The following is a 144,179-nucleotide window of genomic DNA, read 5'->3' on the forward strand; positions in this document are numbered from 1 at the left end:
GATTAGGAACTAGTTCTTGAGCTGTTAACGAATATCTCGGAACTCTTCAGTGATAACGAGGTTTTATGAGTTGTTGTAGCTTAGAACATTTTTCAGATTTTGTCTCTAGCCTGCCCTACAGTAGATGTTAAATATATTTGCTTATTTCGTTTTCAGATGATGACATTCACTTTTTATGTGCTGCAGTCCTTTTCTAAAATTACAAACATTATTGCTCCCGAAAATTAAAGCTTTCCTTATGATGAAAATTTGTTCCAAGGTACAACGTCGTCAGGAGCCTAGGAAAAAATATTTAACTGAACTTCAAAAGCGTTGACTGAGAACCTCTTGTCGATACTGCATTTAATAGTCTGTCACTTATGTTCTGACTTACTATACACGAAGAATCGGTAAGCGAAACGAAATTAAGCAGAAGTTTTATCAAACACGAGTTACAAGTCAAACAAATTTTGAAATAGAAGTAATTGGGAAAAATTTCGATATGTTACGCCGCTTCCAATTTAATTAGCGTGTTCAGGTATTCCTCAAAATATACAGTAGTTTACTCAACATAGAATTTTGTTCCTGATGAATTAACAGTGTACTGCAAATAAGGCGAAATATTTACAAATTCTGTGCAAAACACAACATCATATTTCAAAAACAGTAGGTAATGGTTGGAATTCCTTATGGCGGTCCCTAGCGCGCATTCCTTCATGTGGTGATAAAATCAGTCACAAGACCGAGGAGGAGAAGATCGGTGGTTAATGTAGCATCGATAACGAGTGCCTCTGGATCACAGGGTCCCGGGATCGATTCCCGACCGGGGTTGGTGATTTTTATTTTCCCGGGGTCTGGACGTTTGTGATGTACTCATCATTTCATCATCATCATCATCACCATTCATGACAGTGGGTAGATCGGACTGTGTAAAATTTGGACTGTGTAAAAATTGGGAATTTGTACGGGCGCTGATGACCGCGCAGTTGAGTGCCCCACAAACCAGACATCGTCATCAACATAATCGATAACGAGGCCATTAGAGACGGAGCACAAGCTCGTATTAGGAAAGGATGGAGAAGGAAGTGAAGAAATGAAGAAACGATCGCGGTATTTTGTTAAGAAATTTAGGTCAATCACTTTAAAGCTAAATCAGGAACCTTTGTACTCCAGAATGTGAGTCTAACGTGCTAGTCACTGCGCTACTTCACCCGTGTTTCACACTGAAGAAACGAGGAAAAACTGTCGTCTGCTCCCAGATACAATATCCGCTTGGTAAAAGTCTCTCCTCTACTATTCCCAGTTGCCCCAATAATTGTTGTTATAAACAAACTACGCCAGCGACGGAGCTCGTCGTACCAAAACCCACATATAGATACGGCTCTAAGCTGCTAATCACCAGAGATTTTTGGAAAATTTCTATGTTTATACGTTAGAGGGATTTTCGTCTCATTTAATACACTGACAAACGTCTCAGATTTTCTAAAATTTTCTGGCATAGTGAACACAAGTTATCTACTATTTTCTTCTTTGCTGTTAATGCCCTGCGCAGGGGATAGTAGTATGTGTCGTGTTCCTACAACCTACAGTATTTCGCTAGCTGCTTGTTGTTGAAGTCTGGCAATAACACAACATTTGGAAGACGAAATTCAATGCAATGACCACTCACTGCTATTGAGATGTAGATCCTTGACACATCTAAACCTGTTGTACTCGTAAAATTATTTACACACACTAGCCAAGATGACAGCTACATTTTTTTAAACTTGTGTTGCATGTGTCAGAGGCTAAGAATCAGTGAGTTATATAATCACAGGATTGGTTCTAATCGCAAAAGCAGAATGAAAAACATTTTCAAGTTATTTGAAACCTATTTATTTTCCGGTTTATTGTGGATGACAGGCATTTATTTATTCGTATCAGAAGCATTTACGATGTATAAAATAATGTACAATATTTATATGTCGTGCGTATATACATTTGTAAATGTGATTTTTGCCTCCCAGAAGTTAGCGACATCTATTGCATTTGGCCTGTCATGTAGCAGTTCTTCTGTTGTTCATGTTGCATATAACAGGCACAAGATTACATAATTGATGTTCAAGCTCTGATTATGAAACGACCCGCAGTTTCAATGGGTTCGTCACATCATAATCCACTGACAATTCTGATGTACAAAACTTAGTCCCAGTTCTTACATACTCACTAGAAGGACACCCGAGGAGATGCGTACTCCTGCTACATACTTGTATTGACGCAGCCATCTCCTAAGATGTAATTCAAGCTATCGAAATTGACGTAAATGCCAAAATCTGTTTAGCCAATAAGCAATATATGCGTGTACTGACTGATAATAAAAAATGGCTCTAAGGACTATGGTACTTAACATCTGAGCTCATCAGATCCCTAGACTTACAACTGTTGTTGTTGTGGTGGTATTCAGTTCAGAGACTGGTTTGATGCAGCTCCTCATGCCACTTTATCCTGTGCAAGCTTCTTCATCTCCCAGAACTTACTGCAACCTGCATCCTTCTCAATCTGCTTAGTGTATTCATCTCTTGGTCTCCCTCTACGATTTTTACCCTCCACGCGGCCCTCCAGTACTAAACTGGTGATCCCTTGATTCCTCAGAACATGTCCTATCAACCGATCCCCTCTTCTAGTCAAAAAGTGCCGCAAATTTCTCTTCACCCCGTATGATGCCCGCAATGGGAACACAGCAGTTTCCTGACTTGTCACGTCTTCCGACAACCCTGTTGACGGAGTCTCCAATTTCAACGACTGCAGTCGTCTGCTGCACTACTCTGAAAGCACGTAAGATAGCTGTTCCGATTTAAACCCGGTTCGAAGAACTACACCTTCGACAGCCAATCCATTAGGGAAAGCAAAATTCATTTTGACATGTACTAAAGCATGAAATTTTCCTATAGTTCCCTCTAAAACTGCTGAGAGACGACATTGCAACGAAGGCATCGTTGGCATGTTTTAAAAGTTTCATTCCACTGTAAGCCCCACCTAAGAAGACAAAAGAAATTGCTCGTCACAGGACAAAAAAAATTGCTCAAATGGCTCTGAGCACTATGGGACTTAACATCTATGGTCATCAGTCCCCTAGAACTTAGAACTACTGAAACCTAACTAACCTAAGGACATCACACAACACCCAGTCATCACGAGGCAGAGAAAATCCCTGACCCCGCCGGGAATCGAACCCGGGAACCCGAGCGCGGGAAGCGAGAACGCTACCGCACGACCACGAGCTGCGGACTCGTTACAGGACAGTTCAGGGCACAAATTTAGGGTGAGTCAAAAATGACAGAAATTTATTGAGATAGAGAATCGGTAGATGTGTCATTTTGTAGCAAAGGACCTCAAGTTTGAATCACCCCGTGCATCAGTGCCAGGAGCACCAGCTGTTTGCGCGGTTAAAATGCCTACTTTCACTGGTACGGGGCATTCCACCGATCGATGTAGATTACCGAGATAGGATGGTTTACCACCAGCAAGAAGGTGCAATGCCTCGTTTCCACACAGAAGGTCGAGGTTTCCTCGATAATCGCTTCCAAGGACGGTGGATTGACCGTGAAAGTCTAATCACGTTGCTACTTCGCTTCCCAGACTATACACCACTGGCTGTCTCTCTCTGCAGTTTCATTAAAGACCGTGTGTTTGTTTTTACCCAAAAAACAATTCAGCAGACATGAAAAATCGAATCTATGATCCAGTTGCAGAAGTGATGCCAGATTTGCTACAACGAATGTAAAATGAAATCGATTATCTGTGAGATGTTTGCCGCATCACATAAAATAGTCACATCAAACCAATATGAGACTTGATACTTTTGCGCGATAGTGGAGGTTTTTTGCTACGAAATGATACAGCTACCGATTCTGTAAGTTATCTCAAAACTTCTATGTCATTGAAAACTTGTAAAGTCATTTATGTCTAACCCTGTATTTTTTACACGAAGACCCTTAATTGAAACTAATGAACATATCGTAGCTCAGCCGTTGCAAGAACATTTTGGATTCACGTAAAGTGTGTAAACAAGAGAAAAGGCAAAAATACATAGTTTCACTATTGGTACATGCGTTAACAAAAAACGGCAAATGAAAATGATATTTTTTCGCTCTTTCTGTAAGTCATCTCATTCAGTATCATCCTCATGTGTCCGGTATTCGTTGGCTTACTTCACAGCGAAAAAAAAAGTATGACATAATGCCAACATGGACCATTATGTGAAACTGTTTAACATAAGTTCAGATAAACGATCTCATAAATTCACCAAGTGTCACAAACATCGGTGCCGGCCTGAGTAGCCGAGCGGTTCTAGGCGCTACAGTCTGGAACCGCGCGACCGCTACGGTCGCAGGTTGGAATCCTGCCTCGGGCATGGACGTGTCTGATGTCATTAGGTTAGTTAGGTTTAAATAGTTATAAGTTCTAGGGGACTGATGACCTCAGAAGTTATGCCCCATAGTGCTCAGAGCCATTTGAACCATTTTTGAACAAACATAGGTAAGGTTATGAACAACACAAAGCCAACTCTAACCCTTCCTAGGACATGTGGAATGTCCGCTATTGTAGGTCACATGATTCATATAAATTTAAAAATTCTTATATGTCAGTGTGAGAATATCATTTTTGCAGTATTTATAAGAGTTAATTGCAACTGCAAGGCTGAAAATCGTACGTATTTACTGATTGAAGTTGGAATAAGAACGTGATAACACTGAAAGCTGACGTATGGTGCCAGGGAGAGGATACCTTTTATCACTGCTAGTCATTTCCGTTCGCATTTCATTCGCAAATAGGGCTAGGGAAAAACGAATTTCGGTGAGGGTCAATAGCCTTTTCAGTAGCTGCAGGGACAACTGTCTGGATGATTGAATGATTTGGCCTTATAACAGCAACTAAAATGGCCTCACCGTTCTGGTACCAGAACGGCCGAAAGCAAGGGGATAGTATAGCCGTAACTCTTCCCGAGGGAATGCTCCTCTGCTGTATGGTTGAACGAGGCAGGGTAGAATATTCAGGAGGTAAAATAATACTCCACTCGCATCTCCGGGTGGGACTACTCTGGAGAATGTCGTCATAAGAAGAAACAAAACTGGCGTTCTACTGGTCAGAACGTGGAATGTTACAGCCTTTAATCGGGCCCTTAGGTCAGAAAATTTAAGGTGGGGAATGGATTGGTTGAAGTTATAATGATAATTAGTGAAGGTAGGTGGCAGGAGAAATAGGATTTTTTGTCAGATGAATACAGGGTAATAAATAAAAAATGAAATAGGTCTAATGCAGGACTATCTTTAGTAATGAAAACGAGAATACGAATGCCGGTAGGCCACCATGAGCAGGATAGTGAACGCATCGTTTTAACCGAGATAGACAGTATGCCCACACCCACCGAAATAGTAACAGTTTCTATTCTACCTAGCTCCGAATGTTATTAAGAGACTGAAGACATGTGTATGAGATAAAATTAAGGGAAAAATTTAATTCTGATGGTGGACTGGAATTTTGTAATAGGAAAAGAAAGAGAAGGAAAAAATACTAAGTGAAAATGGACTGAGGGAAAGCAATGGGAGCTGAACATAATTTAATAATCACTATCCCTTGGTTTGAGGATGACGAAAGAAAGCTGTATAGGTGGAAGAGGTCTGGACAAACCGGAGGGCTTCCGATTGATTAGACAATGGTAAGACAGATTTCGGAACCACATTTTAAGTTGTAAGACATTTCCAGGGGCAGAAGTGCACTCTGACAACAATTTATTGGTTGAGAACTGTAAATTAAAGATGAAGAAACGGTGTAAAGGTAGTAAATTAAGGCGATGGGACCTGGATAAGCTGAAGGAACCATCGGTTTTGTGAGTTTAATGGCGCGCATTAACGTTGGGTTGGGTTGGTTGGGGAAAGAGACCAAACAGCGAGGTCATCGGTCTCATCGGATTAGGTAAGGGCGGGGAAGGATGTCGACCGTGTCCTTTCAAAGGAACCATCCCGATATTTGCCTGGAACGATTTAGAGAAATCACGAAAAACCTAAATCAGGATGGCTGGACGCGGGATTCAACCACCGACTTCCCGAATGCGAGTCCAGTGTGCTAACCACTGTGTTACCTCGCTCGGTGGGAGCATTAGGCAAACATTGATTAGAACGTGGGAAATGAATACAGTAGATGACGAATGGGTAGTTTTGATAGATGAAATAGTGACGGCAGCAGAGGATCAAATAGTTAAAAAGAGAAGGTCTAGTAGAAATCCTTGTACAAAACAAGATATATTGAATTAACTGATGAAAAGTGAAAATAGAAAAATTCAGCATGTGAAGAAGACGAAAGGGCATACGAAAGTCTAAAAATGAGGTGATAAGAAGGGCAAAATGTCTAAGCAGAACAGCTAAAGGACAAAAGCAAGGTTTTAGAAGCATATTTCATAGGGGAAAGAGGTATTCCATCTACAGCAAAATTAAAGGGCCTTTAGAGAAATGAGAAGCAGCTGTATCAATATCAAGAGCTCAGATGGAGAACAACTACTAAGCAAGGACAACAAATCTGAAAGGAGGAACGGATGTGTAGAGGGTCTGTACAAGGAAGATGATCTCTAAGGCAATATTATAGAATTTGAAGAGAACTAAGCTGGACATGAGATGGGAGATACGATACTCTGAGAAGAATTTGATAGAGCAGTGAAAGACCTAAGTCGAAACAAGGCCATTCTGGTTGATGACATTCCGTCACAATTACTGACAGCCTTGGGAGAGTGAGCCATGACAAAACCTCCATTTTGTGTTCAAGGGGTATGAGGCAGGGGAATATGCTCAGACTTCAAGAAGAACATAACAGTTTCAATTAAAAAATGAAACAAGAGCTGACAGATGTGATTATTACCGAACCATCAGATTAATAAGTCTTTCTAATTGTTTCTTGTGCCTTGTCCCGCGTTACGCAGGGTCGGCATGAGTAACCAGATTTGACAAGGTTAGTTTAAGGGCTGGCCGAATGCCCTTCCTGCCGCCTCATCAGATTAATAAGTCATGGATGCAGAATATTAACACGACTTTCTTGTAGAAGAGTGGAAAGAACTGGTAGAGTCAGCCTCGGGAAGATGAGTTAGGATTCCGGAGAAATGCAGAACACGCTAGGCTGTACTCACACCCGAGTTATCTTAAAAGAGAGGTTAAGTAAAGGCAACTTTACGTTTATAGCATATGTCAACTTAGGGAAAAATTTTTAGAGTGATATCTGGAATACTCTCTTTGAAATTCTGAAGGCAGCAGCGGTAAAATACAGAGAACGAAAGGCTATTTACAACTTGTACAAAAAACACACGGCAGTTATAAGTGCGGAAGTACATGAAAGGCATGCTATGCTTAATGAAGTACTGAGACAGGCATCTACCCTACCCTGATGTTATTCAATCTGTACCTTGAGCAAGCAGTAAAGGAAACAAAAAAAAAGAAAAATTGAGGTAGGAATTAAAGCCAAGACTGAAGGAAGAACAACTCTGAGATACATCGATGAAATTGTAATTCTGTCAGAGACAGCAAAGGACTTCGAAGAGCAGCTGAACGAGTTGCACAGTGCCTTGAAAAGCGAATACAAGATGAACATCAACAAGAGCAAAACAATTATAATGGAACTAGATTGGGAAACGAGACACTTAAAGCAGTTGATGAATTTTATTATTTGGACAGTTAAATAACTGATAATGGCTGAAGTAGACAGGATATAAAAGACCTGGCAATGGCAAGAAAAGCATTTCTGAATAAGAGAAATTTGTTGATGTCGAATGTTGCTTTAAATGTTAAGAAGTATTTTCTGAAAGTATTCGTATGGAAGTGAAACATGGACAATGAAGAGTCTAGACAAATTTACAATAGAAACTTTTTAACTGTGGTATCACAGAAGAATACTGAAGATTAGATGACTGGATCTCGTTACTAGTGAGAAGGTGCTGAACAGAGTTGGGGACTAAAAGAAATCTTTGGTTCAACGTGACAAGAAGAAGGGACCGGTTGGTAGAACACATTCTGAGAGATTAACTGCTAATTTAGTTTTGGAGGGAAGTGTTGGGCGTAAAAATCATAGAGGTAGTTCAAAAGATGAATACAGTGAGCAGAGTGGAGTAGCATGGAGAGCTGCATCGAAGCACTGTTCGGAGTGACGAACTCGAGCATAACAACAACAACAACAACAACAACATATACCCCTACACGAGCACTAGCTTCTTTAATCTGATCTTCGTAGTCCTTCTACGCTGGGCCAATAGAATCCTTTTTCATCTGGTTCAAATGCTAGTTCTCTAAATTTTTTCCATTACTGTTTCGTTAGAAGATCATCGTCTCCGTCCAGGCATTCCCACGAGACATCTCTGTAATTGTCAAGTCCTGATCGAGTTTCCCGGTAACAAATGTAGCGGCTTCCCTCTGAATTGATGCGATGTCTTCCCTCAATCGGACTTGGTGGCTATGCAAAATTCTCGAGCAGTACTCCAGAGTGAGCCACACTATTGTTCGATATGCGATCAGTTTTATAGACGAGCTAAACTTTCCTAAATTTTCCCAATGCACCCAAGTCGAACATTCACCTTCCCTACATCCACGTTTACGTGCTCGATCCATTTCAGATGGCTTTGCAACGTTACCTCTAGATAATCAGTCGACGTGACTGTGTCAAACAGGTAACTACCAGTGCTGCATTCGAACACTGAGGGACTATTTTTCTCTACAATCTCCATTAAATTACGTTTTTTACATACAGAGAACGCCAGAAATTTCATCCAAGCCATCTTCTGTCTTCCATCACTCAACTTCGACATCTTCCCGTACACCACAGCGTCCTCACCAAACAGCTACAGATTGCCACTGACCCCGTCCATTAGATCATTTATGTATAAGGATAATAAGAGCGATCCCTCACAATTCCCTGGGGCACTCCTGACGTTACTCTGATATCTGACGAACACTCGCTGTCGAGGACAACGTACTTCTGTTACACAACAAGTCTTCAAGCCTCTCACGTATCTGTTAACTTATTTTTACGGCGGTACCTTCGTTAGCAGTCTGCAGTGGGACACTGTGTCAAACGCTTTTTTGAAACCTAGGAATATGGAATCTATCCTTAATCCATGGTTCATAGGATATCATGTGAGAGTAGAGCAGGCTGAATTTCGCACCGATTCTTGCTGGTTTATGGACAGAAGCTTTTCCGTCCCAAGGAAATTTATTATATTCGAACTCGGAATATGTTCAAGAATTATTCCAACAAACCGACGTTGAGGACACCGGTCAGTGTTCCTTCGGATCCGTTCTTTTACCCTTCTTATAGACAGGAGTTCTTTGCGCTTTCTCCGAATCGCTTGGGACTTTATGGTGGGCGAGAGATTCGCTATAAATTCAAGCTAAGTAAAGGGCCAATTCCGTAAAGTACTCTCTAAAATACCGAAGTGGTATTTCGTCTCAACATAGCGACTTATTTGTTTTTAAGCCTCTCAGTTACTTCTCTGCGCCAGGGATGCTCTCCATAACGGAGTCTGTGCGACGGACAAACGAAACTATGTTTGCACGATCCTACTGCGTGAATGATTTCTTAAAAGTGAACTTTAAAACTACAGTTGTCCTTTAGGTGTCCTCTGTCGCCACACCAGCATGGTCAATGAGTGACTACATAAAAGTTTCCGACCCGCTTAACGAATTTACTTACGACCGGAATGCTCTCGGGTTGTAGGCAAGGTATGTCCATCAGATACGACAGTGGTGGAGTTTGATGTACGCCCCTCGCATCAGTGTTTAATACAGACTCCCGAATTTTCCGACGGCATGGATGTGTGTGATGTCCTTTTGTTAGTTAGGTTCACGTAGCTCTAAGTTCTAGTGGACTGATGACCTTAAACGTTAAGTCCCATAGTGCTCAGAGCAATTTTTTGTTGCCTGCCGTCATTTGCGCATTTTTTTTAACCTTCAGTTTAGTAAAGATTTGCCTAATTACCTTAACTGTTTTATATTTGAATGCACCAAATACTGATAGCAAGTAATCCCACACGTACCGATAAAAAACTTCTATGTAAATGGTTTTTCTCATTGTATTTGTTTTTGTTATCTTTATGTTTATCTACCATATAACAACTAAAATCAGCTATTGTGGGTTAGCTTTCTCTTTTGCCATCCCTTCAGATTACCTCCGTGAAAGACTTGAACACCTACTTCTCTTACTGAATCAAATTGTTTAGCGAACATTTCTTTAGCGAGAATCGTGGTATTCCCTGGTACTTTCGTCCAGTTGAAGGCCATTCAGTATTTCAAATATAAATCACCACTCTCTTAACCTTCCTGAGAAGCTATACGCATTCGTTTTGTTGCTATTGGTTCATATGAGTGAACATAAGTAATACTTTCTTTTAATGTACAAATAAACCGCCACAGGTCGCTAAAAATTTGTTTCGTTTGCTAACATTAAGCTACCACTGGCGGTTTATCTGTACATTTATATTTAATAGTCATCTTTGTGCCTTGCTCACAACGCATTTACCTTCAGAAACTGTTCCTCTATCCGAGGATGGCATGCGTGAAGACTATGTACTTTGTGAATCATATATTTTGGCATAGAAATTGATACATTGAAATTTTATGATCAGCATATGTTTCAACGCCATCCGCTTCAGTTTAATTCTTTTGTGGTATCATTGTAGAATATGTAAGGCCTGATTTTTTGCTAAATGAATAAGTATCGATATCGAATTACAGATGACTTTATTTGGTATCAGAAATGATTCTTTAACGTCGGAGCAGCTCAATAGAGAGAGTATGATATCCCTGCGAGAAGATGGCTGTAGGACTTCTGAAATCATGTGTGAACACAGCACTGAAACGAAGCAGTGTAAGTTGACAACCTGTTAAGGACCTTTTCAAGTGTTCACATAGTTAATGCAACTGAAAACAGCGAGCCTGTTCACACTACCAGAAAGAAGTATGCGAAGAAACGTTTCTTGGAGTTAATTTTAGGAACTCAGTGACGTAATGAAAAGTAAATCCTCAGTGAGCTTCAAACCGAAAGACAACATGTCAGTGTTTGAAGTAAGGCATGTGGTGAAATGTTTGAGAGCTGGTTATAACAATAAATTAAACTATGGAAAGTGGACTAAATTGATTCATTAGTGGAACCCTTCTGGCTTTGGGATGAGTTTACCAGACAGAAAATGTGGAAGATAGTCTTTACGAGGACACGTTTTGAAGTGGATTTCAATCAACACAGTAGTAAATGGTTAACGATGATTTTGATATTGATAAAGTATTTCTTTTTTTGTGCGTGAATGTCTTGCGTAACAACATGGGTAACTCCTTACCACGACCTACAAACAAAGTAGTCTACATTAGTCTTAGTCTCCACGTGATACCAGACATTAACGAAAGTAAAAATAAAACCAGATATGATATTAATTTTCAATTAGTTGCCCTCGAGACGCTAATATAGTAATAAATGATCAATACTTTTTTCGTTTGCTGAAATCAACATAGACTCAGAAGGTAAACATAAGCACATTTATATCTCAACATAAATCTTATGTCGGGGAAAAGATACACGGAATGTGATCATGTAATATGGCCCATTTAAAATAAATTATTATTATTGTAAATAATAACTATCGTAAGACGATAATTTTTCCTACTCATATAATCAAACACACATAGACAATATGTGCTTCTGTCTTCCTACGCATTTTATACAGTGCTACGCTCTAGAAGATGGTATCAAGTTACATTAAAAAACAAAAGCTGTAAAGTAAATAGTAAATATCGTGACTATGTCACGGACGCTTGAAAATCATAAGATTTAAATAGCAAATGGTAGACTTTATTAATTTGAGATATGAATTCCATTTAATACAATGCGGAAACTTTCTTATCAAGTAACTGGTGTTGGCATCTAAGCAGAATTAATTTCCGTCACAAATACATTATTGAACCCAATTTTGTGGAATTAACAGCTTGATGTAAACTATTCCGATAATTACAACACAAATTCAAATGCCGTCACGTATATTTTTGAAAGAAACACGATAAACACCACTGCGTTTGAACAAGCCTTACTTCAAAACAATAACGGCTTTCGCACTGAAATATTTATGTCAGCATATGTACAGAGAGGAATTAAACATCTGTCGCAAAACATTATGCTTAATCTCTTAATCTGGCCGTATTGTTTGAAGTTCAAAATAACTTTGTTATTTTAATTGCTCATAATAAATACGTAATTGTAAATGTGCCGCTGTGGAAAATACAAATTACACTTGTTAATGGAGCAACGGAAGCAATATGAAATTAATGAATGTCAGTGTTCGATTTTATATTTTGGGATACCACCAGAATTTTCTAGCATGCGGCGACAGGAATTTCTGCAGAAACTGCGTGATGCGATCACAGATGTACCACGCGCACAGTTGTGAATTATGAAACTTTACATTCCACAATGCTGTGATTTTAGTCGTAGCTGGTTCATTATATTTGTATCCACCCACAAACAATTTCCTTTAATAATGTCGATATGGTAGTTATGCACTGAAATGCTGTTGTAATAAAACCAAGTACATGAGGAAGGTATTTTCGATTTCCACCTCACTCAATTTTTAGTTTATTAATATTTCTGTCCAAGCGCACTTAATTACATATTGTGGGATTTAATTGCAGCGAAAAAACGTCAGTAAATAATTGTCGATAAAAGTAAATAGCTGCCGATACAGCGGGTACGTAACAGTTATAACAGCAATTTCAGAACTTTTCAGAAGAGACAAATGTGCAGCAGCATTCCAAATTCTGTTATTCCTTTTTATTCCTATGTTATTAACGCTGCATTTAAAAAAGGGAGTCTGTTAAATGTTGGTGGCCAGTTGTAGCCCCTTTTATTTCGTTTTTCTTTTCTTTTTTTTTCAGACGAGCAAGTGAAGGATGCAGTAGTTCACAGAATAACATCACGTTCCATGAAAAAACCTGGATGCTTCGAAGCAAGCGTCTGTCAATTGGTGCTTCCATTTATATGTGTTATAGTAATTTGTGGAAAGTCAAATACGGCACGGAATTTTCGAACCGATTAAAATTAAGTGCATCAACGATACTGAGGCTGTTAGACAGCACATACAAACGCAGTGACGTATTAGAAAGACCTATGGTAACATTCATCGGCAGTGTGTTTCTTCTACCTGTTCTACATCATGTTTGACATATTGTTGAAGTGCGTTTTCCTTTGGATTCCAAAGAATTTAATTAGTTAGGGAAGGAGTAATAATATTTTCCTTCACTGTAATACAACCAGATTTAAAACGGAAATACAGGAGACCTGTTTCTACCACCAGTATCAGCTGATGCATGTCGTTACAATGAGCCACTACTTGCCAGAAATGATTTATTTTACTTCCATGCACTGTCTATGTGCTGACTATATTATCTTTGTCATAACAGCAAGAAAAACAACATAGTAAACAATGACACAAGAGTGATATACCCTTTCTGGTACTCTCCTACTTGACACCATTTTTACCGTGGAACGTATCAAAGTGGTTTTGGAGTCACATTATTTAGTTCACTTATTCTTGGTGCTTTTACTGATTATGTTACCAGTTGCTGCTGCTCAGGGTACCTTCTATTTCTCCGGTTTCCTTGCGCTACTTCCAATTGCTTCCTATGTTATTAGTATTTGGCCTCCATTGGAAAAAAACTTGGTATATGAAAAAACAAGAAACGAAAATTGGCACGGAAATAGTACTTACGATTTTATATCGAAAACTACTGATTAGAATTAACTGATTAAGAAATAACTTTATCATTCTACAGTTAATTATTAATATTACTGTATTATCGTTAATAACACAATCCATACAATCCATCAAGCTACCACTTACTACGTTTGTAAGACAAATGTGACAAGAAAATTACATTTCCTTTTATATACGCTTATTATTCAGTAAAATTTCTTTTTATGCTTTTACTATACCAGAACACCATCTGAAGCACAAACTGCTACCTTTGCTAGTTGTATGTAAATAAGTTACTGTAGTCCTCCATGAGCTTGACGACTCTCTCAGCTGGATCTTTTATTTTCAAATTTATTACCAGCGTTGATATAATCCTCACTTTCGTGCCTCTCCAAAGGATATGTCTTAAGGAAGTTGTCACTCAAATCACATCTGACAAAAATATTTTTATGTTATTAGAAATAAAGAGTCACATTATTTTTAATTTCTGGAATTTGATCGGTTCCTGCTCGAATCCTCTTTATATTTTAGTGTGGTGATTCTGCCTAGCGATTCAATGCATCCAGAAAACGAATTATGATCAGAGATGCCAACGGAGACAGAACAGGTGACTTGTACCACAAACGACGTCCAAACACGTTGATATCATATCAGGAGGAGCACATCATCTCGTTTCAACATACTGTGATACTAAAATATTGTCTGTTTGTTTTCGTTGATGAGCCTTTATTACATTAGTTTGAATTTGCCCCCACTGCGGATACAAAGCGTCTTATTTTAGTGTGTAGTTTCTCGGATTCTGTATCGGTATAGTGTTCTTCCCCCAATAAATTATAAGGGACCATTAAAAAGTTTCAATTTGAGGACGTTGCTGGCGTATATGCAAAGTAGCGCTACTCCGATATAACCACCGCCAGTACACAAGGAACTAGTGTGGTGTTCGTGTCTTTTCGACTTGCGTGCGGTAAATGTGGTAACGTGAACTACAGCGACGTTACTTCCGTATACCTCCAAACAGGACCAACGTGCTCTTATTATTTTCTTGGCGGCTTGGGAACAAACACCGGTAGTCATCCACTGGAGACTGAAGAACACCTATAGGGCAGCGGTGCCATCCATCGTCTCCACGTACCAAGACGTTAAAAGGAAAGATGACGCTCATCTCTTACTGGTGTGCACTGCGTATTGTCCGCAGCTCGTGGTCGTGCGGTAGCGTTCTCGCTTCCCGCACCCGGGTTCCCGGGTTCGATTCCCGGCGGGGTCAGGGATTTTCTCTGCCTCGAGATGACTGGGTGTTGTGTGACGTCCTTAGGTTAGTTAGGTTTAAGTAGTTCTAAGTTCTAGGGGACTGATGACCATAGATGTTAAGTCCCATAGTGCTCAGAGCCATTTGAACCATTTTGCACTGCGTATTGATTCCAAGGAACCTGGGGAAAGGTACCCATGCGAGTATCACGCATTTGATCCTTAAAAAAGGCCTTGAAGGCTCGACGACTCTTGTCAGATCAGGTAGTGCAGCAGGCTGTTCTTCACACAACAGGACAAAATGTTGCACCAAGCGATTATCTTCAACCAGGTGCGTCGGTGGGATATTAGCCTCAATGCAAAAGGTGATTCTTAATGATTGCAATACCAATTATGGACTACGGACTTCGAACGTAAGCTTTTCCGTAGCGCCTTAGATCACTTCACGAACAACTTATATGGCACTATGTTGAACAGTTAATTTAACCTCCCAAACCATCATAAGGAAACGTGTTACAGAAATATAAGTTTATTTGGATTTATTTCGTGCGACTACTGCCCGAATAAATCACCCTCCATCCTCTAAATCTCCTCCCACAAACAATTACGTCCAAAGCGTGTATTAGCAAGCAAGCACTCTCATCTCAACGAATATCCCATCCAGTGTATGTTCCTTCCTCTTACAGCCCCAAATGATGTTTATTGTGGTTCAGTCCCACTTCAATCTTGCTGAAAATATTTTCCTGGCCAATTTTACTTTCCCATCCTGCATAATCCACTGGTTTCAGTGATCGTTAGAAGCAGCCATCGCGATCATTGTCGGCTGACATCAGGTGCTAAATGTGAAAGCTGTGTTTCTGAAGCTGACTTCAAGGTATGACTGCGGTGTTGTTGGCGCTAGGCACGTCTGTACAGCCCGTCTACAGACGCTGAATGGAGCTTGGCCGGTCGCAGGGGGGCGGCCCAAGAGCAGCGGGATCCTGTCTGAGGCGCACTGCACAATACGATACCGACACTGTCATGCAAGGAATCCAAGGTCCGCAGTTAATGTTCAAGTACAACATCAAAGGGTTACATGTAAGTAGTAAAAACCAGAATTATTTTATTTTCTCACTTCTGTAGGGACGTGCTGTAACGAACTTTCACGTCACAGTGAGGGAAACCTGCCGCCTACTGATTAACTTCTGAATCGATGGCATGCAATTTCAAAACCCTGCTGGCCTTGAAGCCCGCTGGGAGTGTTCCATAAATTTCCTCCCTGGCCCTGGACTATCTCTTGTTGGCGAGTCGGTATTCTAGTGGCCGTTTCCTTACATTTTCTACGGAATGAGTTCGTCTTAGCAAAAGTATTCTTCCACAAGCGACTGAACTATCATATTTCAGGAGAAAGGACACTTACATGAAATAATACAAGCTTGGGCGTAAAAGGAAAGAAAAATTTTGATAAACCGTCTGCTGCACGCTTTACTCGAAGACGTCAGCTTTAACTAACTATACAAATGTTTTTCCATGGCGCTGATGCAAATTTCAGACAAGGTTCCTATTCTAAAATTTTGATAATGGGTACAGCAATAGCCACATTAATAAAAACTCGACTGTATCGTACATTTCCAAAAGTTATCGACAGAGCATCGAAACGAAACCACTTAGAGAGTGCTCCTCAAAAGTGGCACTAGAGGTTTCCCGATCGCGAGCGGCTGCCTACGGCGAATTCAACGGGTGTCAGCTCGTTGTGCGGCGAGTGTTCACGCCGAACGTTCACCATCGAACCGACACGACCAATAAGATGTCAATGAGAGCTGAACGTTCCGCAAATCGTTGAAAGTACCACAACGACGTTGATGTGAAGAACTACAAGGTTATTTCATTTCAAGCGTGCACATGAAGTATTTCTCTCCCCCCTCTCTCTCTCTCTCTCTCTCATTCTCTTTCTCTCTTTCTCTCCCTCTCCCCAGCTATTAGCTAAATTAAAACCATCACGCTTGTACATGCACTGTCATCGGAATGGTCAAAATGATTTCAAATATTTTTAGCGTGGTGGCTATTAGATTCTTATGTCATACACGAACACCACGATCACAGGGGCAAGCAAGATGAAGTACAAATTAATAACTTTACTGATCTACAGGACGTCCATGATTAAAGTTATGGTTTAAAAACGCTGTAGAAACAAAACAACTGTAAAAAAAGACGTCACATTTGAACAGCATATTCTTGAGACAGTGTGGAAACACATAAAAAAAAATAAACGAAAATTTTACGAATAGAGGGATGTGTAAGCATTTTAACGTAAATTTGGTCAGCTAGAATTGACAGGTGAGTCCCACGACGGCGGCTATGATTTGAGTTGCACGTTATACCATTCGTACTGTTCAATGTGCGTGGCTGCACAAGTATGACAGTCAACAGTTGTGCCACTGTTATTTAGGTCAGCCTATTCATCACAGTAATGTTATATCACTGAGGCTAAAAACCGCATAAAAAGCCAAATTACATAGGTTTGTAATTGCCCTAAGGCCGAGAGCTACATGAAAAATCAAATGACACTTGTTTTTATGTGTCCTGTGACCAAAACCGCACGAAAAGCAAAATGAAATCTATCTCTAATTGTCGTGAGACTGACGCGACCTGTTCAATATGCCGTCCCTAGTTTCCGTCACGAGTTGAAATCGAGAAACAGCACGTTCCACAACTGATCGGAGTGTGTCGGCGATCACGCTCGGAATACGTTGCACAATGAATGCATTCAGTTCAGCTACGTTCGTAATCGGAGCACTGACCACGTCTATCACATAATCCTACCGCCAGAAGTCAAATGGACTCACAGCAGGCTGCCAGGCTCTAGGGAAATGATGGCCAACAATTTCGGCACTTCCAAAATGTCTCAAGAGCAAACTTTTCACTGGCTGTGCAATGGCCGGATGAGCGCCATCATACATAAAGATTATACTACCCACTTATCCACGCTTTTCAAGGGATGGAGTGACATTTTCGCTCAAAAGATTCATTTCTAGACGCCGTCAAACCGCACCACACATTCACTTTTGCTGAACAAAGTCGTGCCGGTTGATGTGCGCATGGACTTTCCGTTGTCCATATTCTGCAGTCTCCATACTGACATGTCCATTGAGATGTAAATTGTCTTCGTCTGTCGACAGAATTTTCCCTGGCCATTTATTAGGGACTTCCATGGGAGCAAGAAATTCCAGGGCGAACGTTTCTCTTGCTGGCAGCTCAGTAGGAGGAAACTCCTGAACATGGGTCATTTTGTATGGTGAGCAATGCCGAACGTTTCGTAGGATTTTAGGCACCGTGCTTGCAGGCATACCCAACGTTCGGGCCATTCTCCGTACACTGCACGTTTGCTCTCTACCGATCGACTTCTCCCGCAGTGCTGTGGCCACATTTTCAACAGACGTCGAAACAACTGCTTTTCTTCTTCTCTCGCACTGTATTTTAGAAGAACCTGTCTTTCGAATTGTGTAATCATTTTCTTCACGCCCTTAGTAGACATCTGACGAATGTATTTTTTCATACCCTCGGAACTTCTGCAGGGCTACTGGCGCACTGGCATCGTTCTTGTAAAAGAGCTTTGCCAGCAGCGCGAGGTATGGACACGTGTTGCACGTCTTGGACGCTAAATGAGGAGCAGGAGAGTGCAGCGAATTTGTTGGTGTGTATATTGTGACACTACATCGACTTCTGTTAGTCAACTTTGAGGTTTTTTTCGTTCTATGACGTTTGCCTCTGCGTCAATAATATGCTGTTCGAATTTGGCGTCATTCTGAGCAGTGGTTCTCTTTCTACACCGTTTTGAAACTGCAACTTTAATTTTGGACGCCCTGTATAACCAGTGAATCATCAGAATTTTATTCCCAAATCTTTCAGTCGTCCTTCTTGATTCTTGTTGCGATATTCCGCTTGACAACCTTGAAAACAGATGTACAAGATGTCAGTTGGAATATCGATTCAAGAAGTAGTAATATTCCGAAGGCACGCCCGAAAGGCGCTGGAATATTAGATCCGATGTGAGGAATTTAAGAAGCAAATCGAAAATTGGTTTTTGAGTCATTAGTCCTTCGGCAGATTTGATATTACCGTCCAAGAATCATTCTCTTGCGGTCATCTCTTCATCAAAGAGCAGCACATTCATCCTACGTTCACAATACTTTTCTCTTTTGATGTATTCCAATCTTTGCGTTCTACTGCAGTTTTTAACCTCTACAGTTTCTTCATCCTGTTTGTACTAACTGCCGATATCATTTACGAATTTTCCGTGTATTGGGAGAATCAGTTTGGTCCGTTAACCTGAAACGTTTTTGCACTGTAATCACGAAATAACACCTCACAAACTCGAGAGCACAAAACGAATTTTACTGCGGAATACTCATTTTGCAACATGTGAGGGTAACCAACCAAACAGAAAGCAACAGACATTTAGTCGTAATGAATATAAACTAGACAATATGTTCGTTCCTCCAGTAACTGAGCCATGGCGCAGCGATCGACAATTTTGGCAATATAGCACTTTGTAATGAGTATATTCTTTTTGGCATAGCTATATATTACCCGTATTTCGCTACAACTTACTCCTGTGTTGCTCACTCTTTCGAACATACTGATCCATTTTACATTGCCGAAAGCTTTCTCTAGGCTGACAAATCCTGTAAAGGGGTCTTCAGTCTTCATCCGTTATCAATCGCAACGTCTCAACTAACTCTGTACTTTCTTTACCTTTCCGAAAGCAAAACTGATGGACACCAAACAGATTCTCAGTTTTCTTTTTCATTCCTCAGTATATTATTTTTGCCAGCAACTGGGATGCATTAGCATTCAACCTGATTGTGCGACAGTTCTCGCATTTATCCATCCTAGCTATCTTCGAAATCGTTTCGATGAGTTTTCTCCAAAAGTCTGATAAAATGTGGCCAGACTCATAGGTTTCACACACCAAGGTAAATAGTCTTTTGGTTCCCACTTCCACTAACGATTTTATAAATTTCGAAAGAATGGTGTCTCTGCATTCCTCCATTGAAATTAACGTATAATAAAATGTGTCCATGATCAGGTCAATGATACGTTCTGTAAGATCAATATGAAAGCCGTTTTTAGGCGTAATAAGGAACGGTCTGCTCTGGAAAAGTGGTCTTGATGTATACACTTTACAATAGATTATGTGATTATGGCCATAAACAGCACATAAAACTATTATTACATACACTTTCATCCACAAAATTTAACGTGATCAATACCGTTTGAAAATTGATGACTTTTGAGAAAACTGAGTTTGCAAAATATGATCTGTGATATTTAAGCCTCTGACAACTGTGGAACTGATAATAAAAATGTTTTTATGCTACCATATAAAGCCACAAGAAGATGTGGAATGCGTTATTAGCAAGTTAGTTCTTGTTTCCTCGCGAACTGTGTATCAGTTGAAACTGTCCAATTGCTGAACTGCGCAAACATCACCGAGAGCATCCCATTACACTAGTTAAGCTAAGAATAGCTTTTATTTTAGTTTATAGAGCATAGATAAGTGTTGTGGTAGAGCTAAGAACAATAAAGCACGGTAGAAGAAAGTCTGCAACGCATAGTGCTAGACCGTTATAAAAAACATAAACTTATGAATATATAATAATATGCGACCTAGCCTATTGCAGCCATAACTCCGTCCGAACAGGCATTGAAGGCCTAACGGTACCTACCGACCATGGTGTCATCCTCAGCCCGTAGGGGTCACCAGATGCGGAGGGCAAGCGGTCAGCACATGGTTTCCCCGGCTGGTATCAGTTTTCGTGAACAGACCTCATAATCAAGTAGCTCTTAATTTAGCCTCAAAATGGATGATGCACCCCGCGTGACAACGGCGCTCGGCGCACCCGGACGGTCACTTATCCAAGTGGTAACTAATCCCAACGGCTGTTTGCTTCGGTGAACCGACGGCAATTGGTGTTACCTCAGCAAGAAGGCCGCTGGAATTGCAGCCGCAAACATACAGACAGCCTAGCTACCGACAAATAAGGGTCAATATGGCTCACAGTGTTTATGACAACAATTCATGGCCAATTGTTTCCACTGATGTACACGTTCTGTCATGATGTAGGTCGCACTAGCTCACATAACGAGACTGATCTGCACTGTATGGCTGCAACACAGACTGCACAACCTCGAAGCAGAGAATAACGACTTTTTAAATGTATTTTCTGTTCCCTGACAGTAATCTACACCGAAGGCCCAAAACATTACGGCCTCCTGCTTAAGAGCTTGTTTTTCCGTCTTTGGAACGAAATGCATCACTGATTCTGTGTATTACTGATCCGGCAGTTTGTTGGTAGGTTGATGGAGGTATGTGGCATTAGATGTCTAAGCACAGGCCATATAATTCTCGTAAATAACGGGCCCCTAATTTGCGTACATGTTGATCGCACGGGTTACATACGATTTACATCAGGCAAATTTTGTCTCCAAGACACCAGCGTGAGCTCATTATAATTCTCCTCAAACCACTGTAGCGCGGTTCTGGCTCCGAGACACAGACAATTATCCTGCTGAAAGATGACATTGCCGTCGGGGAAGACATCAGGCATGAAGGCTAAATGTTTCAAATGGCTCTGAGCACTATGGGACTCAACTGCTGAGGTCATTAGTCCCCTAGAACTTAGAACTAGTTAAACCTAACTAACCTAAGGACATCACAAACATCCATGCCCGAGGCAGGATTCGAACCTGCGACCGTAGCGGTCCTGCGGTTCCAGACTGCAGCGCCTTTAACCGCACGGCCACTTCGGCCGGCTAGGCATGAAGGAATTCGTAAGGTTGGCAGCTGTCAGCGTGTCTTAGATTACTATCACTGGTCCCATGCAAGTGCAGAAATATGTCACCCATAACATACTTCTGCTCCCACCATGATACGTCCTTGTCGCGTTGCACGTTTCGAGCCGTCGTTCGCCTCGATTGTGGCGTTTGTGAAGGCGACCATCGATCTAGTGTAGCAGGAATGTGAATCCCCCAAAGAGTCGATACGTTTCCATTGATCGACGGTCGAATCGCAGTGGTCCCGTGCCCACTGCAATCGTAATTGACGGCGTCGCTGGGTCAACATGTGGACAGGTAGGGGTGTTATGCTGCGCAGCTGCATGTTCAACAATGTACGATGAACAGAGCTCTCCGAAAGACCTGTGCGTGCACCAGCAATGTACTCTTTGGGCAGAGATGCCACAGATCACTGTTTGTTCTACTTTACAGAGCACACAAGCCTCCGAGCCCTACGTTCTGTGCAAAGTCGTGGACGTCCAGCTATTTAGCGCCTGCTGGTAATTCCGCTGTACTTTCACCTCTTCCCGTAGATGGTCACTATAGTAGCACGTGAAAACTGGACCAGCTTCTCCGATTTCGAGATATTCGTTCAAAAGCTTTGAGAAATAACAATCTGTCTCTTGCAACTTCGATTATGTCAATGGATTTCCACATTTGCAGCCCATATATTCGCTAGGGTGATGCCCGCCCGTCTCTGAAGCGCTTGCATACTTTTTATAGAGCGTCTCTTGCTCACAAGGTCACCAGCCGGCATCCAACCTCGGGTAGGCTACGATCTTAATGTATTTGCTTATCAGTGTATTTATACGTATACGGGTTGTGAAATAACTAGCATGACTATGGGCCTACTAGAGCATTTATATGTATATACACTAACCATATTTCTACATCAAATCAATGAAACTTGAAACATACCTATAATTATAGGCCTGTAATCAGGAGAAAGTGGACCTAGATGGCCACTAGAGGGGACAATCTCGCCGTAGCATGACGTTTGCAGCGTGAGCACGCCATTCCCCTCGACACGTGAATACTCCGGCCAATATAATGTTCCTCGCAGTGATCATCAATGCATCTTCCAGCGAACGGTCAGTCAACCATCTCAACCTCCCAGATCATGAACTCCGCCTCGACGTTTGCCAATCTTAGCAGCTTTAGGTCCATCCTACCCATTCCACCTTATCAGGAATTTTCTCTCCCTTCCCTCCCCACATATCCTTAGCAGCAAATTTCCCCATCTGCCTTTCTTTCCCAATCCCCTTTCTCCCAACAACTATTAGTGACACCAATTCCCTCCTCTAAGCCATCGTCTCATCTGTCCCAACCGCCACTTCTACCCCATCGCTGCTCTGCACCAGTCCTCAATTCAAATACCACTACATTCCTCACCGGGCAACCTTTTCAACAACAGGCCCCTCCAGTTTCTAGTGACGAGGTAATGGTTCTTGTTAATATCATTGTTTCGGCAACCTGTTTCAAATGTTTTAAATATGTTTCATTTTACCATTAATTATTATTCCTTTTTACCATCAGTGCAAGCAGTCATCTATCGTATATCTGGAATATTCCATTTTATTTTTCACATTTAAAAAGTTTTAAATCCAATTTAAATATATCTACTATTTGTTTCTTGTTTTCGTTCGATTTAATTTCTTATTGTCAACTGGTTGAAGTGGGGTAACGTGTACTACTGATACCCACCCCCTGCCCTTACAGGCTCCGAGAGATGAAATAATAGTAAAAGAAGAAAGAGAACAACCAGTCTGTTCTGTACTCGCGCCTGATATGTTCGGTTACTGTTGTTGCTATAGTACGGGCTATTGGATAACAACCTCACTCGGCAGTTGGTCCTTCCCTGTGGTCGCGATTCGGATTGTGTCTCTCTTTGCTCTTGGCGTGTTGACATCGCTGTAGCGTTGGCTTCCGTTTTGTCTTTGTTTTGTCTGCATGCCGTCTTCCGTCGGTCATCTGTGCATAGCTCGGCTACTGCTCGGTGTCGCGTTCCGCGCTTTGCGGATTCAGACGTCTCACTCCTGGGTTTTGACGCGTGCGTTGCTATACGACTACTCGCGGATGTAGGGCTTATTACTGCTAAATATTGCTGTTAGTGAGGGTACCGATGACAAGTCTCCGCTCAGTTTATTTCTCTGGCAACCTCAGTCTTGCACTCCCTGTACACCACACCTCTGTTTATGTACCGGCATAGCAGTGGTCACGACGTATAGCTGCAAGTCTTGCCATAGTCATTAGCAAACCAAGTTGGGAGTAAAGAACAATTAATACTACAGCACCTCGTCGAAGTAGATATAATTAGATATGGTGTGGTAGCTCAAAATGAGAAAGGTTGGAGGAAGAGAACGGAGATGGTTCGGACAAACTACGGCAATTTCCGTCCGTGCAGTCAGCTGATCCATGGAAATATGTAACGTAGCTGTAGTCGGTTTCCAGAGAGCCTTTCATAAAATATAAGCCACTAACTATAAGACGCACTGCTATACTGATCGGTCAGGTAGAACGAGATAGAAGTCATACTAGTAGCTACTTCCAGTATAAAAACCTTCGCCCGTGTCCATTATGTCAGTCTACAACCCGTAGAAGTGACACTTTTGCCTACGATCGTACATGGCGAAACTTCTCGCCCTATGGAAAGCTGAGCTAACGTATGTTATCCTTAAGAGATTTGCGGTGGCTCGTCATTGACGATATGGGACCGGAAGAAGCGTGTAATCTTAAAATCTTAATGGAATCTAAATGACAAATAATAGCCCACTGCCTTTAAGCGTTACCATAGAGCGTGAACATCTTGATTGATAAAAATAACGTATTCCTTATTTCTGCATTGCAAATATTGCTGATGAAATGATGTTATTAATTACACACAGCTGTAGGCTTTCAACCCATAATTTGATTGGCTTAAAGATTAAGCATCCCAAGAAAATAGAGTTAAGTTTAGGGCCTCTATCTCCGAATGTGATTAAGTCTAAATCACCCCTTCAGAGTACAGATTCCCCAAAAACATTAGTGTCTATTCACCACATAGAATCCATCCCCACGAGAACATTACCGAATCCAGTAATGACGCACGATGCTCTAAGGCGACTGCGATACTCGATGAGCTATACAACAACCCATCTCCCACTCACCCACTCACTGGAATTTTACCAAGTCCTGAGCCCTAACCCCTGCTTCCACCGACAACGTATATACTGCTTCTATCGGGAAAACACACGCTCCAAACACACCGCCTTAAATACTTCCGCTTCCTCACCATTCGACCATTGTAATATTTAAAAAATTCCTTTTTTTCAAAATTAACTCAATAATTAAGTGGTGCAATAAATCATATTTCACAACATTTCTGAACTACAGTCATTCTTATTAACAGCCGTTTTCATTAACCATTTCAGACCTGAATTTTTTCTGCAAGAATGAAAGCTTTTACTTATGAGGTAGTGCTCTTAATTGATTTATTTAATGATTTTAGATTCATGACTTTTTGCAACTAATACAGAGTAAAAGTTAAATGTACACACTTGTAGCCAGAAGGTCCGAAAGGATTAAATGCTAATTTTACCAAGAAACCGCATTAGCAAACTACAATAAATATAATTAATTGTACATCGATAATGCTTATATTTAGCTCGTTCTGTTGGTTTTCTAGATGCACGTGTCTGAATTACGGCGTTCTGGCTATCTTTAAGTAGTGCCTAATTGTAATTCGTGTCTGAACCGCTTAATTGGTCGCCGAGATATTTTTCTGATACGACACTGTTGACTGTAGCTATCGGTTATGTAGTGTACGTCTCTGTAGCTATATGGAAATAACACTAATTAAGTTATATTGTTTTGTGTTGTAGTTTATTTAGTCTATACGGTGTTACTTTGTCATTTTCCATCGTACGGACGGTTGTGAATTCTCGATGAGATCGACTGATGTCGATAAGATCGATTGATACAATAAAAATATATTCTTAGACCTTTCAGAGCACTAATTGGTGATAAAATATTGGACTTTCACTGGATGGAACAGCCAGCATTTTCACAAGATGCCGCCACCAACGGTTGATGTTACCAGTAGTTTTTTCCACAAAACCTGGATACAGAACGCTGCCTCGTCTGCATAGAGCAGTTTATCACTAAGACGTCATAACTCTGTCTCACATAAACACCTCCAGCCCACTAAACACCGCGTTTAGTCGTACTGTGGAGTCCATTTGCACGTTCCACCTTCCAGCATCACGTCCTCCTCGACCAGAGTTATGACAGTTTATGTTATTAGCATACCTGTCGCAGTAAGAGGTCAGGTTCAGATCTACCTATGTCTATTTGAAATTCCATTAATAAAATTTTTGATGTTGTTGAGCAACAGTCATGCTGTATTTTTTAAAGGAACATACAGCCATTTGACTTTTTCATTCTTTAATTAAGTGCAACCCAGGTTTCGGCCTTCCAGGCCACTTTCGAGTATCTGATTTTGTGTTTTTAATATGTATTGCAGGACACTTAACATGTCAAGCACAAAGTTATCCATAAGTTAAGAAAAAAACTGGCTCTCTGCCAAATGTCAGATGTAAAACCACCATCTTGTAACAGATCAGTAAATATTCGTGGGAGCACACCGTATTTGGTAAAAACAGATCTACATTGGTAAAAGAAAATGTAAGCCTGTTTCTACTAAATATGACGTTCTTCCACGATTATTTCCTGGTCTGTTACAAGATGGCGATTATACATCTGGCATTTCGTGGAGAACCAGTATTTTCCTTAATTTATGGCCAACTTTGCATCTGATAACATATTAACGTCCTGCAGTTAATGTTCAAGACATAAAATCAAATACTTGAAAACAGAATAAAAGGCCGAAACCTGAGTTGTACTTAAATAAACAATAAAACAGTCAAATGGCGATGTGTTCCTTTAAAATAATGGTAAGAGCTCACTCCCCCTCCCTCTCCCCTCCCCCCCTCCCCCAACCAATAACGTAGAATCCCAAATCCACAGCTGCTGTGGTTACACCGGGATTGTGAGCGTTGGTTGTGCAGGACTTCGGGCGCACGTACTCATTTCATGAGTGATGTGATCATATCATGGTAAACAACAAACAAAAACTATGAATAACGTTCGTTTATTATTTTTCAATGTGAAAACAACAAGTAAAGTTCACTGAAATCTCTCACCGAATTATTGTTACACATTCTCACTTTACAAAAATAATGGAGTGCCATCGTGATAAATATGAACCTCTGTAACTATCAAAGCGTCTACCGTACGGCTTGCTACGCCCGTCGATATCTCAAGATTCTCTATATCCACCCACCATCACCTGGCCTGCTTCTTTTATTTTGGTGTCTTGTGATGCACATGGAGTCAAACAAGCCCTACATCAAATCGCTTCGTTTGTTATGACTCAAATAATGTGTCATATAATATCAAGTCACACTGATAACCTATTAGACCGATAATTCAGTGCATTTATATGATATTCAGACTCCGTCATAGCTCGCCAGAACTGTTCACACGCAAATCGCATTGTTAGTATTGCGCTCATGAGACAGACATGAGATTTTTGGAACCGTAAAAAAGTTTCGGCAGTATCAAATAGTCCAAGGTGTTCCGAATTCTAAGGAAAACTGGTTTAAGCTTCAGGAAAGGACGGGTAATATACAATGTGCACTAAGAACTCAGAAGAAACAATACGAATTGAGGCCAGGAAAGAAGTCCTCTCGTAAGTGGAAGTAAGAAAGAATTGCAAAACACACTGAATGGATGAACAGCCTTCTGAGCACAGAATACGATTGATAATAAGCCGAAGAAAGTGGAAAATAATGAGGTTTTGCAGCAACATCAAAACTGGGGACTTTGAAGCCCATGGAGTGAAAGTTTTCTGGCTCTGGGTGAGAAAGTGTATGACGAACCGAAGAAATGAAGACATAAAAAGCAGGAGAGCAGAGAAGGTATTCCAGATCAGGGGAAGTATACTAGTATTAAACATTGGCCTTCATTTGTGGAAAAAGTACTGAGAATGTACGGAAATAATGCACAGAGTGTGAAGAAACCGGAAAAGAAGTTGTAAGGTGGCTTTTCATTATTATTTATTACTATTGAGTTTTGAAATTAGTGTTTATGTTATTGTGGCTTTTAAAATGTTTGAACTCGAATGCAAGTCTGAATCAAATTAAAATTATCTTTGGCTAAATGACTCTTCAGTTAAAGCAAGAAAATTAAGTACCTGAAAAATTATGTAAATATATTTTTAACTATTGACATTTGAATGCAACTTGCCAGATATTACCACCATAGTTATTTATGGTTGATATTTTTTAATTAGGTTCCTCTACCGGGTTTGTCTATTAGCGAGTATAATTTTGCGACTTGATTTACGCCTAAAGGTTATCGGACGTCGTTTTGTGAAAAGTGAAATTTCAGATGCAGGTTCTGTTCTTAAGGCAAACCTACCGTATTACACTGACTGATGCCGTTAATACGTGATCATTCACTAACTGACATCCCCACACAAAGAAAGTGACATTTAATTATCACATTCATGAAAAAAAGATGAGGAAGAAAAGGTATGATTAGTCGTAATAAAAGACACAATGAAATTAAACAGTTGTTATGCAAAATGAGCACAAGCAACAAAATCTCTACATAACGCAGACCAAGCAATATATTTGATGACCGTACCAGACAATGGCTGAAAAGGAAGAGCGAGAACAAAAAAGTAGAGAGTCCTTGTTGGCTTAAATTACATAAATGGTCCAGTTACAGAGATATTAATTTCACTGGAATCGCAATGTCTACTGTCAGCGATAAAATCGTCTCAGTGCTTGTGCGCGGAAATACACAGTCACGAAATCCGCTAACACTTGGGGAAAGATTTGACAATCCCTTAAATTTTTTAAAGTTTTTCGTGCCTTCGTAAAAAGTCTTAAAAGTATACATCGCTTCATTATCATTTAGTCCTTAGATTGTCCTTTTTTGCACCAATTTACTGCAAATCGTATTTTGTTTTCGTAGCATTTCATCAGTTTATGGTACATCAAATACATAATAATATTACATAATTCTCTGTTCGTAAATGTGACAATCAGTGACGTCATTTTATTTGTTTGAGCTTTGCCAGGAATAAATTTGCCTTCCCATTTTGGTACGATTCTGCCGGAACCTGGCGAAACGACAGGAAAGGCATAGGCGTCCAGTTCCTGTTTTCGCTTGCAAGGTATCCGAACAATCATTAATATCCTCAGAATACTATACATTACAAATGTTTGCGAAGTGTTTATAAACGCTCTCGTTTCTCGAGCGTTTAGCTTCGCGTCGGCGTGTAATAATCACGCGTGATGTCACATTCACAAAGTTGCAATGCTACAGTCTGTTTCACAGTTTATGCGCGTTACGCATTATCGAAGTTGCATTTTGCAGTAACAGCACTTTACTGTGTTTCACTTCAGCGGATCATCACATCACTTCAATGCTGTCGTCTAGGTGAGTATACAAATGAGGTTCACTTGCTATTAAGAGTGCCGTCCATATTCGACATTAGAGCAAAGTGTTTGTATTTATGTCACCAGGCGAAATTGTATTATCTCGCTTATAACGTCTGTTGATAATACATATTTCTCTTTGCGCTTGTATAATGAGTCCTCCCGTGAAATGCAAATTTACGTGCACTACTTAACCACTGACAGTTATGTTTGCCATTGACAACTTATTACTCAGACTCTGTCAGTACGCGCATGTTACTTACAAATAAGCTCAAAGAAAAATCCCACAACTTATGAATTCTGTTGTAGGTACTAACTGTATGATTTACACAGTGTTTACGTTCTATAACTTCCAAACTTTTTCCTGTAACAATTCTTCGCGACATTTATTTCGTTGTGTGGCTGTTTACGGTAGTGAAGCCTAGATTTACAGTGTTTTCTTTCCAATATGAATTCGATTTTAATCGTTACTACTGGAGCTAAGGACATGACTGACTATTTTTACCTCACACAAGCTGGTGTGTGCTATTGAAATTAGTCGCGAGAACTAATGCAGAATACAAATCTGCTTATGGCACAATGTTGTCATTTCCGTGCAATAGGACTAAAACGTCAGTAGTCTTATCACTACACTTTAAAAACACGTCCCACAGTAGCTTGCTGTTTATGTTTACAAACTACATGTTGGCATAAACGGAAAAATTGTTTCACACTACAAATCATTTCATTTGTACAAGACTTAAAATCTACTGACAGAACATTTATATCATCTGTATGGATTCCGTCACAGATTCTTTGCTTAGTATTGCACAGCAAAAGAAATGGAATAATTGCATCCATGAAAACATTACTACGAGTACATCAAAACAAGTTTCATGTTTACTTTTCTCTTCATAATATTTACGTAAGTACATCCACCAAGACGTGCACTTCCTCCTGGGTTTGTTACTGCAAGTAGTGGACAACTATATGGGGACATCGATGGTTCTATAATATCCCATTCTAACATGCGACTGATTTCTTGGTACAGCTTCTCTGTTGCCCCACAGGACAGAATAGATAGAGTGGCAAAATTTTTCGTGACGCTCTACTTGCATTTTCATCTAAAACACATATATATTCGTTTGAAAGGTCAATCAGTTCGTTTTGTTGTACAGTGTTTAAATAAACTGATTCATAGACTTTGCTGTGTATTTCTTGTATGCAAGACTACATCAAATTGCTCTTGACTGGGCTGTGTTTGAGCTGGCAATATAGGAGATTAAGTGTCACACAAAATTACTTCTGGTTATGTATTTCATTCGAACCCCTTGACGTAACTTACTATGTACCGGCTTGCTTTTAATGAGTGGTAGGGCTATCCACTTCCAATTCATTTTTAATACGCATGTGCCACAAGAAAGGTCAATTACAGCATCTCTTTCTTGTAAGAAATCGACTCCCCATATGCAGCTCACTGATAAACCTTCTCAAACCAGGAATGTGCTCTCTATAGCTCCATTACCTGCCTCAACTAATACATGAGTCTGCATACGTACTCCCTCTGACATATTTCCAAACGCACCAATGATGCTACAATAGTGTACCGGCAACGTATGTGGTGTCTGATGTTCACAGATCTTATTATAGAATTCTAAAGCCATACAATTTGTAGCCGCGCCCGTGTCAACAGTAACTGTGGTTGGTATTCCACCTACTACAGCGTGAAATGAAACTTGGATTGTTTCCTTTTCTGTTAGTTTACAGAAATGGTTTTCTTCACAAAGTTCATTACTCAGATTTTTGCCCTGATTATATCTTATACACGCTCTCACGACGTTTGCCCCTGCTTCTTCTGCGACCGCCATATGAGGGCTGTTGGAGGTCGTATTTTGTTTAACGCCTCTGAAGTGCTAGGCGTAGTGCTGCCCACCACTTCTATAATTCTTACTGCTGGCTGTTGCCTCCAGTTTCGTCCAGAACTATTGTGTTCAGCGGCATTCTTCGGTGGTGTAGGAGCGCCAGCTGATTGTGTATTGGTTCCTGTATTAGGATGCCAGTTACTGTTTGACTGCTGTGGTGGTGATTGCAAGCGATTTGGCTGATTATTTTTATCAATATTGTAATTACTGTACCCTGGATTATATCTGTTGTCTTGCCTACGCCACTCATTAAAAAGACGAGAGTTTCTTCCATCCCTTTGTCTTAGGTTATTATCATCATTGTAAGATTGTGGCAAACTATTCACATTTTTGCTGTCGTTAGCATTTTTATTGGGATATTGGTAATAGTTATTACTGTTCTTGTTTGATACTTGTGCATTACTGCCCACATTCAATTTCACTTCTTCATGCAACAGGTCAATACAATCAAGCGTTGAATCTGGTACATGATGCATTTTTTCTTTTATTGAGACTGATAATTTTGATTTCAATGCCCTATGACTTCAAGTTTGGGCATTGGTTCACCCTAATATTTCATCTTATTTATATTCTTCTCAAAATATTTATGCAGTGTACCTGCTTTACTATTGTACATCCCGAGATTGTACACCTCACGCCTTAAAGGTTCATGTTGTTTTTGTTGACCAGTATTTATTTAGAAAAACTTTCTATAATTCCTCATAAGCATGGCAATAATCTATTAATTCACTTTGCCGTAAGACTCCATCACCTTTAATATGGGTACTGACAAACTCTATTTTCTGTTCATCATTCCATGATTTTGGTAGTATACCAATGGAGCTTTTGATAAAAGTTCCAGGGTGTGGTATTTTGCAATCCGGTGTACAACTTTGGAATTGTCTGTATTTTAATAAACAAAGTATGTTAGAAAGAGAACTGACGGCGCCCTGTTCACAAGCTACGTGAACGGGTTGCAGGCTGGGCATTGTTGCCGAACATCTGATTGATGTCGCTGCTCGAAGTGTCATAGTCTTCGTCTCTGGCAATTTATTGACACGTGAATCAGACTCGCCTCCTACGTGTTTGGTCGCTGCAAGCTCGTTTTTTAACGTGTCTACTTCTTGTGTGAGTGTCTCTTTCCTTTCAGAAATCTGTTCCGTGTTTGCTGCAGACAAAGCTTCGTTTGTCGCTTTCTTTACAGTTACAGGCAGTTCGTTCCGTAAACATTCTTGAAATTGGTGGTCCTTTATATTCAACCAGTTTACAAAGTGAAGAATAAACTGATTGCCTTTCTCTACAAACTTCGCTTCTACAGATTTCTCTTGTTCGATAGCGAGTGTCTGTACCTGTGTAGCAATTTGATGCATAGGATTTTGTAATGTATTTTGTGCTATATTAACTCGCGCAATTTGCTTGGTTACATCATTGACAGCTTCAGGCAAGTGCTTGAATGTTTTTCGCATTTCGTCAAATTCGACACTAATATTTTTGGAGTAAGTTTCAATTTTACCGAATTTTCTATCAGAGTCGTCACGAATTTGTGTGGCAACATGGTGTTGTATCTGATGGGGTATAGCTTTAAAATTTTCGTTTATTAATGTAGTTTCATTATTCTTAATTTCAGTGGCCGCAGTTTGAAGTGTCACGTCAAACTGTAGGTCAAATTTTGAAGTTTTGCGTCTAAACTACAGGTCATATTAGTTTGGATTTCAATGGCTACTTTTTGCAGTTTTGTATGTAAATTGTCAGTCACATTTTGTAGTTTTGCATCTAAACTGCCTGTTACATTTTGTAGTTTTGCATCTAAACTGTCTGTTACATTTATCTCAACTTCTTTACAGTGTGGATTTTGTTCATGAACAGCACGATGTAAACCTTGCATCTGTTCCCTAAAAACTTTGAACTGTTCCACGAAATTGGTAGGTACTGTTTCACTCTGTGTGGGTTTTCAGTATGTTCGACCGTAGGTTCATTTTCACAAGCCACTAATTCATTATTTTGAGTTCCGTGACTCGCCATATCTTCCTCGTCACTGTCTGTGTCTCACTCACCTCCGGACAATGTAGCCTTTTTATTGTTTCTACCAACTTTCCCCGTGAATTAAATAAAAATACGCTTCACTGAATTTAATACAATTGACCGTTAATTCTACTGAAGTTCCACACGACAATTTTTTTTAATACGAATTGCTGTTAATGGATAGCAATTGACAATAAAACAATCTAGCAAAGATTCTCAGTCTTCTAGAAAGTGGCCATCTTGCCGACATTTCATTTTGTAAGTTCACAAAAAATTTTCAAACTATTTGGAATTTAACACTCCCTAACTGACTTTAGCACACCAAGGCAAAGGAAAACAGTATTGCCCTTACATCCATAGTTATTGCACTTCAGCAACGTCTCGAGTCGTGGCTTTGTTTTAAGGACCGTACTCCACGTCTCATATTACCCAGCTTCTTGAAATTGTCTCGTATCTCGCTACAGTGGTTTTTCATGAAACAGAAATATACAAACTTTTTAGATACACAAATTAGAATTATATATATATATATATATATATATATATATATATATATATATATATATATATATATATATTCCTGGAAATGGAAAAAAGAACACATTGACACCGGTGTGTCAGACCCACCATACTTGCTCCGGACACTGCGAGAGGGCTGTACAAGCAATGATCACACGCACGGCACAGCGGACACACCAGGAACCGCGGTGTTGGCCGTCGAATGGCGCTAGCTGCGCAGCATTTGTGCACCGCCGCCGTCAGTGTCAGCCAGTTTGCCGTGGCATACGGAGCTCCATCGCAGTCTTTAACACTGGTAGCATGCCGCGACAGTGCGGACGTGAACCGTATGTGCAGTTGACGGACTTTGAGCGAGGGCGTATAGTGGGCATGCGGGAGGCCTGGTGGACGTACCGCCGAATTGCTCAACACGTGGGGCGTGAGGTCTCCATAGTGCATCGATGTTGTCGCCAGTGGTCGGCGGAAGGTGCACGTGCCCGTCGACCTGGGACCGGACCGCAGCGACGCACGGATGCACGCCAAGACCGTAGGATCCTACGCAGTGCCGTAGGGGACCGCACCGCCACTTCCCAGCCAATTAGGGACACTGTTGCTCCTGGGGTATCGGCGAGGACCATTCGCAACCGTCTCCATGAAGCTGGGCTACGGTCCCACACACCGTTAGGCCGTCTTCCGCTCACGCCCCAACATCGTGCAGCCCGCCTCCAGTGGTGTCGCGACAGGCGTGAATGGAGGGACGAATGGAGACGTGTCGTCTTCAGCGATGAGAGTCGCTTCTGCCTTGGTGCCAATGATGGTCGTATGCGTGTTTGGCGCCGTGCAGGTGAGCGCCACAATCAGGACTGCATACGACTGAGGCACACAGGGCCAACACCCGGCATCATGGTGTGGGGAGCGATCTCCTACACTGGCCGTACACCACTGGTGATCGTCGAGGGGACACTGAATAGTGCACGGTACATCCAAACCGTCATCGAACCCGTCGTTCTACCATTCCTAGACCGGCAAGGGAACCTGCTGTTCCAACAGGACAATGCACGTTCGCATGTATCCCGTGCCACCCAACGTGCTCTAGAAGGTGTAAGTCAACTACCCTGGCCAGCAAGATCTCCGGATCTGTCCCCCATTGAGCATGTTTGGGACTGGATGAAGCGTCGTCTCACGCGGTCTGCACGTCCAGCACGAACGCTGGTCCAACTGAGGCGCCAGGTGGAAATGGCATGGCAAGCCGTTCCACAGGACTACATCCAGCATCTCTACGATCGTCTCGATGGGAGAATAGCAGCCTGCATTGCTGCGAAAGGTGGATATACACTGTACTAGTGCCAACATTGTGCATGCTCTGTTGCCTGTGTCTATGTGCCTGTGGTTCTGTCAGTGTGATCATGTGATGTATCTGACCCCAGGAATGTGTCAATAAAGTTTCCCCTTCCTGGGACAATGAATTCACGGTGTTCTTATTTCAATTTCCAGGAGTGTATATATATATATAGGGTGTGTCACCTAATATTATCGCTGGATATATTTCGTAAACTACATCAAATACTGACGAATCGATTCCACAGACCGAACGTGAGGAGAGGGGCTAGTGTAATTGGTTAATACAAACCATACAAAAATGCACGGAAGTATGTTTTTTAACACAAACCTACGCTTTTTTAAATGGAACCCCGTTAGTTTTGTTAGCACATCTGAACATATAAACAAATACGTAATCAGTGCCGTTTGTTGCATTGTAAAATGTTAATTACATCCGGAGATATTGTAACCTAAAGTTAACGCTTGAGTGCCACTCCTCCGCTGTTCGATCGTGTGTATCAGGAGAGCACCGAATTACGTAGGGATCCAAAGGGAACGGTGATGGACCTTACGTAAGATGTTCAAAGTGGTGGCCATCATTTGTTGCACACAATTGCAATCTCTGGCGTAATGAATGTCGTACACGCCGCAGTACATCTGGTGTAATGTCGCCGCAGGCTGCCACAATACGTTGTTTCATATCCTCTGGGGTTGTAGGCACATCACGGTACATATTCTCCTTTAACGTACCCCACAGAAATAACTCCAGAGGTGTAAGATCAGGAGAATGGTCTGGCCAATTTATGCGTCTTCCACGTCCTATGAAACGTCCGTCGAACATCCTGTCAAGGGTCAGCCTAGTGTTAATTGCGGAATGTGCAGGTGCACCATCATGCTGATACCACATACGTCGACGCGTTTCCAGTGGGACATTTTCGAGCAACGTTGGCAGATCATTCTGTAGAAACGCGATGTATGTTGCAGCTGTTTGGGCCCCTGCAATGAAGTGAGCACCAATGAGGTGGTCGCCAATGATTCCGCACCATACATTTACAGTCCACGGTCACTGTCGCTCTACCTGTCTGAGCCAGCGAGGATTGTCCACGGACCAGTAATGCATGTTCCGTAGATTCACTGCCCCGTGGTTTGTGAAACCCGCTTCATCGGTAAACAGGTAGAGCTGCAACGCGTTCTCTGTTAATGCCCATTGACAGAATTGCACTCGATGATTAAAGTCATCACCATGTAATTGCTGATGTAGCGATACATGAAACGGGTGAAACAGGTGACGATGCAGTATGCGCATGACACTACTTTGACTCAGTCCACCGGCTCTCGCAATGTCCCGTGTACTCAGTGTGGGTTCATGGCAACAGCAGCTGTGACGGGCCTGTTACGGACCCGTTTGCGTGCTACGACCATACCTGTTGCATACAGTTGGCGGTAGATGTTTTGCAATGTGCGGCACGTTGGATGCTCTCTGTCCGGGTACCGTTCTGCATACACCCTGCAGGCTTCAGCTGCATTTCGTCGACACTCGCCATAGAAAGAAAGAAAGAACACAACATGTCATTCTTAACGGTTCAAAATCTGCAGATGTAGAGGTAATTTCGGGAGTACCGCAAGGAAGCGTGATAGGACCTTTATTGTTTACAATATACATAAATGACTTAGTTGACAACATCGGTAGCTCCGTGAGGCTATTTGCAGATGACACGGTTGTCTACAAGAAAGTAGCAACATCAGAAGACTCGTACGTACTCCAGGAAGACCTGCAGAGGATTAATGAATGGTGCGACAGCTGGCAGCTTTCCCTAAACGTAGATAAATGTAATATAATGCGCATACATAGGGGCAGAAATCCATTCCAGTACGATTATGCCATAGGTGGTAAATCATTGGAAGCGGTAACGACCGTAAAATACTTAGGAGTTACTATCCGGAGCGATCTGAAGTGGAATGATCACATAAAACAAATAGTGGGAAAAGCAGGCGCCAGGTTGAGATTCATAGGAAGAATTCTAAGAAAATGTGACTCATCGACGAAAGAAGTAGCTTACAAAACGCTTGTTCGTCCGATTCTTGAGTATTGCTCATCAGTATGGGACCCTTACCAGGTTGGATTAATAGAAGAGATAGACATGATCCAGCGAAAAGCAGCGCGATTCGTCATGGGGACATTTAGTCAGCGCGAGAGCGTTACGGAGATGCTGAACAAGCTCCAGTGGCGGACACTTCAAGAAAGGCGTTACGCAATACGGAGAGGTTTATTATCGAAATTACGAGAGAGCACATTCCGGGAAGAGATGGGCAACATATTACTACCGCCCACATATATCTCGCGTAATGATCACAACGAAAAGATCCGAGAAATTAGAGCAAATACGGAGACTTACAAGCAGTCGTTCTTCCCACGCACAATTCGTGAATGGAACAGGGAAGGGGGGATCAGATAGTGGTACAATAAGTACCCTCCGCCACACACCGTAAGGTGGCTCGCGGAGTATAGATGTAGAAGATGTAGATGTAGATGATGTAGATGAGTATCATCTCCGCCTTTTCAGAGTTCGAATACACCATGGTCACAGTTCCTACAACACTACACTATCACAGACGTCTGGTAACACGGTGTACTAGAGTTGGTCTGCGTGCGGAGACGAATGCAGAATAACAATAGCAGGATGCGCTACATGCGGACACTGCGACAGCTAGACCAAACCACAACACTGCGCTACAGCCACACTCGTAAACACGGTCGTCATGGTAAACATGTCCCTGCACATGCTGCTCGCCGACCGTGGCCCGTGTTTGTTACAACACGCAGCTGAACGTCGGAGGTTTCAAGCGTCAACTTTAGGTTACAATATCTCCGGATGTAATTAACATTTTACAATGCAACAAACGGCACTGATTACGTATTTGTTTATATGTTCAGATGTGCTAACAAAACCAGCGTGGTTCCATTTAAAAAAACGTAGGTTTGTGTTAAAAAACATACTTCCGTGCATTTTTGTATGGTTTGTATTAAACAGTTACACTAGCCCCTCTCCTCACGTTCGGTCTGTGGAATCGGTTCGTCAGTATTTGATGTGGTTTACGAAATATATCCAGCGGTAACGTTAGGTGACTCACCCTGTATAGAGGTCCTGTTCTAAGGTAGCCATTTTAATCGTGGTTTTTTATTATGTTTTGTTATTGCTTTTGAAATTAGTATTTAAAATTATGTTATTCTGAATTTTTAAATGTTTGAACTCAAATGAAAGTCTGAATCCAATTTAAATTATCTTTGGCTAAACAAGTCTTCAGTCACAGCAAAAAAATTACGTACTTAAAAAATTATGTAAAAATATTTTTAAAGATTGAAATATGAATGCAGTTTGGAAGACATTACCACCATATTAATTAATGATTAACACTTTTAGCTTGGCTCCTCTACCGGGATTGTCTGTTTGCGACTTGAGTTAAGCCTAATAGTTATCGGGATTCATTTTGTGAAAAGAGAAATTTTAGATGCAGTTTCTATTCTTCTAGAAAACCAAATGTAATACACTGATAGGGGCCATTTATACATGATCATTCACTAACTGACATCCCCACACAAAGTAAGCTGCATGTAACTCTCAAGTTCATGAAAAAAAAGATGAGGAAGAAATGGTATGATTAGTCGAATGACAAATACAATGAAATTAAATAGTTATTATTATGCAAAATGAACACAAACAACAAAATCTCTACATAACGTAGACCAAGCAATATATTTGTTGACCGTACCAGACTATGGCTGAAAAGGAAGAGTGAGAACAAAAACGTTGAGAGTCCTTGTTGGCTTAAATTACGAGGTGCATTCAAGTTCTAAGGCCTCCGATTTTTTTTCTAATTAACTACTAACCCGAAATCGATGAAACTTGCGTTACTTTTCGACGTAATCGCCCTGCAGACGTACACATTTTTCACAACGCTGACGCTATGATTCCATGGCAGCGACGAAGGCTTCTTTAGGAGTCTGTTTTGACCACTGGAAAATCGCTGAGGCAATAGCAGCACGGCTGGTGAATGAGAGTGTCTTTCATTGTTGGAAAAAGCCAAAAGTCACTAGGAGCCAGGTCAGGTGAGTAGGGAGCATGAGGAATCACTTCAAAGTTGTTATCACGAAGAAACTGTTGCGTAACGTTAGCTCGATATGCGGCTGCGTTGTCTTGGTGAAACAGCACACGCGCAGCCCTTCCCGGACATTTTTGTTGCAGTGCAGGAAGGAATTTGTTGTTCAAAACATTTTCGTAGGATGCACCTGTTACCGTAGTGCCCTTAGGAACGCAATGGGTAAGGATTACGCCCTCGCTGCCCCAGAACATGGACACCATCATTTTTTCAGCACTGGCGGTTACCCGAAATTTTTTTGGTGGCGGTGAATCTGTGTGCTTCCATTGAGCTGACTGGCGCTTTGTTTCTGGATTGAAAAATGGCATCCACGTCTCATCCATTGTCACAACCGACGAAAAGGAAGTCCCATTCATGCTGTCGTTGTGCGTCAACATTGCTTGGCAACATGCCACACGGGCAGCCATGTGGTCGTCTGTCAGCATTCGTGGCACCCACCTGGATGACACTTTTTGCATTTTCAGGTCGTCATGCAGGATTGTGTGCACAGAACCCACAGAAATGCCAACTCTGGAAGCGATCTGTTCAACAGTCTTTCGGCGATCCCTCAAAACAATTCTCTCCACTTTCTCGATCATGTCGTCAGACCGGCTTGTGCAAGCCCGAGGTTATTTCGGTTTGTTGTCACACGATGTTCTGCCTTCATTAAGCTGTCGCACCCACAAACTCACTTTTGACACATCCATAACTCCATCACCACATGTCTCCTTCAACTGTCGATGAATTTCAATTGGTTTCACACCACGCAAATTCAGAAAACGAATGATTGCACGCTGTTCAAGTAAGGAAAACGTCGCCATTTTAAGTAATTAAAACAGTTCTCATTCTCGCCGCTGGCGGTAAAATCCCATCAGCCGTATGGTGCTGCCATCTGTGGGACGTATTGACAATGAACGCGGCCTCATTTTAAAACAATGCGCATGTTTCTATCTCTTTCCAGTCCGGAGGAAAAAAATCGGAGGCCTTAGAACTTGAATGCACCTCGTACATAGATAATCCAATTACAGTGATATTAATTTCATTGTAATCGCAATGTGTACTATCAGCGACAAAATCGTCTCAGTGCTACTGCGCGAATACAAACAATCACGAAATCCGCCAACAGTTGGGGAAACATTCCACAAGACAATCGAAGTTTGTGAGTTTTGGTGCTATACAATGTTGTCGTAAATTATGTGGACTGATGTGACGAAAAATGAGAAGATTCTTTGCAGAATCGGCGAAGAAAGGAAAATACGGAAGACATTGACGCAATGAACTGACACTACGATAGGACATGGGTTAACACATCAAAGAATAACTTTTATGGTAGTAAAGGGACCTGTGAGTATCAGAAAGTGTAGTGGACAACTTAGATTGGAATATATCGAAATGGCTCTGAGCACTATGGGACTCAACTTCTGAGGTCATTAGTCCCCTAGAACTTAGAACTAGTTAAACATAACTAACCTAAGGACATCAGACACATCCATGCCCGAGGCAGGATTCGAACCTGCGACCGTAGCGGTCGCGCGGTTCCAGATTGCAGCGCCTAGAACTGCACGGCCACTTCGGCCGGCTGGAATATATCGAACAGATAATTTAGGACGTTGGCTGTAAGTTCACACACTGAAATGAAGGGACTAGCACATGTGTGGATGTCATCACACCGCATCAAACTACTCATAATACAGAAAAAAATTATGTACTTAGCGATCCATGAGTCTATGAACATTTTAAAATTCAATACTTCGTGGAATAGTGTAGGCGTAGAGATAAAATTTGATATACGTGGTTGAAGTGCAAATTATCTGTAGAGAATGATTAATTCATGGCCCTCCATGTGATACGAAATCAATAATTAGTATAACAATATATTCTTAGCATATTCGATGTTCTTTTAACAAATGCTCTGCATGTCGGCCTTCATTCATAAACAATACCTTTAGTCGAAAGACGATGTTGTGAACAGCACTATAGAGCATAAGGTAGGTATGGTGAGAAATCGTTAACTTTTAGCATCCTAATGAGGTCATGGTAGACGTACAGCTTCAGGTAACTCCACAATCAATAGTAAGATGGATTGAGGTCGGCGGACCTGGAAGACCAAACATGACGGTTGTGGTGGCTCAGCACATGATCCTTACCAAACTATGTGGGCAAGAGATCATTCAGAGGTGTAGCATTAAAAGTTGGGGAGCCGTCCTACATCAAAGTCAAACCTTCCATCAAGTGTTTATCAGTCAGCTTAGGGATCACCTGAGTCCCGCTCTAACTACTGCTCAATTGATTGCCACGCGTAGTTAATGACGCGCTGATGTCCATCGCCATCTGTTGGCCAATTTTGGATTCGTTTTTTGTTTCAATATACCCCCCACGTCATTTCAGGCATGTGTGTAAATTTTTACCTCTCTACCTGCACTAGTCAGTGAATTAGTGAATTTTCAAATGTTAACGGTCTTTTTGGTACCCTGGGTTTTCATTCAACCACTTTCAAGTGGAAATGGCAGATCTAGATCCGTAATGAAACAAAAATAACTAGGACAATACCAAAATAAACAGAAGAATGTTATTGTTACGTACCTCAGACTAGTGTGGACGTGGTTCGATAAACCCTCTGCCAGGAACTTAATTGTGATTTCCACAGAAGCCACGTAGAAGTAGATGTAGATGGTGCAGGGCGTCACGCTTTAGCATTTTATCACCATCACATAGGAATGTTGTAGGCAACTTTGAGGTAATTTTCAAATTTTTGCGTTACGAAAGTATTATCCTTTAATTATGTTGCGCAGTGTACAGGTAATGGATGGAGAATGAAACGGAATGATATTTTCAGGGAATTTTGTGTACTGGCCAAAAGTGTCTGTTAAGTTACGTCAGGCACAATTTTTTATTACGTGATATTTTAGTTTATACATCACAAATAAAATTTTATTTGAACCAATGTATTAAGAATAGATCGTGTGGTCGCAATTGATTGGATCCTCATGAAAAGAAAGGCGCGTTGAACAAGTCAGTATCACAACTTCACAGTCGGTCTGACGAGAACAGCGTTCTCTCACTCTTGTCTATACTCAAATATCGCTGCCGATATGTAGCACAGATACTTTACCGCCAGCACTGTGATTGCCAACGAACCGCACGTAGAATTCTGCTCTTCGCTTCTGGACACATTGTTCGCAACGCGGCCCGTTGGGGTGAGGTAACAAGGAGTGCGTCTTCGCGTGTAAAATGCGCGTGCTCGCATTAATGAAGGTCGCAACCAGGTCAGACGCTGCGCGCGGTGCCTGTCGACACCAGCTGCAGAATGTGCGACGGGGACGGAGTTACAATCCTTCGACAGTATTCGGTACACCACGATCTCTCTAAACCTGTGCCGAGTTTCAGTTCCATAATTTCCTTACTATTGAATGATTCATTCCGGGAAGATCCATTCTGCAAAAGACTCATCTTGGAAAATTAATATGTTTCAGGCTCTGTGGACGAAATGCCGTTTAGAACAAACAGGTTACGTCTCAATGCAATGATTCCATAGCGACTAATGCAAGGCTTGTCGATACCAAAAGAAAGCCTTTCAGCAACCGACGTAAATTATTGGCTGCTGAATCTATCCTAAGGCATCATGTGATCATCAATCATCTAGTGTAAAGCAAACGGATCAGATTGGAGAGTATCAGCCATTTGAATACCCTAATGTTCACAAAACTTATTGTTTTTCTTTGAATTATGTTGTTAGTTTTACAGTATTAGAATATGCTGATTTTGTTGCACCAGTTGAAGTTCCAAGTTGCTGTATTCAGCAACACTTTCAGTAGCCCAGTCATTAATTTCACAGAGTATAGAGAGCCTAAGCAAATTGTAATTACTACCGATGAATGTACGATTCAAAATTAAGTCAGATTGGCCTTGCCCTTTTCTCAAGAAGCCTCCGTAAAAAAAGTGGAGACCGTTGATTGCTACGGCAACCATTTTATGGAATACCACAATTCTTCGAAAACTGAATTTCGAACAGCTTATAGACAAGCAGCGTTAAAATTGCGCTGCTCCAACGCCTGGAGCCACTGAAGTACGTACGTGCAAGACATTTTGAATGTAGCATGGATCCCAAAGACTAAGCATCAAGATGTTAGTTTAATATTGAATCTAAAGTGCTGCCTACGAAAGAATGATAGAAATGAAGTAAAAGTATAGTAAGAGATATTAAACTGAAAACTGTATGGGTTTTAATGTAGAACATTTGCTGCTGGCAGTCACGACATTCTTTTTATATTTTCCGCAAGATGTGTTTCGATGAATAATTCTCATCTTAAGGGCGTTCTCCAAGTACTGTGGCATTCTTAAGCGAGGTTTTTGTGCTTTGGGAGTCATTCCATTATTCTGGTTATTTTGTTACAATGTAAATACGCATGATTTTTAATCACTAATAACCTTTCCCTGTATGTAAAGACAAATTTGGGAATAAATTTCACTCACGGATTTCGTGTTGTCATCTTATACAGAAACACATTCATCTTAAAAATCGCCGACACAGTTGATAACCCACAATAGATACTGAAAATAAAAATACACGCAATGGTTCGGTAACGACGTTGCAAACTTTCGGGGATGACCTAGGAGGGTACATGTATCGATTTGAGATCAGGAACCCCGTTCCGGAAATGATTTGAGTCGTTAGCTGTAGGTGAAAATCATTCCGATAACTCTGACAGTGGACCTCTTCAAATGCAAGTTCTTTCCATGGCTTTAGAAATGATATTATGGACGAAAACAGGAAAAAAGTGTCGAATAAACATGCGCTCCGAAGTACATACTTTATAATCTATGGACACTTGTTTATCTTCGCTACTATGAAATACAACACTGCTACTGAACAAGCGCTCGTAGCTCTCAATATACGCATTTTGGAGCCCATGTTTACTGGACAAATGTTTGTTGTTTTGGTCCACACTACCTCCGCTCAAAATATGGAAAGCAAAGAACTTGAAGTAGAAGAGGCCCGCCGTCAGAGATGTAGCAACGATATTCGCTTGTAACTATCGACTCGGTCGTTTCCATCCAGGGTCCCTTACCTCATATTTATACATTTACCCACCTCCATCATCGCTGAAGGTTTGCAACATGAGCATGGAATCACCGCGTAGATAAACGGTAACGAATATAGACTACGTACCCTCAATAGATTTGTGGTGCCGGCCGGAGTGGCCGAGCGGTTAAAGGCGCACTGTCTGGAACCGCACGACCGCTACGGTCGCAGGTTCGAATCCTGCCTCGGGCATGGATGTGTGTGATGTCCTTAGGTTAGTTAGGTTTAAGTAGTTCTAAGTTCTAGGGGACTTATGACCACAGCAGTTGAGTCCCATAGTGCTCAGAGCCATTTTTTGATTTGTGGTGTTACTGGCTCTGGGCAAAACATGTACGCTACTATACAATAGCCAACATGTGCCACATTATTTTACCTTACCACCCATTAACAAGACGCCTATAGGCCAATGTCACACAGGAAAAAGAACCAAGAAGACCTGCCAAAAGAAATGAGTATACTGACACAGGCGGCAGTAGTCAATGTTTACATTGCTTCAGTGGGTGAATCAAATAAAACAAGAACCTAATATAAGCCAGTAACCAGTAAACATGCACAGAGGTAACAGATAAAAATATATTCTCAACATACAATGTAAAATCAGGATTCTGTACGTCTAATAAAGCTCAATAAGAACCAATAATTAACATAAATTTAAATGTGACGCATTATTAGTCTTTGGAATATTTAAAATAACATCTCAGGAATGTTTCGCTTTCGACCTTGGATAAACGGACCGATAATTTTGTGCCAAGTATACAGACCACATCAATTGCCCACAAAAATAAGACACAGTAAATGTGGAATACTCAAACACAAGCATAACATGGGACACCCATTTGGAAACACAGACACTGAGTAAATAAAAGACATAAAATATGCCTGTTGGAAAAATTGGAGATATATTGACAAGAAATATGAAATTAAAGTAGTGAATGAAAAACTCAAACATGAGTTAGCTAATCGTTTCAGATGTTTAAATAAAACACACACGGAAGGAAGCATCATTATAATAGATGGGAAGTAAGTAATTATGTTTCATTTTTCACACATGAGATGTCCTCTACACTATATGCACTAGAGAAGACAACTCATACTCTACGGATAAGCTACAACATCACATCTCCGCCGACAATAAGTCTACATTTTTTGAATTGTTTGTTTACTTGAGTCACTGTTTGTAAAGAGTAATGCTCATTGTAATTTTTGTGATTAATGTGTAAAATGTATGAGCTCTTATACGCGAGCACAACAAGGAATCCAAAAATATAAGTTACCTACAAATCCACCATTAGCTTCGGGTGACATACGTCCGTAATTCAGAAAGAGTGGGTGTACATCATATAATAAAGTCAGCGGAATAATGCGACAACTCACACACCGTAAATATCACCCTTAAAAATGTCATAGTGCACGAAAAAAGCAAGCGACAATCACAATAATTTCCCGAAACGCGTCGTACAGAGAATACATGAAGAAGAATAGTGACTGGGAGAAAAAAGTATTGTTCTATAAGAAACAGAGCCATTGCTTTTACAGTCACAAATTTCCGACAGCCATTCCACAGTGGATGAAATAAAGTTTAAGGTGCCAACTTCTCTCCTCCGGGTGGTTTGTAAATTTAAACTGAAGGCATATAAAGATATTCTGTAGATAGAGTATACGTTTTCTCAATTCTAAATCGATGTTTCTACATGTAGATGGAATTTGAAGAATTCTCGACTGTTTTACGTCAATGAAATCTAGTTTTTGTATCAGTTGCGTATGTTTGAATATAACGTATATGAAATTCATGTTGCTCCACTGACTAGTTTCGTTAATATACCTTCCTCACACGTAAATACTGTTTTTGTTTTGCTCAACTGGATAAAATGGAACCACTTAGGCATATGTATGGCGCTGCACGCATTATGTATGCTACTCTGCAAATAACCAACATGTGCCACGTCATATCAGGTTAACGTTCATCAACCAGCAGTCTATAAGTCATTGTTTTGCAAGCTTCACCAACAAAGGAAATGCATCGAAAGAGGATAAAGATTTATAAGGAATATTCTCATACAACTGCCAAAATGTTGAAGACTGAATTAAAACTTATCAACAAGAAAAAGAAGGAACATTAGCGTTTCACGCCTGTTCAAAGGTAAATACGTAGTGGATGGACATAAATTCAGATAGAGGAAAGGAACTGACGAAAATCCGTTTGCTGCTTTCGAAGGAAAAATGTTGTCATTGACCTTAGTCGATTTACAATAATCATGATTAACCTAAGGTCTGGACGGTTGAACAGCCACTTGAACTCCTCGCTTTCTGAATGTGAGCCCGGCGAGCTCACCACTACGCCGTCTGGAACCGTACACATGATGTATTTTTTTTTTGTTAAGACTACAAAAACAGACAAGAATATCGGTGAAGTGTAATTACGGTAACAGACAATCGGTGCTTGAAACTACATGGAATGGTTAACTCTATAGATACAACAGAATTAAAAGTACACTGCATTTCACGTAATCAGGTAACATAATAAAGCTTTATGCGGGATTTGTGGCATATTTCTGGAATATAGGCCAAAATTAAATCGAAAAGGGAATTCACTATCGACGTTTGCAACGATGTAAAATGACTTGATCGGGTTGTACTGAAAGTGAGATGCGCGTCTACTACACCACGCCATAAAACGGAGCTGCCAGAATAGCCTTGGCTATGTGAGTGATCGTAACGCGAGTTACCATGGCTTTTACGAGAGGTGGACGAACCACGAAACACCCAAATATCAGCTTTCTGTTACAAAGGGAGCTCAGTGCCCCCTTTGTCATTACTATGGCCCTATTACGAACCTACAATTTCTTCTCACCTGGTTTTCCTTTTTTACTAGCTTAAAATTTTCCTCAGAAAGTTCATTTTCTTCAATCATATAAAGTGCGCCATAAATGTTAAAATATATTAAAAATTACGATTTAGTGCATGGGGTGTGGCGCATCCGAGCTCTCGAAAGCAACCGATGTAATACTAGAATAGTTATCAGCGGAACAACTGTTCTGTTAGTTTCGAGTGGTAGCAAAGAGCGTATCAATATCAACTAAAATACTGTTATTAATAAGATGTCTCTTCGTAACAGGATTCGTTTATGGTACGTGCCTGCCCCTCGTCTGCTAAACTCGCCATTTCGTTTGTTTCTCATACGGAGTAGACTGTTATTGCTTTGAAAATGACACAAATATATTCTTACGGATAGAAGAGGTTCCAAAAGTTATCTCAGTCGCGGAAAAATGGTTCTATTGGTAAGCAGAAGCCAGTTTATCGATACAACTTCATCAAAATGAGAGTTTTTCGATACTGGAGAGAAAACAGCCAACAGTGCAGTGCTGGCAACGTCGATTGAAGGTCTGTTCAATTTCAAAATTGAAAAGCACAAGTTAAATCTTTAAACGCATGCTCTTATAAAACCAACATTTTTCCAGTTGTCGTGATCTGTTACTCCTGTAATATACATGCAGTTTCATTACATATTTTTGTATCTTGTGTGTTGGCGCATTTTCTACTGCAGTAAGTAGGATTTTTGGGATATACTTTAATTTCGACTTCTGGTGCACGTTTGTATGACTGTTTTGTCGAAAAAATTGGCCTTCATTTGAGAGTTCTGCTATTTTGCTGAAAACCGTTTTTTTAAATAACCCTGCGTACTACGTTACACTGTATCACCAGCTTCAAATCAGTTTCTGAAATTTTGTTCTAGGTTAAAAATATTTGCGTTCAGAACTGCCACAAACCTTCCTCACAATCCGCGAAGGCCTTTCGTCGATGCCGTGTAGTGTCCACTGCGTGCAATTTTTTTTACTTAAAAATACATAATACAATCCAAAGGGTATATATTAAACGTCTGAAGTCAGTTTTATAATTTTTTTGTTAATTTAGTGAATGAAAATCGTGAATATCGGTTCCAAAATCGAGCGTCACTATGGTCTATCCCCTTAACTGCCACTAATATGCAGACTTTTCTCTAAGGGAAAACGCTTTCATATAAGGATTACCTATTCAGTAATATGTATTATACGTTTACGATTTATGAGAGTCAAATAATAGCAATCTACAGGATCGTTGTAATAATTGAACGACTAATTAGCGGCAGCTGGACTTCAAATTAGCACCTGAATTTTTTAACTTTGGCAAGACAACAATTGGACACTTCTGTTTAAACGTTCTACCAATTTTAGTTATTCTTATCATTCAATAAAGTTATTTACTCACCCAGTAATTGAATCATTGTATCATACAGCTCATACAGGGCTATCCGTAAGTACCTCCGTTGTTTTAGAAGGTGACTGAGTGAAGTGTACAAGACGTACAAACGTATGAGAAACATCATTTTTATAGATTAGCTAACGTAGTTTTCCATTCGTTAAAAGCGCATTAGCATAGTTTAAGAGCGCATTACAAGGGAGCACGTGTGTTAGAATATTTTCGTATAATCCTGCTACTCTGTTTGGCTCTGTATGATCCGAAATGGTTATAAATTTTGTTTATCATTATTTAAATATCAATATAATTTGATGAAATTTGGTGACTGTCTGAAAATGCAGTGCCAGTTCATGTTTAAAGCATTCTTAAAATATTGTAAGTCATTTGATCATAAACATTAATAGTTACGCATGTAACGTTCGGGTCGTAGTGACCCAACATTAATTCGATTACTTAAATTAAGATACTTCATGGCTGTCTGCTGTATTTCACTGTATTAAAGACTTCCGTTGTTCACACTAGCTCGCAACATTCAATAGATCTACAAAGACACTGCTTTTTGCTACAATGTACTTGTCACTAGCACTTGTCAATTGTTCAATTACCCATTGTTTCTACTCAATTTGAATTGTGACAAAGAATTCTCCATCGTTTTTGCTCGGTCTGAATTGCGACATGATTGTGATTATATCACTGGCTGATGCTGAGTTGGGAGAATTAGTAAATACCTCAACAGACGAAGGACCACGTTCCGAGTTCGAAGAACAGATCAGTAATGTATCTAAAAACGAGTGTTCTGATGACAGTGGCGACAGTCCACAGCCTGCTCCAAACAGTGTACAGACTTCTGTTTGTAGAAACGGGAGCACAGAACGGCAGTTGCAGCCACCAGTACAACACGGCTGCCTACCTGCTTTGAAAGTCATGAAGAGTACCCCGGGATGTACCATGTACGCAAGCAGGAGAATAAGTGATGCAAAAATTTAATCTGAAATAGTAGTATTTTGTACAGCGCTTCAAAATGAAATAATAGAGATGTCAAATATTGAGGGGCAACGAGTCTACGTTCAACAACGGACAAACGTCGATGATTCCGTTTTTCATGCATACTTAAGACTCTTTTCACATGGGGAACATATTAAAAGTTTGTAGGATAATGATACTGCACGGAATATACGAGTATTTCGAACAAAATGTCACTTGAAACATTCTTATAGTATCGCGCCTTTTGATAAGAAATCTACAAAATAGGAAACGCGACGCACTGATAAACTTGGCACAATTTGAAGTATTCGGAGGAAGTGGTAAGAAGTCTTTCCTAAACTGTGTAATCCAAGAGAAAATGTGACCATCGACGAGCGGCTGGTAGCATTCAGAATGCGCTGAGCATTCAAATAGAACATCCCAAGGAAACCGGCAAAAGATTGGATCCAAGTATGGGCTCTTTGTCACAGCAAGCCTTCATCTGTAGTGAGAGCCCAAATTTATACAGGAAAGTAGAGCGGAACAGCACCAGAAAATATCAGTGAATGGGAGAAGTTGCATTATCTCACTTCTGATTTGCGAGATCAGACCATACAACATGACAGCATTTTTACTAAAATTTGGGACAGTTTCTCCTGAAAAAGGAAACTGACGATGTTACGAACCATACGGAAAAATAAGCCAGACATTGCAAGAAATACGATCAACAATGAGGTTCAAAGTTCTTCATTTTACTTTGTAAATGACAATACGGTGGTTAATTAAATGCGTAACAGAAATAAGAATGTTGGACTTATGAACACTTTCGACCGTGATGGGAAAATCGGTGACAGAATTTGTAAGAAGCCAAAGATTATTTTAGATAATAATTCAACCAAAGGGGCCGAAAGTGCGCTCTCGATCAGCCTACAGGTACATAAACATGCAAACGGAAAACCAGTCTGTGGCCACGATAGTTCTGTACAATATTCTCCCTGTTGCTGTTTATAATGCATATGTATTATGAACTTGTATTTTCCACAAATGGACTTTAAGACAGATAGCCTGAACGAGAATATCTTTGGTGGAACTTGGAAAGACACCGGTAGCAGAGCGCGTTCCATCAAGGAAGCATTTTCCAAGAACAGAATTCTCTCCGAGAATGGTCAGGAACATCTGAGACCCTGAAGGAGTGGCTGTTGAGCCCATATCAGTAACAACAAGAAGCTCTACTAAACGTGGAACTGTAAGTTCCTTCTTTCACGCAATAACAATAACACAAACATGTTGTGTGGAAAGTGTGCAAAACACATGTCACTAACACTGAAGAGCCAGAGAAACTAGCATAGAGATGAGCATTCAAATACAGAGATATGTGAACAGGCAGAATACGGCGCTGCGGTCGACGACACCTGTATAAGACAACAGGTGTGTGACGCATTTCTTAGGTCGGTTACTGCTGCTACAATGACAGGTTATCACGTTTTAAAAGAATTAGAACGTGGTGTTATAGTCGGTGCACCAGCGATGGGACATAGCATCTCCGAGGTAACGATGAAGTGGGGAATTTCGCGTGCGACCATTTCATGAGCGTACCGTGAATATCAGGATTCCGGTAAAACATCATATCTCCGCATCGCTGCGGCCAGCAAAGGATCCTGCAAGAACGGGACCAACGACGATTGAAGAGAATAGTTCAACGTGACCGAAGTGCAATCCTTCCGCAAATTGCTGCAGAATTCAATGCAGGGTCATCAACAAGTGTCAGCGTGCGAACCATTCAACGAAACTTCATCGATATGGGCTTTCGGTGCCAAAGTCGCACTCATGTAGCCATGATGACTGCACGACACAAAGCTTTACGCCTCGCCTGGGCCGTCAACACCGACATTGGACTGTTGATGACTGGAAGCATGTTGCCTGGTCGGATGAGTCTTGTTTCAAATTGTATCGAGTGGATGGACGTGCAGCAGTATAGGAACGAAATGACGAATCCATGGAATCTGCATGTCAGCAGGAAACTGTTAAAGCTGGTGGAGACTCTGTAATTGTGTGGGGCGTGTGCAGTTGGAGTTGTAAGGGACTCCTGATACGTCTAGATACGACTATGAGAGGTGACACGTACGGAAGCATCCTGTCTGATCACCTGCATCCTTTCATTTCTTGATGCAATAATTTACCAAGAGCCGTATGTACTGTAGGAATTTATTTTATGAACTTCTGATGTGCATAAAATAAATTTCTACAATACATACGGCTGTTGGTAAATTATTGCATCAAGAAATACATGCCAGCCGTTGTTCCACAGTCCATAATGATCAACAAAGATGCATCCATTCATGTCCATTGTGTTTTCCGACGGACTTGGGAAATTCCAGCAGGACAACGCGACACCCCACACACCCATAATTTCTACATAGTGCCTCCAGGAACACTCTTCTGAGTTTAAACACTTCCGCTGCCGGAAATGAACATTACTGAACATATCTGGAATGCTTTGCCACTTGATGTTCACACTCTCATACACTCACGGATTTATGGACAGCCCTGCGGAATTCATGGTGTCAGTTCCCTCCAGCACTGCTTCGGATATTAGTCGACTCCATGCCACGTCGTGTTACGGCAGTTCTGCGTGCTCGCGGGGCCCCTACGCGATCTTAGGCAGGTGTACTAGTTTATTTCCAAACTGTATCGAACAAAGAAAGAAAGTGATATGGACGTACGAACGGACCGATGGATGTTGAGAATGGCGTTTTGATGGAACTGCCTGTTGTTTGTAATGTACCTTACATGAATGATAAAATAATAAATTCTGTGTATTATTATTTTCTTGTTATTGTCATTAATAAATTTTTAATAATCTTAAGATAATATTTGTGGATATATCTGGGTTATTATTCCTTCTGATTTACTGTTGTGTGTGAAATCTTATGGGACTTAACTGCTAAGGTCATCAGTCCCTAAGCTTACACACTACTTAACCTAAATTATCCTAAGGACAAACACAGACACACACACAGACCCATACACGAGGGAGGACTCGAACCTCCACCCGGACCAGCTGCACAGTCAATGACTGCAGCGCCTGAGACCGCTCGACTAATCCCGCGCGGCTGCTGGTTTACTGTTATGCAGACGTTCACTTGAGGATGTGGTTCTTACTGCCATGAAACCAGTAGTGATCTAAAAATATAGGACTAAATACAACTGAAGCGGTTTATTAATCCTTAAGACGACTTTCATAAGATGCTTACTTATGCGTGTCTCAGTCTAGCAGGATCGCCATTCCCATAACTTTCGAAACAGATAACTTATAAAATGAAAGAGGTAACTGTAGCCGACAACACCAGTTGACGCTGTTCGAGTTGATTTGTTGCCACGGAGTTGTGAATTCGTTTGGAAGAAGTATGTTTATGGCATCAACCCTACAAATTTATGTTTATTCTGTACCGGTTTCGATTCTTAAAACCACCTCAAGGAGAAAAACAGTGTAACAGTCGAAAACGGTAGACAATAAATACAAAATCGTGCGGCTGATGACATAAAGAGGCTTTTTCCAAATTACTGAAGTCCAGCTTGGTGGAATGACTGTAGGTCAGCACGTTCTGTTAATTAGAAGAACGGGTAACCAGCCAAAGTTGCAAATTCCACTTTCTTATTTACTTGATGGCTAACTTCAGTCCGTAACCTATTTTCAGATCATCCTGATATTCGAAATAGTGTTGCCAAAACTAGAAGCACCATGTCAACATAAATATGTACGTATTACGAAGTAGAAATGAACCGTTACAGCGCATACAAATAACTATCTGTATGCCCTTTAACTTCTGATTTTCACTTCATAACACGTATATATTTGTCTTGATATGGTTCTTGTATTTGTTGAAATATCATATTGACAATCGGCACAGTCTGAAAATGTGTTATGGCCCGCAACTAGTTACCAAGTGGATGAAAATGAGAAATTGGCAACTTTGGCTAGTTTTCCGTTGTGCTGGTTTTTGCAAATTATTTAGCAGCTGTAGACGATCACCAACGAAAGCTCTATACTTGTCCATATAACTGGTATTAATTGACAGCGCCGAAGGCTGCACGGCATTTGTTCTGTGACGTTTTTGCGACGGCGTCTGAGTGTGTGCTGCTTGTCACGTGGTGTAGTAAAAAGCGTGACTGGTAGCCGCAATCCGAGAGCAAAAGGAAGAGCAGCAGGAAGAGTAGGGATTTTCCAGAGTTCCTGGAGGATAACTTGAGCCGTCTCCGGTGTCTGGTCCAGCCAGCGACTTTATAGCCAGCCGCTGACCGCCGCTGCTGCTGCAGCAGGGTCTCTTCCTACCGTTTTTGTGTGGCTCTTAGTGCTGTGTTCCGTCGCCCCGCGTCCCTTACTGCTCTGACTTCTTTACATCGTCCTTTTGTTTCTGGTCTTCGTCCTCTTTTCCCATCCTGGGCTTGCCACTGGTGTTCCAGCACACGTTTCTTACAGTTGTACTTAACAGAAGTTGGCAGTCGTGTATTTGTTCGGGAGTGGTAAGTTCTTGCTCTCTCCGTGGCTGGATACAAGTTTGTACCTAGTCTCCGAAAAAACTTCTTTTCCACTTTGACCTAACGATGCTGAAGTTGAATCGTTGAAAATGCTAATCCAGTTATTTACACCACACGTGTTGGTTTTAATCTTAACATCAGTTGCATTATAGTATAATATCTGTGGTCGTATATTATTCTACCAATCGGACAATAGGAAAATATACCTCCAAACCACGTGATAAACACGTTGAGGACGTATTTTTTTGTTATGTGTATTCATGGTTATTGATTTGTGTTAGTGCCTTATTTATCTTTCTTTTTACTATTTCAGTTCTGCTATTTCCTTCATTGCAGACATTCTTCCTCGGTATGGTACTACCCATCGTTCTTATTTCAGTGTTACAATCTATCCGACTGATAAGTTTATCGATTCCCCCTCTTCAGTGTGTGTAAGAACGGAGTAACTTGCGTAGTTATGTTCGTATACCGTTATGGTTAGTCTCTAAACGCCGCTAGCGCGATAATTCTTAGGTGGTACTTCGAGAGTTGTCTTGATACCCACCTAACTTTTTCTTCTGGCAATAAACGAATTCACACGAATTTACGTTGGTACAAACCCAAATCCACATCTCCCACAGACAAACTTTTTTTTCCTTTTTTTCATCAAATTTCGTTATTACTGTTATCTTGCATCATAATCAACTTTCATTTCGTGAAAGTTGAGGCTACGAAGAACAACCAAGAACTTCCCGATTGAAGTAGTAGACTAGATGTCGATCAGATAAATTACCTCTCACAATACCGAAAGGGGTTACCACATGCCCATCTTTAGAAAATATTCCAGTCTATCAATTAACTATATATCTTAAAATTTTGAAAATATATTTATTGTTTCTAAGGAGGAACACCATAGTGACGGTCGAAAAAAATTGATTTTTTTTTAATTACGGAATACAAATGTATGTACATCGAAGAAATATTCCTCGAAATATTACGCGTGAACTCCTGAAGTAATGATTCTGTGAGCGTTTGAAGCCGAGCGTGCACGGCACACCTTGGTTTTAGAGAACCTATTTCACTCTCACGCTCCCTATTTACACCCATATGATTAAATATGATTTGCTGGTGCGTTGTTTGGGCGTTTTAATTCAAAATGTGAACAAAAGGTTCAATAGCTTCATTAGTAGATAGGCTTCAAAAATAACATCCACCCGAAGCGAAATTGTCGGCATTGCTTCAACATTGGCCGTATGTCTATTCACTGTAGTCTATAATGCACTAACACACATGAAAAATGCCTTTCAGATTAAAATGGGCCGTGAAATGCACCGATTCTGTGAAAATAGAGACGCCAGCGGTAATGCACTCAGTAAAGAAAAGGTCTTTGAAGACGAAAATGAGAGATTATTAGGTCAAAGTGGCAGAAAGCGGCCATCGACTACCCGGAGCGATAGTTAATATAGCCCAGGCATCGATGATATCCCGTAAGTTTCAAGCTTTGTACCATTTTTATGTGATAAATACTTGTCAATATTCAAAGGGTTTTTTTCAAAACCCTGTTTCTTGGCATCGTTGTCGTCGCCCACGCTACAATTTTCATCCGCTTTTAAAAATTTTTGGTCTTTCTTGAAGCAAATTGCTTTCTCTTCAGTTAATCGTAACCGGTTTCTTATGTTGGTATCTGGTATTTTTTCTACTAATAGAGAGGGGTCCAAAAATAGTAATTTCTTTCAAATATCTAAAATTTCGTTAATTTTTTTTCAAATTTCTACAATGAACTAAAATTTTATCTCTAAGGATCATGGTGATATGTTAATTTCATGTTTCAGATAACCAAAAACGAGTTACAGCGACAAGCGTCGATATACCTTCTTTCAGAACTGCCTTGAGAAACTTCCAATTAAACAGTGAAGATAATAATATTTTTCAATAAAAAATACCAATAAAAGCTTAAATTTATGCTTTATGAATTGAAGCAAACCCCATTTGTCTACCACATTCCATTACAGAAAAAAAATCCTGAATTTGAGAAATATTTTCGATCATCACCCTGTCGTTCCCCCTTAATGTTTTCTTCTATCAAATTTCATATATGTTTAAAATTTTTAGGAAAATTTTACACAAAATTTAAGTATTATGACTTTCCTCAATTGACACAGTATTCAATATTTTCAGGTTCTGAGTCTTACTTTTACATCAACATCTTAAATGGGATGTTCAGAGTAAAAGTCAACAGTAGTTAACGAAATATTTATTTTTATGGAGGTCGAAGTACACCCATCTTGATAGTATAGATTACCGAAAATGATTTGATATTCCTAACAGAGTACTAAGAGATATTTTCCTGAGCTGGACCCTACTTTCACATCAGCACCTCTTTAAAAAGTATGCAAGTATGGTGTTAACATAAGTCAACAACAATTAACGAGTTTTCTTGTACTGAGAACTCCTTCTATGATGTGCATCAAGTATCACGCTCCATCCCTCTTGGTAGTGAGCGTTGTGGGAAATGTGTTGGTATTGGCACGATACCGATATTTGACTGATAAAGAAAAGCGAAAAATTTAACGGAATTACATTACTAGCGTCAAGAATCACATTATAGTGTGATCTAGAGCGTCATTCGTTGGTGAGCTTAAGCGAGTATCTTCAGTTGACACGTTATATTTCATTATTTGATATTCCTCCAGACAACATGCTTATGGTTGCTTCTGCCTTTGCCTGTGCGGTATCTTTACGCGTCATTAATTCCATGACATTATTTCCGTGATATGATTTATTTTAGACACTTAATATGCCTCCGCTTTTCGGTTTGTTGATGTATAAGATGATCACAAAATGAAGAACATTGTAATACCATTACTATATTTATTTTTAAATGGTTTAAATGGCTGTAAGCACTATGGGACTTAACATCTGAGGTCATCAGTCGCCTAGACTTAGAACTACTTAAACCTAACTAACCTAAGGACATCACACACATCCATGCCCGAGGCAGGATTCGAACCTGCGACCGTAGCAGCAGCGCGGTTCAGGACTGAAGCGCCTAGAACCGCTCGGCCACAATGGCCGGCTATTTATTTTTAAATTGCTTTTTGCCAAAAGGAAAACAATTATTCTCTGACTCCTAGGGTTAGCACCTATGGTGCACTAATACACTCCTGGAAATTGAAATAAGAACACCGTGAATTCATTGTCCCAGGAAGGGGAAACTTTATTGACACATTCCTGGGGTCAGATACATCACATGATCACACTGACAGACCCACAGGCACATAGACACAGGCAACAGAACATGCACAATGTCGGCACTAGTACAGTGTATATCCACCTTTCGCTGCAATGCAGGCTGCTATTCTCCCATGGAGACGATCGTAGAGATGCTGGATGTAGTCCTGTGGAGCGGTTTGCCATGCCATTTCCACCTGGCGCCTCAGTTGGACCAGCGTTCGTGCTGGACGTGCAGACCGCGTGAGACGACGCTTCATTCAGTCCCAAACATGCTCAATGGGGGACAGATCCGGAGATCTTGCTGGCCAGGGTAGCTGACTTACACCTTCTAGAGCACGTTGGGCGGCACGGGATACATGCGGACGTGCATTGTCCTGTTGGAACAGCAAGTTCCCTTGCCGGTCTAGGAATGGTAGAACGATGGGTTCGATGACGGTTTGGATGTACCGTGCACTATTCAGTGTCCCCTCAACGATCACCAGTGGTGTACGGCCAGTGTAGGAGATCGCTCCCCACACCATGATGCCGGGTGTTGGCCCTGTGTGCCTCGGTCGTATGCAGTCCTGATTGTGGCGCTCACCTGCACGGCGCCAAACAAGCATACGACCATCATTGGCACCAAGGCAGAAGCGACTCTCATTGCTGAAGACGACACGTCTCCATTCGTCCCTCCATTCACGCCTGTCGCGACACCACTGGAGGCGGGCTGCACGATGTTGGGGCGTGAGCGGAAGACGGCCTAACGGTGTGCGGGACCGTAGCCCAGCTTCATGGAGACGGTTGCGAATGGTCCTCGCCGATACCCCAGGAGCAACAGTGTCCCTAATTTGCTGGGAAGTGGCGGTGCGGTCCCCTACGGCACTGCGTAGGATCCTACGGTCTTGGCGTGCATCCGTGCGTCGCTGCGGTCCGGTCCCAGGTCGATGTGCACGTGCACCTTCCGCCGACCACTGGCGACAACATCGATGTACTGTGGAGACCTCACGCCCCACGTGTTGAGCAATTCGGCGGTACGTCCACCCGGCCTCCCGCATGCCCACTATACGCCCTCGCTCAAAGTCCGTCAACTGCACGTACGGTTCACGTCCACGCTGTCGCGGCATGCTACCAGTGTTAAAGACTGCGATGGAGCTCCGTATGCCATGGCAAACTGGCTGACACTGACGGCGGCGGTGCACAAATGCTGCGCAGCTAGCGCCATTCGACGGCCAACACCGCGGTTCCTGGTGTGTCCGCTGTGTCGTGCGTGTGATCATTGCTTGTACAGCCCTCTCGCAGTGTTCGGAGCAAGTATGGTGGGTCTGACACCCCGGTGTCAATGTGTTCTTTTTTCCATTTCCAGCAGTGTAGTTCCCAATCTGGTAAAATAATAGGATTTTAAATACCTCGATGGCTTGCACGTCAAATTCTCTACTTGTTTAGTCAAGTAATTCTTCGCTCAAACTCGTGGAACAGTGTGGAGTCCGTTCATCTTTCCACTATAGAAATATTTTATGTGGTTATCAGATTGCGAATCGGAGACATCTCCACCAGCAACCAGCAATGCCAAATACGGAATCATGGGGTTGAGAAGTTTCTTCATATGAAACACTCACTATATTTAGTAAGGGAATTTCTTCAAGGTGAACTCAGGACTTGATAAACTTAAAGTGACACTAATCCCTAAGTACATTGGTAAGCGAATTATTTTCTCCAATAAACGTGCTGCATTTAGAAAAAATGTGTCAGTTCCAGTCATTGTTAATCACTTTTGCGAAGTACGTTGCACAGTTTTTTTCTAATTCGTAAAATCTTTTCGTACTCCGCGTAAAGTATGATACTTTAATAACGGGTTTACAAACGGTCTCGATAGCAATACAACATTTATTTCAAAGGTTACCGGTTCAGTTCAGTATGTAACCATCTTCCGATACTTATACCAAAATATGGACACAGAATGGATTTAGAGCGATGTCTGATGACAGTATTAACTGTAAGCGTTAAGCTTTTCGTAATAGTATGTGTGAGAAAACTGTATATATCGATTTCAAAAACATTTTCCTCATATAATGTGTTCTCTAGATATCGTATTCGATTGCTGAGCAAAACTGATTGTTTGTTGGTGCTGTGTTGTGCATGTGAACAGTGTCGCGAAATAAAAGTTTAAAAGTCAAGGAATGCCAAATTTGAAATTAAGAAAATGTATCTAATTAAATGACAAAAGAAACCAATTGTAAGCACAATGAAAACTATACAACTAAACAGCACTGATGTACATTGTGGACGTTGCGTGATATGAAGACCAGTGTTTCACTTGGAATAACCATAAATTTAAATTACTGCTATATTCGGAAAAAAATGAAAGTTGGAAATTACCAATACTGTTAGTTGAAAATCGAACCGTTTGGAAGCAGGACATCTGAAAATCCCATTTACACAGTTTTTGCTCAAGAATGCAAGGTGAGATCAGTCCTGAAATACGAGTGACTTATCTCTCGCTCAGTATGCTGTATTTTTGTGCCTGCAGTACTGGCGCTCTCGAAAGCAAATACCAACGAGCAGAAGCAGCGGCTAATGATAAAAAATCTACTCTAAATTTTCTTGCGTGCTAAAGACAATTCGTTGCAGCGTGTGGTAAAGATGTAAAACGCACACGACAGAAATTTCACAACTTCACTATTAATCATGGAGCTGGGTTTTACTCGAAAGAAAATTTTTCTTAAGAAAATAAACTCTGGTTATTGGGAAAAAAACTCCACAACGTTAGAAGTCTGTAACAATTACAAAAGTCTCTCACTACAAAGAAATTACAGATATACCTTTTCTTGGATTTACTCCAAAAAATTGTTGTTGAGAAATTAAACTCTGGTTCTTGAGAAAAAGACTGTATAACGTGGAAGTCTGTAACAATTAAAAAATTCTCTCATTGCAAGGAAATTAAAAACATACCTTTAAAATTCCTCCAAAACCTTCTCCATCAATATGAAGAACAGGAAAGCGTTATAAATAAGTTTTCATCTCCATAGTAAAGTATTCCAAATAGCTTTTACCACCAGAATGAGATTTTCACTCTGCAGCGGAATGTGGGCTGATGTGAAACTTCCTGGCAGATTAAAACTGTGTGCCGGACCGAGACTCGAACTCGGGACCTTTGCCTATCGAGAGTAAGTGCTCTACCAACAAAAAAAAAAAAAAAAAAAATCACAGTCCGACGCGAACACGTGACTGTACGTTTATAATTCCCGACGATTACCACACTTTTTTTTAAATGAGGGCGAAGAGGGTGGGGAGGGCAGAGTGATCAGGGGTCGTAACCCGAGGCCTGGGCACAGTGTCCCCCTCGCCCGGCAAGGAATCAAGGAATCAGGGAGGGTAAGGGGAAATCTTTTGTGGGAATTTTTATTTATTGATTTATTTTTATTTACTCTTTTTAATACATTCTTAATTTGGTTTTACTTTATACCACAACAAAAATAAATGTACATAGCACCGCATCGTGCTCTGAGTAAGGAAAACAATATCTCGGAACGTTCTACACCGAGGTAATGTATATGGGGATAACGGAAAGGAAAGGTGCTGCGTACAAGCCTGCCGTGGTGGCCGAGCGGTTCTTGGCGCTTCAGTCTGGAACCGTGCGACCGCTACGGCCGCAGGTTCGAATCCTGCCTCGGGCATGGATGTGTGTCAAGTCCTTCCGTTAGTTAGGTTTAAGTAGTAAGTTCTAGGGGACTGATGACCTCAGATGATAGGTCCCATAGTGCTCAGAGCCATTTGAACAATTTTTTGCTGCGTACATGATCCAGAATGTTGTGTCGCTACTCTCCTTACACTTCATCATCCAGGTACGTCTTCACGTATGTCGTATGCTATTGCACCGAGAATCGAACTTAGTCTTGTCAGCTCACTCAATGGGTGTCTTCTCCTAACTGTTGATGATCCAGCTGCGTGAAGGGTCACGTAGGGCACTCCCTAAGTAATTAGAAAAATACTGTCTGTATTTTAGGTTCCGTACGATCTTTCTGTGACGTTCTTTTAGGTAGTTCCAAAAGTCGAATACATCTTTAGGTCCATCGTGAAATAAGTAGTGTACCGCATGCGCACGGATCCAAATGACAGCGTTGGTCTTGGTGCGCGGGAAATACTGTTGATCCGGAAATAGTAAAAACCGAGGTGTAATGTGTTCCGGAGTCACTCGTAGAAAATACGACAAAGTTTGTCGCACCAAACGCCATATGTCTTCTGCCGCACCACATGTGAGACGGTGTTCGTCCATGTCTGGCATCCCGCAGTCTACACATAGAGGCGATTCTGTCATGTTTATCTTGTGGAGGCGTGATCGGGTGATCTGTCTACCATTGACTGTGATGTACCATGTGGATCGGACGTCTGTGTCCAGTGTAACCGCGTGAACCGTCTTCCACACCACCTTCCAATTAACCTGAGGGTTTTTTGTCTCCACGATGTTTGGTGGGCGCCTCTGCTGTAGGACATGATACGTATCCCTCGCCGACGCCTGTTTATTCGGTGGTACTGCGATACGGACATAGCTGTGTTCAATGTAAAAGTTCCCGAAGTAGTAGAAGGGTGGGGGTATGTCTTGCGTCGTCAGTGGGGGATAAGGGAGGGCGGAGCTAAGGACTACAACGGCAAACCTGTGAAACTTTCCGGGTGGTGGCACCACAGCTTGATGTGTGAGTTGACATACAGGGCCACAGCTCTGTCGTGGACATGGACGAGACAAAGACCACCCCTTTCTGAGGGAAGGGTCAGCGACTCATAACTGACTTTGAAGAGCATGCCTGTACTGGCGTAGGCTCCGAATTCCACTAATAGACGTCGAGCCATCAGTAACGCTATTGAAAGAACACGCGCTATGTGTGGAAGGCGCTATGCGAGGTAAACATTGACAATGTGTCCTTTGTAGAATGTCGAGGGTCCGCAGACGAAGATTGAAGATATGGACCCGACTTTGATGTAATAAGCGGCGGTAGTTAAGAGCTGCAGTGCGCCGTATGTCGTCGTGAAACTCTATGCCGAGACATTTGATAGTGCCACGAAGCTGTAGGGGTTCGACACACGCTGGGGTCAGCCCGCCTCCTATGGCCATGGCGACCCATTTGGCGACGCTGAGACAGCTGTCGGAAGCCACACCGTACGTGGTAATCCATTCTAGTGCTCTGATGACATCGTCGCGATTGCGGAACACGAGAACCAGGTCGCCTGCATATGCTGTACAGCGAAATGTGACGTCACGTAAGGTAAGACAGGTGAGGCGTTGACGGAGGCCTCAGAGGAGCGGTTCCAGTGCCAGAGCATATAGTAACGTCGACAAGGGGCAGACTTGACGCACGGAGCGGAAAATCGGGAGGGACTGCGAGAGACGCCCGTTAACGAGCACTTTCGAAGTCGCCCCTCGGAGGAGGCGCATCACGACGTCTGTGAATTGCTGTGGGTACTGCATGTGTTGGAGAACGGACGTTAGGTAGACGGGATCCACTCGATCAAAAGCTTGGCTAAAATCTAGAGGTGCCAGCGCTCCCGGGATGCGGCGTGCCCTGGCTAGGGCTATTAAGTCGCGGTATCGACACAGTGCCGTGTGAATGTTGTTGATGCCCCCTATGGAAGTCTGATCTGGTGAGATGACGTTAGGTAGGGTCGGTCGTAGACGGTTTGCTAATAGTCTGGTGAATATCTTCATGTCGCAGTTGACGTGTGTTAGGGGGCAGTAATCTTGTATTCGAGCCCCACCTTTAGGTTTGTGAACCGGTATAATTATTCCTTCTACGAAGGTCGCAGGGAGCGACACCGAGGGGGACATAAGCTCCCGACAGATGTCTATCAACTTGGGAGCCAGTAAATACTGGAAAGTTCTATAAAACTCCACAGGGAACCCGTCGGGGCCAGGAGACTTATTCGCCTCTCCTTTACCTATGGCGTCGATAGCTTCGTCTTCCGTAATGTCGTTCAATAATTCAGTCTGTAAATCCTGTGGGACAATGCCGTAAACCAGCTGTGAGATTGCTGTCACCGTCGTCCGGTCGGAACATTGACCAGAGTAAAGTCGTGCGTAATGGTCGAAGAAGGCTGCAGCAATATCGCGTTGTGTGTTGTGATGACGGCTGTCCTCAGTGGTGATGCAATGTATCAGCACCCATCTCCGCAGTGTACGTTCTCGGATGACGTGGTACATGGTGGGTCGTTCCGTTGCGAGTCAGTCTTGTGTTCGCGCTCGAACGATCGTCCCTTCGAGGTGTCGGCGCATATGGGCTACGATCTGTGCCTTCGCACGCTGAACTGTAGACTGTCGTTCCGGTGTGGGTGGCACGGAGGCGCATTCGCGAGGGACGGTGAAATAAAAATCGAGGGTCTGCCGCCTCCAAGCAGCAGTCTAACGACCATACGTAATAAAGGCTCTCCGTAGGGCCGGCTTGGCGCAGTTTAACCACCAACTCATCGACGTAGGATACGGCGGGAGGCGGCGGACGCACAAACTCCACGTGTCTTCGATGGCGCGTCGACAATCCGGAGAAGCGGGATGAGCAAGGTTTAATTTCCAGGGATGTCGGCTGCGCCACACCCGTTGGCGACGAAGGCTGACGGCAGATATATAGGCCTCGTGATCAGAAAAGGCTACTGGCCACACCTTGCGTCACTCACCGTAGACGCGAGAGAACGGGAGACGTAAATCCTATCGATGCGACTAGACGAGTGACTCGTAAAATGGGTGTATCCCGGTCTATTTCCTCGGACATGTTCCCATGTATCTACCAGCTGGAGATCGCCGATGAGTGTCTCAAGTTCGGGACACGGTGAATGGCGTGGCAGCTGATCTTTAGGTGCTTCGGTGCAATTGAAATCGCCGCCTAATATCAAGTCATCGTGCCTGCCCTGAAACAGCGGTGCTATTCCTTCTGCGAAGAAGAGCGATCGGTCACGACGACGATTCGTTCCGGAATTGGCGTACACACTGATAAACCGGACGCCTTGCACCGTTACGCCATTCCTCTGGCGTCGGGGAGATGTCGGACTTCGTCCGCCTCGAGGCCCATTATGAGGAGAACTGCGACTCCACTGTTAGTTGGCGAGGCGTGGGACACATGAGCCGTATAACCATACATACCCGGGAAATCGGCGACGAAGACTTCTTGGAGAAAGACAATGTCAACGTCGATCGTGTCACCCCTGCGTAATTGAGGGGGAGGGCCGTGAGCGTAGTAGGCGGTGCTGTGTCATGTAATGGAATTTGTGTAACCCGACGTTGAATACACGCCAGGCACACATGACCCTCCTGGCAGCAAATAGAACAAGTACGAGGTTGTCCGTCGTACATTACTATTGCTCGACAGCCACCTATGACTAAGTAGGATGGCACATGTTTCTTTAATTCAATTTTCACTTGTCTGACACCGTTGAGGACCTGGTACGTCGCGAAGGTGTTCCATTTTTCGGCCACGTGGCTAATTACCGTCTCATAAGGGCGGAAAGCTGAGGTAACTACGTACGGTGACACCTCGAAAGGGAGTTCGAAGACTCTTAGTATGCGTAATCCTAGTCCAGCATGGTCAACAGTAACCTCTCCGATGTGACCATCGGAGTGTTTGAACTTGAGAGTGTTCGCGCATCTGTTCACAACTGCGTAACATAAATCGTCATCGACCATCTTGACGTAAACGACGCTACTTGTGATGGATAGGTGGATACCGATGATGTGCTGTATTGCTATTTGAACTTAGTCACGGATGAATCGTTCGACTTCAAAGGCTCGTGGTCGTGCGTAGTCATGCTGGAAGCTGATCGTGATGGTAGCTTTTCTGTACGAATGAGCCATGGCGACTCAATGTCAACGGACGCGAGTATTAGCTGCGGCGAGGAAGTAAACAAACAACGCACGCTCGCGACTCTGCGGACGGGACGTAAACAAGACGTCCTCGCCGCTCACCGGCTGAAAGCAGACTGAGACGCTCTCCTTCTGTAAAGTTTGGAAGGTAGGAGACGAGGTACTGGCAGAAGTAAAGCTGTGAGGACGGGGCGTGAGTCGTGCTTGGGTAGCTCAGTTAATGCTGACACGGTAGCTCAGCGTGTTCGGTCAGAGGGTTAGCTACCCTCTGTAACAAAAAAAAAAAAAAAAAAAAAAAAAACTGAGTGAACTACTCAACGAACAACCTGCACGGGTGTCCTGGGACGTCCGCCCCGAACGTACACAACGAACAGTTTCGAACAAAATAGGATTTAAAAAAAAATTGTTGGAGCACTTGCCTGCGAAAGGCAAAGTTCCTGAGTTCGAGTCTTGGATCGGCACACAATTTTAATCCGCCAGGAAGTTTCATAGCTTTTACCACATTGGCATAAAACAGATCTCATTCTCTGAAAAGGTTAACGGTTCGTTACAGTAACTCCAATAACAATGCCTTGGCGCTACACGAATAGCTAACTAGCAGTTAGTCATGCAGTGCGCTCTTTCGTCATTACAGTAGAGGTAAATTATTTACAATGAGAGGATACATATGAGAAGCTTAAGTAACATATCAAATGCATCAAATATAATAAATATTAGAAGAAGGAAGTACACACGAGCCGGCAGGTGTTATAACTCCATGCACGTCAAATTCTAAGGAGCACAACGTAGTTGTTGCTTAAATACGCGATGGTTTGCCCACTGTATACCGTATTTCGTCAGCGGTAGCCAATCACGCATATAGGACGCAAAACTGTTGTGACAACAAGACACACTGATAAGTCAAAATATTATGAGCGCTGCCTACCACGACTTTGGATGCCGCCTGATGACGTTGCGGGCACGTAACGCGGTAACAAACGCGGAGGATCTCCTTGGTGAAGGTATGGGATGCAAATGGGGAAATCCATTGAGATAAGCAACTTTGACCAAAGGCAGATTATTAATAAGCAGAGCCTATGAACCAGTATCTCCAAAACGGCGAAGGAAGCCCAACGTTTACGTAATACTGTCGTGAGCATCTACATAAAGACGTAGGACAGTGAACGTACAACTAGGCGCTAAATTTTTGTACGTTCAAGAAACTTCACAGAACGTGGGGTTCTGAGGCTTATTTGCTCTGTAAAGTAGGATAGATGGTGATCTGTGGCATCTCTCCGAAATAGCGCTATGCTGGTGTACGCACAATTGTTTCGGAGGACACCGTTCATCGTACATTTGAACATGGAGCTCCGCAGCAAACTACCGCTTTGTGTTCGCAGGTTGACCCAATGGTATCGCCAGTTACCATCGGGATTCGACCGTCGATCAATGGAAACGTGTCGTGTCTTCGGGTGAATCACATTTTCAATACAATAGGTCGCTGTTCGCCTGCAGATCGCCATCATCGAGGTGAATGGAAACCCGAAACGTGTAGCCCACCACGGATGCAGACTGGTGTAAATAGCATTATGCTAAGGCAGACAGTCTCCTGCGTTTGCATGGAACCTACGACAGTAATCGAAGACACGCTCACAGTTGCGAACCACCTGCATCCCTCCATGCTTGATATCTTTCCTGACGCTGGAGTCATCTTTCAGCAGTATAATGGTCCACGTCTCGGAGCCAGAACTATGCTGCAGTGGTTTGAGGAGCACTATACTGAACTCACCTTATCTGTGTTGCTATTTGGCGCCATCACCGCCTACACAAATAAACTTACAAGGGGAGGCCGCCAATTGTGAAATTCAGATTCGATTCATACTGCGCATAATAAAAGCTCATGGCCAGAGGTGTAATGTGGCAAAGCACCAAGATGCACTTCTCAGCCGTTGTCGAGAAAATCGATTAATAATGTTCTACAGCGTCGTGGTGCAGCGGTAAGCGCTCGGGTTCGTAATCCGAAGGTCACCTGATCAAATCTCGCGCCATGCAATTTTTTTATTAGTTTTTTGTAATTGAAATATATATATATATATATATATATATATATATATATATATATATATTTGAATTACAAAAAACTAATAAAAAAATAAACTATTAATGAATTGCTTATGCATGTTGGTGAAGGCGGATCGCTCTCCAATTGTACCGCCTCCATTTTTCCGTTTGTTTAACAGGGTGTACCAAAGCCATCCGTCCGCACTGATTTTCGACGATGTTATAAGTTGCGCTAGGGACCGCATCTACCTTCTTTCGAAGTTAGCAGGCAACTACGCTGTTATGCGGCTGCTCGTTCCGGCCCATTCAACATCTGTCCTTCAAGTGTAACGAGCGAGTAACGGAGTTTATATTTCATACCTGCCACAGCAAATTTGTGTTCGTGGGGTCTCTGTTCTAATCCGAACGTTTGACTTACGCTATACGTATTCGTTTCGGAATATCGTTTCTACGTCTTCCGTTAACTATACGTGGTTAACATTATGAAAACAATTAATAACATTTGTGAAATACAACTTTGTTTGCGGAAAACGTAATGATCTTCGAAGTCGCCAGTTTTTCCACGAGAAACGACTTTCAACAACTTATTATATGCATAATTGTTGCAACTGATTGCCGGGAATTTTATATATATATATATATATATATATATATATATATATATATATATATATATATATATATTTGAATTACAAAAAAACAAATACAAAAAAAAACGTTGCAGGGCGCGAGATTCGATCCGGTGACCTTCGGATTACGAACCCAAGCGCTTACCGCTGCGCCACGACGGTGTGGAACAATATTAATCGTAGAGAGCATTTCACGGCAACGGTTTCTTTTAACCGTCGATTTTCTCGACAACGGCTGAGAAGTGCATCTTGGTGCTTTGCCACATTACACCTCTGGCCATGAGCTATTATTATGCGCAGTATGAATCGAATCTGAATTTCACAATTGGCGGCCTCCCCTTGTTAGACATATAATCACACATCCCTCCACAAACCTACCACAAACGGTCGGATCCCTGACACGCAGAATCAGTGATGTATTTAGTTCCAAAGACGGACAGACAAACTATTAAGCAGGTGGTCTTAATATTTTGGCTGATCATTGTATGTCTCGCGAAACCATTACAGTAACTAAGGCAAGAGGCCTCCGTCTGAAATTAAGGCATCCAGAATTTCAGCTTTGGTGTTCTGTGTTTAGTCTTATTGTGCCCCTCGTTGCAAAATTGTACAGCCAACTACATAAAGGAGTGGCACACCCACTGACTGCACAACAAGAGGTGGAAGATTTCAAAAATATCTCCGAGATAGCGTCACTGGCACGACTGTCACGTGCGAAGAGACACAGGAAAACGTATTCCAATAACTATTGCAGTATAAGAAGTGTGAGGCCTAATTATTGCTAAGGTTGCTGAAAACTTTGACTTTAGAGGGTATCTCGTAGCTGCTAATTTTTTAATTCAGAAAAGTTTCTTTTGTCTTCAAGTAAAATTTCGCAAACGTTGCTTCAGAGGTACTGTAAATTATATTTCTTCCGTGAATGCAATAAACTGAGAACAGAACTTAGGTACCATAACTTGGAATGAGTTTAGGGCTCTCACAGGTCCTGTTCCACTACTGCAGTTCCTTTTCGACAATAATTTGCGGAAGCATTTTAGTGACACAATGAAACTCCTGAAAGTGATTGTTACCAACCCGGCGACATCGTCTGAGGCGGAACGATCTTTCTCTACCTAGAAGAGAATAAAAGCTTTTCTGCGAAGTACTGCAAGAACGGCTAATAGCAGTGGCAGCGCTCTCCAAAAAGAAAGACTTAGTATGCAGCATCGTAGACTTCAATAAATGCTTCATTGTCAATGTCTCTGCTCATAAGGAGTGGAGAACGGATTATTCATACAAACATTCAGCGTAATGTGAGCATATTTCTGCGGAGCAGAAAATTTTTATTCATTGATAGCCTTTAGATGTTAGTTATTTGACACTCGGAAGGCCATTTCCAGCGAACCCCCTAAAAGCGCCGCGGACCGCTACTGAATAATATGAATCTAGTCAACGGGGATGAAATTAGTGTAGACGAAATGTGTGAAACGCAAACGAAAACCTTTCAGAAACGACCAGCTTACAGTATAATGAAACTGGTTTGACAAATGGAAGTTCGTACCAGACTGACATTCCAACCGATATTTCCTAATTTTTGTTAGCAGCCATCGTACCTTAAGCTATCTGAGCACTATTCCAGAGCTGTTCAAACTTTTATTGTCACTCAAGTTTCTTTCTATTGCCTCTGAAACCTGCGAACGAAGGATCTACCACAGAACCATTCCATTTCAGCGAATTTAATTAAATCCTTATGTCAGCTATGACAGGTTTCCTAAGCTGTTTTACTCCCACTGGGAGCTACATCCATGTATCTGGTAAGACAACAGCTGTTTGTAACGTTAGGAAACAGCAGGAGGAAACAAAATCAGGTGATCCGCCCGTAAGTAATAAACTAGCGCAAATATTTCTCATAATCGGTGCATCGTTCGTAAACACTTGGCTATGTTTTAAAACATATGTTTTAAAAACCGAGGTATTAAATTTGCATGTACGCCGCCTGTCCGTTGCAGTTTGCCTTGAAAATGGCGGGGTGTTCTCCCGCCGAAATATCGGCGGTCGCTGAAAGTGTTACCTGGCTGAATTCCCGGAAGTTATTTGAAAGTTGTATACGCCAGGAGAAACTCAGGTCTCACATTGTTTACCTCTACGGGGAGGAAATGTATCGGTGTTTACGTAAGTTGGATAAACTTCGTAGCTGTCGAGTTAGACTGCAATGTGCTTTGTCGTTTTTATTGAGGTGTCGTGATGAAAATCATGTCCCAACATTTGCTAAGGTTGTGCACCATATTAATTCTCCTGCCGCCAATCGTATCAAGCAACGTGCTGGCTTGGCTCTTGTTCGCGAAAGGATCCGTTTTACTCGTCGACGTTTGGATTCTGTTTCCAAAGAATTGTATCGTTTTCATTTAATGGTTGCATCTGAAGTGTCTGATTTCACTTGGGATTGGTTGGACGGTGCCTCATGGACCCAAGCTGACTGGGAGTACAACTCCGTTACTGCCCGGCATTTGGCAAAGTTTGAACGTTTTCATCGCGCGGAGTCGGATGTTATATCTCGACGTTCTGTGATAAATCTCACAGAGAAATCTTTTGACGACGCAACCTTATCCGTGCTAGGGAAGGGTTTAAATTTTGCACCCACTCCGAAGAATTTGCCGGTAGTTGATTTTATTAGTTCAATTGAACAGGCAGTTTGCAAACTACCTCCTGACGCTGCAGAGGAAGTTAGGAGGGAGGCATGCCATGTTTTGACTAGGGCTCGTCCACCCAAGAGTAATGTAACAGCAGCAGAGAGGGCTGCTTTACGCTCTCTCAAAGTTGATCCCAGTATTGTTATTTTACCTGCTGACAAGGGCAATGCCACCGTTGTTTTAAATAAACATGATTATGTACAAAAGATGCAACGTTTACTATCTGATTCAGCGTATCGCAGAATCGATGCTGACCCCACGAAAAGTGTTGAGAGAAAGACCAACAGCCTCCTGAAGAAAAGTGGTTTGTCGCAGGACACAATCAAGAGGCTTAACACCTATAGTGCCGTTCCCCCTAGGTTATATGGCCTTCCAAAGGTTCATAAGGAAGGGGTTCCTTTCCGTCCTATAGTGAGTAACATCGGCGCTCCGACATATCGTGTATCCAAGCATCTTGCTTCTCTGTTGAGTCCACAAGTAGGACGGTGTGAACATCATATCAGGAACTCAGCTGATTTTTTACGTCGTTTGGAGGGACTGAGGCTGAATGACTCTGATATTTTAGTGAGTTTCGATGTGGTCTCTCTCTTCACTCGTGTTCCTCTGTCTGATTCGTTGCGGTTAATTGAAGCCAGGTTTGCTGCTGATTTAACTAATCTCTTAAGGCATGTGTTGACATCCACTTACTTTTTATTTAATGACCAGTATTACGAGCAGACAGATGGAGTTGCGATGGGTAGTCCGTTGTCTCCTGTGATCGCAAATTTATTTATGGAAGACTTCGAAGAACGTGCATTGGAGTCGGCGCCTTTAAAACCCGCCTGTTTCTTTAGATACGTTGACGATACCTTCGTTGTTTCGCCTCACGGTAGGGAGAATTTGAATGTCTTTCTAGAACATCTGAACTCGATCCACCCGAACATCCGTTTTACGATGGAGGTGGAAGAGAATGGTTGCCTTCCCTTTCTCGACGTGTTGGTTAGGAGGAAGGATGATGGATCATTGGGACATGCAGTCTACAGGAAACGTACTCACACCGACTTGTACTTACAAGCTAATAGTTGTCACCATTCGGCTCAGCGTGAAGGGGTACTTCGTACCTTGGTACACAGGGCACATGTCGTATCTGACGCTGAGACTTTGCCAGCTGAGCTGTCCCATCTTGAAGTTACATTTCGTCAAAATGGTTACAGTGATAGACAGATTGAACGTGCGTTGCGCTATCGACCAACTGTACATCGGGTGATTGATGATAATTCTGAGTCAACACCTAAGTCTACTGCCTTTTTGCCTTACGTAGGAAACACGTCCAATAAGATCGGTCGTATTTTACGGAAATACGATGTGAAATGTGTTTTCCGACCTCCATCTAAAATTAGAGCACTTTTGAGTTCCGTTAAGGATGATCTTGGACTGCGTAAGGCGGGTGTATATCGTATTCCCTGTAGCTGCGGCATGGCATATATTGGTCAAACTATCAGGACCGTGGAGGACAGATGTACTGAGCATAAACGGCACACACGATTACAGCAGCCAAATAGATCTGCAATTGCCGAACATTGCTTGGATACTGGTCACCCCATGTTATATAATAACACCGAGATATTGGCATGCACGTCCAGCTATTGGGATAGTGTCATTAGGGAGGCAGTTGAGATTAAATTAGCGAGCAACCTCGTTAACAGGGATGGAGGTTTCTGTTTAAACTCTGTTTGGAATCCGGCTCTCTCCCTTGTCAAAAAACAGAGGAACAGAGTCAATGCTGCCTCACCTGCGAATTCATAGTCTCACTATCGATAGCTCTGACTTTGGTCATCTTTGGTGGCACTAGTGTTCAGTGTGTGTGTGTGTTATCTTTCCTGCTTCTGTCGGAGAACCGAGGTATTAAATTTGCATGTACGCCGCCTGTCCGTTGCAGTTTGCCTTGAAAATGGCGGGGTGTTCTCCCGCCGAAATATCGGCGGTCGCTGAAAGTGTTACCTGGCTGAATTCCCGGAAGTTATTTGAAAGATTTGGCATGGTTAATTTTAAGTGGTGGCCAGATGCCCTTCCTGCCGCCACCCCAAACCCCATGCGATGGAATCAGTGTACTCCAGCTGTCTGCGTCTAGTGTAACTCATGAAAGAGTGCAAATGTGTTGCAAATGTCTGCGCATCGTGTAACTGAGGCGGGACGTGGGGATCAGGGCGATATTCACCTAGAGTGATGTGGAAAACCGCCTAAAACCACTTCCAGGCTGGCCGGCACACTGGCCCTCGTCGATAATGAGCTAGGCAGATTCGATCCGGGGCCAGCACGCCTACCCGAGTCCAGGAGGCAGTGCATTGGCGCTATCAGATAACCTGGCGCGTCCATTCTCAGTTTAAATAGTTTATACTTATTTTTTCTATTTAATAGAATGTAAGGAGAATTTTTTTTACGAAGCCCGATGTTTTATTAGGTTACCAGTCGTAGATAATTTTTCAGTAAATATATTTTAAACAAACCACACAAGCTGAAGCTAATCAGTCACTTAGGCTTGAGCATAAATAGGGTGTTTTCGTTGATAGAGAAATTAACTATTCCAAATATGACTGAAAAACAAATTATTACTTGCAGCATTTTGCCCATAATTCAAGGAAACACGGAGGTATTGGTTAATGCTGTCTTACATTTGTCTCTGTAGCGATAAATTTATAGCTGATGCTGATGAAATATTAATGGAAGCCAGAAAATAAAGGTTACATAATTTCGTTGTTTTGAAATAAGTTAAAATAATATTAGATGTCAGCCCTACTTCACTATTCAACGTTGTCACCATTACTGTAATTGTACTCTAAAAATAATGGCAACTGTGATGGCTGTAAAAATTCGAAAAATGTGAAACACAAATTCCACCTGTACTAGCATCAAAAAACATAACCAAATATCCTTCTGAGCACCACTTCGTCATAGCAGCAAAAGATAATAATCATAGAGCGTAAAGGAGGTATCAGTGTTTTTTGTTGACGTACATCAAATTTTGGCATTGACAGCATATAGAATTGTCACTCAGATTAGAGAACCAGATAAGTGGATATAAACAAGAATGTTAAAATTAGCTTGGAGAAAATTTTTGAAAACAAGTGATGAATGCTACCTATGGGAAAGTAAATGGAAAGTTGCAGGCCTCCCGCTTAAAAAATAAAAAATAAAGAAATAAAATACAGAAAAAAGTGGATAAGAAAAAATAAAAATCATACCTTCCTACGAACGTTGTTTTGGTTTATTGGACTACTTTTATAAGAAACAATTGCTAGAAAAAACTTAATTCTCCGATTTTCCTGTTGCTGAAAGTGGAATGTATTTTTACTGCAAAATACTTTACGGAGTGAAATGGTTTGACTCTGCAGTTGTTAGCTCATTATCTGCAGAAGTTGCGTCCTTTTCCTTCCCGTGACAATGCAGATAATGAGCAGCCACCAGAATAAACTCTAAAATGCTGAATTCTTAATTTTCAAAGGTTTTGAGGGACAGATTGTTTGGCCAAGTTTCTCTGACTGAGTTAGCTAAACCTTCTAAAATTTCGTCTGTCTTTCCACAGGTTGTCACTCCACCCATTCTCGTTAATACAAGAAAATTCCGTCTCAAGCGTCTCTCCCCTTGTGTTTTCCCAGCCATATGGCGCTGCCCTTTACGTGATTTATGTGATTTTACGTTTGTGCCCCGATGACCTCCCTGTCGCCACAGTAGACGGTTCACTTGAGAAAGGAACGTCTGTAGATAGGATGTACACTTTATGTGTGATATCGAATGTTAATTGCTTGTGTACCATACTTTTTGACGACAGACGGGAAGTCAAGGCAGCACTTGCCTAAAGGAGAGTGGAAAAACGCCTAAAATCCGTATATGACACAGCAAAGGCCGTTGAACAAATAACTGAAATAAATATACTTACGTCCTCCAGGCGAAACCAAACGAAACAGCAACCGCATACAATGAGAGATGAGTGGGTTCCAAGCTGGTGTGATTCTGGCATGTCTCTTAGAAAAGTATTCTATAGCACTATCATTTGGGCAAGTTACGGAATAAAACTGGAATTCACAATCTTATACCTGGCACAGCCCCGCTAGGGGAACCATCCCTGGAAACGCTGTCCAAAAAAACCAGCGAAATGGGCATCAAATTGACGATATCTAAAATGAGGCATTAAAGAGCTACGATGATCTTCGACAAGAGCTCAAAAATCAGAAAACTTCTTGCTAAATTATAAACTAACAGTTCTTTGTTCCAACTGACAGTACATTTGCCTTTCGTGTGTGGTAAAAGTCTCATCCGGGAACATAAACAATTGGAGCACAACAGCGTGACGAACAGCGCGAAGAAGAAACGCAAGTATTTTCTATGTCAAAAGCTATACCTCTGTAGAAGGCCCCTAGTCGAATTTCACCCGCATCAGGCGTATAATATTGAGAACATTCCATATCAATGGCATGTAGCCGGAGTCGTGCCATGTATTTGTCACTGACAACCATTGCCTCGGTGGCAAGGAGGATATGGTGCGTGGAACACTGCATTATCTGCCATGACATCTCAGGACAGTTCTTCACTATGTTCCGGGTATGAAGTGTCACGTGCGGTAGAAGACATGTTACGACGCAAATCTGCATGGATATAACCATATTCGATTAAGAAAGTCTTGAAGCGCTAGGGCGGAGTAGATATATGCGCTATTGCTATGGGCAGCGCTCTAGAAAGACGGGCAATCGGGGCTCCTGATAAACCAGTCTGACGACGGGTCCACAACTTAACCCTCGTGCTGACATAGAGGACAGCGGCTCTACATGTACATGGACAAGACCAAGACTTCCTTCACGAGGGAGAAGAGCCACGCTCACGAAATAGCCAAATGCGGCCAGCAGACTGTTTGCCATCGCCTTCAGCATTGATAAGATGTGCGACTAACGCGGTATCCCAGACGCCGGATGACAGTTGACAAAATCAGCCCGTTATACCATATTCAAAGCTCGCAGCAGATCACTATGGAAGCTCGTGCAGATCACTGGAAGTAGGCGTTGTAATTAGCTGCCACAATTCTCCGCAAGTCGTACATGAAGGTAATTCACAACTAAGTGATCGTGTCCATCGACTGCAGTGGAGCCACACTTCCTTCCAGGAGACCCCTGACAAAGTCGAATGCATATCAAATTAATATCCGCTAGTTAAAACTTCCGGGATGAGAGGCCGTGGTCGCTCTGTAAAAGTTCTTCTTCCTGACGTTTCGTTGCCATCTGCGGGCAGCATCTTCCGATGTGAGTGAACGACTGGCTGCGAGGTCGCGCGCAGGTCCCATTTATACAGAGTGCATAGAGGGCACCACCATACGTCACATGGGGTCGACTAACTTCATTATTCTCGATTGAAGGTAATCGATTGTCACATCCTTGGTGCAAAGTCGACCGCCATATCTTATCTAACATTAAGCCTTCCTCTTTTCTTTTAAAATTATTGTGGGGTTTCTGATTCTCTATAGCTTCTCTATACATGCGTGCATAATAATGCGATGTCCTGGCTATCACGCTAGTCTCACTAAAGTCTGTTTTATGATCACCGTCTTTAAAAACATGTTCCGCTACAGGAGATTTATCGGTATGTCCCAGTCGACAGTTCCGTTTGTGTTCGGTTATGTGGGTATCGGCACTTCTTTTCGTTGTTCAAATGTAAACCTTCCCACAGCTACGCTTAATTTAAACACCCCAGGAGTTGATAAGAGGTTTCGAGTGTCTTCTTGGTGGGTCTAAAGCCGCCACGACCTGGAAGCCAATCGTTGACTCACCTCGGAAGATATTGCCCGCAGTTGGCAACGACACGTCATGAAGAAGTAGTTTTACAGATTGACCACGGCCTCTCAGTCCGGAAGTTTTAACTAATGAATGGTGATTAGTATCCACTGTCTGCAGCATTTCCATATCCAGTGATACATTCCAGCGCCACACATACACATACATACACACACACACACACACACACACACACACACACCTCATCCTTCGACATAGACAAAAAGGCCGATTATTCGTATATAACCGACAGATAAATGTATATCCCCATACTGTGAGCCCAGTTACCCGGCTCTACTCTGGGTGGTTAATTAACTTCATATATGCCACGCTGCTCATTATGGATATGCGTATGCTATATTCAATCTTAACATCGTCTCTGAGAAATTGTTCACGTGATTCCAGATGTGCATATTCACGGGAAAAACTGATTTTCAGTATTGATTTACAGGAGGAGGCCATTCTCCTTTGAAGGGAAATGTAGCGCACGAAAACACCTGAAGCACACAAACAGTCCTGTGCACGATCTCCACGACAAGGATGTAAAGACTTCTGTACCACTACACTGCCGAATTTTAAGCCATATCAGTAGTTCAGTACATGAGTCCAAGTGATATGGTGAACTGCCATTGTCTTCTGTAGTTCCACTAAATGACTGAATTTACAGTTTATGCACCAGTCTGTCATTACTTCCAATTTATTCAGACATGTTGAAGAGATTTGACTTTTAGTCAAACGTATGCCAAATAAGTAGCACTGAATTCCACATTATACACTAATTCAATTAGTTAGACGTTCGGGAATATTTAAAAAGAAAGAAAGATTTCAACGGAAATTTGTGGGTTTCTTACACTTACGTTACTCATTGGCTGTTGCCGATATCGAGAGTACATAGCTTTTACGACATCCTAATCAGATTTCAGCCATAATCCATGAACAAATTGTTTTACGCATTGCCTGCAACTCATATTTTTCTTAGTATTGTTCCATTTCGCCTGATCTTTGACCGATCAGTGGTTTCACATATCTATATTGCCGGAACCGCGACAACGTCTCATTAGCTCACAACGTTTTGCGTGTGTCTATAAATAAGCTGTTTATAGGCATTGTGTTTAACTAATTGTGGAATGTTTCCTGTAACGGGGATGAAACTGCCTCTTGTGGGAAACCACCACCGACACTCACACTCAGCCTTTAGTTCTACTGGCCAGCTAACTTTAATACCATTGATGGATTTCATCCGGGGCTGTCTGATCTCGTTTCCACCTCAGTTAACGCTTTCTTCTACGAGCTAGTCAGTCTTTACCGTTTGCTGTATGTTATACACCAACAGTAGGTCCAAAACTCACGCCTTTGTAGCAAGAGGGGAGACGTAGTGGTTAATAAACCGTACTGCGAGTAAGAGTCGAATGTAATTCTGAGTCACTATGGTACTTTCATTCACTCGTGTATTTCACAGCGAATTTGCAAGCCGCCGTTGTTTGACGCTCCTAGGGCGGCTACATTGTTGTGACTGTGACGAACGTGAGTATGGACACTTATTTCTGTTGCCATTGCGGAGTCATGTGACATAAATGTCACAAGAATTTAGCATTAAGTTTGGTGCTCGGAATGACTGAAACGATGACTACTACATTAACTCCACATCTCTACAATTCTTCTTTAGTTTGATGTCGTTACCTATCTAAACACTGCAACCGTAATGTAGAATTTGTCATGCAAGTGTCTCTTTTGTAGATTCTAATTTCGCATGATTCCAACAATAATCGAAGATGCCATCGTTGTAATATATTTTATGTCTCTTATATATAAATATCTTATATATAAATATAGCTCCCAGCTTAACATAAAGACAGAAAGTCGATAAACTTGATTATATCGACACCAATAATGCTCTGCTAATAAGTTATTGGTCATTTTCTCTAAGTCCATTGTACTGAATTTATCAATAATTATGGCAAGAATCAAAGCTGTAACCAAGTGCATGATTTGCGTCGAAATCCGCGATTAAAATATTACGCACTTATTACTTGTGCTAGAAGCAATCAGAGCCTTTTATGGCAGCCGGTATCAGTCATATAAATAACACCTGTCGGTGGAGTCGGTTCATCATATCCCGCATAAGGTTTATGGTTGCTGCAGCAGGTTAACGTGGGGCCTAAACGGGCCTCGATTGAATACATGTTTTGTGTTCTCGGTAAAGAAAATGAAATAACAGCACAATCGTTGATTTGACTAAAACATCGACACTTTCGATATATTTAATACATGACGATTTCTTGTGGCAATAGTGTCACAGTCTACAATAAAAGAAGTAGCAGGCATGCCATGACGATAACATTTTCAGTCGATTATGAGGTACGAATTAACAGGCTAACACAGAATCTTCTGCTGAACATATATCACTATTATTTAGACTACCATTTGTGTAAAGCACAATATGCTTCATGCATTATAGATGGCAGGTTATATTTTTATCAACAAAACAAGTACCCCTTCTGTCTGTTCGCGTCTGTAGTAATTCCTTCTAATCATCACTAAACAGAGCATTTCACTAAAACCGCAGGATATGGAGCACCATAAAAGCACATTGAGGAAGATACGCCTCTTACAGCATTAGGGTGACATTATTTTGGAACAGAAATTTAAATAGTAACCAGAATTTCTGAACTGTATTGATGCCTGTCTAGTTCATTACCGTATTCACTGAGTGATGTGGCGTGGCATCATTGACAGTGACTTCGACAGGAACACAAATAATTAGCGTCAAAACTACATTAAAAGTAAAACTTCAGAGTCTGCGTGCTAATATTTATTGGTAACACCGAATTCAACTCTAGGGTTTGGTCGCTTGGTGGTAAAATGGAACTAAAACTAGCATAAAGTTCGTTTTCAGGTAAAAATAGGAGTTTAATGAAATACTTCTCTAACCAAAAGTTAGTGACGTACCTACCATGACCCGTATTTTCGTGATAATATAGAACTGTAAGAGATCAGTTTATTGACAGAAACATGCAGCCTGTAAGAAACTTTCCATATAGTGTTTTCACTTATTAAAATTTGTTCCCCTTTACCTTATATCAATATTAAAATTTTAGTGTACCACTTTGACAATAGTGTTCAAAGAGCAAGAAGTGTCAAAATAACTACGTTTATATTTTTCTCTCCTTACTTACTGGTCTACACTGCTACGTTAGATCCCTGTTGTGCTAGGAAGTTGGGCGGCCTGAATACTCAAAGTGTCTGTAAATTACAGTCGTAGAACCGAAGAATGCGTACTTCAACGTGACATACCGAATGTAATAAAAGTACTAATGATAACAACAACTCGTTTTGCAACATGTGGCAGTGAATAGGACAGGTTCGCAACACCGAAAACGATATTATTCTTTTAAGTGTCCCTGAAAGTCGTTGTAGACTAATGAAGATCCGTAGGTCTCTCTCGAGAGTCCTCGAGCGTGATGTTACCGCACGAGATTGACTAAGGACATAATATAAATTCAAATATGTTTACCTAGGACTTCTCAAAAGTAAAATGAAATGTTTATGAAATCTTATGGGACTTAACTGCTAAGGTCATCAGTCCCTAAGCTTACACAGTACTTAACCTAAATTATCCTAAGGACAAACACACACACCCATGCCCGAGGGAGGACTCGAACCTCCGCCGGTACCAGCCGCACAGTCCATGACTGCTGCTCCATAGACCGCTCGGCTAATCCCGCTCGGCTTTCTCAAAAGTATTTCGTCCAGTTTCAACCACGGTGTCCATTCTGCTATGGTGGTTAAGAATCTCAGATCGCATGAGATAGTCTCCGCTCCTCTATGTCATCATCTTGTTTTACCTTTTTAATAGTTTGATGGAAGTGTGAGCATATTAATAATAAAATGGTTCCGTCAACATGCCCGCGATGTATTTGTGTCTTCAAATAGGTTTCGAATAGTCTTACTATCGATAGTAGTGGAATATTTATGGCTAACTGATCGCGTGCTGTCCTCTGATAAGTGTCAGGCAAGATATCTATAAGGAGACAGATATTCTAGGAAAATAATGCAGTATGTGGAAACTGTAAAACTGCATAATGTGGGACAAATACAACTGGGCAAAACATATTCCGTCAATATAATGCGATGGGAACGTGACTGGTAAAGTGAGACGACTGAGACGTACGATTTGTCGTCTCCTATTTGGCTGCTCAGAGCAAGCCCTTAAAGTGAGCACTGCTTTTCCTTGCCTCTGGTTGCCTGTAATCTAGGGTACATATTCCAGAACGGCCTGACACGAAGAGGTGGTTTCAGTCTGGCAAGAACGCGCGTCGATAAAGACGTGCATATTCCGAGAAAATGTTTTATCCTCCAAGTGCCATTATTTTCATAGCGCTTGTGGTAAGACACGGTACACGTTGCTCAATGGGAACTAATAAAAATATTATGCAACAAAAATAATTAATTATTCATTGCCAGTACCTCACAAGACCATTGGCACCTTAGCGAAAATCATAGCGGTCAAAGTGAGTGTCATCAACCGATCGACGGCCGTGAAATGACGGGATGTTGCAACCAGTCGACATATTCACAGTTTCGCCAGTGTGGAGTGGACATGTTGCTTGCGGTTCATTTGTAAGTCCCCAGTCCTTCCCTAATAGTCACATTGAAAACCATCAAAATATTCCATTTTACTAATACAACGCTTTGTATAAGCAGTTCCCACAACTAAATGAAACCATTGCGTCATCTCCGGTTTTTACATAGAGAACCAAGTTTCATGAGTGAAAGCAGGTTTACAGCTGGTCTCTTGGGTGGTAAATCACATTAAAATGGAATTCGGTCACCAGAGGAATATTTGAAACGAGAACACACACGAACGCAAAGTATTTATCGTTAACGATAAGGGCGTAACACAACAAATATCGAAATGTCAGCATTAGGGGTTGCCTATGGTCCCATCGAATTCCGGAAATATTATCAGTCGGTTGCAGCCATTAAAAGACCGAAAAAAAGAGGTGACGCGCGATGGCGGAATGGGGATTGCTGATGTTTCATTCTGGAACGAAGCCAAATATTTTGCTGACACTCGTCAGCGTAATTTAATTAATATTATCACAGAACCAAAGTTATTCCTAAATAGCAGTACGTTCTGTAATTTCTCATGCGTGGCAGACTTTAATTTCATAACGAGCTGGGAATAATATTGGAATGTATGCAACTGTACCTCGAAAACGCGCAAAAAAATACATCAAAGTAAGTTTAGACCTCAATGTCCATGTCAGAATTGAAAGAAGATTAGATTTCCATTGGCTTCACAATGGCCGTATGTGAATATCACCGTGTCTGATCATGAGACGTTCTTTTGAGCAGATTTAGTTTTAGCACCTTTCTCTACTGTTACTGCAGATTTTTGAGGTTTAATTTGTGTTGATGCCCTGATATTATACATATGATACGTTGACATTCAACAGATACCAAGGTATTTAAATGTAGTAGGCACATACTAATAACAAAACTTACTTATTGGTATATATCCTGCTTTCAAACCCCTAACAACAATCCTAGTTCTTGTACCATTTGCTTTTATGTACAGGAAAAATACTTGCATTCTGTTTATTTACTGTTTAATGTAGCTTTCACGCTGCAGAAGTCATTTTCAAAAAAGGCACATTGTGAGGAACTGTGGCAGTTTTTCATATAATAAACGATTTGTAGCTACGAATTTTTCTGCTCAGAATAGTATTCTATAGATGTTAGTTCCAAATGAGGTTTACTGAAATTTCGCTCTTACGGAAGTGGCGGCAGCACGAAGGAAAGAGAAACAAAATATAGCATATGTTCGTCGACACAACAAAAACGGAAGTTTTCACCCAGTAGCAAAACGACAACTGAAACGGAATACAGAAACTGCTTAAAAACTGTGTGCTCCATAGAGCAGCAAAATCATAGATATCAAGAGAGAAGAAATGAGATTTTTAAAATAGGTAAACTGAACCTACCGTCTGTGAAATCCGTTTAAGTCTTCACTAACCTCATTATTAGAATCTGTCTTCACATTCAGAAATCTGTCTCAAGGTAATTGAAAACAGACCTTAACCTGATTGTTAGTGAAGGTAAATACGCAATTATTAACTCTAACTGGTCACTGTTTACGCAGCTGATATCTTTCTTGGCGACATATTACTGTCCAACTCAAGGGCACAAGAACATAAAATCGAGTTTCAATAGCCAGGCGAGGTTACTCCAGTTCTAGACACCAGTCGTTCGCCTCGTGTGTTATGGGGAGTTTTGAGAGAGTATGCCAGTGTTCACCATTTAAGAAGGTCAGGTCTGAGATTGAATGCTGATGACAGTATTAAGATACGCGTCTCCTCAGCCATTAGTAGAGGAGCGAGAAGACGTGGGTCCGAATATTCGTCTTTCCATCCAGATTTAGTTTTCTGCCTCGATCTCTTCACTGGTACATTCAAGTGGACTACTGTTGACAATTTTCCCCAGTATTGTTCAACTGAAAATGATTTCCATCCTAACAACCTTGTGTTGTATGATATCTCCAAACGTTACTACTGACATATTTTGTTTAACACGTGCTTAGAATGCTGCTCATCACCAACGGTAACGAAATTTTACTTTTCGCGCACATGCTGCGTAGTTGGTAGAATACATGACCGAATTTCTAAGTAATTTGGACGTAAACACGTTGCCAAATTTAGTATGCAGTTACAGCGGCTCTAACCCAACACATTATGGAGTTTGTCTGAGCTTGAGTGACAGATTCGGTTACGTCGTTCTGTGCAGCTACACGCAATGCCTGAGATTCTTGAGCAACGACTGGTGAACGATGGACACCTGTCTTTCAGAAATCCTCGATCAGATGCTTTCAGTGGGTTAGAGATCTTGCCAACGTGCTGGCTGGGCAGGTCAGGGCAGCAGGGGCAACATACGGTCTTATTGTACTGTTGAGGAACAAATTCACAGAGACTGTCCGCCTGCTTAGCTGGGAGGTAACGTGCTTGCCTCCTATGCAAGCGTGTTTGGGTTCGTTTTAAGGCCGGGTAGGGGATTTTTCCCCGTTCGTGGACTGGGTGTTGTCCTCATCATCATTTCATCTTCATCCGACGCGAAAGTCGCCCAGTGTGGCGTCGAATGAAAGAAGACGAATGGGGCCTCCCGGCCAACGATGCCATATGCTCATTTTTTTTTTTCAGAGTGACTTACAAGATGGGGCACAGCCACCGGTCTTAACAGGTCACGAATGCAAAAGCTGCTGTTTGAGTTACCGCTCTGCGGGGGAAAAAGTCATCGTGCCGTATGCCTAAAGGCACCTCATACAACTGGCGTTCAGTCAGCAGAACAGCACAATTTATGCTGGAAGCAGGTAGGTTTTATTCAGTATTCCGATACACCATAATATTCCGTACTCTTTTGGCTACAAAATCCTTTTTTCCTACATAATCTCCGTTCAATGCGACGGATTTACGTCACCTTACTGGGGCAGCCTGTATGCCGGCAAGGTACCATTACACTGGTCGATGTCGGAGATAACGTCTTGCTGCAGCACTAACAACTTCCCCACTATCCACTTACTGCTTTCCACGGAGTGCAGCGTTCATTGGGCCAAACAGATGGAAATCAGAAAGTGTGAGATCCTGGCTGTAGAATGGATGAGGGAGAACAATCCACTGAAGTTTTGTATGCTCTTCGCGGTACACGTTCTTGTGTGACGCCTTGCGAAGTTGTTTTGCACTTTAGGGGCGACGAAAGAGCCTACGTCATTCCTTTAGTTTCCTGATAATACCACAGTACATATCAGAGTTGATCGTTGCTACATGAGACGGACACGTAACACAAGGAGCCCTTCAGAGTTCCAGAAGACCGTCGCCATGGCTTTACAGGCTGAACGTGCGGATAATTTCTTTCGTGCGGCGCCGCTCGATGGATTACCTCTGCATTTCCGTTTCGAAATGATGACTCCATGTTCCATCGCCTGTGACAAAGTTCGACAAAAAACTGTCCCGATCAGCCTCGTAGCGCGCAAGCAATTCCACACAAATGGCCCTTTGTGGATTGGCGACGTACCCAGCGGGCACACGTCTTTGAGTACCCCAACTACTGGACGAGTGCCTCAGCACTACCAAGAGAGACGTCCAGCTGAGCAGCGAGACGTCTGATCATGATCCGCGGATCACCTCGAATGAGACTGTCAGTACGTTCCACCGCTGCAGAAATCACAGCTATGTGCGGCCGACCGGCACGCGGACCGGTTCGTGCGACTTTGTTGAGATGACAGACACCTCGCCCAACGAGTCACCGTACTTTGTGTACTACCAAGCTCCGTAGACATGCTGCAAGCGCGGTGCTCTGATTTCCTCCAAAGGGAACTAAGTGAAAGCACTCTGGTTGGGACGCCCCTCCTTTTTAGTCATCATTTTGAAGGCTATGTGCAGTACCGCCACGTTCCAGAGCTTCATGAAATTATAGGGGCTGGAGCAGGAACATTCCACGATCTGCCGCAAAAAATTCCGGATTTTTTCAACCGAAACTGCCCAAGAAAAAAAAAAGTGTACATTACTTATTGAACGCCTCTACTACTCACAAGCCAGATACAGCACCACACGATGTTGACGATTCAATCCAGAAAACTTCCTTCTCCTCGGACTCATCATGCACTTAGGATAGGCCCATCGCGAAATTGTGAACAGCAGTGACTCGTCTGGAAAGACGACGTTGCGCCGCACCTAAAGTATGAGTGTGTGTGTGTGTGTGTGTGTGTGTGTGTGTGTGTGTGTGTATGTGTGTTGCGTATTAAACCGGGGACCTAGAAACGATGGAGAGGCTTCGTCCCACCGTAGGTGGCCACAACAGGCCACAGCAGTCCACCCACGCCACCGCTACCCCACACCGAAGCCAGGGTTAGTGTGCGATTCGGCCGGGGACCGGCACGACTTCCCCCGTTCGGGAAGCAGCGCGTTAGACCGTGCAGCTAAAGTGTCACTACTTCGCCATACAACTGTCAGCGCTTCTCTCTATACTGCCGCGCCAAGGGCAACCTCGACAATACTCTCGCCAAGCTGACTGTTCATTATGTTCCAGTCGGTCATACAGCTTGGGTAGTTCTCTGTCTGCAAACATGCATGTGTTCTGATTCAAGTTACATGACAGGGCTTTACCATCTTGCACCGCCTAACAAACCACGTGTTTGGCCTCTCGATGTTAGTTAAGTAGTGTGTCTGAGATCCGGCATGCATTTGAATATGGCCCTCGCACACTCACCGATTTCATGTTCGTATAGCATTCGCATGAGTGACTAACTCGAGGATCATTGTTGAGGAACAATAAACAACAGTCTGTAACGACCCTTGTATAGAGGGACTGGACAAAAATGTGAGAAGACTGCGAGGAATGGACGCATGCAAATGCTAGCCAAGCCTGCAGGTTGCATTGGTGTATTTTACCACGAACGGCACCTGTGCAACGGGTTCAATTCGTTGCAAATGTCAGTCGCGGTCAAAACTGTTCTATGTGGTTGTGAGTTCAATATGTCGGAGCTAAGTGAGATCAAATGTGGGACTTTGATGGTGCTCGTATGGACGGTTTTTCCGTTACCAAGGCAGCCAAGTTCTCTGGTGATTGAAGAGGCACCGTACCAACGAATTACGCCGCATGCAGGGAAAGTGGAAAATCGTCATCCACTGTTTTGGACGAAAGTGTGTATTGAGTGAATGTGATTGACGCGCGTTGAAAAGGATTGCGACGAAAAATAAGACGACGACAACTTCAAAGTCGCTCCAGAGCCGAAATTCGCACTTGTGAACGCTATAAGCACCAGAAAAACACAATAGAAGCTCCATAAGCAGAGAAATGAGTGGCGAGCTGGAATTCCAAAATCGCTCTTCAGTGATGCGAATACGCCTAACAGGAAAACGTGCTGCCGAAGCCATAAAATCTGCAATACGGGGCAACTGAAGACTATCATCTGTTCGGATGAGTCTTGTAGCATGCTGTTTCCAACTTCTGGCGGATTTACGTCCCAGGAGTGAAATATGGTGTGGGTTCTTTGATGATTTTGGCAGCCATGGGCCCTTGGTTACTGCCAAGGTTTCTGTTACCTTTTCTGGCTGGTCATCTCCATCTCATAATACAATGTTTCCTCCCCAGTAGTTGTGTAATTAGGCTGTTTAGGTTTTTATATTGGTAACGCCACGTAGCGCACTGTATGAAAATCATTGGCTGTGCTGTGTGCAGTCTGTGGCTGGGTGGCATTGTTGTAATATTCGCCATTGTAGTGTTGGGCTGTTGGCTGTTAACAGCGCGTAGCGTTGCGCAGTTGGAGGTGAGCCGCCAGCAGTGGTGGATGTGGGGAAGTGAGATGGCGGATTTTTGAGAGCGGATGATCTGGACGTGTGTCCATCAGAAACAGTACATTTGTAAGAATGGATGTCATGAACTGCTATGTATATTATGACTTTTGAACACTATTAAGATAAATACATTGTTTGTTCTCTATCAAAATCTTTCATTTGCTAACTATGCCTATCAGTAGTTAGTGCCTTCAGTTGTTTGAATCTTTTATTTAGCTGGCAGTAGTGGCGCTCGCTTTATTGCAGTAGTTCGAGTAACGAAGATTTTTGTGAGGTAAGTGATTTGTGAAAGGTATAGGTTAATGTTAGTCAGGGCCATTCTTCTGTAGGGATTTTTGAAAGTCAGATTGCGTTGCGCTAAAAATATTGTGTGTCACTTTAGTGAATGTCTGAGTACGTTCAGTTTTGCTCAGCTGTTTGAAAATCAAATAACATAAGATGTTTATCAGCACAGTAATTCATTAATTTTTCCAAGGGGACGTTTCGCATGTCGACCCTTAGCCTAGGATACCTCATTGGAATCTTGTGATTTTTTTCTTGTAGTTTGTGTAATTAGTGTAGCTATTGTTTATTGCTGGCGTGTAATCATAGAGAGAATTTCCTTTGTAGTTGTAGTTTTTCATTGTTGTACAGTAAAACAGTTGTGGCATGCATGTAGTTTTGCACCAAGTATTTCGTAGCTGCGCTTGCAATGAACTAGATATTATTTTCAGTGCTATGTTAATGTGTTTTCTTATATTGCTCCTCAAATTGTGCTTTTCTGTGTTATCGTGTGAAATATTGTGACAATAATTGCGTGTGAAAAACGTTACACGAGGCTCCAAAGTAAAGTGAAAGATAATAGTGACGACGAGCGTAGCTTATCAGCACCACTGTGTAATATGTTAACAGACATTCAAAGTGGTAATTTGGTAATTGTGCATAGGGAAATGGAGCGGGAGGCAAATAATGGCGTAGACAGTGAAACAATTAGCGAACAGGGAAGCATTATCGATTGATCGGTCGGCAACAGCTCGCCTCAGGAATCCGAAATGACAGGACAAAATCTCGCAGATACTGTAGTTTCAGGTTTTGGGTCCTCGCCGTTTTCTCAAATAAGTCAGGACACATTTTCTACTTGTCAAAATGTCAATGTTGCCGGTGCAAATTCACTGCCGAAAAGCACTGAGGAACATGTTTCAGACACCAGTGTATTGTTACTACAATTAATACAACAAATGCGACAAACACAGCAAAAGCTTCAAAAGTTAGACACAATGTAACAAAATCTTCGAAGGTTAGACACCACGCTTGAACAAACACGTGAAGATTTAACTACTGAGTTACATAAAATCGAATCTAAATGTCAAGAAGTCTGTAATGACGTAAAAACACAGATTTGTGGGGATTACCAACCTATTTTTTCGCGGCATGAAAATACATTACAGAATCACGAAGCAGCCATAAAAGAACTGCAAACTATTGTTCATGAAAATCATGAGACCTTGCAAGCTAAAATTGACTCAGTTGCATCTACCGATTTGATTACGCAACTTGCAAAAACTCAGGAAAACGTAAAGGACTCAGTAGATACGATTTCAACACAAATGGACACTCTGAAACTTGGTTCAGAAAAACACACTGAGGAAATAAGTTTACTATCGGAGAAAGTAGCCGAACTTTCGGATCAGTTCACTAACTTATCTACAAAGGTGGATGATGATCTGAATGGCACAAGACCGGTAGTCTTTAATGACACAGAAGAGTGCGAAGAAATTAGGAAATTCAAACAAAATCAGAATCAAATTAATACGCAACACCAAAGAGAAATCCGGGAAGTACAAGATCAGCTGACACAGGTAATACAAGAATTACGTATTTCAGAGGACACTCGCGCTCCAATGCGGGAAGAGGGACATAGAAAGACGGAGCAGCCACTAAATAATAACACAGGGCACTTCGGAAATTATGAAAGAAATTGGCAAGGTACACCGAATTTTGAGATGGAACCGCCGACACGACGTAACAATGACCGATATGCGATTCGCCGACACGATGATTTTGACTATAAGCTGTTTATTACTACACGTAAATTCAAAACATTTAAGAATTCCGGCAACAACATTCATCCACAAGCGTGGCTTCATCAATTCTCTCATTGATTTCCTCCCAACTGGTCATTAGAGCACAGATTAGAATTTATGTGTTGCTACTTAGAGAATGAACCAGCTGTAAGAATGCGATCGGTCATTCACGATTGTCACAGTGAAGGGGAATTTTATCGTACCTTCCTCTCAGTTTATTGGTTTCAAGCTACACAAGACCGCATAAAACATAGCATCATAATGATGAAGCATTTCGAACAATCTGAATTATCCAGTCTTGTCAAATATTTCGAAGACGTGTTACATAAGAATCAGTATGTTTCAAACCCATGCAGCCCCTCAGAACTCATCCGCATTTGCTTAATCAAATTGCCTGAACATTACGACGTATTATTTTGGCAGGACGTTGCAAAGACGATATTGAAGCTTTTGAGGGACTCTTACAAGAATTGGAAATTGACACTGACAATTGCGGGATGCGAAAACAGGAACCCAACGATTACGGGTCACATCCGTCACAATTCCGCGATGACAGAAATAATAACTGGACACGACAAGGCTATTCTTACAACGTAAATCGTGACCAAAACAGACACCACCCATATGCCAACCACTGGCAGAGTAACAGTTACAGAGAAAGATCGTACTTCCGTAGTGATGAATATGACAGAGATAACCATAGAAACAGACAATATGGGAACCAAAACAATTATTATCAAGAGAGACACAATAACTTCAGACGCAACGGTCCACCACGCAGTGATAATTCAGGGAGAAATTCTCCACCACATGACCGACAAACAAGAAACTATGTAAACTACCGACAAAATTACGGACCTGAGTTCCATCAGAACTGGTGGGATTCAAACAGGGCAGGGCCTTCTCGGCATGGTGAATTTGTAGAAGTTAGGTCTCCTAATCCTAATAACGACGCGCGCCAACAAAGAGACAGACAATGACTAGCACCGCACGCAGCCGCGTGCGCTGGCTGGCTCAGAGAAAAATAACATAGACGCTAACCCTGGGAAAAATTCCAGTATTCTTTACCGACGTATACCGCATGATAATTGCATTCAGGTTGAAACTCTGCGTACTAGGAAGAGTAATGTTTTACACCACATTTCACATGTAAAACCGTTTATTGAAAAATAATCTGCTTTTTAACTTTGTCTTTGCCATATAACTTTTCATTTTACATTACTAGTGTGCTTTGTCAGACTTAGAATCTGTTGACATGCAACATTGTTTGAAGTTAAATATCCAGTCAAGAACCAAGAGAACTTATTTAAACAGAAATTACGAATGCATTGTTATAGTGAACAGACGTCACAGTGTTATTGTGTGTGTACATTCTTGCTTGTTAGTTTCACGATTACTTAATGACTATAAGGCTTACATACTTAGAACACATACTGCTAATGAGATTTTAATGCAACATTTTGGTTTACTTGAAAAGACATTCCTTATTTGAAGTAGTTTCTGTGAGAATAAAGAAGACTTAGTATTTGGTTTCTTTGACAGCTACACGATTATATCACGACGCTACTAATGTGTGACACAATTTACATTGTTGCTTTTGTGCTGTATCTGCTTTATTTCTGCACAGTTTTTCTGAATTCTTCTGGAAAGTAAAACATGTTTTAGTAGTAACTTTTGTGGTATAGCTACAATGAGACAGCCTTTTCTGTAGCACAACAATACGTTACAGTACAGTACTTACTTCATCACGGCAGTAAGCGTAACAACTACGATATCTATACGCATAGCAATTCACTTTGTTTATTACGAGGTAAGTACATTGACTTCTACAGAACTTTGCTTACCGATGACGATAATTACGAAACTTGGCACATTTTTTACCCTTAAGTAATGATAGAGATTGTCTTACAACAAGACGCACAGTTTAGCGCTACAGTACACGTATTTGAGTGATTGATTTTGTACTTCAAACATTTATGTTTAAAGATTTTTGAATTACAATGATACAAATGTTTTCCGTGATACATTTCATTCCACTGCTGTAATCTGTAATACCTGAGGGTATAGTTACATTAATACTCAGGGGGGTACACGCTTACTTTGTGTACCATGTGTTTGGCAAGCACAAGGAGCCCTAGCTAATATGGTATTTGCTTATACACATCGTTACCATAGTTCTCTAACACAGAATTACACAGCTATCTGATTATTTAACAGAGAAACAAACTTTATTTTACTACATCAGTGACACATGTTTACACAAGTACACAGTTGGATAACTTCACACTTATGAAATTGTATTTTGTCTGTACTTTGTAAACTGTTCATATTTTTTCGGAACCATTGTGATACTATGAGAGCTTTGAATGACGAATTTGGTATGGGGTTATGATTTTTAAAGTATGTCTGAGATAGATGACACTATTGAAATGAGCAGAGAATTTTTTTTTAGGTTTTGAAATTATTGGAGGAAGCTATGACGATTTTGAGATTTGCCTGAGGTTTTATGATGTTATTATTACGATGACGATGTGTATTATGCTGTTGAGGTATGTTTATGATCAATAAGCTGATGCTATATGAGGAATTTCATTATGCTATGTATCTGTTATGATGAAATATTGAAGAAGTGTCGACGAATATGTATATGTGTAATAAGGTAAGGAATAATGAGTATTGCTTAGGGACTCTCACTTGTGAAAAAGGATTTTGGAAACCAAGAATCGTAATTTAATAGTTATGAAATGTGTGTAAATGTGTGAATGTATCACAATGCTGACGAATATTTTTTGGACACTATTATATTTATAGGATTTTGTTTCTACAGATTTGTAACGCAAATATTTCGACCTGTGCAATTTTATTTGTATCAAACTGTCACTGTAGCGGAAACTGATGTCGTAAATATTTCGGTAAGGAAGGTAGGTCACTGTAAGCACCTAGCTGTGCGACAGTCGCCTGGAAAAAAAGCCATTAGTGTGTGTCTTTCAGAGGCACAGGTGAAAAAAAAGGAGAGGCCATTAACCTCACTATTGACATTCCTTTCTACAAAGCATCGCAAATACGACACGCTCATTACTTGGAAAGATACTTACATCTGCACACCTGATTATGACAAGAGTCTTTCTACGAGAGTTGAGAGAATTTCTACTAACTTATGAAATGCCACATGACTATTGAATGATATTTTTATGCTTTACTTTGTACATAGTTGCTTCTTTCATTTGATATCTGGTTTCCAGCTGTGTTGCAGCATTGGTTTTATATAATAAACTTAAATGCATTTGCTAATGTGAACACTTTCTGTCAACAGATCTATTAAATAATTATTTTATGATCCACATTCTTCGAAAAAGGAGCTCTTGGAATGGAAAGAACAATAAGAAGGGACTAATAACAATAACTGCATATATAATTTTCTTTTCAAGTTCTTGGTAATCTTTTGTAGAATAAGTTGTGGAGCACCACTTTAATGACATAGATATTAAGATGTGAATAGACATTTCCCATATCTGCATTGTTGTCTTTAGTGTACTATTTTTTCTGCTTGAGCTATGTCATGTTTAGATATAAGTTATTGCATTTGCTGCTGCTCTTTGCCAGGCATAGTGCTACTGAATTTCACTTTGTATTACTCTGTTAAGCCAGTTTTACTATGGATTAATTTTTCTTGTTTGCTGCAAATTGCCTTATATTAGTTGTAATATTGTAATTGCTTTGCTAATTTATATATAGTGCTGCTTGCTTTGCCAATTTCCATTTTTTTGTCATTGCTGTTTGTGTTAATTTGTTATGTGCTGCTGCATTGCCTCCTCCCTTAGTTTATGCATCTGACCTCAGTAAATTTAAGTTATCCTTACATGGGGTAGGCTATATAAGAGAACGAGTTGTGATGAATTGGAAGAAATGCATTGAGAAGCTATAAGAAAATGGTTTGGCCAAAACAGTATTTTGAAAGAGGATATGAACAAAATAGTAGCGTTTAGGGACAATAAGTTTAGGTAGGATTTTCTTGGAAATACATGATGAAGTAAGAAATATATGTACATATAAATACAGAAAGCGTGCTTGGATAGGATTTTTTGGTGGAAACAAATGTTGAAATAAGAGGAAAGATCTATGGAATGAAGTTTTGGGTTGGACTGCAGTACCAAATGTCACACTGAAAACATACCCTGTCCTGCCCTTTTATGTTATTCTGCTATGTGTTTGTGTACTCTTGTGTACTTGTGTTTTTCCTGTCTTTATGTGTTTAACTAATACGATTTATGTTGTAGAATTTTTCTAGTACTAAGCTACATTCACTATGATGAGGAATACTGTTATCCTCAAATATAATTTGCATTTATAATATGTTATTTTGTTTGTAAAAATGTTTAGACATTATTTATCCTGTTCTGTTTTAATGCTCATGTGTGAAATTAATGTTTCGAAAACTATACTCATTATTTTATATATTTACTTATGTCATAATTCCTGTAACACTGATGTATATGTCTTTTTCTATTCTTTTGTAAAGCCTGTATTACGACAAAAGTTATCTGTATTATTATGTTTTCATGATGTTTTCTGTATCTCTGTAATTGTATTCTCATGCTATAAAATTGTAATGGACACACAGTTCATCAAATTAAGTAACTTGTAAGCATACATTTCAATGCACACTTTTCTGTTGGTCATAGTATATGCAGAATATGTGAAAAAAAGAGGACTGTTAGTGCTTGCATGTGTGTTGATAATTCAGCAAAGGACTGGTTAACAGCATTGCTGGTTCTACGGACATTCCAAAAAGTTTTGTGAGTACACAAGTGGTGGTTTATGGACTAGCTATATTGTCCGCAAGACTCTTCGATGGTGATTGTGCACCTGCACAGTCACAGCAGTTGGCTGCTGGCCATCTCTGCAAGGACTACAGTGGGTCTACATCTTTGATGAATCATTAATACCATTATTTCTACAAGGACTGCAGTGGGTCTTCACCTCTGGTGGCCCACCAATACCATAATCTCTACCAGGACTACAGTGGGTCTGCTCTGTGATGACCTACCTACCAATATTCTTCAAAACTTCGACTGACTCCACTGTGGGTTTGCTCTGTTGGGGCCCATTAACTGTCTGCATGTCAAGAGTCAGCACTGTCTTTCCATTGGAAGGACTACACTACTTCTTCAAGACTGCATGGAAATCCACTACTTCTGTGTGCGATTTCTTTTACTAATGAGACTTTGTGAAAAAACTGTAATTACTATTATGATGGATGATCAGAACTGTCTTTATGGACTGTGAGAAAATTTTAGCTTTTGACCAACATTGTATCAATAAGTGTGTGCATTTGATTTCTTAGCTATTGTATTTATGATTATGAAAAATATTTTCAAATCTGTATTGGCCACCGCCCAAAACAATTTGTAAATTTTTTTGTAAGGAGCATGGAGGCTATGTAAGTAGGCTGTTTAGGTTTTTATATTAGTAACCCCACGTAGCGCACTGTTTGAAAATCACTGGCTGTGCTGTGTGCAGTCTGTGGCTAGGTGGCATTGTTGTAATATTCGCTATTATAGTGTTGGGCTGTTGGCTGTTAACAGCGCGTAGCGTTGCGCAGTTGGAGGTGAGCCGCCAGCAGTGGTGGATGTGGGGAAGTGAGATGGCGGATTTTTGAGAGCGGATGATCTGGACGTGTGTCCATCAGAAACAGTACATTTGTAAGAATGGATGTCATGAACTGCTATGTATATTATGACTTTTGAACACTATTAAGATAAATACATTGTTTGTTCTCTATCAAAATCTTTCATTTGCTAACTATGCCTATCAGTAGTTAGTGCCTTCAGTTGTTTGAATCTTTTATTTAGCTGGCAGTAGTGGCGCTCGCTGTATTGCAGTAGTTCGAGTAACGAAGATTTTTGTGAGGTAAGTGATTTGTGAAAGGTATAGGTTAATGTTAGTCAGGGCCATTCTTTTGTAGGGATTTTTGAAAGTCAGATTGCGTTGCGCTAAAAATATTGTGTGTCACTTTAGTGAATGTCTGAGTACGTTCAGTTTTGCTCAGCTGTTTGAAAATCAAATAACATAAGATGTTTATCAGCACAGTAATTCATTAATTTTTCTAAGGGGACGTTTCAGTTGTACTGTGGCCAAGACGTAGGATCGCTCTTCACACACCTCGCATCGTCATTTATTTGTTTCGTGAGCACAATGATGAATTGTAGCAACTCCCATTGGCACTGAAGTCACTATGTCTCAATATTATTGAGCTGTTGGGGCCTACTAGAGTGATAAGGATTCATGATCGCTATCCACATTCTTCATCGTTACCTAATCTTGCCACAATTTAGCAGGAAAAATCGTATACAGTTCCCTTGAAAATCATACAGGACCAGTACTTATCCATTCCGAGACGAGTGGAAGCTGTTTCGAATGCCCTCGCATTTCCTCGACCGCAATTTTTGAAGTCATCAGTCTTCTGACTGGTTTGATGCGGCCTGCAACGAATTCCTCTCCTGTGCCAACCGCTTCATCTCAGAGTATCACTTGCTAACTATGCCCTCAATTATTTGCTAGATGTGTTCCAATCTCTGTCTCTTTCAACAATTTTTTGGCTTCTACAGCTCCCTCTAGTATCATGGAAGTCCCATAGTCCTCTCCCTTTCCCTTGTCAATGTTTTGCATGTATTCCTTCCCTCTCCGATTCTGCGCAGAACCTTCTCATTACTTAGCTGATCAGTCTACCTAATTTTCAACATTCGTTTGTAGCACCACATCTCAGATGCTTCCATTCTCTTCTGTTCCGGTTATCCCACAGTCCATCTTTCACTACCATACAATGCTGTGCTCCAAACATTTATTCTCAGAAATTTATTCCTCAAATTACGGCCTATATTTGGTTCTAATAGACTTGTCTTGTCCAGGAATGCTCTTATTGCCAATGCTGGTCTGCCTTTGATGTCCACCTTGCTCCGTTTGTAATTGATTATTTTGCTGCTAGGTAGCAAAACTCCTTAACTTCATGTACTTTGTGACCATCAATACTAAAGCGACCTTTCTCGCTGTTTTCATTTATGTTACTTCTAATTACTTTCGCCTTTCTTCGATTTACTCTCAATCCATATCATATACTCAGACTGTGCATTCCATTCAGGAGATCGTGTAACTCTTCTTCATTTTCATTCTGGATGGTAATGCCATCAGCGAATCGTGTCATTGATTTTGTTTCAGCTTGAATTGTAATTCCACTCCTGAACCTTCCTTTTATTTCCATCATTGCTTCTTAGCTGATGCTGGACAGATTAACACCATCCGTATACGCGATGCATCAGTGGTCAACATGATTCGTTTATAAACAATCCTGTTGGAAGAATATCCACAACTGAGCATTATAGCAGAGATTGAAATACCGCTTCAGTTGTAAATTACTTTATTAACACACCACCGGGCGTTCATAGGCAGAACACCGTGCCTGGTACACGCAGCGCTCGGGGACCACAGTACAGCTACGACACCTGAGGATGGGCTGATAATAATCAGAAACCGGCGGTGTGTTAATAAAGTAATTTACAACTGAAGCTTTATTTTCAACCTCTGCTGTAATTCGTTTGCGCAGACAATCTGTAACTTTGATGTTGTCTCTCCAGCCAACTGTTGAAAGGTATGATTTGCACTCACTTTCTTATGTTTTTAATCAGATTCTCATTGACGTGTCATGCACTGTGGAGAATAAAACAGTGATCTTAATGGAATACTTGAGAATTAAAACAGTCTTGATTGCAACATGACATTTACTGGAAAACGGCAAACGGTATCTGTCAAGTAGAGACCATCTTCAGACCATATATACCATGATGGCAGGCAGTGGCATTGAACGGAGCAGGTACCGCGGATGCACGAACATCAACAATTGTCTTAGTTCTAGTTCAACTTTCTTCACAAAATTCCTAATTTATGCATTTCCTTATATTCGTTCACCACTGGTGGAAGTTGGTTATGCACACCGTGTTTTTGTACATACTAGCAGAAGTTAGTTTTGTGATGATATAGTGTCACATATCCGGAGACGAAATGTTGTATACCCGAAATTTCTTTCGTGCTTATGGTAGCTTTTACTATAGTTCATAGTGACGAACTCCTTATGTGTGGTGTCTGTCAAACGTATTACACTTGCATATGCGACCAATATCGGCTGTTTGGCTCTCATATAGGATTGTGCCCGTTCGTAGCCTGGAAGGAACTTGTACAAGGGTAGTCACAAAGTTGTCCTTATCACGTCGTTAAGATCAAGCAGTGACCAAGATACTTGGTGATGGTCCTTCTGTTCGTACGTACCCTTCACTACTAGTTATTTTCCCAATGATTATGGAAGTGTGCATTTTGACTGTTTAGGAAACATCGTCGTTCTGGAGACGCCTGCCACAATAAATTATTGGGTTCCACGTCAGAATAATACTTGGGATGCGGCACAAATTTGTAACCCAATGGAGCAGTACTTGCGACCGTGTTCAGAGCGGAATGAATTCGAGTGTCGTCATGGAGAGAAATCATCCATCTGACAGCTCCCGCGAGACTTCGTCGTATCATTTTCCCACAACGTGCAACTAATTTATGACATATTTCAGTTTCTCTGGTTATTTTGCTCCATTTCTCTTACAAATTGCTGTTCTTCACAGAGAGGACTTCGTTCTTTGCCATTTAAACTTCCTTGACCACAGAGGTAGTGTCTGCGGAATGCTACGTCGTATTGTGAGACACTGTTTTCGTATACTCACCCTAACGCAGCATGGACTATCACAGTTTTGTTCCCCTCCGCAGGCCGGAGTGGCCGTGCGGTTCTAGACGGTACAGTCTGGAGCCGAGCGACCGCTACGGTCGAAGGTTCGAATCTTGCCTCGGGCATGGATGTGTGTGATGTCCTTAGCTTAGTTAGGTTTAATTAGTTCTAAGTTCTAGGCGACTGATGACCTCAGAAGTTAAGTCGCATAGTGCTCAGAGACATTTGAACCATTTTTTGTTCCCCCCCCAAATGCAAAAAAACCAATTACAGCGTGATACCTCATTTTATCAATGGAATGCGCCGTGCTGCTTCGGCTCGTCTAGCTGCGCGGTACGGTACTGTGGCGTCGGGACTTCGATGTGTTTTTCGAACAGAAAACTAAAAATTCATGACTGTTTATTGTATTCCAAAAAAATGGTTCAAATGGCTCTGAGCACTATGGGACTCAACTGCTGTGGTCATTAGTCCCCTAGAACGTAGAACTACTTAAACCTAACTAACCTAAGGACATCACACACATCCACGCCCGAGGCAGGATTCGAACCTGCGACCGTAGCAGTCGCACGGTTCCGGACTGCGCGCCTAGAACCGCGAGACCACCGCGGCCGGCTATTGTATTCCAATACTATCTCTTTAACTCTGTTGATACGTTTAATGTGGTGTTGTTGTGGTTTTCACTCGGAAGATTGATGTAAGACAGCTCTCCATTCTGGAGTGTTCCGTACATAACTCTTCATTGTGGACTCAATACTGCAACCTATAGCCCAGCGGAGTTCGAGTCCTCCCTCGGGCATGGGTGTGTGTGTGTGTGTGTGTGTGTGTGTGTGTGTGTGTGTGTGTGTGTGTGTGTGTGTGTGTGTTTGTGTGTGTTCGTCCTTGGGAGAATTTAGGTTAAGTAGTGTGTAAACTTAGGGACTGATGACCTTAGCAGTTAAGTCCCACAAGATTTCACACATTTTTTACAACCTATAGCCGTTTACTGCCTACTGCATTCATCCCTTGATCACACTGCACGATTTTTACCGCCCACTCTACCCTCTGTTACTACGCTGACTATTCATTGATGCCTCTGTGTCCCATTATTCAACCCCTTCTTTAAATCAACTCATCCCAAAATTTGCACTTTACTCCGGTTAAATAATTCCGCATTAATTATTTGATCTACCCAACTTATCTTCACAGTTCTTCCATAGCACCACATTTTAATGGCATATATGTCTTATTTTCTGAGCTGCTTACCGTCCACGTTTTACGTAAGTACGATAGTATGCTCCAGACGAATGTCTTCATGAAAAGTTTCGTAACACTTCTTTCTACTTCAGAGGTTCGCAGATTCCTCTTTTATTAATTTATTTCTCTGGCTATTGCTGGTGAGATATTTATGTACACTCTGATTCGACCATTTTCAGTTACTTTCTGTCCCAAATAACAACCATCCCTTCTAAGTGTTGTGTCTCATTTCTACTCCGCATACTGTCAGCATCGCCTAATATACACTTACGTCCAGGAAACACAGAACACCTCGAACAACTATAGATAGGACGTTCATGTTCACTGTTCAATGTCAATATCAATATCGTGGCCAACTCCGCCTACCGTTTAAATAAGCCTACGGCTCTCTTTGTCGCTGTAAACCGAAGGTAATAGATCCCTGTGACCTGAGAAAACATGCAAGATGCCCTGCAGACATATGGGCGAACTGTACCATCAAATCAATAAGTCTGAAATAGGGCACCTTATTGGCATGAGAGAATGCCATGCATCCATCCGAGAAGCTGCTGCTTGTATGGGACCATGTGTTTCGGCAGTGCAATGGATGTGTGCAGAAAGTTTCATGTAAGGCCGTAGAACAAAACGAGATGGATCAGGGCGCACTACCAAGACCACCCCCAGAGAAGATCGGTACCCCTTCCGAAAGGAACTACAGGACAGACCTGCGTCCTCCTCGCCTCAGGTGCAACAGTGGGACAGTTTACCACATCGTACGCTGTCAGGGGTCAGCTACCGGTTATTACGTCGTGGGTTACGTTAGCGTCGTGCACTTCGCGTAGGTTTGACGAATGTGCAGAAACATGCTAGACGTCAATGGTGTATGGATCGACGTCACTGGGAAGAGGAATGGCATGAGAGAGTGTTTTCAAACGAATCCATGTTCTGTTTGTTTGAAAACGATGGCCACAATTTGGTTCGTAGCAGAAAGGGGTAGGGACATCACATTGATTGCGTTTCCACAAGACATACAGCGTCAACTCAAAGCCTTATGGTGTAGGGTGCTATCGGTTACAGCCACAAGTCACAGATGGTGCCTGTCCAGGGCACTGTGACTAGTACGAATTGCGTGTGACATCAAGCGACCCACAGCCATATCCTTTCTGCACAACACATCAAACACCATTTTTCAGCAAGACAATGCACGATTACTTGTTTCTGCACGAATACGTGCGTTCTTGGTGTCACAGGATGTCATCCATTTGCCCTGCCCCACCAGATCACCAGACTTGTCACCAATCGAAAATGTGTAACTTATGGTGAACGGTGGGTGTAGCGCTGTGACCCAATATCAGCCACCATAGATGAACTTCGGAACCAAGTGAAAGCAGCATGGATGGCGGTACTATAGGACGCTATTATACCTTACGTGTGTCGGTGCCGTCACGCAGGGAACAAGTTATCAGTACCCATGGCGGACCCTGTGCCTGCTAGGCAGCAGGACACATGCTAAACCGAGGTGACAGAAATGATAATCATTTCTGCAGAACATACTTGAGCCGTGGCGGCTCGGGTTTGATCTATCGAACGTACCTCGTATAATATTATAGCTGTATCGCGGAGGAAAGGAGAACTCGTAGGGGAAGTCGGCGAGGCACCTGGGACAGTCGAGCAGTTGGATTTTGGAGGGCGAGCAGAAACAATGAGATAGGCAGTAGTGCGCGGAGCGTGAAGCCGTGTCTGCCGACGCCGCGTGTGGCGACAAGAGGAAAGTTTGCCGCGTTACCTGATTGTGTTTGGGCGTTCGCGGCGGAATTGGTGGGTAGAGGCGCCGATGCTGTCGGGAACATGCTGCTTCCTTGTTCATGATGGATTTACCGTTTGCTTCTAGTGACTACATTCTCGTCTCTATGGCTCTGTGACTGATGTGATGCCATTGCGAACACAGTTGGTTTGGATACAAGCAGCATTTTGTTCTCAGTGTCCATCGTTCTGGCGATTACTGAATGTGCTTGCCATTGTGGTGTATTTATTGAGCAGTGTGCTTTGGACGCTTGACCTTCCTATTAGGAGTCCATTGCGTAAGGCCGCGTTTATCCTGTGAGGACTTGTGTTCTGCATTTAAAAACTTAGTTGTTGTCAGTCACTGAATTGCTCAAATACGTTCTTATTTCTCTGCTTAAGTGCTATTGTTTTACGCCCCTCTGAATAGGAAAAAGGTAAAGGGACTTACTATTACTGACCTTCTCGTGTGCCACTGACTTGGTTGTGCTTTTCAGCCACGTAACTTATTCGTTTGTTGTAATGAACCGATGTATGTTTCTGATTGATGTTTCCCTGTGACATTGAGTGTTAATCTTGTAACGAACACTGTTTTAGATATTTTAATCAGTGTGTAGCAGGACATATCCTTTTTGTGTCTTGCAAGTGGAGAGCGGAGGCGTTTTATTGGCCATGAGGATGTATTGGTAGATCCATTTCACGAGTCCAGGCCAGTCAAAAAAATGGTTCAAATGGCTCTGAGCACTATGGGACTCAACTGCTGAGGTTATTAGTCCCCTAGAACTTAGAACTAGTTAAACCTAACTAACCTAAGGACATCACAAACATTCATGCCCGAGGCAGGATTCGAACCCGCGACCGTAGCGGTCTTGCGGTTCCAGACTGCAGCGCCTTTAACCGCACGGACACTTCGGCCGGCCTCCAGGCCAGTCACCCGGAGATTTAGAAGTTGTATGTTCTGTTAAGTTAGTACTCCTTATCTTAAGCATAGTGTGCTCATGCACAGGAAGTTTATGTGGTTTTGCGCAGATTGCACGGTATGTTTAAATGACTGTGAATTCACTGTGTTAAGTGGTGTCCTCTGAGGTGCTGGAAGTAGTGGATAGACAGCTGTTTTGGACACGTTGTATATGCAAATAATTTATGTCCTTACTACGTTGGTGAGTTGCTTGCCCTTTGTGTCACAGGTGGTGCTTATTGCATTAATTTCGCCACCGGTCTTCGCAGAGGCTGCGGGACGAACCGACCCACTGTGGCAAGCAGTTACGTAGTCGCGCCCGCCCACCGTAGCGGGCGTTGTTTACTAGCCCGACGTCTTCCCGTACTTGGTGGCTGGAGCGTGTTGACTGGTTTCTTACGGCTTGCAGTCTGGGAAACCGTGCCTTTGACGTACACGTGGAAGACTTATGTTTGCTTCCAGTACCTCGGAGTGGCTCTATGTGGGTAATGAGAACGACTTATGTTGTTGGTGGCTCAGGCCGAAAGTGGTTCATTTGCTAAACAGAAGGTGTATACGCATTTCTTTCCCATAATTCTGTAAACATGTTTAGGTGGTTGTGTTTTTTTTAAGTCAATTGAATTGTTGTTCAGAGGTTACTATGTATGGCCATTAACTTATGCAGACATTTAATAGCAAGGAAGTGTATGGAATTCTGGTTTTAAGTTGTGTTGATTATGTGGGGAAATTGCTTTGAACAGACATTTAAGTAATTAGTAAACAACTTAATGCTATTTGTGAGTTGAAGTTTATTGTGTTCCTAAATATATTAACGATTATTTTTAGTTGTTCACTTATGCAGTTAGGCGATTTACAAGGCCTGTTGTGTTGTTTCCTTTTAAAAGTATTTTCAATGTTATTAATAAAGAAGTGTGTTCTAAAAAAACAAACAGTTATGAAGTGCCTCAAATCCCTTTGGTCCACACCTTCCGTCATTCACCCTTGGGTGGTATTAACAAACCGTGAAAGCCCATTTCAATACTAACGTACATGTCGCGTGAATATGAACGTACTATCTCTAGTAGTTCAAAGTGTTCTGTTTTGTCTGAACGTCAGTGTAATTCTACAACGTCCCTTTGTGGTTTCCTTACTTCATTTACATCTACTTCATACCTTGCAATCCACCTAACGATATGTGGCACGGGTTACTTCTGGTACCACTAGCAGAGCGCCCAGACCCTAGTCCACTGCCGAATAGCACGTGATAATAATGATTGACAATAAGCCTATGTATTAGCTCTAATTTCTCGGATTTTCAAGCTGTGGTCATTTAGCGACATGTATGTGGGAGGAAGTAATATGTAACCCGATTCTTCCCGGAGAGTGTTCTCTCGAAATTTCACTAGCAAACTCCTCCGTGATGCACAACGCCTCTCTTGTAACGTCTGCCACTGGAGTTTATTGAGCATCTGTGTAACGCTTTCAAATCGACTAAACTATCCCATGACGAAACATGCCGCTCTTCGTTGGATGCTATCTCTTCTATCAGTCCTACCTGATAAGAATCCTATGTTGGTGCACAATACTCAAGAATAGGTTGAACAAGCGCCTTATAAACCAGGTGATTCATGGATGACTTAAATTGCCTTAAGATTCTTCCAATGAATCTCAGTCTGCCATCTACTTTTCCTACTATTTTTTATGTGGTCACTCCACTTACGGTCAGTTTGCATGATTTTGGTAGGTAGCATTTAGTGCAATTTGTCATCAACAGTGTAAGTGTAAAGTGGTGTGTCTTCCAGTGCATGCGCAATGCGCTACATTTATTGATGATCAGGGTCAACTGACAGAGACTGCACCACTCATGAGCCTCCTGCGGCTCATTCTGCTAGTCGATGTTCTCTTCTGGCTTTTCTATTTTCTTACGGGCAGCAGCATTATCTACGAACAGTCTTAAACAACTTCCAACGCTTTCTACTAGATCCTTTAACAACACTGTAAGCTGTGACGATCCTATCACACTTTCTTGGGGTACTCCGGAGATAACATTTACAACTGTCGATTTTGTTTCTGTTAAGCTGGGCGTGTTGACATCTCTGCTAGGAAGTCTTGAATCTGTTCGCAAGTCTGATCCGATACTCGACAAGCTCAAATATTTTCCACTAACTAGCAATATGGGACGGTGCCAAATGTCTTCCTGAAGTCAAGGAAAATGGCATCAACCTGAGCGCCGTCGTCTACAGCGCTATGGATCTCACAGAGGAGCAGAGCGAACTGAGTTTCGCATTGTCTCTGTTAGCGGAATCCATGTTAATTTTTATAGAGGAGGTTTTCGTGCTCCGAAAATGTCATAATTCTTTATCAACATACATGTTCCATCATTTTACAACGATAAAAGTTAATAATTGTGTGCATCTGTCCTACTACCCTTCTTGAAAGCGTAATGTGCTAGGCAATTTTCCCGTCCGTAGGTACCACTCGTTGTCCCAGCGATCTACTATAAACTGCTGCTAGGACGGGAGCAAGTTCTTGTACATTATGTTCGTAGAATGTTATAGATATTTCATCCAGTCCTGATGCCTAACAATAGGAGCACTGCACAACTGCTGTATCGGTCATTAAATAAGTAGCCACCCGCTGATAAATCAGTGACTTTATTTTACGCGATGCGTTTAGAACGCGTCATCAGATTGTCATGATCAGTCTTGGTGATGAGGTGTATAAAGGCAGTGTGTAAGCTGTCACGGCAGACTGTTGTTTGTTACACATTGTCTTTATACACCTGATCAATGAGACGTTCTTGACAATCTGATGATGGGTTCTACCAGAAAACCCGCCAAATTAAGTCATTGATTTATGAGGTGGTAGCTTCTCAGTGATCAATAGACTAATTGTGCAGTACTTCGACTGATATGCAGTGTGGTTGCATTCTTCCTACCTGACTTTATGTCACAATTACTAGTCGTGATCTACTGTTAGAAAAGAATAGTTGATTTTGTATTCCGCTAGCGTTTTCCTCAATATGCGCCATTTCGATGTTCATGATTGAAAGGATAGACAGTGTTCGATTTTCCGTGGTGAAATATTTTCGGAAGCCGATTCTGTTCTTCGGCCTTTCGTTGCTGTTCTTCTCTTAATCTGTTTTCAAGACGATATCCATTCCATCCAGCTGCTCTTTCAAGTCTTTTAAAAGTCTCTGACACAATTACAAGGTCAGCGGAAAACCTCAAAGTTATCATATCAGCTCACTGAATTTTATCGTTTGAGTAATATGGTCTATCCGTACCCCTTATGGACTTTGTAATACCAACGAATGTCTGGAGTTGTATGTCATCAATCACAGTGAATATTACATAAAGTGGACCATCTTCGTGGCCATTGTTTGCAGGGATCAATGGCAGGGTGTGCCCCCGGCGTGCATGCAGGAAGTACCGTAGCGGCCGCTTTGTTCCCCGTCTGGCATAAGACGACACCCCCCCCCCCTACTACTCCCCACCAACGCTCCCTCCCCCCCCTCCAAGGTGACTCCAGTACCCGATGCCAGCACCTCCCGCCTAATTGTGGTGTCTCCGGGGCGTAAATTAGGCCGCCGGAGCTCATCCGGCCCATTAACTAATTACAGAGGAGCGTGGGCCAGGCCTCCAATTGTCGACAGCGCGGATTGGGGGAGCGTGCGAACCAGCGTAGGATGGTGGCGGATAGTGCGCGTCTGGCACTGCCCTTGGGTCCGCTGCCCGGCTATAAAAACTGCCACGCGCTCTGGGAACGGGGTCAGTGTGACGCGAGGTACACGTGCAGGTACTTCGACCGCGCAGAGCTACAAACGGTTTACAGCGGAGGTCTACATGGCTCCTTCTTTACTGGCAGTTTGTATCTGTGCGGGACTTTCGGAAACGTCATGAAAAAGAATGTGGACGCAATGGAATGGACATCACAGTTTCCTTTATAAAACCCTCGTGAAATGCGTCATCAACGATCCATCGCATTTTGAGAAGAACTGAGCCATTTATTGGCCCATGTACCTACTATCGGTAGAAGTCTTTGATACATTGGGTTTCTGCTTGTTGGATCATAGGAACGAGTGCTATCGGGCCACGTTGCAGTGCACTTTATGTTCCAGTTACCCGATTTAACGCTTTCGCTGTTGTGAGTGTGTACAAAAGTCCTGCTACGCCGTTCTGCAGGTGTTGTGGACCTGCGTACGAGCGGCGCTTGGATTTTCCTACGGCGTCCTTAGTCACGGACCTATCACTGCTGCAGACTATTAACTTCCATATCTCGGTAAATAAAAAAAGTTTCGCGTATTTATCATACAAAAATGTACCTCACTGGGTGCTATCACTTGCAAAAAGTTCTCGTTTCGACACGTTGAATCGCTTGTGAGATAGAGTGACTTTTATGACCACATGCTTCGTTATTTGCAAGGATGGGAATGTGCTCGTTGCGAGCGATGTACCTTCGGAAATAAAAGCAAATAACTTGAGAACGAAATGAAATATCGCTCTGCTCTCAGTTGTAATTAAAATTTCAATATCTTATCTACATTTCATTTACTGAAATGTATACGCTAAAACCAATAATGTGCAAAGTTTACACAATACGTTTTTACCTCTGCGAACTCTTTAAAATTTCGTGTTATGTTTTACTTAATTTGAAGTAGCGCAGGAGGTGTGACGGATAACAAGAACAAATTCAGTCCTTTATCGAGTGAAGATATCTCACTTTAAGATGTGCAAATATTAAAATTTGTCAACTGTTTTCGAAGCTATTGCCGACACTAAGCACTGGAACCTGGATCTGGCGAACGATATAGCCCTGAGAAACGCCATGGAATGCAAAGAAAAGGTCTGTAGCACCTAACTGGTTAATAGTGCTCCACGCACAGTCTCTCTCACAGTATGTGTTCCTCGCTTCCTCGCTTTTAAGTCTATCAAGACGCAAGACTTTTAACAACCATGATTCAAGTGTTTTGAAGGAGACATAGCAATGTTGTATGCGTAGTTCAATTGATAAGGGATCAAACTACTGAATTCATCGGTCCCTAGACCTACACACTACTTAAACTAACTAATGCTAAGAACAACACACACACCCATGCCCGAAGGAGGACTCGAACCTGCAAGTGAGGGGCCACACAATCCGTGACTTAGCGCCTCAAAACGGCGCGGCCACTCCACGCGGCTTTATGTAATGACTGCCCCTCCAAATGTGAAAGAATTTAGCCAGGTTATTGACAAGTTACTTGCTGACATTTCATTAGACCATCCACCTAGTCCTATGCTTCACACATTTTTCTGGTACTCAAGGGCACACGGTGCAGGCTTATCGTGCTCTCAGACAAAATCTTATCTTGCAGTCGCTTCATTTATTGGATTTACAGAACGGTTTCACTTTTTGGCGTGGCGCTTTCTTTTCCTAAGTGTGTTTTTAATAACATTAATCATGTAGTGATATGTAGTATTACGTTCCAGGACCATTTAGACCACTTATAACTTTTGTTCATTTTGGAAAAGTAGTCTCAACTGTTAAGCCGTCTAAAGTTATTCTGGCCCGTCATGAAATCTCCTTTTTAGGCCATTCGGATTTTTCTTCCACAAAAACTTAAGAATTTTATTCGATATATCAGTTTGGTATTATTATTAATTCCTCACAATATATCATGGATTTACGGTGCGACAAGTCGCGCAGCTATTTATGTCACTTGTGATGTACTTTTGCATTTCTTGCTTTTATATTTTCATTTTCTTTAAAGGCAAAGAGAAAAGGTGAAGCAGTATCCCAGCGTAGAGCCTGCGCCTACCGTCATGTGCTTTTGAATTTCAAATGTTGAAAAACATAAGATGTTTTTCCTATTCCTCGGTAAGAGGAAGGACTCGATATCTGTTAATGAACGAAAGTAGACGAACGTTATTTTAGAGCGTAATCAGTGGTAGCCATTTTGGGTTGAGAGAATAAGTAAAAAAGTCTGTATTTTTTATGTTTGTAGTAGAAATAATACATAAGTATGCCATTAGTGAAAACTTGAGTTATTCTTCCAAGCCGGCCAGTGTGGCCGAGCGGTTCTAGGCGCTTCAGTCTGGAACCGCGCGACCGCTACGGTCGCAGGATCGAATCCTGCCTCGAGCATGGATATGTGTGATGTCCTTAGGTTAGTTAGGTCTATGTAGTTCTAAGTTCTAGGGGACTGATGACCCTAGATGTTAAGTCCCATAGTGCTCAGAGCCCTTTTAAACCATATTATTGCAAGTAGTACCGTAAAATAGAAGAATTCAACAAACCCATCTGTGTACTTCGGAGCTAATATGAAGATCCGATTACAAAAGGAGTGATGGACACGGTAAAGATTTTGAAGGTGGATACGGCGATCGGAAGTAGTATTATTGATTGGTAAGCATAAATCCACAGCAAGAGAAAGACTATTTCGTCCATGCAGAACTAAAATGAAGTAATATGAACCCATTTACAGGCATAGCCCAGCTTATTTTGCTTGTCCGATCGCCGAAAAATTAATCTCGTTTTTTCCATATGTCTAAACACTTATTATTTTTTTACTTGTATTTTACACTGCTGAACAGGTAGCTAAAATAACTGCTCACTTTCTGTTAAAAATTCCTGTGTGTTGAATCGAGTTACCAGTTATTCTAGCGATCCCTGCAGCAGTGGCATAAATCTCCTGAAATATACCACGTTCTTTTTAACCACTTTCCTTAAGTGAATATGTAACAGTATTACTATTCTTTTTGTTCGAACCACTTTGAACAATTTTCTTTGTCTAGCATATAATATATTGATTCTTTAGCAATCGATAGTCACCTCACGTCTTACTAGGGCACTAGTGTATTGTTTTCTTGGTAAAACAGCTGTTAAATAGTTACAGAAACTCATCCTTAAATTCATTAAATTAGCAGTTAACATATGTCACCTTCTGTTTATCCCTTCAGTACACTTCGTAAAAGGCTGCCTGATATTCTCCATTCATTAACTGAGCAAACATTTTTCCAAAATACCATTTCACAATGACAGGTAAATGATTTAATGTGGCTCGCTATGCCTCATGGAAAGAGAGGCCATTCCCTGCTAGATAAGCATTTATGTAACTCATTAAGGGGGGATGTAAAGGAAACTGTAAACATTTATTTAAAAAATCATTACAGCCATATTTATTAATGTACAAATCTAAAATTGTACATGTGTAAAGAAAAGGAGCTATGATTTAACGGAAAATATAATAAAATATTCAGGATAGAGATTTTGCCAGAATTTTCAATTTTATTTTTTTAATTGTCTTTTCCTTAAAAAGACATTACTCCAATTCTAATCAATTCTGCAATTAATCTGGAAATTTTATCGTAGTTTCCTGAGAAGGTTTTCAGACTACTGAGCAAGAGTTACTAATTTATGGTACAAATTGAATCATTAATAGAGTTTTTAATTTTGTACATCCAAAATTAACTTTTTTTTCTACATACAATTATCTAAAAATCTGAATGTAATTGCAGGATCTCGTGTTTTTTAGTTCAAGGGAGACAGAAATACGTTGCGAAAAGTTCCTGAAAGTTTCATAGCATTAACGCAAATACTTTTTGAGAAAAGGTTTTTAATAACGTAAAAAATGTAAAACAGAGAAAATGAGTTTCAAAGATTTTCTTCTCATACTTCTACATGTGATAAGCTTAGCTTAATTTTAAAATCCTTCACAGTGCTTCTCCTCGTCCTCTAGGTTTCTCTTCTCTCCTCTTCGAATATGCCTGGCCTGTATTTGCAGGTAAGACACCGATCTCTTAGCTTTCTTGACCCTGCTCTCGTCGATGGTATAAAATGCTTTTGTTGCAAACACACCAGGATCTAGACAAACTCTCTTCAGCACTTCAATTCTGCCATTATTTCCGTCAATGTAACATAAAACTGCATCACAAACACCTATTTTGAGTACTTCAAGTCCATAGAATGTCCTTTAAAACATGTAATCCAAATTAAATTATTCAGGCTTTCCTTTGCATTTAGTGTCTTTTTGTGAAGAAACTTCTTCAATAAATTACGGTTTGCCAGAAACCTGAATGTGGGCTTAATTGCATTCATAACAGGTTCTGGTAATGAGTGTTTATGTGAATACGTCTCTATTCTGTCGTTGAATTTACACCAATCGTCTTCCGAACACAGATTGTTCATTGGTGTTTGGTCAGTGGATAGTTTGTGGAAAAAAATTGCCCACACATTACGTCTCATTGCCTCTAAATTATGTGTGTTTTTCCTGATATCTCTCCAGTAAAATAACCGAAGAGAATCAATTTCTTTCACATTAAGCCTGTCTTTTCCTCCTCTTCTTTCTCCATCCTCAAATACTTCACATTTCTTCTGTTTCAGCAAGGGATGTGGCCAACACATTCTTACTTTACTATTGTTATATTGTATGAATTTTTATGTTACAGCTTTGAACGAAGAGGGGTCCCAATCACCAAGGTATTTAGTATACCTAACGCCATACTGGTTCTCAGATCTGGAGAACATCCTCACAACTGCAGCAGCCTCCATGTCCCTACTTGTGTCATTATAATTTTTAGGGCATGCCTACCGCAAGATTTTCCTGCCACAGTTTCTCACTGTCTTCACCGTTCCTTGTTGCACACTGGTGGCAGCATTTAGACATAATTTCTACATCTAAAATTTTAACCGAGTCAATACCAATAACAGATGCAACTCCATACAGATATGTCTGACCCCTTTTCATCCAGATCCCATCTACAGACACACACAGCTCAGTAAAATTCGTAGGAGAGTCACTCACGAATATCTACCCCAGGATCTATTTCGTTTTGGTTTATTTTCACCAATTTCTCACTGCTATCTACATACAAACTTTTGCAGTACCTAATGCAGCATCATTTTTTCAAACCTTGCACAAGTTGGAGGCAATAAATTGCCTCCTTCCATGCGCTCTAGCCGGCCGAAGTGGCCGTGCGGTTAAAGGCGCTGCAGTCTGGAACCGCAAGACCGCTGCGGTCGCAGGTTCGAATCCTGCCTAGGGCATGGATGTTTGTGATGTCCTTAGGTTAGTTAGGTTTAAGTAGTTCTAAGTTCTAGGGGACTAATGACCTCAGCAGTTGAGTCCCATAGTGCTCAGAGCCATTTGAACCATTTGAACCATGCGCTCTCCAAGGCATCTCAGAGCATATGCTAACCTAGCTAACCTAAAATTGTTTTCATAGTTACTAGTGTTAGTTTTTTAGGAGGTGTAAAATGTAAATTCATATTTACACGAATTATAAATTAATTTAAAATCACAAGCTACTCTCATTCTTCTTTCTTCAACAGCAATCATGCTTTACCTATTTTTACAGCTGACACATGAATATAGGAACTTTATAGCATGGCAGAGAAGTTCTAAATCAATAAGTCTGAATCAAATGGAATCCATATCAACGTCATTTAGACACCTGTATAATTTTCATGTCCCAAATTTCGAAGCAGACCTGAGAGCTTATGTTCTTCATTTCGAGCTGCTTCCTCATTTTTGTTGGTAAACCGAATTCCATGAATCCTCCATTTATTAAACATAGTTTTTCCACCAACCGTTATACATAAATCTTGACTTCCACCTAAAGGGTTCCAAATTCAACCTCCCACCTACTAATATGTGTTAGTATTTTCAAAACGCTAATAAATCAAATACAAGAAAGTTTTCAGGCAAAGATATAGATGTCAGCCAGAGATCTACGCCTCAGCCAAAGATATCGAATGAAAATAACCTTCACATTTACAAAAATTCCACAGAAGCAAGCAGTTTCCAAAATGTCGGTGAAGGTGGGAGTGGACGACAGTGCAGAGTTAATCAGTTCACCAATTAAAGAGATTTGTAATACTGCTATCACGATAATATTCACACACAACGTAGATTTAACTATGTAGATCAAGAAAATAATATTTTTGAAAAATCGATTTTTGGACCAAAATCCATTACATCCCCCCTTAAATGTTCACCTACAAACATTTTATTAGTCTATGTTTTCCTGCGTAGTTATGGTGGGACATTAACAAGAGGCCTGATGTAATAAATGTTAAGTACGGTATCCAAATAGTTTTATGTGTCTGAATATTTTAGAAAATTCATATTAAAAGATCTGGAGACCCTCGTCTGCCTTTTTTTCGTCCTCTATATGGTATTATATTGACTCAGAATATGTAAGATAATCTGAAATTTCCCGGTGGTAATCTATATAATGTAACAATTATAAATCACTTTTTCAGTAGTATCGATTCACAAGTGTAAGAGATTTGGAGTACAGTAAGTACATGCAACACAACTCCACACCCCAACATAACATATCGACCACCGAAAAGATGAAATTCCACAAAGTTCCTGGGTGTATTATTTTTTTTTTTTCACCTCTTGCCAGATTAAGGTACGATTCAGTACTGGTGAAAGTGGTTGCAATTGCAGCTGCTGGTTGACATGGGTCACTTCTTCCCATTGCATAATGTAGCGGTCATCTGCTGCTGTAGTTGACCGGGTTCGTCTATCTCCTTTCCTTCCATCAGCAGTGCCTGTGGTATGAAACAACGCTGTGAGCATTGCCAGTTTCCTGGGTTACACCCGTCTCACCCCTTCCAGTTTCCCGATAATTCTTCTCCATGTGACGTTTTCCAGATGTTGTCTGCGGGCCGTGCTGTAACGAAGAACGCCACAACAGTGCACTGTAACTGCTCGCTGATTGACGCACACTGTTTTTTGCCATTGCTTCAACTGCCTCGTTTTGCTGGGCTAGCCTCGGTTGCCCTTATAGTTACACGGACCTCACGTCATGTGACGTCCAGCTTCCTGTGCACGACTGTGATATCTCTGGGAACATCCTCCCTCACTTTCATTCATTTCTTCAGCGTAGTAACGTTTTATGTTGCTTTATCTATCCCACCGTTGTACTTTCCAGAGAAGTGTATTTACCAATACTTACTCGTATGTCACGTAATAACTTACTTCCTTTCATAATACCGACTATAGCAGAAGTTATTGATTTCTAATAATGAAACGTACCAATGTAAAAAAAAAAAATAAAGTAAATGGAATAAAAGTGTCATAATTACTGATACAAATTCTGCACAATAGCTACCTCGAAACTGCTTCTTGTGTGGTGAGACCATATTAAACGAAAGAATAAGCTATCTATACTACTTCGTTACCAATACAGTATTCTAAAATGAGCCCTAATATTAATGCATGTGAAGGAATTTTTTTAATCTTTGGAGCCTTGTGTAGACGGTGAAGCCACGGCCCACCGGCTTTCACATGCACGTGTGTGAACTTCTGTGGAGAAATACTATATATACAAGGCTATGATACAGTGACATATTTAAGAAAGACGCGATTTATAGTATTAACGCGAGACTGACGTACCTTACAGCCTCCTTTAATGACTTAAAAATATTTATGCTTCTGGAGTATTAACATGAAGAACGTAAATAAGTTTCAGTAACTTTTATTTTTGTAGGCAGGATGCAATTCTGGTGGAACATCTAGTGCCCAACTGAGTCTGAAATACACCTTTTCCTAAAATTCTTAGTCGTCCGTCATTAGCTACGCGGGGTCCTGCCATTTTGTACACCCAATCGCTGTAACCAGTACGATTATATCCCGGAAAGCTATCACGATACCAAGCGGACATATTTCGGGTATCTCCAGTAATGTTTCGAAAGGTGCAATTATGCGGTGATAAGGAACACAGTCTGAAGAACTCGTCTCAACGTTGTTCTGCGATGGTCCAGACGTAGGTAATGCACCAAGACGCTGCCAGAGAATCCATCAACGACGCTTACGATAACCATTGTTATTATTGTTAAGAAAAAAAAAACATTAAAACGTTCATATCTGAGAAACATCAAGTAAAGAGCACTATTTTCAGCAACTGCGATGCTGGTATTGTGCAGCTAATAAATGTCTAACAAAGAAGGTCATTCTAATGTAAATTTTATTTTCAACAACTGATACTTGCAAGTAAGATCCAGGTTCGGTTTTTCAGGTTAGAACACTGCGTGGATAAACTGTTTCACTCTGTCGGTTCATTCAAATCATTTCAATTAATTTGCAAATAAAAATTTAAATTAGAACTGTTCAAGGTCGCAATACGAGCGAACAACAACCAAATCATTCTCCTGCCAAGTACATACTCCAATTTCAGCTTGCAACGGAGCAGTACAGACCTAAGATTTTAGACTACCATTTACAACATTATGACAGCCTAACATGTACCAAAAAATGGTTGGACAAGAAGGCAAGAGATAAAATATCCCGTAGCACAGCACTCTTAAACAAAGATTCGATGTTTACACCTAGAAAAATTTATATTTGGTTAATATTTTTTTAAAAAATGTTTTAAAATTATTACTCAATAAAAGTCATAGAAATAACAATAGTGACAATAATAATTATTAATTGAAATATCTTCCCAAGATTTCATAAAGTTTATTACTACACATTTTGTAATTTCGTGGCTGTATCTTTTTCATAGTAACATATACATAATACCTTATGATCTGTTTGCTAAAATGGAAATTAGAATCAAAAATTTTTATAATTTCGGAGAAACTATCAACGAATAATGTAATGTAGATGACTTAGTGTCTCGAATAGTTCGAGAATTTTTATGTACCGGGAACTCCAGTTATTGTGTATATCGTGTAATCCATTTCTTTGTGAAAATAGGCCTATTGACCAGTTAAATTTCAAACTGAAGACGGCTATATGGTATGGTGTACAACAGGCAGTGTTGAGGATAAAGCCCATAACAGTGACATCCCCAACGCAAGGTTTTACAGTCAGTACTTACATCCTTTACGATTTTGCTTCTTTATGATTTTGGTTGCATGGATTTAGACTGTGGTCTAAGCCATGTATCTGTGTCTAGAGTTTCGTCCCTTAATACTATAAGCATTGTCGCAGAAGGTATAAAGATGTCATTAGTTGAATTTCGAAGTTAAACAAGATCAACTCGAACTATTTTGTGTTCGAAAATCGACTAACGACGTTTTTATGGCCTCTCATGATGCATCGAGCACTAAAAAGACAAAAATTTTGGCAAAGAAACATGCGATCAATTTCTTCTGGGCCGGCCTCATAGCCTCAATAATTATTCCACCAGGTTGTGTTTTAAATTATTTTCTATTCAAATACAATGTAAAACACAGCGTGGTGGAATAATGTCCATAATCACGGAAACATGCATTAGATCACGTCATAAAAGCTATTCGACTACAGTGGCATTAAAAATACTGGCACAGCCTTATTTTCGCATCTAATACAAAATGTATAAATATTACGAACATTACCTGTATATCATTAACTCGGAGTGAATACAGGAAATGATTTTGTATATTACAATATTCTCCCAACACTACAGAAACACATGTCATCAATTAAATGATGGTTTTTTCCTCCTCAAAAAAGTACTGCATTCGCAGAGTAAAAGTTACCGCAAGGGTAGTAAAGAACTTTCTATTAATTATACAACAGTGCCGGCAACCATGAAGAAGTCTGAATGGACTGGTGCAACAGTAAATAAATGCAGATCCGGACTATCCAAGCGTTCTTACATGTAAGGAGCGTCTAAGGATAGTTCGTCTCGCACAAAAGGATCCCTATAAAGTGCAGGGTCGTTTGTATCAGACATCCAGTCAACGTCCAACAAACAGATCCGCGTTCAAACTATTAGTAAAGTGTTGAGCATAGCTGACAGTCATGGTATATCTCCCGAAAAGAAGCCATTTATTTTGAATGCTAACTTAAGAAACGCTTGCAGTCCGCAAAAGAATGCGAAACTAAATAGATTCAGTTTAGAAATGCAGTAATATTTTCTGAAGCAACTAAGTTTAACTTTCCGGGATTATGGAAACGGAAAAGTGTGGCGCAAACAAAATACAGAGCAACACGACCTACCTACAGTAAAACATGGGGGAGTAAGCAATACGGTTTGGAGATGCATGGCAGCTTCAGATGTTGGTTAATTGATATGTATAACGACAGGTGTGCTCCCTGCCGCCGTTGGATAAGCAGCTGCCAGCAGAAAGTCGCATACTCCTAGCTCACTCATTTGTTACATAGTTTAATTCTTAATTTCTTTGCGTGTTTTGCATACTTAATTCATAAATTTCGGGCGTATTATAGTATTTGAGAGTTGTAGCATCGCGTTTTAGTACCTGCATAGTGTAAAATCGCGTAGTCTCCTTCCGCCGCCAAGCAGTGTGTCAGCAGTGCGCAAGTAGCAGTATTACTGCATTTACTAGGCAATCTTGTATTTTAATAAACGTTTAAATTTTGTGTCGATTTGTTTGTGCTCTCTGTAGATTAATTCAGACGTTCTTTGCACAAAAGTTTTTAGCATGGATAGGGACTGCAACTGCTGTATACGGATGCAGGCTGAGTTGGCATCCCTACGCTCCCAGCTTCAGGCAGTGTTGGCTTCGGTCACACAGCTTCAGGCTGTTGCCAATGGGCATCACTGTGGGGGTCCGGATGGGGGTTTGTCGGGGACGGCCAGCTCGTTCCACGCATCCCCCGATCGGACTACGACTGTGGCTGCCCGGGATACTGCCCACATTGAGGCTGATCCCTCACCTGTGGTAGAGTGGGAGGTCGTCTCGAGGTGTGGCGGGGGGCGAAAGACATTCCGGAGGGCTGAACGGAAGGCCTCTCCACTTTGTCTGAAGAATTGTCCTGTTCCAGAGGTTGCCCCTCAGTCTGCAAGATCCGGGCAGTCGCAGAGGGTGGGCTTACTTGTAGTTGGGAGCTCCAACGTCAGTCGCGTAATGGGGCCCGTTAAGGATATGGCAGCAAGAGAGGGGAAGGAAACCAATGTGCACTCCGTGTACATACCGGGGGGAGTCATTCCAGATGTGGAAAGGGTCCTTCCGGATGCCATGAAGGGTACAGGGTGCACCCATCTGCAGGTGGTCTCTCATGTCGGCACCAATGATGTCTATCGCTATGGATCGGAGGAAATCCTCTCTGGCTTCCGGTGGCTATCTGATTTGGTGAAGACTGCCAGTCTCGCTAGCGGGATGAAAGCAGAGCTCAACATCTGCTGCATCGTCGACAGGACTGACTGCGGACCTTTGGTACAGATCCGACTGGAGGGTCTGAATCAGAGGCTGAGACGGTTCTGCGACCGTGTGGGCTGCAGATTCCTCGACTTGCGCCATAGGGTGTGGGGTTTCGGGTTCCGCTGTATAGGTCAGGAGTCCACTACACTCAGTAAGCGGCTACACGGGTAGCAGGGGTTGTGTGGCGTGGACTGGGCGGTTTTTTAGGTTAGATGGCCTCCGGCAAGTACAGAAAGGGCAACAGCCTCGAAGGGTGCGGGGCAAAGTCAGGACATGCGGGGACCAAGCAGCAAACGGTATTGTAATTGTAAACTGTCGAAGCTGCATTGGTGAAGTACCGGAACTTCAAGCGCTGATAGAAAGCATCGAAGCTGAAATCGTTATAGGTACAGAAAGCTGGCTGAAGCCAGAGATAAATTCAGCCGAAATTTTTACTAAGGCACAGACGGTGTTTAGAAAGGATAGATTGCATGCAACCGGTGGTGGCGTGTTTGTCACTGTTAGTAGTAGTTTATCCTGTAGTGAAGTAGAAGTGGATAGTTCCTGTGAATTATTATGGGTGGAGGTTACACTCAACAACCGAGCTAGGTTAATAATTGGCTCCTTTTACGGACCTCCCGACTCAGCACCATTAGTGGCAGAACAACTGAGAGAAAATTTGGAATAGGTTTCACATAAATTTTCTCAGCATGTTATAGTTTTAGGAGGAGATTTCAATTTATCAGATATAGACTGGGACACTCAGATGTTTAGGACAGGTGGTGGGGACAGAGCCTCGAGTGACATTATACTGAGTGCACTATCCGAAAATTACCTCGAGCAATTAAACAGAGAACCGACTCGTGGAGATAACATCTTGGACCTACTGATAACAAACAGACCCGAACTCTTCGACTCTGTAAGTGCAGAACAGGGAATCAGTGATCATAAGGCCGTTACAGCTACCCTGATTATGGAAGTTAATAGGAATATAAAAAAAGGGAGGAAGGTTTATCTGTTTGGCAAGAGTAATAGAAGGCAGATTTCAGACTACCTAACAGATCAAAACGAAAATTTCTGTTCCGACACTGACAATGTTGAGTGTTTATGGAAAAAGTTTAAGGCAATTGTAAAATGTGTTTTAGACAGGTATGTGCCGAGTAAAACTGTGAGGGTCGGGAAAAACCAACCGTGGTTCAACAACAATGTTAGGAAACTACTGCGAAAGCAAAGAGAGCTTCACTCCAAGTTTAAACGCAGCCAAAACCTCACAGACAAACAGAACCTAAACGATGTCAAAGTTAGCGTAAGGAGGGCTATGCGTGAAGCGTTCATTGAATTCGAAAGTAAAATTCTATGTACCGACTTGACAGAAAATTCTAGGAAGTTCTGGTCTTACGTTAAATCAGTAAGTGGCTCGAAACAGCAAATCCAGACACTCCGGGATGATGATGGCATTGAAACAGAGGATGACACGCGTAAAGCTAACATACTAAACACCTTTTTCCAAAGCTGTTTCACAGAGGAAGACCGCACTGCAGTTCCTTCTCTAAACCCTCGCACAAACCAAAAAATGGCTGACATTAAAATAAGTGTCCAAGGAATAGAGAAGCAACAGGAATCACTCAACAGAGGAAAGTCCACTGGACCTGACGGGATACCAATTCGTTTCTACACAGAGTACGCGAAGGAACTTTCCCCCTTCTAACAGCCGTGTACCGCAAGTCTCTAGAGGAACGGAATGTTCCAAATGATTGGAAAAGAGCACAGGTTGTCCCAGTCTTCAAGAAGGGTCGTCGAGCAGATGCGCAAAACTATAGACATATATCTCTGACGTCGATCTGTTGTAGACTTTTAGAACATGTTTTTTGCTCGAGTGTCATGTCGTTTTTGGAAACCCAGAATCTACTCTGTAGGAATCAACATGGATTCCGGAAACAGCGATCGTGTGAAACCCAACTCGCTTTATTTGTTCATGAGACCCAGAAAATATTAGATACAGGCTCCCAGGTAGATGCTATTTTCCTTGACTTCCGGAAGGCGTTCGATACAGTTCCGCACTGTCGCCTGATAAACAAAGTAAGAGCCTACGAAGTATCGGACCAGCTGTGTGGCTGGATTGAAGAGTTTTTAGCAAACAGAACACAGCATGTTGTTATCAATGGAGAGACGTCTACAGACGTTAAAGCAACCTCTCGCGTGCCACAGGGGAGTGTTATTGGACCATTGCTTTTCACAATATATATAAATGACCTAGTAGATAGTGTCGGAAGTTCCAAGCGGCTTTTCGCTGATGATGCTGTAGTATACAGAGAAGTCGCAGCGATAGAAAATTGTAGTGAAATGCAGGAAAATCTGCAGCAGATAGGCACTTGGTGCAGGGAGTGGCAACTGACCCTTAACATAGACAAATGTAATGTATTGCGAATACATAGAAAGAAGGATCCTTTATTGTATGATTATATGATAGCGGAACAAATACTGGTAGCAGTTACTTCTGTAAAATATCTGGGAGTATGCGTGCGGAACGATTCGAAGTGGAATGATCATATAAAATTAATTGTTGGTAAGGCGGGTAGCAGGTTGAGATTCATTGGGAGAGTCCTTCGAAAATGTAGTCCATCAACAAAGGAGGTGGCTTACAAAACACTTGTTCGACCAATACTTGAGTATTGCTCATCAGTGTGGGATCCGTACCAGATCTGGTTGACGGAGGAGTTAGAGAATATCCAAAGAAGAGCGGTACGTTTAGTCACAGGGTTATTTGGTAACCGTGATAGCGTTACGGAGATGTTTAGCAAACTCAAGTGGCAGACTCTGCAAGAGAGGCGCTCTGCATCGCGGTGTAGCTTGCTCGCCAGGTTTCGAGAGGGTGCGTTTCTGGATGAGGTATCGAATATATTGCTTCCCCCTACTTATACCTCCCGACGAGATCACGAATGTAAAGTTAGAGAGATTCGAGGGCGCACGGAGGCTTTCAGACAGTCGTTCTTCCCGCGAACCATAAGTGACTGGAACAGAAAATGGAGGTAATGACAGTGGCACGTAAAGTGCCCTCCGCCACACACCGTTGGGTGGCTTGCGGAGTATAAATGTAGATGTAGATGTAGAATATGTTGTAGCGTCGCTGTATCTCTCTCATTCCTCAGAACAGCTCTACATTGGGCTGATCTTATCACACGGAATGCACCTCGTGACCAACACTCAGTTATACAGTACGTGGGTGGACAAGACAATGGAAGAACGCGGCACTTGTATGGCGGCAGTGTTTATTGCGGCGAGCGCAGTTGAACAGGAACGTGCTGCTAGTCCCCTCACAGCCAGGTGGGGGACGTTGAAGCTTAAGGGTGCCCGGCAGACATAGTGCTTGTGGACACGTGCTGCCGCTCTAATCTGCACACAGGTCACGTGCCACGCTTACAGCAAGTAGGGGTATCGAGCCGCACTAAGGCCACGGATTTACAGGTGGCTGCGAAATGTGGAGGGAACAGCTGTCGCATTCTCTCACATACGCACCTCTGTTGATCATTTGGACGTTACCTGTGTACGTTTAACCGAGGCCCTTTTGATTATCTTTTATCTACCTTGCAACTCTCGTTCTATGCGCGAATATTGAAGATATTGTTTGTAAACAAAGATAAGCATTCTGAGCTTAATTCCTGAAGTTACGTGTAGTAAAGAAGGCGGCTGGCTATATTGTGAGGTAGATAACTGTTGTAAAATCGCCCATTCTGCTGTCTTTGGAAGACTGGAGCATCTGGTTTACGTTAACAGAATCGTATTAAGATACCATCTCCTCAAGTGATTTCACGCCAGTTAATTTATACCTTGCTTTTCAGGTTCAAACCAACGACTAATATCCGATATGTTACTGAGCGGTATTTCTTGTGGAGTGCTTTCGAAGGTGGGTAATTCGTTTTGCGTATGGGCGGTGATGTAATTGGCGACAGACTTGCATCAGTCATTAGTTGAAATTCGTATTTTTGGGAAATTTTGGACAGGACTCGAATTGAGAATCTTTCTGTGGTCAAAATTTTACGCTCGGCCTGGAAATCTTCTATACCACAACTACATAACTGAGGATACCTATCTGGACAGTTCACTATGGCAAAGTCGTCAAAAAATGGATGGAGCTAATGACGATGCTGGAGGAAGACCACTGTAGGACATTGTCATGAACTGTCCTGCTAACAGCCAATCTGTAGAACATTACTTAAGGGTGCCATCCGTTTGGCTGCCGGATGAGAGAGAGTACATTTGTGACTTCCGTTCTTCTGCTGTGCCACACTACACAGTCTGCATGACTTTGGTGCCATATCCCCGCCTTTCAGATGTATTATACGATGTCTCTCTTAATTAAATTTCCCCTTGAGCTGATGACGGCTAGATGGGGAAAGTGATAATATTTTCCGCATTGGCTTTTAAAATACATTTATTAAAAAGCCACGATCGGTTTAGATAAATCTTCAGGTTACAGAATTCCGCGCGATATCGGTATAAAAAAATAATGAACCCCATAACCTGAAGTTGCACCTCAACTAATGCAAAAGCGGTTGTAACTTTTTAATGAAGTATTTTAACAGTTTATTCAGAAGATTTCGTGAAGTTTTGGTTGCTGTTGCCCGACCTCTAAAGTAATACATGAAAAAGCTATGAACGGTGTATCCTCTATGCTCTTTTATTGCTTTAAGTTATCATACAGGTTCTACTGCATATTTCAGATAATACTTCTTGAGAATGGCAATTTTCAGATTAGACCTAACCATGATTTATCTGAGCATTAATTGAAGTACAGATATCAACTGTCAGACCTTATTTCGTCTGTGGTGCTAAGCTCCACAGTCAGAAATATTCTTAAGGACATTATTTTTCACGAAGGCTGTATGAGTTATGAAACTTGGGATGTGTAATTGCTATTAGCGATTTCGATTATACAACAGTTCGTGGCGACTTCAACGAGTTGTGAGGGATGTTTAGCATGTTCAATCCTCGTTTTACAGATTGTAAAAAATAAATCCTGGGAAGAAACAAGACGGAAATTTTATAAGACAAAAGGTCCGTGACACTGATGGTTTCGTTGACTTTCAGGCTATCAGCATTTGAGATACAAATTGTGTAGGGTGATATGTAGATCGAATTAAGTTGATTTTAAAATAGTTTACTCCTTTATTCTTACTAAAGATGACCCGACAGTGATTGGCAATACATGAAATACCTGTTAGTGTTTAATTTCTTGAGTACTATGTATGGCTGGGCTGGAAATTTCAAAGACAGCAGATGAAAGCAGACCACAGGGCACCATTAACTTAATACAGGTTGTAAAGCTGCGGCGAAAGCCAGGTAGGACAGCATGAGCTAAGGGCTGTTGTGTGTACTGGACAGGATGTTTGGACGTTCGTCAGGATCAGACACAATGCGGACAGCGGGCGAATCCACAACTGTCCGGACGGCTACAGAGGAGTCACTGGAATTCCGAACAAGATGACTGCCGCTCCCACGTTCCTAAAGCGTTGTTCTGTGGTGAGGGTGTTGGAAATTATAGTAAAGATTCCAGAAGGTGGGTATCAATGATCCTTGGAGGAGAATGCGTTAAAGACGGCGCCAATCTGCCGATTGGAGAGGAATATACAGGAGGACACTATGCGGGCTCAGTGAAAGCTCCACACCCAGAAATATTCTTAAGGACATTATTTTCCACGAAGGCTGTATGAGTTGGTCAAACTTGGGATGTGTAACTGCTATTAGCGACTTCGATTATATAATAATTCGTGGCGACTTCAACGAGTTGTGATGGGATGTTTAGCATGTTCATTCCTCGTTTTACAGATGTGTGAAAAATAAAACCTGGAAAGAAACAAGGCTCTATGCTCTTGGCAGAACACAGCAGCTGAGATGTGAGGATTCTATAAGTGTGAAACTGCAATTTTGTCATCCCATAAATACCTGTAGCTGGTCGCTCATAGAGATAAAGCAGATAGGAATCTTAGGAGGATAAACGAATAAGTGTGCTAGTAATGTAGTAACGTATCTATCGTTTCCTTGTCTTGAAACTCCACCAAACTTAGATACTTGTAACTGCTTCATGTTCTTCTGATAATTTGTCAGTGAATAGGATGTTGTTAAACCTCTTCGTGTTGTATTTCGGTGCAGCTACAGCACTCATTTTGTGTGAGGATTTATAATAAACAATAGAACTTCTTTTATCTTCGATTTTGTGGATATCTCAATTCAGTTTATCATCATCACAATCATGGCCATTGCAACACAAGTTACAGTTCTTGTGTGTACATTTAGATGGAGATACGGCTTCCCGAATGAGTGAGCTAGCACAAACGCTTAGCTCGTATCAGGAGGTTAAAGATGTTTTCCTTGCAATATTTTGGTAGATGGGAACTCAATAGCGTATCAAGTAAGAATTTTTGATGCACAAAGAATCAGTGTCATCAGAACAGAGGAGTTCCTTGAGAATTCTTAACGCAATAACCAGTACTTGAACACACCATGTAGTGTGAGTGAAATCATACCACTTTGCTACATCAATTACCTGTCAGGTATCAGCAAGTATAGGCCGGCAGGTGTGATGTAGACGTAGAAGCATTCAGTACCATATTAGGGGAGTTAGTTTACTTTCAATGAGAATCATGAGAAGGAAAGGAGGATGGAAGCGGAGGACAATAGGAACAACTTCAGTAATTTCCGTGGACGGCCGCGAAGGGAGAATAACAGAAGAAGCAATAGGTTGTTGTTGGGGTTGAAGGGACCAAACAGCAAGGTCATCTGTCAAACAATAGGTACACACCACCAGACATGGATGGGCAGTTGCAGACGTTCCTGCCAAATAGAGGCGCAGGAAACTATTTCGAACTGAACAATGAGCCACAGTTTATAGCAACGTGTCTACAACCTAATGAAATGGTGCAGAAGCGGATATAATGGAAATTAGGTCACTAGATGCTCGCGACAAAGATCATGCAGCAAATAAGAATCAACAACGACAGATATCAGTAGGGAGATTGGCCATTGGAACACCCGCAGAGCAACTTCGAGCTACCGGGACGTTATTGTAGATTCTGTAAATATTTCAGATGGGAAGCAACAAAGGAGGGACAAAAATGATTGGAGATATGCACAGTATGACGGTGACTACAGTAATGAAGAAGAATGAATAGTTAATAATGTTGGGGATCAGATAAATAAGCATTTATAGGTTAAGGTGTAGTTTAGAGAAGTAAGAAAATGAGGGGGAAGAGGACGACGAATACTAGGAGTCGATTCCAGACGATGAACAAGATAGAGATCAAGAATCACTTTGGAAGCCAAATTTTGAGTTTGATGAGGGGAATTCGTAAACACAGGCTGGACCAAAGGTAGAAGAAAACTTATAACACATCATAAAAGATGGGAAGAATGTAACCTACAATCAAAGACGCCACTCCATGGAAATATCAAGCGAGCATAGCGTGAGAAAGGATGTGGTAAACGGCGTATACTTATTCAAGCACGAAGACATTTCGGAGAGCCTGCTGGAAGAAACTGAAGCGTTGTCAAGTCAGGAGCTGCACCCATCGGATAGATGACAGTGGGTAAGGTAGAACTCAAGGGAATTTTCGGTTGAGGCAGTGAAATCTCTGCGATTTTCGAAGTCGCCTTTGAAGGATGTGAGAAGGCGTCTCGATGGCCAGTGCTGTGTTGAGGAAAAAGCAGGCACAAAGGGGTCGATTGTAGGCAAGTACACGGAAGTAAGCTAGAATATAATTACCTTGAGATTAGCTTCATCACTGTACATAAGCTTGCCACAGACATATTCGACATAGGTTTCATAAGGGGAAGTGAGGTCACATTAGACATAAGACCTAGCGTAATTACGCTTCGAAGAGAGAAAGAAGTGCTAACATGTTTTGAAGAACGTGCTTCTAGGGCACAGGTCCCGGTGAGTTTAAAGTTGGTTGTGGAACCAGAAACGGTGGAAGAATCGAACGAAGAAATTTATCAGAACAAACTGTGAGCCAGAGGAGACATAGATGAGGCATCAGATGGATCAGAAGATTAAGGAAAGAATGCTGGTAAAGCACGACATCGAGGATCAACACAAGGAAGAATTATGTGGTATTTATGGCGGAATGTGGAGATATTCTTTCCCAAGGTTGTGCAATAAGAAATCTCCAATAAAAATTCGAAGTAAGTGACCATCAGACATTTCACGTGACACCATATTCTGAACTACTTGTACATACATAGAAATAAAGTTTGCGAAGAATTTAAAAAGTTGTTGAATGAAGGAATCATCGAGCATGCAAGGACGCCTTACGGTAGCCCCCTACATTTGATGGTAAAGATGCAGCAGTCAATCATTCTTGTGCTGGACTCAATATAATTGCGCTAGAGACCGACAGGCCGCAGAAGACGCATACTTTATTACAGAAGTTTCATTAAATGTTATTATTTACGACGATAGATTTACGAGGACGTTTCTGGCGGATAGTGGTTCACCCGCCCCGTCGCAAATATACGGCATGGCTTGCTTTCGGTAGACATTACAAATTAAGACCTCTACTGTTTAGATTAAATATACCGTCTGCTGCTTTTATCCGTTGTTTGGATAGCATACTGGTTGATAACCTAAAGTAACGTATCACTAGCTACGTGGATGATACGTTGATAGCTGAAATATGAGATGTAAAGGAAATGAGGCACTGAGGATACCTCTTACCACCCTGAAAAGTCATGACGTTACAGTCAGTCTAGAAAGGTCTTCTTTTCGATCGCTGCGTGTAAGGTTTTTGAGACACATTATCTCAGCACAAGGAAAAGAATCTGAGCCAGAGCAGACTGAAGTAGACACCAGGCAAATATTGTGAAGCTTTCCTGGTGAAATTAATTTTTGTAAGTAACTTGTGAAGATTGAGACATTATCGACCGCATGCCTGTGCGTGTTGATAGGAAAGAACACACGTTGGGTAAGGTACGGGACGGCAGAGGAAGAATTACAAGCAATAAAGTCGGCACTGGCTACTGCACGGTTCTGGCCCATACAGATCTGACGCAAGATATCTGCGTAATCATAGACTCGGCAAGGACGGGGCAAGTTGTGGAGGTCTTTCAGGAATGTGAAAATGATTGCAGAATGGTTAGGGAAACAGTGGCATTTGGCTGTAGGGTGCTACAGTGAGTGGAACTGTTCCGTGACAGAAATGGTTCAAATGGCTCTGAGCACTATGGGACTTAACTTCTAAGGTCATCAGTCCCCTAGAACTTAGAACTACTTAAATCTAACTAACCTAAGGACATCACACACATCCAAGCCCGAGGCAGGATTCGAACCTGCAACCGTAGCGGTCACGCGGTTCCAGACTGTAGCGCCTTTAACCGCTTGGCCACACTGGCCGGCGTTCCGTGACAGAACTAGAGGCAATGGCGGTAGCGTGGGATTTTCAGAAATGTTGTTATTTTCTGTGTGAGATTAAAATAAGAGGCTATAAGGACCATAAGGCATTACAGATCTTGTTTACGACTATATTGAGACATGGTCGTCTCACCAGATGGATCTTACATCTTCTGCCGGTCGCGGTGGCCGTGCGGTTCTAGGCACTTCAGTCCGGAACCGCGTGATTGCTACGGTCACAGGTTCGAATCCTGCCTCGGGCATGGACGTGTGTGATGTCCTTAGGTTAGTTAGGTTTAAGTAGTTCTAAGTTCTAGGGGAATGATGACCTCAGATGTTGAGTCCCATAGTGCTCAGAGCCATTTGGACCATTTCTTACATCTCCAAGAGATTGATTTTTCAGTAACATTCGTACCTGGTTCGACGGATACTGTGGTAGACGCATTATCACGGTCTCCATTAGGTTTGACGGAATATATAAATGAGGACGCTGAATAAAATCACTTCAGTTTGTTTTATTTTGAAAAGGCAACCGGGGAAAACCTCATCGTTACATCAGTAGAGGACATTGCAAAAAGGCAAGATAAAGTCCCAGCACAACCATACACCAGAAGTAGATGGAAGGACTAGTGCCACTCGAATATCAGGCACTACTACTTATTGAGAAAAGGGAAATTATTCTGTAGAAGGAACACAATGAGTCACTATGGCTGCTCTGCCTCCCAGAAGATTTTGACGACCATACGATACGATATGTTCATTTCAGCACGCTCACTTTGGTCCTAGAAAATGCTTTTTGAAATTAAAGACGTTATGTTATTTTGAGAATATGTAACGGATGAGTATAAAGGTGCTGGCTAGTTGTATGGACTGCCAAAATCATCAAAACTTGACGCAAGGTATGGAGACATCTATTTTTCCGATTATTCCGGAGAAATTAAAGCAGCTAGTACCCTATTACTCTGTAGGGCCTCTTCCCACATCAAAACAAAATTTCTGTTATGTTTTTGTTGTTACAGACGTAACACTCACGACATTGCGCAAAGCAACACCAGTGACGGCATCGAAAGCATTCGAATTGTATTTCTTGACACAGATGGGTCGTGTAAATAGGGTTATTTCGGATAACGGTAAACAGTTTCAATCATAACGATGCGTGGAAACCGTAAAGAGCAACAGGATTGGACCTATTTTCATTTCATCCTATATACCTGCATCCAACCCTGCAGCACACATCATGCGTGCTTTAGGAAGTGTATATAGGATTTGGTCATCGAAACAGCTCACGAGTTGGGACATTTGATTGCCAGACTTTCAAGATGTCACGAATGAGTTGCCGCACGGTTCCACCAAGCTTCCGTCCATAACGGTACTGAAGAACCGACAATCATGAGATCGGATGAGAGAAGATACGAATGACACGAAAACATTATGAAACAAGCACAAATCCATCTGAGGGCCACAGTCATAAAAAGGGAGGAAAGAGCAAGCAAGAAAGGGAGGTTAAGCCATTCCACTTAGGCCAGAATGTGTTGGAATATTCCCACCGTCTCTCGAACAAAGAAGAAGCGGTGTGCCACGAATTCTTTTCCTCTGTGAAGGGCCCATGCAAATCCTGAGGATTGCGAACGAGAACGCGCTCAGACTGCAATGGATGAAAACAAGAAAATCACTGGTGTCTACTACATCAGCAACATCAAAACATCAAGCCATTCACGTGATAAGAAGTGCTTGAAGCTGCTGACATAGCGAACACCCACTGATTTTCACGCTATAAGAAGTTTGTGTGTGGAACAAACAAATGCCGAATTTAAATATAAGCAGGTGGTAAACGGCTTTATATAATGGAGCAAAAGTCGATGTTAAATTTTCTTTTTAACTATCATTTAGCACACGTGGAAAAAATTTGGCTGGATAAATTACTTCGGATTCAAAAGACTCATTAATAATTCAGAGGAATTGTGATTGTTAACTGAAAGTACTGTGATGTTTTCTTCTGTTATGATTGCTATTTATGCAGTAATGAAATAGTCACTGCCGCAAAAAGAAAAAAAAAAGGAGAATGGTAGAGCTGTAACAGGCGTCGAGGTATTGTGAAAGAAACGTTACTGCACGAGGTTAGTAAATGTTTTTACTTGAGAAATAGAAATGGGGTTTCCACGATGAATTTGAAAAACCTGGAAGGTAGCAGATGGCAATATAAAGGGTTTTCTTTTGCGATAACTGGCTATAACGTGGAGAACGTGTTCTACACATTCCTGTGACCCTTACCCACGCCCAACACATGAGTGCACGCACAGAACGTTCATAAAAGCAAATGAAACTGTCAGAACAGTGCTTCTTTGAGATGTTGCACAGTTCGAGTGCCCTGGTGGCTTTAATATTTGTTGTTATATCATCGAAACCTCGTCACTTCATGTGAATTTCTCTTCTTTGTCGCCGGCCGGTGTGGCCGTGCGATTCTAGGCGCTTCAGTCTGGAACCGCGTGACCACTACGGTCGCAGGTTCGAATCCTGCCTCGAGCATGGATGTGTGTGATGTCCTTAGGTTAGTTAGGTTTAATTAGTTCTAAGTTCTAGGCGACTGATGACCTCAGAAGTTAAGTCGCATAGTGCTCAGAGCCACAGAGCCTTCTTTGTCTCTTGGTAGTGTACATGATAATGAGTAAATTGCTAAAACTTTTTATTGTATTCTACTTCCATCATTTTCACTTAGCCTTAGACAGGAGGGTAAGCAGTTACGTAAAAAACTCCGCAGTTCTTATGGTCGGCTACCAGGCCGTTGCGCAGAGATAGGGACGCTACTGTGTCATTGCTGAGTGAGAGACGCCAACTTCGTGGCACAAACCCGCCAATATGAGGACTTAGTGCCGTCATGTGAGGTACTTAAGAGGGTCTGCGACGTTGCAGCAGCAACAGCAGGTCTCTCTTTTGCCTGCAGGCTTTCTTAGCTTCTGGACGTGTCCACCAAACCTCTCCGTACCATAAGTGTTTCACTCAGCGACCGTATCCAGTTTTCGTGAATATTTTGCCCCTAGTGATAGTTCTAGGGAATACATTTTTCCGTGAATCCTGAGATTTACCATTTTACATACGGGAAAAACACCCTTGATGCCCACCTGAGCTCCTGATACCATCTTGACACGTACAGTAGGTTCGTATTGGCGCAAGCAAGACGCGTCACATGTAATGATATTTTACAAAAAAAAAAAAAAAAAGTTCACGATTTGCACATTAGTCAAGTTGCTGCAGCCATCCACGAGTCGTTGGTACTCCTGAGAGTCAGTGAGCGGGCCGAACTTGTGCACATTCTACTTTTCTTCAAGTCATTCTGGAGAATAGATTGAACATGTGAACTGGAGATGTTGCTCTGTTGCGATGTGTGACACAACAAAGATGACACACTACGACAACAAGTCCACTACTTATCACTGTCTACTCCCAATTGGCTGGCCGAATGCACATATGTTGTATAAACATATTAGTTCAAGCTGACACCGTAGTTACATCACTGATCTCTTTTATTCGCCAAGAATAAAACCAGTCTCATAATTTTTTGGAGAGATGGTGAATGTCTGGTTCAGTCATGGCATGCCAAACAGTACAAAACCAGTATATGCGGGCGGCGTGAGGGCCATAGCTCTGTGTGTCTTGAATTTGCTCGGTACTTCTCGGAAATATGGGTACAGCGTGACATATTATTTAGCAATGCGGTGCGGTATTTTTCGGTCGACACCAACTTCTTCAGTCTGGGAAAATCGTGGTGTCGGTGCTGTTTACCATTCGCTGTATGTTCATAGTATAAAAGACAGGTCTAGTGCTCGTTTGTACAAAAATTGGCAGTCTAGTAATCTATCGTAACAAGCCGTTAAAAGTTAATGGGAGTGACAGAAGAGTGGGATGAGAATTCTCAATACCTACTATGCAGTGGCGTAAAGGACAGGTACGTCGAATTTACTATGAAACGATATTGCAAAAGAATGCAGAAAGAATTTAAAGATTTAGTTGTCATAGAACTAAAAGGTTCCAACACTCAACAGACGTGATTCATTGCTCAGTAGACCTGAAAGCACTTTGTGCTAAATGTGCAGGCATGCAGTACGTAAAGAAATTGGTCGTACGATTAGTAAAATTTCTAAAGTCGCACACATTATTCCACTGTCAGGTGCAATAGTTGTCGATGGTACTGAGTGAAGAGTGTGGAGACATTACCGCTAATACGTTGTTTAAGTCAAGGTGCATGTTTGGAGGACTGGCTATTGTTGAATTTATGAAGGATAAAGAACAGCATGAACGAAATTTAGAAGATCTGGAATAGATTGCTGATCTTGCATTATAAGTCGACTTCACTGGACAGTACCCTTAATAAGAAATTGCAAGATGAGAAATACTTTATTTCTAATTTGAAGAAGGTGCACTTAAATAGGAAATGGCACTGTGGAAGGAACAAAGTCAATCTATATCTGTTTTCGAGCTGATCTGGAGACCATTTTCCGTTTTAGTCGAAAGCGACACTGTGATTGTGCAGATGGTACTGACTGCCCTGCAGTATAATTCCCATTTAAGAGACAAATGATTTTACGTTAAAAACTGTGTAGGATTTTTATCTTGTGTTCCTCGCGAAGTGTTTCCACGTATCGACAATTATGTTGCAAACGTGATAAAATATATCGATCAACGTACTTGGGTGAAAGCTTTTCTCCGATTATGAAACTAAGTAAGTCACAACTACGCAGCAAACTGAGAGCGAAAATGTGTCCAACTGTCTGCGACTGTCCGTATGCCAACAGTCTGTGCCGGGTAAAAATTATAATACCTGTTCAGCAACCAAAAAAAAATTAAAGAAAAATGTAAATTTGTTTTTATGTTTACTGTGTTGTTAAAAAATTTGAAACGAAGTACGAGTAGTGCTACTACATTGTCGATCATATGTGCCATGTTTTCAGTTTCCTATCTCTCCCCTGTAAACAGACAGCATAGCGTGGCAGCGGGGAAAGTGCGCAGCTAGGCGAGAGAACAACGACATGAGAGTCAGAACCCTGCCTGCGTGCTAATTTGGTAGTCCCCTTGGTGTGGAGAACCTGATTTGTCAGCTATAAATGACAGCAGAATGTGGTTCCTTCCGAATTACAGTGAAGATTGATTTTTTATAAATAATACTTTTGTATAGGCATAGAATATCTAACAAATTTGCCTTTTCTGTTTAAAAGATTTCTCCCTAAAAATATGTATTGGGCAGAGCGACCAAATACTGAAAATGTCGGGTGATGAAAAAATTGAAGATATTAGCCCAACCAGGATATTCTTCCATATACTTCTCTAAGTTTGTTCGTACATTTCAGAAAAAATGTTTGATTGAACACAGTCACCCAAGAGTTTTAGTAATTATTTTAGTGTATATTCGGGTAAAATCAAGAGAGGCACCATGGCACCTTGACAAAATAAGTGAAGCCAGAGATTCAGCACCTCTCGCCCACTTCAAGCGTCTTTGCACATATCTTTGGACATTGTAAACTACTGTCAGTAAAAGTGGACAAAATGAATAGGGTCATGTATACACAGAAACAAGCAACATATTGTTTGAATTATTCCTTCTGTTACGTAGAAAAAAAGGAGAGGACTTGAAGCCAACACACAGATGTAACTATCTGGACATTTGATATATTTATTTGATTGTGTTTGATCCAAGTGTTTAGAGATCAACAAATACGATTCATTGTCTCCCTGATGCCCTTTACTAGCGGTACGTAGCAGCCAAGAACTAAACAACAGAATAAAATATATCAGTTTTAGAGAGCAAAAATTATTTTATTTTGCAGAGTGTGCAGGTATCCGCGATTTGGTATCTGTATGAAATTTATTATGTGCGCTGTAAATCCAATATGTCACTGCAGTTAAGTACTGATTGGCAAGGAATTGAAATATGGAAAATCTATACATTCCTGGAGTCTGCAAGGTATGACGACACTGGTTTATCTGTCACACTTTCTTGCTCACGGAAACACCAACATAACACTGTCGTACGACAGACAAGTTCCACACAACTTATATTAATTGAAAACTGTCCACATTGCATATTGAGCAAATCGTCTTATTGTTGTTTCCACCACACGTTCTCGAGTATTCAAGTCGCCACTAACGGAAAATAAATGTTGTTGCCAGTGGCTGTTTCGCGAGGCTATCGGAGTTCGCCACAACCCCGCCACTGAATCACAAAGCCACTGCATACTTCACTGTGCCACCTGGCGCAGCAGCTACTGCCACAGTTATTATTGTGCTATGGTCACTAATTAGGGTTGCACTTTTTATTGTGATATTGGTCACCTGCGACGAGCCAGCTTCATGTTTGGCTTTGTTTGCCCGCCGTGCTGCTTCAATTCGTCTTCAATATGTACAGTGTGGTCACTGTAAATTCGGATTCGGCTGAAACTGCGCCCAGTACACTAGAGCCGAGCTAAAATAAGCTACCACTCCATTCTTCACATTTAGGACAAGTTAGTGTATCAATACTCCTGCTACCTTTTTACCAAAGTGCACACATTACCGGATGTGAATGTGCTTGCTCATGTTTGTCTCATCAAGTATCTCAGCCAAACTAAGAGAGTGCCTATAGCGTCAGGAGAATTCCAGAGATCGTAATGTCAATTACAAACATACAAAAGAAAACGCTGCGGCTCCTTGTTCGAATTATTCTGAAGACATTTCCGAGATGAAAATTTATGGACCGGTATCCTGTAATATAAACAGCATAATTTGCACCTTAGACCAGTTGATACGTTGGGAGTCGGCTGGAAAATTCTAGAACTACTGTGGAATCGAATCCATGAAATAGCAAACTGTAAAGTTCGATCAAGAAATTCCATTTAAGGTCGTTACTGCAGCGTGTATGCAACCTAGTGCGATTGCGAAGCTGTTATATAAGCACCGACATTTAGGCACTGGATTGGTGTAGTATTCGTGTCTTTCAGATGCGCATGCGGTATATGCGGAAAAGTGAACTATGGCGATATTATTACCAAATGGATCCAGACAGGACCAACGTGCTATTATTCTTCTCTTGGACGCCGAAGGACAAACATCGATAGACACCCAGAGAAGATTGAAGAATGTGCATGTCTTTCGAAAACCACTGTTGTGGAATGGTGCACGACAAGGTGTGCTGCTACTTTATAACAACGCTCGTCTTCGTATCGCAAAAGTCTTAACAAATAAGTTAATTCAAATGAAGTGGGAGACACTCGACACCCGCCTTGTAGTTCTCATCTGATCCCATGCGATTATCACCCCTTCGGTTTCTTAAAAATACGTTGAAAGATACACGCATTCTTCCGGTCGATGTTGTGCTGCAGGCAGTTATGGAGTTTAAAATTATTTCAGTCCACTGTGGCAGGGTGCTACAGGTACCATTTTCGAATTATTTCAGAATAAAAACAGTCGATTTACTGGTGCTTCATTTTTCCGCTTTATGTGGTTTTATGACGGATGGGTTACATATCAAGCTCTTTTACACAATCTGATGATTGTGTGTGAGTGGGGTGATTGTCTCGGTGATCACTGACTGTCATACCGTTTCTGGACTGTACGGCCTTCGAGCGGGAACTTTTCGATCGGCCCTTATGCAGCCTATGTGTAGTAGTATGCCTTTTTTTACGTTTTTTTCTAGAATGGCGCTACCCACAATTGTTTGCAATATTAGTTGTCGATTCACACCTGTGGGACCCAACAAATTTACGTATGTTTAACGGTGTAGTCACTACAACTTAGTGCAGTGTTAACGGCAGTTATGCAAAGCAGTCCTTTTTACGCGGTTTATGTGCCAAGATACTTCGCTGCCAAACAAACGGTTTACAGATTCACTACATAATACAAACACAGCAAAGGCTGTAGCAGAAAATCACTGACACATGCGAGCTGTTGAACCTTGACCATGCTGGATAGGCGCATCCTTGCCTATAGAACCATAACGAATGGTTCAAATGGCTATGAGCACTATGGGACTCAACTGCTGTGGTCATAAGTCCCCTAGAACTTAGAACTACTTAAACCTAACTAACCTAAGGACAGCACACAACACCCAGCCATCACGAGGCAGAGAAAATCCCTGACCCCGCCGGGAATCGAACCCGGGAACCCGGGCGTGTTAAGCGAGAACGCTACCGCACGACCACGAGATGCGGGCTAGAACCATAACGATCACGCATAATACAAAGCAGACGTTGTCAGTAATGTATGATAATGATGTGGACGTGGATATATGTGTGAAGCAACGGTGGTAGATTTTTGACTTGAACTTTAAGAAAGTATATCTTTATGAGATGGCAGACAGACGCTTAATAAATGCTCTAAAGAAGAGCGAGGAAATAAATGATTCAGGAACGACGAGCGCAGATCTGGACTGTATCTATAAATGTGGCCTTGCTCCTATGTTAAGCTAGGAAACAAATTTCAGTTTTTTTAGGAGCCTACGTACCGTGTAGTGGGAGCTCATCAATGTAAGAGCACATACAGTACCGCAACAAGATTCACGAAAACTCTTGGCTTTATCAACATTGAAGATAAAATGCTGTTAACCTCAATGACTGCAGTTTATTGATTGTGGAATCGGGGTAATTATAAGGTTTTTATTGTTACCCCGAAAAAATGAAGTTCCACAATTTTCCAGGTACATGACTGCAGTGCTGCATCGAATTCCCGGAGCCACAATATCGTTGCAAAGCCGAAAGAAAATGATGCTGTCCATTGATGAAATGGAATATTGTGAAATAAATCGTTTTCAGTTGTTGGAGGGTGACAGCTTTGGAAGTCGTACTGAGTATTTATATCTGTACGACGAGAATGCAGTATCACAGGACACATATTTTAGGTGACACAGACGCTTACAGTGCGGTCAGCCTGAATGACGAAGGACAGGTAATAGCAAGATAAATGGTGGCACGTTATTCCAAGATAATCGTACTGTAATCGAGAAGATACCGGAAAAAGTGAAATTGGGTCATGGTTCAGTTTTCATCATCTTGTACTAGATTTTGAAGGCGACGAATTTTGATGGCAGAAAACAGAGTCAGTATAGAGGTCGGCAATCAACATGGATCGTTTTTCATTTATGCATACAGATTACGCTTTCCGGCAGACTGTCACCATCTGTCGAAACACAGTACCCACCATAGCACTCAACCGTCCCAAGTACAAGTGCACCGTGGGAATGCACGTGCACTGAGGTGACAAACGTCGTGGATACTGATTATGCTCGTAAGAGGCACACCAATACACAGCATACTACCGAAGTCGTCAGAAGAGGTTATGTGTGGCTATCAATATGCAGCGTCGCACTAAGTCGAAGAGGTAGCTCCACAACAACGCATATGCACGGGACACAGTCAGTAACGCTCACCCTTTGCCTGTTTTCCAGATATCATATGACTTCTTTTCTCGGATGAAGAGCCAATTGGATAGAGGGCACTTCCAAAATGACAACGAATGTAATTTCAAACTGTGAAGTTTCATTAGCGATAAAAATGCAGACTTCCAGAACCTTTGTAAAAATAAAGTTTTAACAAAATGTCAGTTTGGTTTCCAGAAAGGTTTTTCAACGGAAAATTCTATATATACCTTCACTAATGATATATTAACTGCTCTGAGTAACCGGAAGTTACCCGTTGGGATTTTTTGTGATCTCTCAAAGGCTTTTTATTGTGTAAATCATGGAATCGTTCTAGATAAGCTCAAGTACTGTGGTATGAATGGGACAGCACTCAAATGGTTTAGATCATACCTAACTGGAAGAACGCAGAAAGACGAAATAAACAGTTCACATAACATGCAAAAAGCTGGTGATTTTTCAAACTGGGGAACAATCAAGAATGGGGTGCCGCAAGGTTCGGTCCTGGGTCCTCTTCTGTTCTTAATATATGTTAATGACTTGCCATTCTATATTTACGAAGATGCAAAGCTGGTACTTTTTGCTGATGGTACAAGTATAGCTATCGCACCCAACAGACGAGAATTAATTGGTGATATTGTAAACGATGTTTTTCAGAAAATCATTAAGTGGTTCTCTGCAAATGGGCTTTGACAAAACACAGTACATACAGTTCTACACAGTAAATGGAATGACACCATTAATAAATATAGATTCGATCAGAAATCGGTAGCTAAGATAGAATATTCAGAATTTCTAGGTGTATGCATTGATGAGGGGTTGAACTGGAAAAAAAAAACACACTGAAGATCTGTTGAAACGTTTGAGTTCAGCTACTTATGCTATTAGGGTCATTGCAAATTTTGGTGATATACATCTCAGTAAATTAGCTTACCACGCCTATTTTCATTCTCTACTTTCGTATGGCATCATATTCTGGGGTAACTCATCATTGAGTAAAAGAGTGTTCATTGCACAAAAGCGTGTAATCAAAATGATTTCTGGAGCTCATCCAAGACCATCCTGCAGACACTTATTTACAGAGCTAGAGATCTTCACTGCAGCCTCACAATATATATATTCACTTATGAAATTTGTTATTAACAATCTGAATGAATTCAAAAGTAACAGTAGTGTACATGGCTACAACACTAGGAGGAAGGATGATCTTCACTACTCAAGGTTAAATCTAACTCTGGCTCAGAATGGGGTAAATTATGCTGACACAAGTCTTTGGTCACTTACCTAATAGCATCAAAAGTCTGACAGATAGCCATATAGAAATTAAAAGGAAATTAAAAGAATTTCTTAATGGCAACTCCTTCTACTCATTAGATGAATTTTTGGATATAGTAAGTGGGTAATTTCCCCAATACCCACAAAAAAATAAGAATTAAAAATATTAAGTTTGATGTAATATTTTGTGTAATGTAATATCTTGTATAGACACCTTTTATTAACCTGACACGTTCCACATCATCACGAAGTGTCGTATTCATGATCTATGGAACAAGTACTAATCTAATTTAATCAAGGGCACCGGCAAGCAATTCACCGTTGGGAATAGTACGTCCCATTGGAGGGTGAATGTGTAGAGAAAGACTAATATCAGGTTACACAGTAACAGCTTCAGTTTTACGAGTTAATAATGACTATCTCTGATATGTGTGGTTTTACTGTTACGCTACTGTCTCCTGAGCAGAAGCTGAAAATTTGATGATTCTGTATGCGTATCGAACGATCTGTAACTACGTCGTGATGTCGTCGATAGGATCAACTCGGCGAGAGCGCTAATTAGCTGTTCCCGAGCGCCGCGGGTTGCGCGCCTGACAGGCAGCAGGCGCGGCCTAGGCGCGCACCGCGGCCTCCGCACATGATGTGCCCCCGTGGGAAATCTCAGAGCAGCCCCTGCGTTCGATCGTAATTACCCTGCTGCAGGTGCGACGCTAGGCCCTTTCTGCACAATCTCTCACATCTCAGGAGGTTACAGAGGTCGCAGACAGGCATGTTAATGGGGGATCTTGGGAATTTTAAATTACGCAAAGTTTCAACTACAACCGCCCAGTGCGTTAGCAAGCAGCAATTGCGATTCGAGGAGGTTGGAAAGAAGTGGCGATAAGAAAGCCATCCAGCACCCTCTAACAGTAGTGTTGCCATATTCCAGATAAGCCATAGAATCGGGCAATAGTAAGGAAAAACGAGGAGGTTCCTGCAGTTGCGATGCTAGTCCTGCATGCAACGTGCATAGGAACGAACACGTCCCGCATGAGTCTCCGCCCTATTGATTGGACAGGGTGCCAAGTGGCGTATTGGTATTCCTGTGCAGCTGAACACTTTTATTGTATATGATTGAATTTTTAAAGTTTTACCAGGCGAGCTCAGAACAGAAAAGACTAACTCTGGTATGGTGTGCCAATCGGAATGTCAACAAGATGAACGGCCGAGGTAACAGACATCAGGGCATGAAATGAGAATTGCCACATAACCACCGGATGAGAAACGTACAAAAACGCAGAGACGAAAAGTCGCAGTCCTGTCTAACGAGTTAGTGTGAAATAGCACTTGAGCGTCTGAGCTCCACAGCGCCACTGGGAAGTCGGTCGTAGAATAAGTACTGAATTACCGTATTGAGACAAGAAGCCCTTACTAGACCGATAAGCACGGCCAAATGGGTTGATACAGCCAATTGTGCTGCCATTCCGTCCGTGACGCTAGGACGAGAGAGAATGACAGTGTATTGGGATTCAGTGCAGAATCACGGTAGGCTGATCGATGATGGTCTGCTTGCCAACCTGATACATACCGCTGCCATGGTGGGCCATTGCTGTATACTGGTATGCAGGCAGCCCTGATCTGCAATCTGTCTTTTCCACATCGACCAGTCGTGGCGCGTCCTCACAGGACCGTGGCCGTCTCGTGGACATCTGCTACAGCCTTGGTCGATCTATGGGGGATGACCAGTGTCTAGTCGTTACAGCTCTTCACAACTGACCTCATGGATCACAGTCATCTGTCCTTAACCTGAATACACTGCGGACTGTTAACGAGAGCGTCTAGGGGTTCCACACTGTATTGCAGAACGCTTGGGCAGGTGACACTTTTTCGTCGCCTCAGTACTTCTTTACATTACATGCTTACGCCCAGCCACAGACGGCCGCTCTGTAGACTATAACTGTGTAAACTCAACACGAAAAATAAATGTTGTTGCAGATGCCACTGTGACACTCATGCCTGAGGGCATAAAATGAACCACTCACCAACACTCCGTTCCCAGCCTGCTGCTCATAACGTGACCCTAGCTCCCCAGATCGCAACAGTTGTATCAGAGTTGGCTGTAACCTCAATCCTTCGCTGCAATTGAAGCTGTGTCTACAGCATTGAATGCCATCTAGCACTACCAGCACGATGTGTTGTTGTGAGTGAATTCTTTTCTTTGTTGACGACTGTTTAAGTCTATATTTGTACATGTGTGGGTAATGTCAAGTTCCAAAGACATCAGTGACACTCTTAAGCTTTGATTTTTTAAGCCACAATAGCCTGTTGCCTGTGTCTTTGTCATTGTTTAGAACGAGTGTTAGGGAAACTTAACACCAGTTCGGTGTAGGTCTTCTTATCAATAAAAGAAATAAAGTCTGTAATATAAAGTTTGTAAAGTTCCGTATCTATCACATAAACTGTACTATACGCAATTACCGGTTTCTGGCTGGCCGCTGTGGCAGAGCTGTTCTAGGCGCTTCATTCCGGAACCACGCGCATGCCGGTTCGAATCCTGCCTCCGGCATGGATGTGTGTGACGTTCTCAGGTTAGTTAGGTTTAAGTAGTTTCTAAGTCTAGGGGACTGATGACCTCAGATATAAAGTCCCATAGTGCTTAGAGCCGTTTGAACCATCTGAACTGGTTTCTGCCGCTGCCATCTTCAAGTTTGTTAAAACAGAAAAACAGAGGTGTAATAACTTCATCTGAATTAGTTGAGGCAGTATCCACAACAGCCCTCATGATACATCAGAAGAATAAAAAATTCTAACTTGTGTAATAGCCATGCATACCAGCTTTACATAAAAATTTCTGATGTAATTATCAGCGTTAACACGAGTATCCATTTATGTAGGTACACAGTGAGTGCAGATATTGGCCTGGGTGCCTCCGGCATTTATATGGACAACTCAGGACAGTAGAGGAGACTAATGTAGTAGGTTCACGCAAAAAGTGCATCTGACAATAAATCGTGAACTGACATATATTTCAATAAAATCCACACTTAAAATGAATATAAACTGTGTAAAGAGAATAATAGGAAGCTCTTAGCCCGACAAAGTAAACAATAAATAATTGGGTAAAAATTGGAACATAAAATTGGAAAGTAACATAACATCGAAACCTTTCATCATGAATCACATCTACGCAAGCAGGAGTCAAACGAAAATCGAACACCCGCCACATCAGGCCCGTGGAATGGTTCTATTCAAAAGTAGTCACCACAGTTGATAAAGCATTTACCCCACTGTCTCGCAGAACGCACTCTGCAATTAATAGATCCACAACAGGACCCAATCCTACACTTCCTTGTTCGACTGAAATCGACGTCCATTCATCTATCTCTTCTGTTCGCCAAAGGTGTGAAACCTACGCGTTGAAAGATCAGGGATGTAAGGAAGATACTGAAGTATTCCACCCAAAGTGCAACAGCGTAACCTTCGCCCGGTTAACAATGTGGAAGCGGGCGGTATCGTGCAACAGGATGGTTGCGTCCGACGGCATTCCTTGGCTTTTTGACATTATGGCTCGTCGCGGTTTCTTCATAGGGCTACGCATTGATTTTGGATCCACGCTCGAGGAACTCGACGAGCAGAGGGGCCCTGCATTCGAAGAAGAAGCTCATCATGATACTACATCTTATGTAGCGCCAGCATTTCGAACCCGAGTGCAAATAGCAAAGCCAACAGTGGAGAAATTCCGAATGTCCCACGCCGAAGCGACCCAAAGTTGTTCACACAATTTCCGGTAAGGCTGAAGCTTGAAAGAAACTGGTGTAGGTATGCGTATTCAATTACAGAGACGTTTAAACAGGCAGAATACGGCGCTGCGGTTGGCAACGCCTACATAAGACCAGAAATGTCTGGCGCAGTTCTTAGATCGGTTACTGCAGCTACAGTGGCAGATTATCAAGATTTTTAAGTGAGTTTCGACGTGGTGTTATAGTCGGTGTACTAGCTATGGGACACAGAAACTCCCAGGTGCCCATTTCACAAGTGTACCGTGAATATCAGGAATCCAGTAAAACATCAAATCTCCGACATCGCTGCGGCCGGAAAGAGATCCTGCAAGAATTCGACCAACGACGACTGAAGAGAATCTTTCAACGTAACGTAAGTGGAACCTTCTTCAAATTTCTGCAAATTTCAATGTTAGTGGATCAACAAGTGTCAGAACGCGAACAACTCAACGTAACATTATCGATATGGGCTTTCGGCGCCAATGGCGCACTCGTGTTCAAAAATGGTTCAAATGGCTCTGAGCACTATGGGACTTAATTTCTGAGGTCATCAGTCCCCTAGAACTTAGAACTAATTAAACCTAACTAACCGAAGGACATCACACACATGCATGCCCGAGGCAGGATTCGAAGCTGCGAAGGTAGCGGTCGCGCAGTTCCAGACTGTAGCTCCTAGAACCGCTCGGCCACTCCGGCCGGCGCGCACTCGTATAATCTTGATGACTGCACGACACAAAGCTTTACGCCTCCCTTGAGCCCGTCAACACTGACATTGGATTGTTGATGACTGGAAACATGTTGCCTGTCCGGACGAGCCTTGTTTCAAATTGCATCGAGTGGGTGGACGTGTAGTAGTATGGAGACAACATGATGAATCCATGGACTCTGCATGTCAGCAGGAGACTACTGAAACTGGTGGAGGCCCTGTAATTGTTTGGGGCCTGTACATTTGTAGTGATGTGGGATCCCTGACATATCTACTTATGACTCTGATAGGAGAAAAATACGTAGGCATCCTGTCTGATAACCTGCATGCAGTCATGTCCATTGTGTATTTCGAAGGACATGGGCAATTCCAGCAGGACAATGCGATACCACACACGTCCAGGATTGCAATAGAGTGGCTCCAGGAACACTCTCATGAGTTTATACACTTCCGCTGGCCACCAAACGCCCCAGACCTGAACATTATTGAGCTTATCTGTGATGCCTTGCAATCACTTGTCTACAGCACTACTTCGGGCATTAGTCGAGTCCTTGCCACGTCGTTTTGCGGTACTTCTGGGTGCTCGGAGGGAGCCTATATGATATTAGACAGATGTACCAGTTTCCTTGGCTCTTCAGTGTATTTTCCTGTCTCGGAGCTCCAGCCAGCTCACCACTGGTTGGTGGCGGACACGACCGGACGCCAAGTTGCTGCTGCGCGATGCTCCTCAAATTGTTGGGTTTCTGAATACATCAGAATAAGCATTGAAGTTAAATTTGTTCTGTACATTCAGCAGTAATCTAATTTACCGTTTTCTGTGAACGTAAATTTCCGTATCCTAGATTCAATTACCGTCCTTCTTGGGCCTTATGCAAACCTTCCATATTATCCTCTATAATTCCTGCTACATGTTTTGCTTCACCCAGACGTGTATCGAATGTGCTCTTATATTTGCTATATGTTCTCTAAGACGAGTCTTGAATTTCCTTCTCGTATGACCAACGTAAAACTTGTAACTGTTTTGGATATGTTGCTGTTGTTGCCAACTTCGTAGCGTAGCCTAGAACCAACTGTATCTTTTGTTTGAAATCAAATTTTTACTAATAATTTTCTAAATGCTTGTGCAGTGCTGCCGGTAAATGCACCATTGTATGACATACTAACAAACCTCTTGCCCTTTGGATCTATTGTATCCTTCATGTCACGTACTTTTGACATTTACTTCTTCTAAAATTTTATTACATCACGTTCCTTATATCCTTTTGCCTGACCACTCTTTTAGTCACATATGTATTTTCCACTGTATCTATGTGGGTGACTGGTAGTTTCAGCATTCGGTTGATCATGGCTGTAAAATATGGGCATTTATGCTATTTGCGGTGACAGGATTTGCATTTATAACCGTGATGGTAACCTAAATGCATTAACCTTATGTCTTCCGTCTTTTTTGGTTAGTTTAACATCCCAGAACTGGAACTAGACGAGGAAGGAGGTATGACTTTTTGAATCGTAGCTAATGTGCACGAACTACTGTACTGTCAATAGCACCTAGTAAAACTGTCATTAACTCCTTGACAACTTGAATTTTGGCGTTTTCCTGCACGAAATAACTGGAGTTATTTTTAATACGTGCACTGTCTGCTCTTTAGGGAATGTCTGAAAGGTTGACACAATTTGTTTTTGATGCGGCAGCCGTATACTTACGACTACAAAGCTACCGAAATTCCGATATCGCAATCGGACATTGAAATAAATGCAGTGGTGACAAGCGAAAGTTTGTTGCGGACACAATCCCGAATTTTCCACTTTACACGAGTGGTCACGTTAACTGGACACGTCCGAAAGAACAGAAACCACCACGGAGTAAATTGCATGCCAAAATTTCGTGTGTGGTACTACCTCTTTATCATACACATACCTTTCAATTGTGCATGGTTTTTTTTGTTGTTGAAAATACATGTATTTACTTGATTAAAAGCTGACTCAGTTCATTTTGCTACATATTGGCGTTAACCACGTATAGCTTCTCAGGTGTATCATTAAATTCTGTGCCTAGGTGATAATAGCCGACCGCGGTGGCCACGCGTTTCTAGGCGCTGCAGTACGGAACCGTGTGACTACTGCGGTCGCAGGTTCGAATCCTGCCTCGGGCATGGACGTGTGTGATGTCTTTAGGCTAGTTAGGTTTAAGTGGTTCTACGTTCTAGGAGACTGATTACCTCAGATGTTAAGTCCCATAGTGCTCAGAGCCTTTTGAACCATTTTTTTTAAGTGATAATATTGCCATTCAGAAACATTACCGCTAATAATGTTTTTGTCAGCATACATTTCACTTTGATAGCATGGCAATATTTACCATCTGTTACCTTGGTTCTCGTCATTTTGAGTACAATTCGCTTTCCTTTATTCTCTTCAGTGAATTCTCCACTTGCGAGGTCTATTTTACCTTTTCTCTAGCACAAGAAGTCATACCCGAAGATGCAGGTCAACGTTAATCCCTTTACTGCAAAAAATTCATATAAATGCTTCTTTCCCTATAATTATCTCCACCTGCACCTGGTGTTTTATTATATGTGACTGAGTGACTGGACATCAACATCGCGCATCACCTTAAACAATTCTGCTCTGGAAATGTCGGTAAATTTTGGGTCTGACTTATCTTTTTGATGAAATCATAGTTCAACAGATTAACATATGTTCTTGAGCCTGTAACTACTCCATAGTATGCCACCCACCAATGCCTTGTCCACAGCTTTTACTACCTCAGCATCAGTTTTCTTCCATGCCTGAGGTTCACTAAGAAGCTTCTGTTGCATTCCACTGCCCTCGTTATATTACAACATATTCACTTTCTCTGAGCTGCTATTAAGGGTGCCCTCACTCCATAATACGACCGGAAAGTGAGAGCATATTGTCATCGATTTCAATTTGTTGAATGCTAAGGGATGGGCTACTATCACCTGTCATCTACACTATTCTTACGCATTGATTTTGTCTTAGCTATTGTTGTGCATTCTGATTCGCATTCTGTGTTTGATAGCTATTGTCACTTATACTCCTGTTATTAGTGTTGTCGGTGGCTCTTGGTTTTGGTTCCACTTGCCATCTATACCTAAAATATCTCCAGTATGATTTACTGTCATACCCAGAACTGAATGAATCTACATTTCCTATTAAGCGCAGGATAATCATTCACATTCGGTGATTTCCCGTTGTTCGGATGGTGCTCATTTCTTCTGTCATTAGCGTTACCATTACAATTGGGTTGATTATTTCTGTTCTCTTGGTTATACGGCGACGAATGACTTATTCTGTGTTCATAATTCTGTTTTACATCCGCATGTATTAGATCTAAGGAATGTAACACATATAAAAAATACTCTAAATCATGCTCA

The sequence above is a fragment of the Schistocerca nitens genome, chromosome 4 (genome assembly GCF_023898315.1).
Source record: "Schistocerca nitens isolate TAMUIC-IGC-003100 chromosome 4, iqSchNite1.1, whole genome shotgun sequence".
NCBI lineage: Eukaryota > Metazoa > Arthropoda > Insecta > Orthoptera > Acrididae > Schistocerca > Schistocerca nitens.